Raw genomic sequence first — 144,179 nt, 5'->3', positions numbered from 1 at the left:
TCTGGGATCTGAGATCAGAACCAGGGCTCCGACCTCAGGGCCCAGAAACCACCCTCCCCCACCCCCCATAGCCAGTGCAGTTTTCCCCGCGCTGGCTATGTCTCTACACTCGGAGATGGAGCGTGAAGACCGGGAAAAGGGGGCAGTCCCAGGGGTGGGGAGGGGAGGAGACCACAGAAGCTGCATTACACAGCTTCCTAGGCATGTCTCAGCCTCCTTTCCTCCCCTTCCCCAAAGCCGCGGCGAGACAGGCAAAATTGCCCATCTAGCCATGTACGGGATACTCAGCAGCCTCCGACTTCAGAGGCTGCTGACTGTCTTTAAAGGATTGCAGCCTAAAATTATCAAGGGGCTGAGGCAACTCCCTTATGAGGGAAGATTACAACAGCCGGGATTCTTTAGCTTGGAGAAAAGGCGAGTAAGGGGAGACATGATAGAGGTGTACAAAGTTATACGTGGCGTGGAGAAAGTGGATAGGGATACATCTTTCTCCCTCTCTCATAATACTAGAACCCGGGGTCATCCCATGAAGCTCATTGGTGGAAGATTCAGGACAGATAAAAGGAAGGGCTTTTTCACTCAGTGCATAAACTATGGAATTTGCTACCACAAGATGTAGTGATGGCCGCCAATTGCAGTGGCTTTAAAAGGGGGTTAGGAAAATTCATGGAGGAAAGGGGCTATCAAGTCCTGATGGCTCTATGCTACTTCCAGTATCAGAGGCGCTATGCCTACATCCAACAGCTGCTGGGGAACTTGGGCAGGAGGGTGCTCTTGCAGTCCTGTCCTGCTTGTGGGTTCCCGGTCAACAGCTGGTTGGCCCCTGCGTGAACAGAATGCTGGGCTAGGTGGCCCTTGGTCTGATCCAGCAGGGCTCTTCTTCTGTTTTAACTTGTGTTAAAACACCCCTTAGGCTAGCCAGCTGCCCTTAGGATCAGTGGAGGATGCTGTTCTATTGCTAGTGATGAAGTAATATTCAGATGCCAGTCCAGCTGGCTTCTGTACATGTACTAGGGTGGGCGTCATCTTGTCTTTGACTTTAGATAGCTAAATAACTTGGGCCAGCAGCACAGCATGGTAAGTCCCCATGCTAGTCAGGGGAACCACTATTTGGGGAAGGAGGAGTTTCAGTCCATGTGTGCTTGTAGCTTCCTGGTTCTGTGGCATGGTGTTGCAGATAAACTGTGAGACTAGGACTTCGGTGACCCGGTTCAAATCTCCACTCAGCCATGAAGCTCACTGGGTGACTCTGGGCTAGCCATCATCTCTCAGCTTCACAGGATTGTTGTGATGATAAAAGGGGAGGACAACTGTGCATGCTGCCTTGAGTTCCTCGGAAGAGAGGTAGGAGATCAATAATATTTAAAATGAGTACTTAAAATCCTAAAATTAAAATGTGTTTTCCATTTTTTTCCCTCTTCCCTAAACATATACCCAAGGGCTCACTCCTGGTGATAGGCTGCAAACATGGATTTTGGTAATTTTACTCAAAAGTATACTTTGTGGAATTTAGATGATGTCCCTAAATATTCATGAATTTCTCTTGTGTTTAGAATTGTGGTTGTCTCCCCCAAAGTATGAATGCATTGCACCCACATTCTGACTTTGGTAAAATAACAGGTTTGTATCTGTCTTGGATAATTTCCATAAACTGATTATTACTACTTTAATAGTAGATCTATCTGAAAGGGAACTACACTGAAAGCTTTATAGCTGGAAGCAAAATATTTTATATGACCCTTTTCTATAGTTTGTTATAAGGTGTGGGTGGGAGGTGGAATATGTACTGTCCCAAGCAATCGCAATTTTGCTATCATTTTCCATCATGGCATGCATCCTACTCTAAATTTAAGAACTGCAGTTCACTTAATCCATTCAAAGATGAATATAAGGAGGCAGATATACATGTATGAATATTCTCCAGCGCCCTTATACAAATCTATGGTGCGACCACACTTGGAATACTGTGTACAGTTCTGGTCACCACACCTAGGGGTGTACGAACCCCACTTACCATTCTGCTGCAGGGTCCGTGGTGGGGGGAGGCAATCCGTCCCTCCCCCCGGAATCCTCCCTGGCTGGTTCCACTCCACGGCGAGTCTGCGGAGCCTCTGGCCGGGCCTGTCCGCAGCCGGACTTCCGTCCACTGCCAGACTGGGGATGCAAATGGGCTGGGGACACTGCCGGGCTGGTGTCCACTACGCCATTTGTGTCCCTGCCCTTTGCCGTGACTACATAAATATTTACATAGCCTATCACGGCAAAGGGCAGGGATGCAAATGGCGTCCACTATGCCAGACGCCACTTGCATCCCCAGCCCAGCAGCAGACAGCTGCAGGTTGAGGAGGATGGGCCCGGACCCAGCTGGCAACAGGTAGGGTCCGTCTCGACCATACTTCGTGGGGTGGGGGGGGGAGTAGTCCATTCTGCCACAGACTCTGGGGGGTGGATTCTTTGGAGTCCGTGGTGGATTTCTCTGCCATCCCTAACCACACCTAAAAAAAAAAAATTGTAGAACTGGAAAAAGTGCAGAAAAGGCCAACTAAAACCATCAGGGGGCTGGAACATCTCCCCTATGAGAGAAGGTTACAACAGCTGGGATTGTTTAGCTTGGAAAAAAGGAGGGTAAGGGGAGATGTGACAGAGGTATACAAAATTTTGCATGGATTGGCGAATGTGGATAGGGAGATATTTTTCTCCCTCTCTCAAAATAGCAGAACCCGGGGTCATCCTATGAAGCTGATTTGTGGGAGATTCATGACAGATAAAAAGAAGGACTTCTTCACACAATGCATAGTTAAACTATGGAATTGGCTACTACAAGATGGAGTGATGGCCACCAATTTCAATGGCTTTAAAAGGGGGTTAGACAAATTCATGGAGTAAAGGCTATCAGTGGCTACTAGTCTTGATGGCTAAGTGCTACATCCAGTGCCAGAGGCAGTGGGCCTGTATACACCAGTTGCTGGAGAACATGGGTGGGAGGGTGCTGTTTCACTTGTGTCCTGCTTGTGGGTTCCTTGGTCTGATCCAGCAGGGCTCTTCTTATGTTCATATGTTCTTATGCTACCAGAGAAGCATTCTGATTCAGAAAACACAGGAGCGATGAAAGCTTATAGTGCTAGGGTTGTTAAATATGAATGGGAAAAGACACCTGTTGTAGTAGTGATATCAGCAGCTGCAACCCTGGTAGACTATTATTATATTCTTATTCTTTTATTATTGCACCATTGGTGTGCATAGTACTTACAGACTGCAACATTTGGATCCCAACTTTGCTTCTACCAGCAGGAACATATCCTGAGCAGAACTCCACTCAAGGGATGCCCCTGTCAATGAGGTGACTTTTGTCAGTTCCCCTTCCCCCTGCAGCTCGGGATGTACATCAAAGGGAAACTTTCAAACTCTGGGTTGTTCATCCTCCAACATCTCAGAGTTCCAGGTTTGGATCTCATGATAAATAAGACAGGGACAAAGCATACCTGGAGCCTTTATAGCAATGGGAGCAGGTAGGCTGGAACCAGCACACACTCTCACTCACTTCTGCTTTTTCATAGCTACCCAGCATTTGTTTAAATCCTGGGCAGCCATGATGTGTGAACCAGGTCACAGTCTTCTAGTGAGTGTTAATCCAGTCGACCAAACCCATCTCTTCTGCCTTTTACTGAGCTATATATGTGCTTCCAAAGTTATACATTTCATATTAGGTGAGATAGTAGCTTTTACTGGATAAGAATTCCAATAAAATCTTGGGTTGAGTGGACAAAATCCAATAGACAGAATACCAGTTACAAATGTATGAGTAGCTTTGTCTGGCAAAAATGCAAGCAAAGGAAGGAGATGGCCCTGATATTGCAACAAATCTCCACTTTCCTAATTCTGGGGTTGCAACCTTCATTGGAAAGAGTTTCCATACTTGCTCAAATTTGTGGATCAAACTAATTGACCATCTAGGCCAGTTAGGAGATGCTTTATATTATTGCTGTCTTCCATATCATGACTATATTTATTGGTTCCATGATGTGAGTGCAAGAAGCACACATTACAAATGTAAAATTCAAGAAGTGTGCACTTCAAATAATTTAGACCGCAGATAATCAAGTATGTGATCAGCATAGTTTAGCCCAAAGAAATACAAAAGTTGCACAGTCATTATAGATGATCAGGCTCAGACTTGTCACTGATATCAGAAACAGAATCTCCCCTATTCTAAATCTGATATTTAAAAGAAAAGACCTATAGACTTCATAACAGCCACTGAACATCTTTTGTGCCTACAGCACAGCAGGGAGTTGTATGAGCACACAAATTCAATTTTTTTACTTTTCATTACAAAACCACAGCAAATTGTAATGTGCGTATGATAGGACTCCAGGCTGCTATTTCCTCCTAGCTATATTTACCATTTTTAATTACAAGAGAGTAGAACCTTACTTTTGATTCCTGGCTAATTATTCCTGAAGTAAGGCACTGCTCAGCACCAGAGTCTATGCATGACAGAATGAGAACATACATTTCTAATGAACAGGTAAATCTGTGCAAAACAACTAGGGATTGGGGTGGGGGTGTTGCTGTTACCTTGTTCTTGTTTTTGACAAATAAATTATGACATTCTCATTACATGTGATCAGGAGATTTAGTGCTGAAGTGGAGTTGAAGCAGGATTGTAGGGGTGATAGCCAGTGAATAGTTAAGACCGGTTGGAATGTTGTTTTCTGGAAATTCTAAGGGTGACAATCCAGCATCGCACTGGTGGAAGGGAGTTCCAGGAAGTTAACTTCCTCATCCCCTCCTTTCCCCAGCAGTCCCCACAGCCCTCTGAAAATGCTACACAAAGAGGGTCTGGGGACCCTCCTGAATGGAGTAGGCTATGGCACTGAAGACTGAAGGGGAAGGAAGATCTCCAAAACTCAGGTGGAGGCACCTTCTGTGGCTTGGGCAAAGCTCCCAGTCCACTGTTCTTTAGAAGCCAGGGCAGGGCAGGTGATGGGAAAGTAAATAAACAAAGGATACAGCCATTAGAGAAATCCTTCTGCGATGTGTATGGGAAGGGGGCTCAGATAAAGATGATCATTGTTTTGTGTACAATAAAGGTATCACACATAAATATGAATGTCCCTAGGTTTCTCTGTGAATCTTGGGAAGAAATGTCATGCTACTTAATTGGAAGTGCTAACTGATATTGGAAGAACCTGTAACTTTTGCCCCATTTAAGTCCTCTGAGTGCTTTCTTTCCTGCCCCATGCCCTCTCACTGTGTGCAGGAGGCCCAGATGATAGGCAAAAGGTGTGGGGAAAGGATCTGCTACAGCAGATTGTAAGCTCCTCGGGGCAAGGATGTATTCTGAGCACTGATAGTGCTATACAAATAATAAGAAAAAGAATAATAACATCCTTGCACTTCTGCCAAATTACCCTAAATAAACTATATGAATGACATAGCCAGTGTCAGTTAGTGCTGAGAGAAAACATGAGGGCAAATTTCATGAACATTTTCACAAATTTCATGAACATTTCCCTCAAAAATGAGCCTCCATCTTTTAGTAATGTTTTGCACCACCTTGACAAAAGGATGGGAAAGTGTTTGCAAGGGAATGGGTGCAGGGGGAAAGAGAGGCAACTGGATCAATAATTGCACTAAGATGTGCATCCAGATGTGCATCCAAGTGAAAATATTGCAGTCACAGGAATAATATCTGCATATGGATGTGCATATGAATGTAAATATAGTTTCTCTGCACTGCATCGCAATGGGATGTATATTTGTATGCACACATCCCAGTGTGAAGGATTGTCAGTCCTGTTGCCTCAGCAACGGAGAGATGCAGTCCCTCTTTCCCACTTGCAAGCGGTTTTGTATCATTTCACCAAAAGTATGAATAATTACCAAGGAACAGGGAGGGAGCTCATTTTCTGGAGGCTGAAAACGTACACAGAGGGCAGCAGCCAATATTGTGACACCATTACTAGCACAACATCATTAGCGCTGACTAGGTAAAGGGGGAAAGTGGTGATTCTTCCCTTTGCCTAACAAGCGCCAATAATGTTGCACTAGCATTGGTTTACACTAGTGTAGCATCATTACTGCTAGCACTGTGACATTACATATAGCCCAGAAATTTCCTTTTTCACACACACACACACAGAAAATGTGTGAAAGAGTGGATGTTAGGCTCTTTTCCAGGAACATTTTTGCACACACACACACCTGAAAATGGCAACTTTCACAGCAACAGAAGTATTAGTGTTCATAGAGATGACTGGCAAGGAGAATACAAGTCAATTCTTCTTTCCAGGCAGGATATCATGCAGGGTAGGGTGGGAAGTTGATCAAGGTGGGAGAGTGGCTTCTAGAGGTTTAGGAGCCTTGTCCTGTTCTCTGTATCAAATAAACTGAAATTCCAAACAAGGAAAGATACCTGCAACACCTACCAGTGACTAATTCATTCTCCATTTTAAAACAGAGTCTAAACTGCAGATCTCAAGGCTACTTTTTAGACTTCCCTCATCCCTGCTTTTTACCACCTAGCCTGGTGAAGAGTTCTGGAAAATGCACAAGCTTGCAGAATCTTTGGTGGCAAATAAATTTTGGTTGGTCCCAACAAAGCCATTGCCTAACTGTGAATTTCAAAGTATTAAAGTTGTTTAGTAGACAGAACTGAGTGGTGGTCACTCCTGTGTAGGATTATGCTGGACATCTAAAACAGAACAAGCACTCATCAGCAAGCACCTTAATGCATGTGCTGGAGAAGTATTTTTTCTTAAAATGTTTTTTCCTTTTTATTAGAAACAAAGCTTCGTGTAGGGTTATCAGGGAGCAACCTGGAGATTGCAAAGAGCTGGTGTGGAGCGTAGTGGGTAAAGAGACAGAGCTATGGATCAGGAATTCCCCAGTCTGAATCTCACCTCTGCTGTTATCTTGTCTAGAAGCTTCTCTCTCTCTCTCTCTCTCTCTCTCTCTCTCTCTCTCTCTCTGCGCCCTCCATCTGCAATATGAGAAATAATACTTACTTCCCTTACAGGGTTGTTATAAGGAGGATTACAACTAGAAAAATGCAACTGACGTGCTTGGCATGCTTGAAAGGTGGTGTTGGTGGTTGTTATTCCTTGTTCATATATCCACCATTGAATCAAGTGACAAGTGAGCCATCCTTCCTCCAATCTGCCCCCCCATCCTTTCATGTACTCTCTTCCTTGCGTGCAATAGTGAGTAGCATCCCAGTGTGTCACATAACATCCCAGTGTGTCATGTCAGAGGTGAGAGGGAATGGACAAAAGGACTGGGAGTTCTCCCAGGTAGGGGAAGTGGCATCTGCCTTTAAATCCAGCCTTAACTGGTGAGGGTAGTACAGGCAATGAATTCCTTTGTAGAGAAAATGCTTGCCACTGGGAAAGGGATTATACATGCTGGAAGCCAAATATGTCCCTCTCCCGAAATCTGTGAGGTTTGGGTGAGGGAGAAGTCATCTCTGAGAATGCTGATGTAGACATACAGCGGCAGTGTGTATGCCTACAAGTGAGGAAAAATCAGCCCTCCTCTTTTTGTTTACCATCGCCAATAGATTTTTAAGAAGGGTCTTTCAGCAGCTGCCAGGATTACATTATAGCTTGGGGAGGGTGGCTTACATGTAAGGGAAAACCTCCTGTGTCACCATCTACGTTTAGAGACCACTCACGCTTATGATGCATAGAAACAATTTCCTCACATCACCGGTGGGATATTTAAATTCACTTGGCAGTCCGAGCACATGAGCTTGTGTTTGAAAAAGGTTTACTGCTGAAGGTTATACTGTGCTTTTTCAACAAACCATAAATCTGCTGGCTGTTAAAGCTTCTGGACAGTAAAACTGGAGGCAAATTTGGTGGGCATAGTCCACTGGAAATGGTAAACGGTGGTTTGTTTGTCTTTAATGAAACAAATTAACTGAATATGGCCTGCACAATTTTGTTAATGTGGGTTGTGCAGACTATAATTTTTATTGCAGTCCTTTTTTTCCTCTCTGCTGACTCTGCCAAATATCTCCCCTACCCCCAGCATCAACTTCTCTCAGCTTTTGAGCATGCATTGTAGCTGTTTCAATTTTCTGACTATCATGGGAGAACATCAAATAACTTTGACAATGAAAGGAACGTTTGATGTTTTTAAGAGATGCTATGAGAACAGATTTGAGAGAGATAAACTTCAGCTTAGGGACATAAGAAGCTCCCTTATACCAAGTCAGGCCATTGGTCCAGCTAACCCACTGTCTGTACTGCCTGGCAGAGGCTCTCCAGGGATTCAGGCGGGATTCCTTCCTAGCCCTACCTGGAGATGCCGGGGACTGAACCTGAGCCCTTCTGCATGCAAAGCAGGGGCTCTGCCACTGGGATACAGCCTCTCTCCCAAAGGACCAGCTTAAATCCTCACAAAACAATCAAGCTGGTCTTGCATGTACCTAAAAGATGCTTCTACTGAAATCTGTAGAAATTACAGTGTGTGTATGTGTGTGTTGTTTTCCTTTTGAAAATTGTGCTGACCAGATCTTTAGACAAAAGCCTGGTTCCCAAACCTGGTTAAATTAATACATTTTAACTGATGTATACAGCCCAATCCTAAATACATTACTTGTCTATTTGATTTCAGAAGCACTCATTTCCAAATAATGTAGGATTAGGTCAGCAGTTTTCAAAATTTACTTTCCAGGAACATGTTGTACATTGGTTTCTATCACAGAACCTCAGTACATTCCAGAGCCAAACTACACATGACACCAAAGGAGACTCCCCCCCACCCTTTTGTTACCTCCCCCATGGGGAGGGTGGAATTTAGGAATTAGGAGAATTTCATTTATGTTTGGATATCATGGGAATATGCCTTGTTCTCAACTCTGAACATGAACGCAAGCAGGAGAGCATGTCCTAAAAAAGGTTCACAAATTCCGGAACTTTGCATTCAAACCATGCACTTAAAAAAAAAAAAAAAAAGTGCACTTTAAAAAGCACATTTTTGCAAAAATACACATTTTTACACTTTACTCAGGAGGGAGTGCAAATATGTGCATAAGATCTCTACATCTTATTCAAATCCATGTCCTCTTTTATTCTCTTTTTCGTGATGCCTAAGTGACCACCCTATTCACAAGTGCCTGCACTTACAAAGTTTCCTGCTTATTCTTCAGATTCTGTGTCTGTCTTTTGTCTGTCAGCCTGCCTTCTTGGCTTGCCTGCCTGCTTTCCCAGTCCTATGGAGGCGCTTCTTCTTCCATTGTGCTGCCTGTTCTCCCAGTTCTGCTCCCTTTCCGCTGGGGCTCATGTTTCAGCACCCTTCGCTCCTGGTTGCTCAGGCCCACTACCGATATCTCCATAGGGTAATCTAATACTATGCAGTGACACACAAAAGATGCTCACTCCTTTGCTATGAGAGAAGAGTCTCACAGATCCTCATTTCTCTACTCTCTAGAAATGCTTTCAAATAAGGATTTTAAAACACAATTATTTTCTACATCATGCCAATAGGCTATAACCCATTCTGCAACAAGTGTTAATTCCCCAGAGTTTGGATAAAGGTGACAAGTCTGTGTGTGTGTGTGTGTGTGCGTGTGTGTGTGAGAGAGAGAGAGAGAGAGAGAGAGAACATGCACGCGCATCATCTGTAACCCTGTTCTGGTGTTGTTCTAACTGCTTACATTCACCATGCAAGCAGGGCCAAGGCTGCACTGAGTACTCCCTCCCCCAATGTCACGTCTCAGTGTAGCTCTGCCCATAGGTGTCCATGCAAATGCCTGCAGCGGTGAGGCCATCCACATGCAGCTGTCCATGGGGAGGGTTCCACACAGTTTGGAACCCAGCACGATCAGGGTTCCAAATCACGTGGAAGCTTCCACATGTACAGGTGCATGGACAAAGGCCTGTCCGGTGCAGGCATTCATGCTATCTGTGTGGACACCTATGGGTGGAAGCTACATTTTGATGTAACATTGGGGGGGGTGACTCAGCATGGCCCCATCCCTGCTCACGTGGGGAATGTAAGCACTTTGAATAATGGCTGAATAGGGCCTATATCCATATCTATCTCTATCACACACTACTTGATTGGTCCATGCAGCAGACTTAAGAACGAAGGAGCTACATGTTGCTAGAAGTCTTCTATATCCTTGAAACATAAACTCTTATAGCCCTTTGCACTTTCTCTTTTACACCTAAAAAAGAGAGAAGTACTAATGGTGATAAAAGTAATCACTCCTACTACCATGCTAACCATCCCAAATGTGGGAGACATTGGTGGTTCTCTGGTAGGAACGCAAAGACCCTGTGCTGGTAGGAGTAGTCTGTGAACTAAAGGACTGCTGCTTCATCTTAAAGAGCTACCGTGTTTCACTCCCACCTATTGTCAAGCCTCTTTACTTAAGTTCCTGCTGTCACTGCCATCTTTGCTGTGGCCAAGCCACCCACATTTCTTATGTGGCAATGCCACATAAACTGGCAATGCCACCCCTTCCTCCCTCCTTTTGTTGAAAGGAATAGAGAATCTTATCCTAGGCATCTCTTCAGGCATTGTGCTCCTCACATGATGAAGGGGAGAGTGGGGATGAGCTCCTGTGCTCTTCCCCCTCCCCATATTGGGAAGGTGAATGTCTAGAGTGAGGAACCTTCTCTCCTCCTTGAGGCTCCCTGCACCATTGAGAACCCTGATCTTCCAGGGTTCTAAATGGAGCAGGGAGCTTCCTCAAGTAGGAAAAGCTCCCATCTGCAGAAGGTCACCTTCCCTACATGTGGAAGGGGATGAGCAGGGCTGGCTCAACACATTTTGCTCCCTGAGGCAAAGAACAAGATGCCCCCCCTCCTATTGGATGTACAAAAGCCAGTTGGACTGGCAGATAAATCTTTCTTCAACACTGGCAATAGGACAGCATCTTCCACTGCACCTGAAAGCAGCAGGCTAGTTTAGGAGACACAGGGCTGGCCACGTAACACACAGGTCTCTCCTCCAACACCTTACTGCCACCTCCCAGCATTTGTGTGCTGAGATGCAGGAAGACCATGAGACTGCAAACTAAAATAGGAATACATTCTCTGTAACCCAGTTGACATACCAGTCCTTTGAGGTTCTGAAACCAATTTGAGCTTCAGACATGACTGGGAAGACATATGGAAAACCCTCTTCATATCATGTGTAAAGATTCTGGAATGTGCAGTTTCAGAATGTTAATGCATGGGCTTTTGATCAATAAAAACCTATCTTAATAGCTAGGGTTTCATTTGGCACTCACTGTAGAGGAAAACCACTGGAAGACTACTGTATATCGAGGAGATAGGGATGGTGTGCCACAGTTGTTCCTTCTACTCCCATGTGTCCTGGAAGACCTTAAACTTAGGCCTCCTTAAGGCCCTTGGCTTGAAATTTATGAAATTTATTCTCCAAAGTCAGTTGTAAGGATGTATGAATCCCTTACCTTGTTCCGTTGTGGGGCTTCCACGGTAGGGGGGAGGCACTCCGTCCCTCCCCCCAGAATCCTCCCTGGCCGGCTCCGTGGAGCCGCTGGCCAGGGCCGTCTGCAGCTGGAGTTCCGGCCATGGCCAGGCTGCTGCGGATGCAAATGGCGGCCGCCATAGCGGCCGCCATTTGTGTCCAGCCAGGCTGCCGTGATAGGCTACATAAGTATTTATGTAGACTATCACAGGAAAGAGCAGGGACGCAAATGGTGTAGCAGCCGCCATTTGAGTTCCTGCTCTTTGCTGTGATAGGCTACATAAATACTTATGTAGCCTATCACAGCAGCTTGGCAGGACGCAAATGGCACCTGCAGCAGCTGGCCAAAAGACCAGCCGGTGGCGGCGGAACCCCAGATAAGTTTCATTCCGGGGGGATTCCACGGGGTCGGGGGGGAGGCCATTCCACCACGGATTTTGGGGGGCTGAATGCCAGTGCATTCGGCCTCACTGAAATCCATGGTGGAATTCTCCGCCATCCCTAGTCGGTTGCAGGTGCGGATGGAATGTGGGAGGATGTCATAAACAGTTGGGCTGGATGGTACAGCCTTGGAATGCAGGAGGGTATCATCTGGCTACTGTCCACTCGCTTTGGCTAATATTTTGAGTGGTACACTCATACATCATCATGGGACTTAAGCACAACAGGTGTGATTAAATGAGGTGCTGTCCTAGGCGGCACATAGCACTCAAGAGATTAAGGTATAAAAAAGCCGCACAGTTCTGCCCAAGAGGAGCTTTGATGCAGACCTAGATCAGGAAGGTGCTGCATATCAGCTGCAGATTGGGGTCTCCTCATTGTCTACTGGGGCTCCTGTCAACTGATTGAGGAAAGCTTGCTTGGTATTGTATATTCTATTCTTAATATCCTTTTGCCTGCTTTAAATAAAATCCTTTGACTTCAACTCACTTGTGTGCTTATTGCTCCTGAATCCAAAAAGAACCCTTGCCTTGGGCAAGACACTCACCAGGGCTTAGCTCCTGCATCTGTTTGCAATATCACCTAAATTCAATCCAAGTCAAATGCATTTTATTTTAAAGCCCCTTTCTTTGTAGAATTGTTTAATACAGACTGCATTTGCTGTTATAAATTATGTTATTCAAAGTGCATTTCACCTTCTGAGCTGGAGACCAACTTCTGAGGGAAATGTTGCTTGATTAATAATGCAACGTGGATTAAGAGCTGGACATTTTTTGTTCTAAGTCAGGTAATTATGAACTTCAGCAGCATCAGTAACTACAGAAGCCATAATCCAGCACACAATTAGGCATGCTTAAGGCCTCTGAAATCGATGGAAAAACACCCCGGACCCTCTGCTGGTTTGCAACCATATAAAACCAACCCTGATCAGGGATTAGATTAGAAAGAAGGGCTTTCAGATTGGAAAATGGTGTTTCCATAGAGAACAGAAGCCCAATATTTTTTTTTCCTCTAGAAATAAAGTACTGTTGACACAGCACCCCCCAAAATCAGATGTTTGCTTTGGGAAGTGTCTTACAGAATGGATTATTTCCCACACAATCATCCACTTAGCCCAATAGCCTCACTAGCCTTTCCCCAGCTATAAAGGTTGATTTATGTTCTACCATCTGAATAAAATACATTGTTGCCTTCTGTTGCCAAGCCCATTGTATAACATCATAACCAGTTGACTTTTTCTACCCATGCTGCCTCCTTTGTTGAGAAGGGATAATTTCTCTGTTCAACAGCTACAATGAAATCTGTCCATTTGTTACCCTGCAGTGCTTAAAAGATGGGGAGTTATTCTCCAGTGCTTTAAAGGGTCACCAGAATCCAGACTCTAATATGCAAAATCCTTTGTCATTGCTAGTCTGCAATAAAGGGGTGGGAGGCAATATGTCTGTGTGAAGTAAGAGAACCTTCTGCCTTGGATGCATGGTAGTTTTGTGATGCAATTGCTATTGGGAACTTGAAAGTTGGCAGCATCTCCTTGCTCAGTATACAGTATGACAAAATATCAGCACACAACTGAAAAGCAGCGTTTTCATCACAGAGTCGGACACGACTGAACGACTGAACAACAACAACAAATTGTAATTCTCAAATTCCTCTGCCATCACAAGTTCCATACACTGAAGTCCAGCTTGTACTGATATTATTGTTTTGAGGACTGTGCTGCTAATGTCTGTAAACCACTTAAACTAAAAACACATTGGGCTAAAACCAACATTAAAACCATGCGAGTGGACTTCTGACTGTACCACAGCAGTTTCCATCGTCCACCATGAAGCTCCATGCATGCCACCCAAATCTGATCTGGAAGAGATTTAGGGGTACACAGGGGACTGCAGGGTGGAATGGTAATTCGATCTCCTTGGTGTGCCCATTCCGTCGGCTAAAGGGCACAGTTGGATACAAACTATTTAATTCCATTGACTGGCATGTTTAAAATTAAGCTAATTAAAATAAATAATATTGGCTGAAATAATGCTGGAACAGATAATGTTCTAGGTGTATTTGTACCACACCTAGGCCTGGCAACTTTTGTTTTTAAAAACAAAAACTCACAAACGGCTGCAGACAAAGACCTGTGACCACATTAACTACTAGAATATAATGAAAACAAATACTTTTATATTTATCATAAAGATCACTCTTTTGACAGGGTAGACTAATTTATCTGCTGGTTGCACTCACATGCACTTAGCATAGGTGAAGAGATCAAGTGCTTCAGCAAGAGGTTCCTGGAGAAGGGGGAGAAAACTGCAGATTTTTATCATCATTTCTCTCTTCAGGTTTACTTCAGTGAATTGGTTTGCTCCTAATGGCTCAATGTTTAACAAGTATTAAAGGCAATAAACGTGTGTGCATGGTTTTCAAATGATGAAAGCTATGCATCTTGGCATACAAACTGCTATGTTAAACAAAAGCCTTTTTATCAAATTATAGTTATGACTCCCTCAATGCACAAAATACTGTTTACAGCCACATAGGAAATGGAAGATCTTACTTAATAGGGAAAATCCTTCCTGTTAAGAAAGTAATATGACTGAAAGGATTGAAAAGGTTTAGATAGATGATAGGCAGATCACAATTCCTTTATTATGCATTTATGATGGAAATTAATTGTATTAATGACTGAGATGCAAGAGTAGGCATCCTGCAGCAGAAAAAAAAAGTAGCTTTTGTGGATATCATGAGTAAATCTCCTGATAGAAAGTGTGAAATATTACATTTCTTACCATAACATACATTGTATTACACTGTGGTTGCTGGTATTGAAACAGCATTGATTGAACAGCTATGGAATCCTGGAATATTCAGAAAGATATCCAACTTGGGGTGTTATGCATGAATTGTTTTTGTCTGAATTGCCATCCTTTGTTCATTCACTTTTTATCCATGTTGACAAATTATTGTCCAGCTTCCAGTGTTTTCTAGGTTGTCCTCCTATATATATTATTATTAAATATGGTGCATTTAACTGAATGTTAAACAAAGTATGTCATATGCAATATATAGGGAAAACTACAAGAGACCTAAGAATAAGATTCCGTAACCACAAACCTGCGATTCTTACCAAAAAGCTGGAGCAGCCTGTTGCAAGATATTTCAAGTCACTTTCAGATAGTCTCTTGGATTTATGGTTGCTTCCAATGGAACAAACAAAAGTTTGTTGGAACAAACAACGTGCTTGACAAAATGGAAAATTTCTGGATCTGTAGACTGAGAACTTAGTCCAAATGGCCCAATCTGGAGGACAATTTGTAAGCACTATACCATTCATACTTCTGTTTTTTCTCCTAAGGAACTTTCATATCCAGGCATTCCAAACTGCCACTCTGATATCTGTTTAACAGCACAGCTACTGATGAGGGTGGAAGCCAAAATGTTTAGCTTAAAATATGTTTTGAATACTCTGTTGTTCGTCTTTCTGTCATACACACTCACACACACACACACACTCATTCAGACCTGATTTGTAGAGATTTTTCTGACTTGGAAAGGTGTTGAAACATTAGCCTATCTTGTGTGGACAAGGCCTAAACTGCAATTGCTAAGAAAGCAGTGGACAGAATTCCTGGAGCATAACTAGGCCACAACTTTATTTAATTTACAGGTTTTATTGAATCAACATGGCAGTGGGGAGGGATATAAGGCAGGGCATCATTATACGGCTTTGTTTGCCAGAGTAGCTGGCCTGCCTGCCCATGCTGCTTTTGGCTTGTCGGGGAGTTGGTTCCAGCCAGAGTCCTCTGCCATGAATTCCTGTGTTTGAGCTTCCATTGGGCTAGGCATGGTTCCCATTTCAATCAGTTGCCCAAAATCTGCTGGGTAGCTCCCACTTCACCCTCCCATGCCTCAAATTACAGGCATGTCTACTTTTACCTTATATGGACCTTAACCCCACCCCCTTTACTTTTCTACCAGGCATGGGAAGGGATCGGTGCTGATTTGCACCCTTCCCATTTCTCATCAAACCACATGTGATGTCTGAAAGCCCTGTGGCCAAGTCATGGCAGAAAAGGTCATATCCTTTGGGGAAAAGGTGAATACTATATCCAAAAAAGAAGTGAGTGCCATCCCTAGAAATCCTTGTCAAGTCCCTTGGTTCTCTCCATTCACAGCCACACACTCCAAGGCACCAGGCTTCAGGTTCACTACTTCATTGGTTAGCTACCAGGTTAGTTAGCTACCAGGTACAAATGCATCCCCTTCATGGATCACTGCCTTGTTGTGGCGAAGGGGCTTGCGTAACTCAGTGAAGCCATAAGCTATGCCGTGCAGGGCCACCCAAGACGGACAGGTCATGGCAGAGGGTTCTGACAAAATGTGGTCCACTGGAGAAGGAAATGGCAACCCACTCCAGTATTCTTGCCAAGAAAACCCCATGGAACGTATCACAAGGCTAAAAGATATGATGCCGGAAGATGAGCCCCTCAGGTCGGAAGGTGTCCAATATGCTACTGGGGAAGAGCAGAGGGTATTTCCAAGTAGCGCCAGAAAGAGTGAAGCGGCTGGGCCAAACCCGAAAGGACACTCAGCTGTGGATGTGTCTGGCGGTGAAAAGAAAATCCGATGCTGTAAAGAACAATATTGTTTAGGAACCTGGAATGTCAGATCAATGAATCAAGGTAAGCTGGAGGTGGTCAAACATGAGATGGCAAGATTGAACATCGACATCTTGGGAATCAGCGAACTAAAATGGACAGGCATGGGCGAATTTAATTCAGGTGACCATCATATCTACTACTGTGGGCAAGAATCCCTTAGAAGAAATGGAGTAGCACTCATAGTCAACAAAAGGGTGGGAAAAGAAGTACTGGGGTACAATCTTAAAAATGATAGAATGATCTCAGTACGAATCCAAGGCAAACCATTCAACATCACAGTAATTCAAATCTATGCCCCAACCACTGAGGCCGAAGAAGCTGAGGTTGATCGGTTCTATGAAGACCTACAACACCTTCTAGAACTAACACCAAAAAAAGATGTCCTCTTCATCATAGGGGATTGGAATGCTAAAGTAGGAAGTCAAGAAATCACCGGGATAACAGGCAGGCATGGCCTTGGTGTACAAAATGAAGCAGGACAAAAGCTAATAGAGTTTTGCCAAGAGAACACGCTGATCATAGCAAACACTCTTTTCCAACAGCACAAGAGGCGACTCTACACATGGACGTCACCAGATGGTCAATATCGAAATCAGATTGATTATGTCCTTTGCAGCCAAAGATGGAGAAGCTCCATACAGTCAGTAAAAACAAGACCTGGAGCTGACTGTGGCTCAGATCATGAGCTGCTTCTTGCAAAATTTCGGCTTAAATTGAAGAACGTCGGGAAAACCACTAAACTGTTCAGGTATGACCTAAATCATATCCCTGATGAATATACAGTGGAGGTGAGGAATAGATTTCAGGGATTAGACCTGATAGACAGAGTGCCTGAGGAACTATGGACGGAGGTCCGTAACATTGTTCAGGAGGCAGCAACGAAATCCATCCCAAAGAAAAAGAAATGCAAGAAAGCAAAGTGGCTGTCTGATGAGGCTTTACAAGTAGCTCACGAAAGAAGGGAAGCGAAAAGCAAGGGAGAAAGGGGAAGATATACCCCACTGAATGCAGAGTTCCAGAGAATAGCAAGGAGAGACAAGAAGGCCTTCTTAAATGAACAATGCAAAGAAATCGAGGAAAACAACAGAATGGGAAAGACTAGAGATCTCTTCAAGAAAATTGGAGATCTCAAGGGAACGTTTTGTGCAAAGACGGGCATGATAAAGGACAAAGAAGGCAGGGACCTAACAGAAGCAGATGAGATTAAGAAGAGGTGGCAAGAATACACAGAAGAACTATACAGGAAAGATCTGAATGTCCCTGATAGCCATGATAGTGCGGTCACTGAACTTGAGCCGGACATCCTAGAGAGTGAAGTCAAGTGGGCCTTAGGAAGCATTACTAACAACAAAGCTAGCGGAGATGACAGTATTCCAACCGAGCTATTTAAAATCCTAAAAGATGATGCTGTTAAAGTGCTGCATTCAATATGCCAACAAATCTGGAACACTCAACAGTGGCCACAAGACTGGAAAAGGTCAGTTTACATTCCAATTCCAAAGAAGGGCAACGCCAAAGAGTGTTCAAACTACCGCACCATTGCGCTCATTTCACATGCCAGCAAGGTGATGCTCAAAATCCTACAAGCTAGGCTTCAGCAGTATGCGAACCGAGAACTACCGGAAGTACAAGCTGGGTTTCGAAGAGGCAGAGGAACTAGAGATCAAATCGCCAACATTCGCTGCATCATGGAGAAAGCAAGAGAATTCCAGAAAAACGTCTATTTCTGCTTCATTGACTACGCTAAAGCCTTTGATTGTGTGGATCACAACAAACTGTGGCAAATTCTGAAAGTGATGGGAGTACCAGACCACCTTACCCGTCTCCTGAGAAACCTGTACGAGGGTCAAGAAGCAACAGTAAGAACCAGACATGGAACAACCGATTGGTTCAAAATTGGGAAAGGAGTACGACAAGGCTGCATATTGTCACCCTGCTTATTTAACTTATATGCAGAGTACATCATGAGAAATGCCGGGTTGGATGAATCACAGGTCGGAATTAAGATTGCCGGGAGAATTATCAACAACCTCCCATATGCAGACGATACCACCCTAATGGCAGAAAGCGAAGAGGATCTCAAGAGCCTCTTGTTGAGGGTGAAAGAGGAGAGTGCAAAAGCTGGTTTGAAACTCAACATTAAAAAAACGAAGATCATGTCATCTGGCCCTATCACTTCCTGGCATATAGAAGGGGAAGAAATGGAAGCAGTGACAGATTTTACTTTCTTGGGCTCCAAGATCACCGCAGACGGTGACTGTAGCCATGAAATTAAAAGATGCTTGCTCCTTGGGAGGAAAGCTATGGCACACCTAGACAGCATAGTAAGAAGCAGAGACATCACCTTGCCGACAAAGGTCCGTCTAATCAAAGCTATGGTTTTCCCAGTAGTAATGTATGGCTGTGAGAGCTGGACTATAAGGAAGGCTGAGCGCCGAAGAATTGATGCTTTCGAACTGTGGTGCTGGAGAAGACTCTTACGAGTCCCCTGGACTGCAAGGAGGTCAAATCAGTCCATCCTAAAGGAAATCAACCCTGACTGCTCATTGGAAGGACAGATAATGAAGCTGAGGCTCCAATATTTTGGCCACCTAATGCGAAGAGAAAACTCCCTGGAAAAGACCCTGATGCTGGGAAAGACTGAAGGCAAAAGGAGAAGGGGACGGCAGAGGATGAGATGGCTAGATAGCATCACGGATGCAATGAATATGAACTTGAGCACGCTCCGGGAGAGAGCGCAGGACAGGAAGGCCTGGCGTGCTATGGTCCATGGGGTCACGAAGAGTCGGACACGACTGAACGACTGAACAACAACAACAACAAATGCATATCCTCGGAGACTCTCAAAGGAAAACAGCTACTCCACACAATTATGAATATCAATAGAGGAGCCAAGTGGGAATCAGAGATGTTGCCAGTTTGAACAAGAACTTGCCCACCAGAATAACTTAGGGGGGATGCTCCTCCCTTACAGTTGTGCCCCCCTACGTAGGCTATCATGCATAGCCAACTGGGTGGAACATCTGAGCTCTGCCTCTGACTTTTCCTGCTTCACTCTATTGTGAAGCAGAGTTCCTGCCAGACTCTAGTATCCTTCAAGTCACACCTGCACTCTCCTCCTCTTCCAAGACCTGGGTTCTGATGGGGAAGGAAAGGGGGGGGGCCTTCAGGTTGAGCCATCTGCAAGCCAAGTTCCTGAAAAGAACACCTATCCATATCTGAGCTTACTAGGAAGTAAACCTCCCCCAGTTCTGGCTGTTCCCTTCTGAGTCTGAGCTGCTAACTAGCTCCACACTCTCAGAATCATTCCTGACAATCCCTGGCTGCTTAGCGGCCCTTCCAGCCAACCCAAACTCCTACTCACATGGTGCTGTATGGAAGGCTGCAAGGTTTCTTGCCCCTCGCCACACCCTCCTTGGAATCATCCCCACTCTTCAAGAGGAGCTCTGGACTTGCTGACTCTCTGACATCTGTATCATGCACTATGGATTTAATTGCCATTACCCCGACAGCTTGGCTCAAGAAGACATCTTGTTCTGGAGGGCACAGCCTGGGAGCTGCCAGGAATGCTGTTAAAACTCTGGAACCACCACAGAGGCAAAGGAGCCATAGAATGGATCTGCTTCCTCCTTGATTAAATTAAAGAAGTTGTTCCCTGCATCCAGGGAAGATGTGCAAATGCCTGCCTGCCTGCCTGACATGCTGCCACCCAGCTGATCAACCCATGAAGGTACCTTTGAACTGGCCAATCAAAGCCCTGGTGAGGAAAATGGTCCAGTCTTGAAGCATCCGCAGCTTCCAGCCAAATCAAGTAATCCTTTTACCGTACCTGAGTATCCTTCATGACAGGATGCATGAGCAGCACCTGTGGTGGTGCTTCCTGCTTTTCAGTCCCCGATAAGCATGGCATCGGGGCATCCAATTGCATGCCCCTCTTACTGAACCACCAGGACTGGTGGTGAGGTGGCGATGCCCAGACTGGAGCCACATCCATCAGTGACTGCATGTCTTTCTGCCCAGAAGATGATACTGTGACCACAAATCAAGACCCTAACACATTTCAAGTTTGTTTTCTTTCTCTCTCTCATGGAAATTCGTATGTATCTCCATGTGTGTTTTCCTAAATGGGTGCATTTTTGTGTGCTTTGAAAATATGTGTTTTTCTCCCATTAACTAAAGCATATTTGCACACATTTTCAAATGTACACATAGTTTCATGCACCCTTTTCATATGTACGTATCTTTTGAACACATTTGGGTGTGTGTGAATTGGATCGCAAGCTTGTAAGTGATCAGAATTCAGTTCGAGGTGGTGCAAATTGATTCAGCTCCTATAAATTTACAAACCCAATGAATTTATTTCATATCCCCATTTGTGGCCAGTGGAAGCATGTGAAGGCCACAGCTGCAGGGGCATTGGAGGAAGGCAGATGGTGCTGTGTCTTCCCACATCATAACTGCCCCGCATGCACAGGCAAGGCCATGGGCTCAGGAGAGCACTTTTTGCCATTATATGTCAATTCCCCTCTTACTTTTATAGTCTGTGTTAGATCTTCGCTCCCCTCCCCCCACTTTTCCTTGTTATACTGTAACACAACTTCTGTAATCAATTATTTTCTTCCCAGTGGGAGAAAGTGCGGCAGTTTCCTGTTCAACTGAACCTGAGAGAGACTTGCAGAGCAGTGAGATTTCTCACTATTTTGCAAACCTCTCTGAAGCTCAGTGCAAGTGAAGGGGATCCTCCCTTCTCCCGAGTCTCCTCTTACTTGCATAGACCTTGGAAATCACCCAGAGGTCATGCTACTTTCTAAGCCTCTCCAAGGCTGAATGCAGCTGAGGGAGATGATCCCCTTAGAAAGCAGCAGGATGATCTCTTGTCCTCTCAAGCTGTGAGAACTTCCATACCAGTCAGAGAAGTCTCTGGCGAAGGACGGTGCAAATAACCCACAGTTGAACAGTGAGGTGTCATTTTTCTGCAAAACGTAGTGTGCGTTTACAAAGCCACCACAACCTGCCCATCTTGGAGTGTCAAGGAACGTGACAACATGGATTCAAAGTGTTCTTTTGTTAGAGCATCTGTACTTCAGAGCAATGAAAAGGTGCAGCAAGGGAAGGCTCAGGACTCACCTTTCCTCTCTCTTCCTGCTCCTCCTCAGAGATGCCTGCTCAAATTACCACCAGCACCTCATCTGAGAAAGGCCATGTCCTTCTTCCACATTCCATTATTTTTGTTGGCACATTAAATGAAAGTGCATTTCCACAAAATAAAAAAGCAAGCAAACTACTAAGAAGTGGTCCCTCTCACTGGTGGTGGTGGTGGTGGCTTCTCCTTCTCCTCCTCCTGCTGCTGCTGCTGCTGCTTCAAAAACCAGAGGATTTTCCCCCTTTTCCCAAGGGGATAGGCATTACTGGGAATGGACCTAGAAAACTATATTATGTTCCATATGGAGCCACAGTTTTAATGCTGATTATACCAGACAGTGGACGAATGGTGCTTTAGCAGAGCTAAAGAGTCCTAGCGCAGAAGCAAGAGTCCTAGAGCACAAGCAACCTCGGTGAACCATAGGTGTGATCAATGCAAACTCCAGGTTAGGAATGATTAGGAAAGTGGTTTGAAGCAGTGGAGGCTGGTGGCTCTGATGTCAGTGGGGCAGTGAATCCGCTCCAGGTTTCAGTCAGAACTAGTCAGGATGTCACACTTTGAAGAGATACTTTAGAGGTTCTGGCTGGCTCTGACTGAACCCTGGAGCAGATTCACTGCCCCAGTGACATCAGAGCCACCAGCCTCCACTGGTTTAAAGTAACATTAGCACTGTATTTAGGCTATCCCTATTTGTACTGCAACACACCCAGTTTTCCTGACAGGTGTTTGTCACATTTGTCAGAATAATCTGGGTCACTGCAATTTAAGGTAATAAACTGATCATTTCAAGCTTTTTGGATGAATGTATCTCTCTCTCCTTCAGTGTGTGCGCTGATAAATTGCCTGGCCTGCTGAGTTGTCTTTTCCCTCCCCCCTGCAGGCATATAAGTGGAGCTGGGCTAGGTGAGAGATGCAAGTATTTTCCTAGTGCCACAAAAGAGAAAGACCAGCCTACTTAAGGGAACAAGGTGCCTCTGTATGGGAGGACTTTAAGAAGAGGTGACTTTGACCCCCAAACAGCATGGCAGCAGACTGGTAGATAGCAGTCTGGAGTGGGAGGTTTGGAGGGTACCAAATGTCTGACTGCGGGTAGCGGGGGTCATCAATCTCCTCCAGGCTTAGCACAAACAGTCAGAGCAGAGGAAATGGTTGGAGCTGGTGGACGTTATTAGTATGGCCTCAGGAGCAGCCAGCCCTGCCTTGGAAGGTTAGCAGCAACCAGGTGCTTGACAGTAGGGATAGACGAAAGTCACTTACCTGATCCCGAAGCTTGCTTCGCGGTGGGGGGGAGGCGCTCCGTTTCTCCCCCCAAAATTCTGGCCAGGGGAGGAGGCGCCTCGTCCCTCCCCACCGAAATTCTGACCGGGGGTGAGGCGCCCCATCCCTCCCTGCCGAAATTCTGGCTGGGGGGGAGTGCCCATACTCTCCGGCCGCAAATCCTATTGTCCTGCTGGGGCGCATTTGCATCCCTGGCCTGCAGACAGCTGTGATAGGCTACATAAATCCTTACGTAGCCTATCACAGCTGACTTTGGGGGAGGGGGAAAGCATGTACGCAAATGGTGGCGCCCATGGGTGCCGCCATTTGCGTTCCTTATTTTGGCACGGGTAGTCTACGTAAATATTTATGTAGACTACCCGTGCCAAAATAAGGAACGCAAATGGCGGCGCCCATGGGTGCCACCATTTGCATACGCGCTTTTTTTTTTTCAAAGTCAGCCATGATAGGCTACGTAAGGATTTACGTAGCCTATCATGGTGTTTTTTAAAAATCTAGCCCTGATAGGCTACGTAAATCTTTACGTAGCCTATCACGTTTGTTGCTGTTGTTTTTTTTTTACACTTGGAAATGGCGGCGGCAGCAGCCAGTCGGAAGACCGGCTGCCGCCGCCGCGGAACCGCCACCGGGAGCCACCACCAGGAGGGACATTCGCCAAAGGTAAGTCCCATCCCGGAGGGTGGCGGGGGGGCGGACCGTTTCTCCACCAATTTCGGGGGGCCGAATGCGTTGGCATTCGGCCTTCCAGAGATTCGTGGAGAAATTCTCTGACATCCCTACTTGGCAGGCACTTCCAGTTGTGAGACCGTTTACTGGAGGCCTGTCTCAGTCCTTCAGGGGAGAGTAGGAGGATTGTACAGTGTAGAACATTTGCCTGGAGGGTAATGCATATCATCAAGCTCCCCCAAGCTAACAGAGCCAGCCAGGGCAGCGGAAACATTTGGCGTAGGGATATGTGAGAATTTTGTTTTTGCTCACAAAACATGCGAGCATGCCCTGTTTGGAGCTCCAAATGCAAGCGCCAGCATGTGCCTGCCGAAAATAGCCATACATTGACAGAGGTGCGCTTGCGGTTGCCTCATTCCCAATTCCCAGTTCAATTTGTGCAAATTTGCTCCATGGACTGAATCAGTGCCACCTTAGTCTATGGAGGAAAGTTGTGCAAATTAGGAAATGTGAGCAAATTTGGGGAAACTTGGGCAAATCTCAGTCGCTGCTCAGTTTGCACAAGTTTCCTATTCACACAAAGCAAGCAGTGATCACAAACAGAAACTTGGCACGAGACAAGCAGCAAGATGATATTTGGCAAATCATGGCTATATGCAACATCACTCCTTTGCCTGTCCCTATTTTGGAGCTGGTGATGATTAACAGCACCACAGCTAAGGGGATACGATGGGGGCAGGGGGATTTCTCCTTTAGGTCACTCCCTTGGCTTGGGACAAAGGTAAGAGCCCACCCCCTTAGGTCAGAGCCTTGGTGGGGGAGGGGGGGTTCAGACATGAAGGAAGGGGTTTGCTTGCTTGTCACCTCAATCCAAGGAGAGGGAAAGGACAACAGAGCCAGGGGATTGAGGAGTGTCGGTTTGGCCGATTGAGCAGTGTCAGTTTGGCCGAGTGAGATGCTGGTTGCTTGCCCTAGGACTCAGCTAGATTAGCAGGGTGATGCGTTTGGTCTGGCTGCTAACGTTCTTTGGGAAAATAGAAGAGCTCCCTACTTATATAGGATATGTACTGAATATTGTTTGTTACTATAGTATGTTTCTGGCTGTTTTGAGTTGGGGACAGAAGGGTGGGGTCTTGCTATTTCAATAGTAATGGGCAGGGAAAGATATGGCAGTGGAGGTGGAACAGGCCAGTAGAGAAGGGAGAGGAAACATTTTGTGGCTGTACCTCCTTCTGGTTTACCATCCAACCAACAGATTCCTGACTGCTCCAGCAGAAACTCCTTGGGTCATAAAGTGATGCTGCTTGAGAGCAGTAACTGCTAAGAGTTCCTTGATCCAGGATTTAATCCTGGATGAACAAGCTGGCCTGGCATGTGTGACAGACACCTGGTTGGGCAAGGAGTAGGGAAGGGGGTCAGTCTGACCTAATTATGCCACCAGGGTTCTGAGTGCAGCAGCAGGCAGATCAGTCATGAATCCATCCCCTACTGAGATACCCTATATGGCAGTCTCCAATATTTGAGTGTATATGCACTTGTTGGTGTGGCATCAAAATAGAACTGGTATTCTGTTGGTGCACTGCTCACCCCATGAACGGTCTCTCTGCCTGAGCTGATAGAGGTTGTCTAAGAAGTGTCCTCAAGGTGTTGACTTTCCCCAAACTAATTGTGTTGAGGAAATTCAACATTCACGTTGAGCCCCCACATTAGGAGCAGCTCTGGATTTCATGATTTCCGTGGCAACCATGGGTCTGTCTCAATTAATAACTTTCCCCACATATGTGCCAGGGGATAATCTCTATCTGGTTTTTGCTCACTGGGATGATAATGATGATGATGATGATTAAAATTTCTTAGATGCCTTTCTCAAAAAAAGACTCAAGCTGACTTACAATAGAATTAAAATATACATTTTTAAACAACTAGAACAATACAACCACCCCATAAAACTAAAACATCAGTGATGTCGATAACCAGTTCAACTGATGCATCATATGCCATCAAATGACTGGGAATAGGGGGAAGTCTTCCTCATGTTGAAAAGATGACAATGTTGGCACCAGCTGGGCCTCACTGGAGAGAGCATTCCAAAAGCTGGGGCCACCACCGAAAAGGTCCTTTCCCTTGTTGCCATCCTCTGAAATCCCTTGTGGGAGGCCCTTGGATGAGGGACTCAGACATTGATCAGAGGGTATGAGTAGGTTCTTACCTGGAGAGGCACTCTGTTAGGTGTTGCAGTCCCAAACCACACCACCAGGCCACATTAAGGGAAATTGATCCCAAACAACCAGATGAACCTCTGCACACCTCCATTGGAACACTATCAGTGATGATGTTGAGTTCAGCATGGATCTGAGCAATTTTATCCTTCAAAGTGCCTTGCAATCCTGTCCCAGCAGGCCTCCAAGAGTTGTACCATGTCCCACCTAGGTCTGAACTTAATCATCTATTCACCACCAGGAAAATAAGTAGAAGACATGATGACATTAGCCAGTGTCTAATTCTTCTGTACGTGTGAACTACTTAATTTTTTCAATGGTTAATGTAATAAAGCACTCAGCTGAAGCTCTTTCAAGACTTTATTTCAAACCAGATATTGGTGGTTCCTTTTCTTCCCAAAAACTTTCAGAAGGCCAACAAGATGTCTGACATGGGGTAGTGTCATAACATAATAAAACTCAGTGAAATGTTCTACTTGAGAGAATTGCAAATAGATGGGATAAAATGCACTTCTCTCTCTCCCTGCAGTCATGTGAAAAGTCCTTCATTAATCAGAATACTTAGATCACGCTACAATCCTGCTGATCAAAAATTCTTGAGAACAGCAAAGAGTTTAATGATGTGTTAATAGTAGCATAATGTAGAGTTTTTAAAACTGTTTCATTGTGCAGAGTTTTTATCATCTGATGTTCTAAATCTGAATCTAGCATCAGCTACAATAAGCCATCTCTGAATATTTTCACATAGCAACTGTTGCTAAGAAGATCTGCAAGCCTAAACCAAAATTTAGAAGAACCCGAATCCCATCAGCATTTCAAGCAGCTGGAGAAGACTAAATATACATAGTCAAATGACTGGCTTCCTTCAGTATTGTTATTTTTAGATGTTTCAAAAGAAAAAGAAAAGATTCACTACAGAATAATATTCTTTCTGTATTACAGAGGGAGAAGTTGTAAGATGACTAGATCCAGATGCCATCACAGTTAGCTTCTAAGGTAAAAGCTATGACTAGTTGTTTTGTATTCACTCCAAACGTACAACCATTTTGCAGCTTGTGACTTTCTGCCTCCATTTTAGAGATGTGTGGGACCCCCACCCCTGAGCAACTGTGCAATTTGTGCCAAAACTTGAGAGCTTCTCTAAAAATCCCATAGATGTTTTGACTGAGAAAGAGCCCACACATTAATTTCAGATGATTTTTTGGGTAGCAACTCTATTACATCCTATTTCAATTTTTACCAGCAGCAATGGTAGGGTGGATGATTTCTCATCTATTGATGGTTTGATTGATTGATTTTATATCTCTCTGCCAAAATATGGTGCTCAAGCAGCTAACGAAATCCAGATTAAAAAAACAAATCTAAATTAACACATAACATATACACACATGAATTAAAAAGGCACAACAATAAAAGTAATAAAAAGCACCAACCATTAAAAAACCCTTCAGCAACAGACCAGCTTATATGCCGAAAGGCATGCTTGAATAAATATGTCTTTGCCTGCTGGTGGAAGAACAACAGAGAGGGAGCCAACCTAGCCTCCCTCAGCAGGGAGTTCCAGAGGCTGGGAGCAGCCAATGAGAATGCCTTTTCTTGGGTACCTGCCAAACGTGCCTTTCCTGGTGGCTGTAGCAAAAGAAGAGCCTACCGCAAAATGGAGCCCTGAAATCAGGCTTCCTAATTTTACCATGACTTCCAGGTGGTAGAAAGGAGCTGCGCAGGCCTCACTATTCACATTACTTGCTGCAGTTCAGTGCTCTTTGCATCTAGTACAGATCTAGCTCATCCTAACACTGCTGTTATTGGCACTGGTGTGGAAATAAAGAAGGGGAAACAAGGTGTATTGTATGATTCTAAGCATGCGTAAGAAATAAGTCCCATTTAAGTTCAATGAGACTTCATCTCTAGCATTGCAGCTTTAAGGCCAAGATTACTTGCAGATCTTTCTTAGCAACAGTTGCTATGGAGAGAGAGAGAGAGAGAGAGAGAGAGAGAGAGAGAGAGATTCAGATGTCTTATTGTCCCTACCTAACAACTCCTGAGAGTACTTGTCAAGATGATGGACAGAATCTTGCATTTCACAAAAAGATGCAAGTTGATGTGGAGAAGCCTGGAAAGAGAAAATTTCCAAGGAAAAGGAAAATATGAATTAACCCTGATGGTCTGACAAGCCTGCATAATAAGAGGTTTGAATGAAGAGTGTAGCTATGAGTGAAAAAGAAAGAAAAGAATATATCATGGTTCAGATAAACTAGAAACCATATGTTCCAAAGCTGGCTTCATAATGAAGCATACTGTGTTAAACTATGGAATTCATCCCACAAAGCTGCTTAGTGGGAGATTCAGGACAGATAAAAGGAAGCCCTTCTTCACACACTGCATAGTTCAATTATGGAATTCACTGCCACAAGATGTAGCGATGGCCACCAAGTGATGGCTTTAACAGGGGATCGGACAACTTCATGGAAGAGAAGGCTATCCATGGCTATAGTCTTGATGGCTATATGCTGCCTCCGGTATCAGAAGCAGGAAGCCTATGACACCAGTTGCGGGGGAACACGGGTGGGAGGGTGCTGTTGCACTCAAGTCCTGCTTGTGGGTTTCCCGCGGGCATCTGGTTGGCCACTTTGTGAACAGAATGTGGCAGACTGGTTGGGGTCCCATGAGCCCCAGTTGCGAGCTCTCCAGCCAGCCACCCAACTGTTCCATCCTCTGGCTCACCTGCTGTCTCCCTGCTCCCTTCACCTCAAACTGAGCATGCACACCATTTCTCCTCCTCTTACGGCTTGGAGGGAAATGGAGCAGGGGAGGGGGAGGTGCAGCAGCAGGAAAGACAGAGGTAAACATCCAGAGGAAGGCAGCAGCAGTGCCTCTGCTTCTCCCTCCCTGCCTAAACACTCACTCTTCCATCTGCTCCTCTGCCTTTCCTTCACTTCTCATCCCTCAGAGTAAGCAAGTTCTTCACCAACCCAATCCAGCAGCGAGCAGAGGAGGCTGGGTGGGCGGGGGGACAACACATGTGATGCAAGTATGAGAGAGACTGTGTGTGTGCAACAGAGAGAATTTGGGACAGAAGTGTACACTTCTGAAAGTCTCTCTGGGCAGGGGGTGAGTGAAAAAGGGCTCGTAAGAACACTGCATCTTTGCTCAGAAGTATGCCCCATTGAATTCAGTGGGATTTAATCCCAGCAGAGCAGCCAGAAGATACTGTGGGTGAAATATACCAGCTTGGATGTATACACATTCTTGTAATCCATTTGTAGAGCTGGAATGCGTTAAAAATATATGTACTGTTTCTCCATTTCATGAAAATGAAACCGCATCCGGAAAATATTATGTTGAGCTGCTTCCAAACGTTAACCATTTTCTGGCAAGCACTCAAAATATTAATAAAATGTATTCACTTCTCACTTTCTGAAAAAGGAAAAGGTATATGACTCTAGGTGTGTTTGAACTAGTTCAAAGCAGAGTGCCAGACTTTAATGGCCATTATGTACCAGAACAAAAAAATTATCCCAGAGTGCTGAGAGGGTGATCATTTTGTGACTGTACAGTGTCAGATGGTTTAATTCATAAAACTCTTTGGCTGTGTCTAGAATATAACATATCATTTAGCCACCCATCCTAGATAAGCTACAGAGCAGCCTGTGTTTGGCTATTTGCCCTACCAGCAATGTTATTCTGTTCTATATTTCCACATAATGCTAGAGGGCTGCGTCTATGCTAGTAACAGCAGCATCAATATAGTCATAATAAAAACTGAAAGCTGTTTATATTCCACATAGGAGTTCTATTTTTGAAACCAGGGACACTGTGGGGATGGAAATTGGGCTACTATAGAGATAAAGAAGGGAAATGTATCTTTTCAAAGTAGGAGATGTCCATGCAGAGTGGATGAAATAGCCTATTAGGCCATAAGAAATGGCTCAAGCCATTAGCTAGGCATCTAAATTTGTGTTCTGCAAAGAAAAGCTGTTCTTTTTGTTAAACAATTATTCATCACCTCCACAGGCCCATAGCCAGCCTAAAAGTTGAGAGGGTACCAAAAAAGTAGAGGGGAGAGAGTTAATCTGGCTTGCAGGCCTTTTAAATACAAAATTGTAACAGGCTTTTAATTATTTATTTGTAAAAAAAAATGGGGGCAGAAGAAATTTAGAGGGCAGCCCCCCCGCCCAGCCCAGCCCAGCCCAGCCCAGCCCAGGCTATGGTCCTGAACCTGCATTATAGTTTGGATATTTGCTTAACCAATGAAAGGATCACATACATATGGCTGGTTGTCAGGTGCAGGAATTTTACGTATTTTTACTATTGGGAGCAACACCCAATGTTTCATGAGTGGACTTCCACTCACACAAGGGCACTTCCCATTCCTCTCCTCCTCCCTGCACCCATTCTGCCCCCACCCCAGTCATCCAGAGCAGATGTGGGGGGCCTGTGGATGGCTGCAGGGGGATCCATTCCACCTGTGGAATGGAACAATTAAATGAAAACCATCTCATCCAGACCCATTTCCCAAAGCCCCACTCTTCCACTAATAATTCCTAAGCCATCCCAGAAGGAAAAACCATTCATACAGGAAACTCCTCCACCACCACCACCACTGACAGTAGTCCAAGATATCGACATTTACTATATTTACTGGAAGTGAACACTATTGATGTCAGTGAGACCTACTTCTGAGTAAACATATAGTATCTACATACCATCAGACACAGTTCCTGCCTCCCTGTCACACTGCACTCACCACAGTCCAGACCCCGCAGTCTTCCCACGCCCTATCTTCTCCTCCTCTAACAATCAATTCAACCAGTCTCACCTTGGCTGGAACCCACATTTGTCTTATTGCCCTTGCGGAGGAGGGTGCAGCCTAGGACCTCCACCCACCATGCTTCTTCACAGGTAGCACCTGAAACCCATCTGGCAGGTAAGAGTGCCACCATTACTGGAGCTTCTGCCTCCCTTGCCTGTTCATCAACATGGAGCAACATCCAGTCACTGAGCAAAGTGTTGCGCTGCATAATGTACACAGGAGAACAAGAAACAATGCACAGTTGATTAGTGATGAGCTGCCTTTCCCAAACTATCCCGCGCGGTATAGTTCCCACGCAAGAGTGGAAAAGTATGTCCGCATCCTGAAAAGGCAGCACACATGCCCTGCAAGAGAACACAGAGAAAGCGGCAAGCTTTTTCCCAGAGCTCTCAAAGAAAGCTCAAAACATTGAGCCAATCCCAAATTGAGCCAAGGGAGGTTCACCCGTCATTATACAGTATTTGTTGTTGTTCTTGTTTTTAACTACACAGCATATTAAAACAGGAAAGGCCACAGCTGGCAGGAGAGGGGCTTCTACAAATCATACTGCTTCAAAAATCTGAAGGTAGGATGTTATGGTGAAACTATCAGTGTGTCAGGGTGGACACTGAGCCCATAGAATCCCAGAGTAGTTCTGATTCTGAGGAAGAGCAGCTGCTCCTGGGAGAGGAGCGCGCTCATCCTTCCCAGGGCCAACAGCTGGCAGAGATTCCTCCCACCGGCATTCCTGGCATAGATAGCAGTCCCGGGAGTGAGAGAGCATGGGAAGAAGACTTGCTGGATGCGTGACGCCGACGCAGGGAGCGGCGCCAAATGGAGGGCGTGGAAAGGAGGCATAGTGCCCGGTTGGTGCGCAAACAATGGTTGTGCCCAGAGGATCCAAGGGGAAAGAGGAGGGACTCTCCCTAGCCCATAAGTTCAGGGTCTGCCAGTGATTCCCTTTCAAACGGGGACCAACTGTTCCTACTTAGGGCATAGGTACTCTGCTGCTCATAGCTAGTTGCTAACAGTAGAGTTGTTAAGGTGTAATAGAGGAATAAAGCTTTGAAAAGAATCCCTTTGTCTGTGTCTGGACTTGGCTACTGGATTAGACTGAAAAAGGCCACCAAGGAGCCCTTGCCACAGTGCCCATAGTACACACGTTCATATTTTCATTCTGCTATCGGCTGTGGTCAAACAGGTTTTGTACCTTTTTGTAGTGTTTCAAAATAAACAAAACCTATTCATCCAGAGAACATAGCAGGCCAAAAATAACAAAATGTGCATCGTGGGTCACTATGTATACATCATATTGCCTCAAACCTCTGTGATTCAATCACCTGAACACAGCCTAAGATGACTTATATATGACTAGTAATGAATGAGACTCCATTCTACATTACATATTACTCCCTTTTTTAGTTAATTTTCCAAACACTAGATCACTCAACCTTTGCTTTGACAAGTCTATATGGAAGACAGTAGATCGGGATGGTGCAAGTTATACACAGTATCCTCATCTTAGTAGGTTGCATACATTTCTAAAATACAAATCATTGAAGTCTTAAAGCAACACATTTTGTGTTTTGCCTGTGCAATGTATTTTAATTCTGGCTTCTGATTAAGAATGTAATGCATGATGAAAAATAAACGCTGGTCTGTGGGACAGATCAAACCGATGGCACGCTTCCTTTGAAGCCTCCAGTCCTGGTCACTGACAGAGGCTTGGTGAACCCTTGGTCTAAAATTGTATGGCATTTCCTAAGTTCTTCTGTGAGCATTGTTAATGGCAACTGCCCATTTTGACATTTGTAATGCTCCATTTTCTAATGTGGACTGCAATTCCAACCCCATGATTATTTGTTAAATAACTTCTATAAGTGGTAATTGGTACTAATTTTCAAATAGAAACTCAGCTGTAAGCAGAGATTGTATAATTATTAACCATACATTTCTCCCTTTACCCATTGTTAAGGCAGCAGATTGCCATCATCATCCTTCCAGGTGGAAGAGCAGATGTTTCTCCCAGTTGGTATCAGCGCTAATGCTTCAGCCAACTGGCAGTGAAGGCCTGTGACTCCTTCCCTTCCGAGACCACAGATGGCACCTTTACAGAGATGGTGATCAATCTGTGAGAAACAGGGCATTGCAATTCAATTAATCTATGATGATATCCAATTGATATATTAATTTGATATGCTTGCATTCCTATGCCTGAACACATCACTCATATATGTACTGATAAAGATCAGCAAATATATGCCCCTTGGAATATATTGTGACAAGTCATTCAAATATGATGAACCAGCAAATAATAAGGCCAAACATTCTTTCTGAATTTCGCTTTGAACAGGAATCAGAAAACACATGCCCAATCCAGATGGACCATCTCTTCATGGAAACAGATTTCTGCACATGGGGTCACCCTTCTGGATCTGGCCTCTTGGGCACAAAGAAGTGCTTCCTGGGAACTCAACCTGACACACTGACCTCCACTTTCACATACAGGCTTCTGATTATATGTTCAATGTGCACCTCGTCAAATGAACTTGACTATCAGCTGTATCAGTGTAGACATCTCAGTGCTGCTTGCAACTTTGCTAGCATGTTGTGAATACTGACATTTGGTGGGAGGCATATAATTTGAAATAAGTATGCTGCCAGGTCCCAGGGAAGGAGGATAATTGGCTTTGGCGTGCTTGTTGCCTTATTACAATTCCCTTGATCACTTAACATAAAAAAATCTCCTGGCAAATGTGAGGAGGGCACATAATCAAAAAAGAAACCTTCCTTTTCTTTGCCTACCTGGGCTGTGTGTGTCCTCAGCGAATAACCCACAGGACAATGCATGTTGTCAAGAAGAGGGATGACCTCCATGGAGACTAATGCAAGACATGTGCTTTCCGTAGGCTTTGAAAGTGGAGTAACTGCAGAGAACTGGACGCAATAGAAGGAGTTAATGGAACTGATTTTGGCAAGATTGGAGCTAGATAATGGGCCTGGAGCTCAGAAAGATGCTCTTTTTTTCTGATATGCAATGCATTGGACAAAAAAGACTGGGATATCTGCAAAACATGGGTCTCTAGTGACAAGCTCATTGAAGCAGGGGGCAGGGGGAAGAGACAGGCTGAATGCTTTGAAGCTTGTTGCTTTTTGGAGGAAAATCTCTCCATATACAACACTTTTATGAAAGGAACTGGTGGACCACTAAAATAACTGACGTGCAGGTGGCTCAGCTGAAGTTGATCATGAGAAGGATGCTTCTGTAAACAGAAAAGGAAGAAACAATACACTAAATCTTTCTGAACATTATAGCAACCCAATACTTGCCTGTACAAACAAGGCATTTGATGAACAAAAGGAATTCAGGTTAAATTGTCTGTTCACTATAGCCACAACTCAGAAGCACAGTCGCTATAGGCCTGGAACGTCCAATGGTGGTATCATACATTGGTGAGTCACATGGGAAGTGCTTTGTTCTTTTGTGGGCCCTATTGTCTATGTGCCCCAATAATTTTCAGCTTTCTGTGTTAAATTTTAAGTTTAAGCTATCTACAGTTGAAACGTTAGGCCCTCTCTCCTGGTTCGATTCATAACTTGATTTTGCAAACCAAGCAACTCCCCCTCTCCCAAAATAGGGAAATAATTCAGTGTATTCCAGACCTTACTGCAAGTCACATCTAATCATTCACCCAAATATATAATCAGGAGTATGATGGTACTTATCAATCAATAATGCCCAAACTCTTTGTGAACCTCCAAACCCCCTCCCTGCCCCATCCATCATCTTCCAAACTTCCTCCACTCTCATCACCCCCTCAGCCTCCAAGCCCCCACCTCTCTCACTCATTCACCTGGCTGCTACTCTTCTGGCATCAGCTAGAAGTAGTAGGAAGGATGAAAGATTGACAGAGCTCTCTCTCCCTGCATTCCCACACCTAGAGCACTCTGATGCTCAGCAGCTCCAGGAAAACTATATTCCCCAGGATTTCTGGCAATAGCTCTGGGAAAACTATATTTCCCAAGGTACCAAGGATTCCTGTTGTAGCTGTGCTCCAAGAGTGGTAAGAGGGAGAGAAGCCTTCCTCCCTTTTTTCCTCCCACCTGGCACCTCTGGAACAGCAGCAGCCAGGTAAGAGAGGGGAAGGGAAACTGAAGGTTGCTGGGTGGAAGGAAGGTTAGAAGGCCCACCTACAGGACTACCTGTCTCAGTATGAACCTGCCCAGGTATTAAAATCTGCAGGAGAGTCACTTCTGAGGGCAACATTACCATCAGAGGCCCGTGTCAGCCACTTGAAAGGGCTTTCTCCTGTGCTGCCTCCAAACTATAGAGTGCACTCCCTCATGAACTATGATTGGCCCCCACTCCCTTGGCCTTCAGAAAGGGTGTGAAGATGCATCTTTTCAAGTTAGCCAGTTAAATTGTGTAGTCTTGATCTTTTAACTGTTTTTAATGTTGTTTTTATTGTTTTACCATTTGATTGCTTTAAATTGTTGTATACCATCCTGATGGCTTTTTGGCAGACAAGGCAATATATAAATGTTAATAAATAAGTAAATAAGGAGCCGAGTTCCTGTCTGGCTCAGCTTAAAATCCAAGCCAGGGAAGCCATAATGTTCACACACCCCTTCCCCCCATTTTGAAGATGAACATCACGACCTCTGGAGAGTCCATAATCTGGGGCATCTCTTGCTGAAACTTGCTTCATTATAAGAACCTTGTTTGAAGAAGCAGACAAAAGAAATTGACACCTGGTGGTGGGGATGGCGGAGAATTTCTCCATGAATCTCCGGGAGGCTGAATACCAACGCATTCGGCTCCCCGAAATTGGTGGTGAAATTCTCCGCCCCCCCGCCGCCCCCCCCCCCAGGATGGGACTTACCTCTGTCGAATGTCCCTCTCGGCGGCGGGTCCCGGCGGCGTTTCGACAGCGTTTCGGTGGTGGCGGTGGCGGCGGCCGGTCTTCCGACTGGCTGCCGCCGCTGCCATTTCCCCGTAAAGTAAAAAAACAAAACAAAACAAAACATGATAGGCTACGTAACGATTTACGTAGCCTATCACGGCTAGATTTTCAAAGTCAGCCTATACGTAGCCTATCACAGCTGACTTTGAAAAAAAAAAAAAGCGCGTATGCAAATGGCGGCGCCCATGGGCGCCATTTACGTTCCTTATTTGGGCACGGGTAGTCTACGTAAAGATTTACGTAGACTACGGCGAAAATAAGGGCAACGCAAATAGCATTGCCCTTATTTTCGCCGTAGTCTATGTAAATATTTATGTAGACTACCCGGGCCCAAATAAGGAATGCAAATGGCGGCAGCCGTAGCAAGATCCATGGCGGAATTCTCTGACATCCCTATGAGGGCGATGAAACAACTGTGTCGACAATTAGAGTGCAAAGGGCAGAAGACTCGGAACAAATATGATCAAACACAGGTAAGAATCCATTTGTGATCTTATACTGTGGCAGTGATGGTGGCAAAGGAATCCTACTTCTCTGCCACCATTGCATCTGCTCAGTATCGTCTAGGGATGTCAGAGAATTCCGCTATGGATCTCGGTGAGGCCGAATGCCAGTGCATTCGGCCCCCCGAAATCCATCGTGGAACGGCCTGCCGCCCCCCCCGCCCCCCACGGATCCCCCCCGGGATGAGACTTACCTGGGGCGGATGTTTTGGATGACAGCGGCTCCAGCAGCGGCTCCAGCAGCAGCTCCAATGGCAGCTCCAGCGGCAGCTAGTCTTCCGACCGGCTGCCGCCTCTGCCATTTGCAGTCTGTGTTGTTGGCCCCCTCCCCCATAGATGTGATAGGCTATGTAAAGACTTACGTAGCCTATCACGTCTGGGTAAAAAAAAAAAACACGTACGCAAATGGCGGCGGCTACGGCCGCCACCATTTGCATTCCTTATTTTTCACCATCTTAGTCTACATAAATATTTACATAGACTAAGACGAAGACAAGAAAGGGGAACGCAAATAGCGCCCAGTAAATATTTACGTAGACTAAGATAGTGAAAAATAAGGAATGGAAATGGCGGTGCCATAGCCACCGCCATTTGCGTACGTGTATGTGTGTTGTTGCTTTTTACCCAGAGCCCTCCGCAGCCGGAAATCTGGCTGCAGATGGCCCTGGCCTGGGCCCGGCCGGGTGCTCTGCGGAGCCACTGCGGAGCACAGCCGGCCACCAAGGATTCCAGGGGGGAGGACCAGATCGCCTCCCCCCCGTCGAGGATTCCGGGGGGAGAGACAGAACGCCTCCCCCCCTATGAACAGAATCCGGGAAAAGGTGACTTTCGTACATCCCTAGTATCGTCCAGTGGAGCTCTTTCATGTGGTTAAAGGCTTCTTGGGCGTAGGCTTTGAAACACAAAAATGTGAAGCCGCAAAGGCCCACTGCGAACAATTTGCCAGACACTTTGCAGATAAAATCGCCCGTATTCGTGCTGGCTTGGATGACATTGTTTTGACAGAGTCTGATATGGACGGTGCTGGTGCACCATCTAGTCATGCTATGGATACCTTTCGGCTTGTGCAACTTGAGGATGTAGACAAACTGCTTGGAGGACTGAGGCCTACTACTTGCCCTTTAGATCCTTGCCCATCCTGGCTTGTGAAATCTGCCAGAGCTCGGCTGGATATCTGGACCTTGGAGGTGGTAAATGCCTCTTTGAGGGATGACAAGGTCCCCACAGCTTTGAAAGAAGCTGTGGTGAGACCCTTGTTGAAGAAACCAAATTTAGATCCCATGGTTCCAGATAATTACTGCCGTGTCAAATTTGCCATTCTTGGGAAAGGTGCTGGAGTGTGTGGTGGCCTCACAACTCCAGGCAGTTTGGGATGAAACCAATTATTTAGATTCATTCCAATCAGGTTTCAGGCCAACAGGCTTGGTTGTCCTGGTTGATGACTTATGCCATGGAATGGATGGGGGAAGTGCTACCCTGTTGGTTCTTCTGGAGCTCTCAGCGGCATTTGATACCATTGACTACGGTAACCTTCTGGATCGTTTATCTGGATGGGGCTTGGGAGGCACAGTTTTAAAGTGGTTCCAGTCCTTTCTGGAGGAGCGGTCTCAGAAGGTGGCGCTGGGTGACTTCTGTTCCACTCCATGGCCATTAGCCTGTGGGGTACCACAAGGTTCTGTCTTGTCCCCCATGCTTTTTAACATCTATGTGAAACTGCTGGGGAAAGTCATCAGGAGGTTTGGGCTGAAATATCATCAGTATGCAGATGATACTTAGCTCTACCTCTTGTTTCCATCTGCACATCCCAGGGAGGCTTGGAACTCTTGAACCAGTGTCTGGAGGCTGTTTTGGGATGGATGAGGGTGAAGAAACTGAAACTTAATCCAGACAAGATGGAGGTACTGTGGGTTAGGAAACCAACTACGTTGGATGGAGGTTTACAACTGGCCTTAGATGGGGTTGCACTCCCCCTGAAAGACCAAGTGTGCACTTTGGGAGTCCTCCTGGACTCTGAGCTAACTGGGGAAGCCCAGATAGAAGCGGTGTCCAGGAGTGCTTTTTGCCAGCTTAGGCTGGTACGCCAACTGCAGCCCTATCTGGAGAGGATGGACCTTGCCTCAGTTATCCATGCACTAGTCACATCCAGGCTGGACTGCTGTAATACGCTATATGTGGGGCTGCCTTTGAAGACAGTTCAGAAACTCTAGCTTGTGCAGGATGCAGCCACCCAAATATTGGTGGTGGCAAGGCGATTCGATCATATAACGCCTATACTGCACCAGCTGCACTGGTTACTGGTGCGTTTCTGAGCCTAATTCAAAGTGCTGGTTTTGGCCTTTAAAGCCTTAAATGGTTTGGGACCAAGTTAACTGAAGGACTGCCTACACCTAGGGATGTACGAAAGTGACTTACCTTTTGCGGATTATGTTGATGGTCGGGGGGGGAGGCGTTCCATCCCCCCTCCAGAATCCTGGCCGGGGGGGGAGGCACTCCGTTCTTCCCCCCCCCCGGAATGCTCGAATGGCCAGCTGTGCTCCGCGGCAGCTCCACGGAGCAGCCGGACAGGCCCGGCCCGGCCAATCCAGAGCCGTCCGTAGGGATGGATGAAAGGGACTTACCTCATCCCGCAGCTTGCTTCGCGGTGCCGGGGGCGCTTCGCTTCTCCCCCAGAAGTTCAGGCGAGGAGGGGAGGCGCCCCGCCACGCCCAGCCGAAATTCAGGCTGGGGGGGAGGCGACCCATCCCTCGCCGCCGAAATTCAGGCTGGGTAGGAGCGCCCCATCTACCTGGCCGCGAAAAAAAAAGTAAAAACACACACACACACGTGATAGGCTACGTAACGATTTACGTAGCCTATCACGGCTAGATTTCCAAAGTCAGCCATGATAGGCTATGTAAATCGTCACATAGCCTATCACGGGTGACTTTGGGGGGGGGGAAGCGTGTACGCAAATGGCGGCTCCCATGGGGACCACCATTTGCGTTCCTTATTTTGGCACATCTAGTCTACGTAAAAATTTACGTCTACTACGGCGAAAATAAGGGCAACGCAAATAGCGTAGACGCGCTTTGCGTACGCACTTTTTTTTTTTCTCCCAAAATCAGCCGTGATAGGCTACATGACGATTTACGTAGCGTATCATGGCTGACTTTGGAAATTTAGCCATGATAGGCTACGTAATGATTTACGTAGCCTATCACGGGTGTGTGTTGTTGTTTTTTACTTTACTTTTTTTTTTGCAATGGCGGCGGCGGCAGCCGGTCGGGAGACCGGCCACCGCCCCTGCCCCCGCCGAAACACCGCCGAAACACCGCCGGGACCCGCTGCCGAGAGGGACATTCGCCGAAGGTAAGTCCCATCCCAGGGAGGGGTGGGTGGCCAGCGGAGAATTTCCCCAACACTTTCGGGGGGCCGAATGCATCGGCACTCGGCCTCCCGAAGATTCGTGGAGAAATTCTCCGCCAACCCTAGCCATCCGCAGCCGGATTTCTGGCCGCGGAGGGCTCTGGGTAAAAACAAAAACAACAACAACACGTACGCAAATGGCGGCGGCTACAGCCGCCGCCATTTGCGTTCCTTCTTTTTGGCCATCTTAATCTACGTAAATATTTACGTAGACTATGACAGCGAAAATCAAGGGGAATGCAAATAGCATAGCGGGTGCCATTTGCATCCCCTTTTGATTCCCCGTTTTAGCCTACGTAAAGATTTACGTAGGCTAAAACGGTGAATGAAAAAGGGACGCAAATAGCGCTCACTACGCTATTTACATTTCCCTTGATTTTCGCCATCATAGTCTACGTAAATATTTCTGTAGATTAAGACAGCCAAAAAGAAGGAACGCAAATGGCGGCGGCCGTAGCCACCACCATTTGCGTACGCGTTTTTTTTTTTAAACCCACCCCCAACCATGATAGGCTACCTAAATCTTTACCTAGCCTATCATGTCTTTTTTTTTTTTCACAAGCCTGCCCACACTTTAAGATCAGAAAGAGAGGCCCTTCTCATTTGCCCGCCCCTCAGAGCAGTCAGGTGGGTGAACACATGTGAGAGGGCTTTCTCTGCAGTCATCCCAAACCTTTGGAGCAAGCTCCAATAGGAGGTCCGCCATGTTCCATCATTGCAGACTTTTAAGAAGGCCTTGAAAACATATTATTTTACATTGGCCTTCTATTGATATGACTGCTACTGTACTGTTGCTGCTGTTAACATCAATGTTTTTATTGCTGGTTTTTATTGTTGTTTTTATTGTTGTTTTTTATTGTTGTTTTTTATTGTTTTTATGTTTTTAACATTTTTAAAATTTTAACTGTTTTTATATATATTATTGTTGCAAGCTGCCTTGGGAGGGCTTCTGCCCTGAAAGGCAGCCAAGAAATATTTTAAGTAAATAAATAAATAATAGTACACAGATTCCTAGGGATGGCAGAGAATTCCGCCACGGATCTCAGTGAGGCCAAATGCCAGTGCATTCGGCCCCCCGAACTCCGTGGCGGAACGGCCTGCCACCCCCCCGCCACCCTGCGGATCCCCCCCAGGACGACACTTACTTGGGGCGGATCTTCTGGGCATTGGCGGCTGCGGCGGTGACTGTGGCGGCAACGGCAGCTGGTCTTCCGACCGGCTGCCGCTGCCGCCATTTCCACTCTTGTGAAGAAATAAAAAGAAAGACGTGATGGGCTATGTAAAGATTTACGTAGCCTATTATGGCTAGGTTTAAAAAAAAAACATGACGTGATAGGCTACGTAAATCTTTACATAGCCTATCATGGCTGGCTGGGTTTAAAAAACAAAACTGCGTACGCAAATGGCGGCAGCTACGGCTGCCACCATTTGCGTTCCTTATTTTTCGCCGTCTGAATCTACGTAAATATTTACATAGACTATGACGGCAAAAATAAAGGGGAACGCAAATAGCGTAGCGGGCGCTATTTGCGTCCCTTTTTGATTCGCCGTTTTAGCCTACGTAAAGATTTACATAGACTAAAACGGTGAATCAAAAAGGGACGCAAATAGCGCCTGCTACGCTATTTGCATCCCCCTTTATTTTCGCCATCATAGTCTACGTAAATATTTACATAGATTCAGATGGCGAAAAATAAGGAACGCAAATGGCGGCGGCCGTAGCCGCCGCCATTTGCGTACGCGGTTTGTTTGGTTTTTTCCCAGAGCCCTCCGCGGCCGGAAATCCAGCTGCAGACAGCTCTGGGCTGGGCTGGGCTGGGCTGGGCCTGGCCGGCTGCTCCGCAGAGCTGTCCAGGAACATAGCCAGCCATCGAGGATTCCGGAGGGGAGGAATGGATCGCCTCCCCCCCGTTAAGGATTCCAGGGGGAGGGACGGAACGCCTCCCCCCCCAACATCAACATAATCCACGAAAGGTAAATGACTTTCGTACATCCCTACAGATTCCCCTCCTCAAAATGTCAGTCATCATACCAGCTAGACTCTGCCGAAACTTACTTGAAGTAATCTCCTTAGCTGCTTCTGACTCCACTGGGAGGAGGACTCTGCGGGGTCCATCTTCACACTAGTGATTGGCAATGGTGAGTAAACAAAACATGACATCATCATGCAGGCAGACCATGTGGAAACAACTAATCAGAACTAGAGATGTCAGAGGATTTCGCCACGAGTCTCGGGGAGGCCGAATGGCAGTGCATTCGGCCCCCCGAAATTGGTGTCGAAACGGTCTGCCACCCCCCCCACCTCCCGGGATGGGACTTACCTTGGGCGAATCTCCCTGGCGGCGGCTGCTCCGGCGGTGGTTCAGCAGCAGTTTGGCGGCAGTGGCAGCAGCGGCCGGTCTCCTGACCAGCTGCTGCCGCAGCCGCCATTTCCAAGTAAAAAAAAAAAAAAAACGTGATAGGCTATGTAAAGATTTACGTAGCCTATCACAGCGAGATTTTTAAAAAATACTGTGATAGGCTATGTAAATGTTTACGTAGCCTATCATGGCTGAGTTAAAAAACAAAAACAAATGCGCGTACGCAAATGGCGGCGCCCGTGAGTGCCGCCATTTGCGTTCCTTATTTTGGCACGTCTAGTCTACGTAAACATTTACGTAGACTACAGTGAAAATAAGGGGAATGCAAATAGCGTAGCGTCTACATGGGTGCCACCATGGGTGCCATGGGCGCCGCCATTTGCGTACGTGCGGGTTTTTTTTTTAACTCAGCTGTGATAGGCTATGTAAACATTTACGTAGCCTATCACAGCTGACTGCAGGGACGCAAATGGCAGTGGCTACGGCCGCCACCATTTGCAGTCCTGGCCAGCCAGGATTCATGGCGGGAGGGACGGGGCGCCTCCTCCCCGGCCAGAATTTCGGGGGGGAGGGATGGGGCACCTCCCCCCGGCCAGAATTTCAGGGGGAGGGACGGAGCGCCTCCCCCCCACCGCGAATCAAATTTCGTCACAGGTAAGTGACTTTCGTACATCCCTAGTCAGAACAGGGGCATAACATGGTGAGACATGACATCATGCCACACAACACAATTCCAAACGACAGCTCCTGAGATCCTTGATATTGTGCATGCACAAAAGCTCATACACAGAACGAGAGGTCACCTTAAACGAGAACTTTCCTCTGAGCTCACATAGATGAGGTTGTTACTTTCCGAGTAAACAATGAATTTGCTCAGGGCATGTTTGCCCATCACTCATCCCAACCTAGCTCCAGGCAATATTCCTTCCCAATGTGCACACCCATCTTGGTCCCTGTGGTTATTTACTTCCTCCCAAATACAGCTCACAGCTTCTCATCTATCACTTGTCCAAAGAGTTACCCACTGCCAACTACCCTTCTTATTTATCCTACACAATGCACACTCCAACCTATTTCCATGTCCACCCTTTCTCTAACCATTCTGCTTCCTAGTTCCTCTGGTGTTCTACTACCCACATCCTATAAATGATCTCTATATAATTCTTAAAAAGGGATTAAACAAATTCACAGAGCATAGGCCTATTTGTGGCCATTAACCAGGATAGCCAAATAGCATGACTAATTAGAATGACTAATAAAGTAAGTCCCACTGAGTTCAATGGGCTTACTCCCAGATAAGTGGACATAGGATTGCAGCCTAAGGGTGCAATCCTATGCAGGTTTAGACAGAAAAGAAGACCTACAACTACCAGCATTCCCCAGCCAGCATAGCATAGCTGGCTGGGGAATGCTGCGAGTTGTAGGACCTTTTTCTGTCTAAACATGCATAGGATTGTGCCCTAAATTATTCTTTAGCCCCAGATATAGTCATAAGATTTAGTTGCACTCCCTTTTCAATTCCAACATCTCAAACACAGTTCAGCCTAGAAGCTGATGGAGACATTATTGCTGCTGTCTTACCTAATACCTACACATTTCTAATCACGGAAAGGGGACTGTGTGATCTTCTACAAGTTTCCTCCCCATATTTAATGAATGATCATGCACATCAACTGCTCATGTGAGAAGCTGTTTGCACAAGTAAGCCAACTGCATTAGCATCTGTGTTGACTCTAAAGAAGACTGTGACGTCAGAAGTCTAATCAGCAGGCAGTTAGTAGGTTCTGTAGTCTTTGCATTTATATGTTTATAGTACCTTACATTATTTTAATGAGGCTGCGAAGTGAAAATTTGTCAGAAAAAAGTATGTTTATGTATGAGACATAATTATCAGCCCATGTTAACAAACATAACTGACTTTTCTTCTATTTTTTTGACAAAAAGAGTGAAGCCCCAGAACTTTGTCAGTAGTATTTTATAGTTAATAAAGGTGGGACTTTCCTACCTAGCTGAGCTCCTTACTCATAGTATGCAGCTAAAAACCTTGCATAACTCTCAAAGAGATCAGAAGTAGGGATGTCAGAGAAATGCGCAATGGAACCAAGTGAGTTTGGATTTTCATGAATCTGACCCACCAATTCTGCAGTGGACTGGCTTTTCCCTTATTGGATGGATTCTGCAGACTTGTGGACCAGTTTTCTAACTTTCCTGAATTTTATACAATTTTTGTCATTGAAAAATATGCAAAATTAAAAAAAAACCTGGCCAAAAATGTACATTTCCCCCATAGGCTAAAGCGTGAAAATGTGCATTTGGGGGGAAATTGTGCAGTTCCGAATGTGCGAATTTGCACAAATTTGTAAACAAAAAAAAATCTGATTCTATTAATTGGCAGGCGATGGAGTGAAACGTGCCTGACAATCTGCGAAATACAGACGGGAGAGATGTTATACAATGTATACATCCCTCCCTAGCCAGGAGAACCACCATGTGAAAATGGTTTGGAATGGTGCTTTAAAGGGGCAATCCAAAGGCTTGGAATCGAAGACCACAATGCTCATTATGAAGCTGCCCCATAGACTTCAGTGGAACCAGTCCAGAGGAGGTCATCTGAAGACCGCACATTTTGCAGATCTGCTTAGAACACCATTCTTACAGTCCTGCAACAACCACATCATCTCATAGCACACCAAGTTTTGCACCAGACCATAAGTTATTCAGAATTAGAAATATCAGTGGATTCTAATCAATAAGCTTCCTAAACCTGGCTGTGTTGCCCAGGTGTACACAAATAAATAAAGGAACTAAACCTGAAATCTTACACACTTGGGGCAAATCCCTCTGAACTCAGTGGGGCTGAATTCTGAGTAAACGTCGCTAGGCTCAGGCTGAGAGTTTGGAATCACAGAAATCTAAAAGGCCACATCATCTGCCCATTCACCTGCCCTCCTCTCTCCTGCAGTTCAGGACCAGTTTAAACACTGCTCACCCCATAGTAGCTATCCTGAAACCACTTCATTTGGTATCTGCCAATCTACAGCACGTTTTCTGGCTTTCATTCTATGTACACAATGAACATAAATGTGGGTTTATGTACCTGACCTACATGCATTCATGTGATCCCTTGATGAGATCCCTCCATGGAGCTGTATATGTGGGGGGTTCTGTGGGAAAGTCAAGGAGGGAGACAGCCCCCCTCCCATAAGCTTTCATTCTATACACAGAGTTACACATTTTATTTCAGCCTCAAACACCTACAAAAAAAGGGTCTGATGGCAGAAGATGGTGAGCCCAAAATTCCTGAAAATGCTCTCCCCTTTGACATGTAACTTCAATAGCCATGCACAGCACCTTTGCTGTCACTATTGGTGTGGTGGGCTCCATGTTCTGAGGTTTGGAATAATACAAACGTGAGAGGGTCCATTCAATAACCTTGCTTTCAGAATCCGCCTTCCATTTCAGAGGGAGAAATTACATTTGAACAATAACCTATAAAGCATAGGTGTTGAACTTCAGGCCCATGGGCCAAATTTGCTCTGCCTGCAGTCCCAATCCAGCCCCCTGGGACTCCTCAGATGGCCATGCCCCCTTCCCTTGGCCCTACCCTTTTTCTTTCACCTGCCAATAGTTATGGCAATTCCCTAGCTTTTGCATTTTTCTTCCCCCACTCCCCCATTCTAAAAGGTTGAAATGCCTCTCCTGAGACTTAGGGCTCCTTCACACTGGGCTTTTATCCTGCGATGGAGATTGCTGCTTCACTGAAGTTTGCAGGCTCTTTACATGATGCAGTGACCCTGTAACCTTCCTGCACTAAATGCCCTTTGTTCTGTTTTTCTGAAGATAATGAACTATCAAATTACCCCGTTGTGTTCTGCTCCAGTTTCCTCCATCAAAAGAGTTAAAGTGGGAAGAAGAGCAGCGAGATCAATGAAAAATAATGGAAGACTCAGATATGGGGAAAAGGAGGGGGAAGGGAGAGCATGTAAAGGGAGTCAGTTGTGATCCTGCATTTAAAACGGAAGCAGAAAGCCCAGTTTTAAATGCAGGATTTTAGGCTGGTGTAGAGATGCCCTTAGTGGCAGTAAGAGCTTTAAGCTACAATATGCTGATATTTGTGGTACTTTATTTAATTTTGGCCCTACTCCCTTTTGCTTTTGGTCCCACCCATTACTGGAATGTGGCCCCCAAGAGCTTTTCCAAAATTGAATTTAGCCCTCAGGCTGAAAGAGGTTCAACACTGCAGCCATAAAGTATTTCTTTTTCTAGTATGAGCTGAAGGAGATAAGACATTGGTGCTAAATAGCTCTGCTTTCTACCCTGTAAGCTCATGATGAGATGTTTCCATGTGATCTATCACTTTTGCATTTCTTAGCTCTCAGAAGATGTTACTGAATGCCAGGACTTCATGGTAACAACTGCCATTCTGACACATAATTATACTTTCCTGTTCCACCAGTGATACCTTTCGAGGTTTTCTAAGAACTATGGATTGTCTGCTCCAGCTCCATGTCAGCAGACATACCATTAAACTTTTGTTTCTTGTTTGTACTGGCGTGACAGAACATTTCATTCAGCGTACATTTTTTAAGTGAGCCCACCGAATTTGCACCTCCTGGACTAATATACAAACTGGAATGAAGTTATCCTTCAGATTGCTGCTTCTCACCTATCACTGTTCCAAATGGTTACCCACCCCCCACCCCCGCCAATCATCCCTCCAAATTTTGCAATGGAGTTCTTAAATGTATTTCTCGAATGTTGTGATGCAGTTCTCAGGTGAAAAATGCCTACAAAATGCTTTTGTGGGGATAATGCGTACAAGAATGTGTATTTTATAGAAAAAATGTGTACAATTTAAATGCAATGTTTGTGTTTTTAAAAATTCACAGGACCTGGGATGGGACAGACTTATGAGTGAACAGATGGATACTGACAGAGCCTGGAAATAGACTGATCCATCCATCCCTGCTTTTACTACCTGGAGGCTGTGAAAGAATATTTGGTACAGATATGAGTATTTTAGTTCAAGCTTTGAAATTCTACCCAAGTACCAGGAACCAGGGCAAACTCTGGGGTTGCATGGGCCCTTGGCATGGCACCCCTGCCAGCCCATGTGCACCTCCATTAGAATAGGTGATGGACAGCCCTGGTTCCTCTCTCTTGTCCTCCTTCCTCTCCACCCAGTCTTTCCATTAAAAGTCCACTTTCTGTGGAGGTGCAGAAGGCCCCCACACACAGTTGTGAAGGCGAGAAGGACATGGAAAAGCAGGAGGCGTGGCCAGAGGAAGCAAAAACAATAGCAAATGTTAACACAAACTTTTGTGAGCAGCCTCTGTAGACAGAAAAAGCTCCCCACTGCCGAAGTGAAACCTCAGCACATGAAGGTCCAGGAGGAACTGTGCAACCCCAGAAGTAGGTCTAAACACATAGCCCTGCAAGCCATTTGTACTCGCATTGACTGTTGTGCGAATAACCCCTGCATAGGGCTTAAGCGTCTACACATTTTGAGTGTGAATTGCATGGTATAATAAGCATCATAGTCTGTGATATTTATTTCAAACAAACACAGCTTTTGACCACATGATAAAAGCACACTGAAAATTTAAAGTGTGAGAAAAGCCAAAAAAAGAATGTGCATTGCAGTGTTTTTCCTGGCTGGCAGCAATTTTATTTAGCTGTCTGCTGTGCTGAAAATGCCTTCCCCATTTTTATTTTTATTTTACCATTCTCATCCAAGTTGAAAGAAAAGAAATTGCTTTCAAAAGAAATTCAAAGGAGAGGAAAATAATTTCAGACAAATTCTCATGGGTTGGGTTCAGGATCTTTGTGATTACCTTCCTTAGGAGGTGGCCAAGGAACGCGTGCGAGTATCTTGTCTTTCATTGTACAAGCACCTCTCCATCGGCTTGCAGCCTCCTTGGCTTTCTGCTCAATTAAAGCCCAGGGGAAGACGGCATTTCCTCCTCTAGGGGTTTTTCAGGTCAGGAAGTGCAGGCAGCCTGTGAGGCTGCAGAGCAATGGAGATGTCGTAGGGATGTACGAAAGTCACTTACCTTGAACGAAATTTGATTCGCGGTGGAGGGGAGGCGCTCCGTCCCTCCCCCCGAAATTCTGGCCGGGGGGGGGAGGCGCTCCGTCCCTCCACCCCCGAATCCTGGCCGTCTGGGCCGCAAATGGCGGCAGCCGTAGCCGCTGCCATTTGCGTCCCTGCAGTCAGCCGTGATAGGCTACGTAAATGTTTACGTAGCCTATCACGGCTGAGTAAAAAAAAACCCGCGTGTACGCAAATGGTGGCGCCCATGGGCGCCGCCATTTGCGTTCCTTATTTTGGCATGTCTAGTCTACGTAAACATTTACGTAGACTACAGCGAAAATAAGGGGAACGCAAATAGCGTAGACTCTACTAGCTGGCACAGCTCTCTGAAGTGATATCCTGTCTGAGGCCAGCATGGCTCTCAGCAGTTGGCCCAATGCCTCCCTCTGCAGGGTCCTCGGGGGGGGGGGGTATCAGCCCAGCTGGTGGTCTCAGGAAAATGACTGACATGCCTCTCTGGAGAAGCCACCTACCCAATGTCTCATGCTGAGGACCCCTCAGAGAGAGGCATCAGGTGGGCTATCTGTTTACCTGCAGAGCCACTGCAGGAAAGCAGGCTGTGTGGCTCTCCAGTGAGCCCACCAGGCCCAATTGCCTCACTCTCTGGCTGCAGCACAGGCGGTCTCTATGGCCACCTCACCCACAGTACCTCACTTTGAGGATGGACCCCTCAGATAGCAAGGCATTGAGGGGGAGAGGAGGAGGGGGCAGTGTGTGTCCTGTCCTCCCACCTCAAGCCATGGGACTTCTTATGCCACCCCGTCTAACATTTATGTATGAATGAATGTATTACATTTTTAGAACACCCAGTGACCAAAGTTCTCTGGGCGGTGTACAGATAAATTAAAGAAAAATACAAAATAACAATAAAGCAATTACAATAAAACAGCACACGAGTGTTCTCATCTGATAACTAGGTCATAACTAGGTCAGTCATTGTCATACTATCATTGCATCACTAAGTACATGGACTCTTCTGTTAACCTAATAGTTTGTAATGGCTCTAATGAGTTTTAAATCAATGCATTAAGAGTGCTTAATAGTATGCACTGACACAACAGATTAACAAAGGCCATGTAAAGCACCAACTACTAAACCATCTTAATTATTTGCAGTGTAATATTTTAAAATATGTGGGAAGAAAGCATTACAGAAGAAATCACTATGAACGTACCTCAGTTTCTTTTGGGTGTGTTGTTGTTTTAACATCACAGCTTAAGTATAAATACAAACTGTTAAAATGAGTTCTTCCCCCCACTTGCTTTGTTAATGTGAGAGTTGTGCTATGCTGAGACACAACACAGTGACTTTTGTGTGAACTTTGAAGCAGTTTGTATTTTTAAGTTTAAAAATGACTTTTAACACTGCCCTTATTTGCCCTCCATTATGTCATCCATCCACACTGCTGTCCATCTAGAGGACATTTTTCAGGATTGGTGGTTTGGAGGTGAGCCAAGAGGAAGGCAGCCTGAGGAGTCAGTCTTTGCCTGAATGGCAACTTCCTCAGACTGAGGAACCAGATCAGAATCAGCAGCATTATAAGACCAGGAGGTATCCTCCTATTTGCCCAGAGTCCTAGCAGGCTACCTGTTTGCTTGACCCATCTTGGCTGATTTGGGACAACTGAAGATTTGCCAGGATGTCAGAAGGGGTGAATCCCATTCTGAAGCAGTAGCAAAGCTCTTTCAGGTGGTGGAGTGAGGATAACTGGATCCTTTGGTCCTGATTAATTACAAGCCAGTCTCAAATTCACCCCTCTTGGACAACTTTATTGAGGGGTGTGGCAGCCATACTGGATGTAATTGATTATGAAGATCCTTACCAGTCTGGCTTCAGGCCTGGTTTTGGAATGGAAACTGCCTTGACTGTCCTGATGGGTGACTTTCAACAGGAAATAGAGAGGGGAAAGTGTCACCTTGTTGATTTTCCTGGACCTCTAATTAGGGGTGCACGAAACCCACTTACCTCGTCTCGCAGCTTTTTGCGGTGGGGGGGAGGCGCTTCGCTGCTCTCCCCCCGAAGTTCAGGCCGGGGAGGGAGGCTTCCCGCCTCGCCCGGCCGAAATTCAGGCCGGGGGGGAGGCTTCCCGCCTCGCCCGGCCGAAATTCAGGCCGGGGAGGAGGCGCCTCGCCCGGCCGTGAAATTAAAAGTTAAAAAAAAAAAAACGCCCCCGTGATAGGCTATGTGACGATTAACATAGCCTATCACGGCTAGATCTGCAAAGTCAGCCGTGATAGGCTACGTTAATTGTCACATAGCCTATCACGGGTGACTTTAAAAAAAAAAAAGTGCGTACGCAAATGGCGGCCCCCATAGGGAGCCACCATTCGCGTTCCTTATTTGGTCGCTGTAGTCTACGTAAATCTTTACGTAGACTACGGCGAAAATAAGGGCAACACAAATAGCGTTGCCCTTATTTTCGCCGTAGTCTACGTAATCTTTACGTAGACTACAGCGACCAAATAAGGAACGGGAATGGCGGCTCCCTATGGGGGCCGCCATTATCCGTACGCGTTTTTTTTTTTTTAAGTCACCCGTGATAGGCTACGTGACGATTTACGTAGCCTATCACGGCTGACTTTGCAAATCTAGCCGTGATACGCTACGTAAATCGTCACGTAGCCTATCACGGGGGCGTTTTTTTTTTTTTTACTTTTATTGGAATGGCGGCGGCGGCAGCCGGTCGAAAGATTGGCTGCCGCCCCCGCCCCTGACGAAGACCCGACGAACCGCCGCCGGGACCCGCCGCCGGAAGGGACATTCGGCAAAGGTAAGTCCCGTCCCGGGGGGGGTGGGGGGCGGGGGGGCGGAGAATTTCTCCCCGAAACTTGTTCGGGGGGCCAAACACGTTGGCGCTTGGCCCCCCGAAGTTTCGGGGAGAAATTCTCCGCCAACCCTACCTCTAATCTGCTTTCAAAGCCATCCTACTAGGCCATCTGCAGGTTGGAGACTGGAGGCACTGGTCTCTGGTGGTTCTACTCTTATCTTTTTGGAAAGGGCACAGAAGCTGGTCTAGGGGGTGATAGCTCAGTGGCTTAGCATTCTTCAGTGATGCAGAACCACCACAGAACCAGAATCAGTGGCCAAATTGTGGATTGAAGTGAGGCAGCTTGCCCATCACTACCCTTAAGGGATAAAACATCCCTCAAAGGCAATGACACAGGGTATAGGTTTACCCTACCCCCTGCTAAATCCAGAGTGAAGTTGGTAAACGGATTGAAAAAGACAGTCATTAAACTGAGGGAGTAAATGTCGATATAACCCTGGAGCAGACAGCTAGTCCATTTTTTTTCAAAAAGAATATGCATTTTATTGATATGAACCTCAAATTTCCACCCTTCCTGCGGTGTTTGTTCACCTTTTTCTGTTTTAATTGCATGCATGCAACAGTTGTACTTTGTGTTTTATGTTGTATATCATTTTCAGTCTGGTTTATTTTAAAAAAACTTTTCTGGTTATTGGCTCTTGTTTCTGCCATAAATTCTAATTCTCTTATTTTCTCCATATAATTTTTCTTCAGCACAATTCTATCTCAGCAAGACTTCCTGCACTAGCAGTTTCACTCCACTGTGATATAAAATTATTTGTTTTAATGGTTTCATCCTATGAAGTGCTCTCTGCCAGAACAGCAATCCTACAGGATTGAGCTCAGGCCGCCAGACCCACCATGAGTATCTTTTGATACTGATCTATATTTAATTGAAGATTCTTGTTCTAATTTATGTGTCTTTTCCAGTCTCTTATGTATCTTCTTCAGTGCACAAGTTCTTACTTTTCAGCTGTACTTTTGACTTATTTCTGTTCATATCCAACCCTAACTTTCTCTGAATTTGCTTTCTACTTTACAAACACTTTTAGGTACCTGCATTTCTTCTAACCATCTAGCAATGCATTTTTCTCCTAACTCATCTCCCATTACACACCTTATTTTCAAAGATAATGTCCACACATTACTAACTTCCTAAGGCAGGGATGAGGCCCTCTGGGTGTTGTTGAACTCCGGCTCCCATGATCCTTGACTATTGGCTATGTTGGTTGGGGCTGATGGAAGCTGGAGTGCAACAAGTTGCCCACCCCTGTCCTCAAGTAACCCTCACTGGAGTTTTTAAAAGAATGATGTTGCTAGTTCAGATAAATAGCATAAGCTTCCACCCTAAATTCAGCTAGAACACCTTGTAAACATTTCTTTGCAGTTTACTAGAAACAAAATAAATAACAAGAGATCAATCTCAGTACTTTTTCACAGTCTTTAAATGTAGCAACCCCCCCCCCAACAACCTATATATACAAAGCAAATTTAATGGATGTATGATCATCCTATCTGAACATCTAAAGTGAGTTGTGAACACACACATAAGACCTTTCTGTACAGAAAAATTCTACCTTTAAATATTTTGTTAGTTTGTTTTTATTATACAACAGTGAATGAAAACTGACTGGGTAGAATCATCTGATTTAAAGCTTGTTCAGATGCTATTCTTCATTAACCTATTCACACATTTCTGTCATGTAGGGAACTCATATGGTGAAGCAGGATCAGACCATGTTGCTAGCCCCAGCCTCAACATCATGTGCCCACTCTCCAACATCTGCACATTGAGTGAAGTTGTCTGCAAAGGAACCGCTATGTATGCACAACTACTTGTATGCAGAGAATCATATGATCTCAATCCCATGTTTAAATGCTGCCATGGAGATGGCGCTTGTCCTCTGAAAATACCAAAAACCAGTTTGGCAGAAGTATCTCGACATAAGACAACAAGCAACGTGTCTGTGGAAAATCAAATTAAACTTTAAAAACTGTGTATTCTGATGTAATTATTTTGAAGATGGGTTGTATCCAAAGGTGTCATTCCACAAACTTGAATAGTGCTAGCGGAGCTCTGCCAAATTTCCCACTGCGCAAGTGGTTTCACATTACGCTTGCACACCCAGATGTGAAACAGGTTGCATAATGGATTGAATAACAGATAGCGCAATGGGTTGTGCAACAGGTTGCTTGCGCAACTGTGCTTGCGCAAATGTAACTTTAGTTGGATTCTCCTCTTGTGCATAGTTCAGAACTTAGTTTCCACTAGTACAACATCATTTATGCTGGTGGAATGACATTGTTAGATACCGCCCTATATCCGAACCAGAACTGTAAAGCTGTCTGAATTACAAAGAATTTATCTCCAGTAGAAGCAACCATGATGCACAGTGGCCTGGAATTGATATACAGTCTTTGCCAAGACTCCCACTGCTGTCCTTTAGTTTTTATTACAGGGAACACATCAGGTTCGACAAGCAATCGTTCAGTGGGGTGCTGCTGTGCTTTATTTGATATCTGACATTTTCAGCTTTACTACCAAGGATTACAACTGGTATAGAGGTACATCCACCAAAACAGCTGTTTCCTGGAGAAAACAAATGGGCAGCCAACATCACTTTCTGCAAGTCCATTTCATCCTCCTCCTCATTAGAAATTGAGACATTATGCGGTGAGGTCAGTGAAAATCACATGTATATCAAGGAAGAATGCTGGAGCTGTAAACGGAATTCTTAAGTTAGGCTAATTGCCATATTCACACATATTTAACTTGAAGATGCTTCTTCTGACAATGCTGGATTTTAGGAAGGTGTTCATTATGAAAGTGGCAAGTCATTTGCTGAGAGAATAAGTAGCAAATCAAACCACGGGACTGAACAAATGACAAGTTTAAAAATAAATGAAGGGTGTGGAGATCATGAGACTTAGTACTAAAACATTAAGGCTAGAATTAGAATTTTGGACTTTATTTTAGCTTCTGTGCTTTTTATTGATGTAGAATGAATCCTATTTACCAGCTGGTTTCAATTTCTTTTAAAAATATACATGTTCTGTATGGATCTACTAAAGATATATAGCATATTTTCTGATATACTAATGTCCTTGCTGCACACAAAATAACAGTAAATTAATAGTTTAATCATCTATGGTTTACTATAGTACAAAATGTAAATGTTGTTGAACCAGTTGGAAACAGTGATCACAGTGCTATCAGATTTAATATATATTTAAGTGGAAAATTGCCCAGGAAGTCCAGCACAGTCACATTTGACTTCAAAAGAGGAAACTTCTCTAAAATGAGGGAACTGGTAAAACGGAAGCTTAAAGGGGGAATCAAAAGGATTAAATCCTTTCAAAATGCTTGGGGATTACTCAAAACAACAATAATATAAGCCCAGCTAAAATGTATACCACAGGTTAGGGAAGGTAGCACCAAGTCCAAGAGGTCGCCGGCATGGCTAATGAGGAGTGTCAAGGGAGCTATTGGAGAAAAGAGAGCTTCCTTCAGAAAATGGAAGTCTTGCCCAAGTGAGGAAAACAAAAGGGAGCACAAGCTTGCATAAAGGTGATGCAAGCAGACAATAAGAGATGCAAAAAGCATTTTGAAGAGCATATAGCTAACAATATCAAGGCCAACAATAAAGAATTCTTTAAATACATCACAAACAGAAAACCAGCTAGGGAGGCAGTTGGACCATTGGATAACAATGGAGTTAAATGAGTACTGAAGGAAGAGTTTGCAGAGAAGCTGAATGAATTCTTTTCATCCGTCTTCACTGCAGAAGATATAGGACAGATACCTGTGCCTGAACTGATGTTTTCAGGAAGGGAGTCTGAGGAACTGAGGCAAATAGTGGTGACAAAAGATGAAGTTCTCAACCTTATTGATAAATTGAAAGCAAATAAATCACCGGGCTCAGATGGTATCTATACTAGAGTTCTTAAAGAACTCAAATATGAAATTGCTGATCTTCTAACCAAAATATGAAACATGTCCCTAAGATCAACCTCTATACTACAGGACTGGAAGATGGCCAATGTAACTCCAATTTTCAAACAGGGATCCAGGGGCGATCTGGGAAATTACAGGCGGGTTAGCTTAATGTCTTTTCTGGGTAAATTGGTTGAAGGCATTATTAAAGATAAGGGGTCGCGGTGGCTTAGTGGGTAAGACGCTGAATTGCAGACCGGAAGGTCAGCAGGACAGCAGTTCGAGACCCGAGTGCTGCGTGACGGAGTGAGCTCCCATCTTCAGTCCCAGCTTCTGCCAACCTAGCAGTTCAAAAGCAAGAAATTGCAAGTAAATAAATAGGTATCGCTTCGGCGGGAAAGGTAACAGCATTCCGTGCACCTCGGTGTTCAGTCATGCCGGCCACATGACCACAGAAGTGTCTTCGGACAGCGCTGGCTCTTCGGCTTAGAAATGGAGATGAGCACCACACCCTAGAGTCAGACACGACTGGTTGGGGACACCTTCACCTTTTATTATTAAAGATAAAATCAGTAAGCATATAGAAGCATCTAGCATCTAGTCCAGCATTCTGTGTAAACAGAATGCTGGACTAGGTGGACCCTTGGTCTGATCCAGCATGGCTCTTCTTATGTTCTTATAAAATGGGTCTGCTTTGGTCTTCAATTACTGCTCCTCTGATTATTATTATTTTGCCACCGGAAGCGTCTTCGGACAGCGCTGGCTCTTCGGCTTAGAAACGGGGATGAGCACCGCACCCTAGAGTCAGACACGACTGGTTGGGGACACCTTTACTTTTTTTTTTTTTTTATGAAAGCTGTTAATATGTGTGTTTTTAGTAGCAGGCATTTTGTTTCATGCATCCTCTTTCCCAGCTGGCAGAAAGTTTACAACTATCTTTATAAGGTCATTTTACTTAGGAGGAGAGATGAATGAAAATGCCTAATATCTTTGTAATAAACTGATCAGGAATGACAGGAGAGCAGAAATAAACACACAGGCAGTCAATGCTAATCTCAAAAGGTACACCAGCACCCTAAAATGTTAAACCAGCTCCCCAGCCAAATTCCCAAATTGCTTCCTCCTTCAGCTTCTTTTATGTATGCTGGACTCAGGGAAAATTGGTTGCTAACCACCACACAAGAAAGAATGTGATAACCTCATTCCATATACTTTAAAACAGCCAACCATCCATCACTGCCAAGTAAACACATACCTGTTGTTCACAATCAACTAGTAGGGTATTTATGTATGGCTGAGCTGCGGGGCACAGGCTTGGGAGGACTACAAAAAAGGCAAATTTTCATAGCTAGTAACACACTATATGTATGTTTATATTAGATTACCCTTAGCAAGAGTTCACTAACAAAATGATGTTACAGTTGGAATATCACATAAATACCAAGTACATATCACTTTCTCTTAATAGCAAACCCAAGTAGTGAATGATGACAGAAATAGAGCCAAAATGGGGCCAATGAGAAACAAGAGGTGGTATCAGCATGCTTGGGAAAACCTCAAATTTTACAGTAGTACAATTAAAAACAAAATAAGAGATTTAAAAGAAAAAAACACACACTAAAAAGCCAGTCCTATGAGGACTGAGCATGCTCAGTAAGCCCAGAATGTTGAGTTCCATTGGAAAACAAAAACAGAAAACTGGGGCAGGCAGGAGTGGAATCCCCAGCATGGAAGAAATGACTGATGGACAAACCTCGAACAGAAGGGAGGATACATTGAAATATTTGGTTACAAGTCCCAATTGTGTGTGTTTTTAGATTATGTTCTGATTTGTGGATTCTGCAGCGGATTGGCTTTTTCTAAGTCACACGTATTCTGCAGACTTGTGGACCAGTTTTTCTCTTTTGTGATATCTGCACTAATTCACATTAGTGCATTTGTGCATATGCATATTAACTCTAATGCACACTTGCACTAATGCAAATTAGGACAACTGTAGTTAAAGAAATTCTGAATCCATCAACGAGCAGATGACAGAACAAAAGATGTCTGATAATCTGCAAAACACAGATGGAACGGATTTAACAAGATCTATACATCCCTACTCATGTTTATAGAACATAGAAAATAAATAAGCACAGGATATAAAAGAGAACTCTGCTAGAGGAGAGAGCAGGCAAAGGAAAGGGAAGAAGAGCCATCTGGGTAAAAATGCATTTACAGAACTGCAATGAAATTTACATTTACAATGAGAATAGCAGGAACAGTTCTTGAGACACAGGGAGTGAAATGGTCTCTCAAAAAAGTAAACAAAAGGTTTAAATCAGAGAGCTGAAAAGAAAATTGAGGTGGCTTTGCAGCTATGTTCTGGAAGGTGCTATCAAGAGAAAGGGATAGAAAGGGAGAAAGATTGTCTAAAAGATGGGGATTATAGGGAGTATTAATGAAATAGAAGGCAAAACTAGCAGCAAAGTCTACAGGAGAAGGCATAATGGGAAATTGTAGATGAGCAGGGATTAGGCCACAAAGAGCTCTACAAGTAAGGACAAAACGATGAGGCAGATTTAGAAGTGGGATAAGAAACCATTGAAGGGCACTATTGAGTAGCTGAATTTGATAATACAAGACATCATTTTGGTGTCCTGCATTGACTGCTGCAGACTCTGAGTGCAGGGCTAACCAAGAAGCAAGGCAATGAAGCCAGCAAAAGTTCAAGCACGCAGATTTCAGTCCAACGGGGTTCACGCTAGGCAGGAGTGGTCAAGATAGCAGGCAAAGCAGAGTGAGGCAGCCAGGTATGTTACAGAGTCAAGAAGGAGTCCAAGGGTCAGTAGCATGGAGCATCAATCACAGGGCAAGGTCTAGGGAGGCAAGACAGAAGACACAGAAGCTGGAAGTACGGCGTTGTTTCCAACACTGGCTAGGCAGATATGGAAGGCTTGTAACACCAAAACCTGCTGCCTCACCCGGGGCTCAGCTGCAGTCCATTAGAGGTCTCTGGTCAGAGCCCTACTCACAAGGAGTCACTTTCTCCCGAAGAGTCCCTGCAAGCGAGCACTCCTTCTCACGGGAGCCCTACTGGCCTGTCGCTTGAGGTGACGACGCTCCTTTGGGCCAGGGGGTTGCTCAGCCTCTGCCTCAGAGGCAGAGTGCCCTCCCACAGGCAGCAACGGGCCTGCCACCATCTCCCCTGACAGCTAGTGAACAGCTAGTAGTGTGTCAAACAGGGATATATAGAGTGTGAGGACTGCACTGGGTGGTGCCAGGGGGCTGCATGCACACATACAGACATGCATGCATTCTGCTGGTATGGGGGGGGGGAATGCTTCACTGGGCTGCTTCAGGGTGGCTGTTGCATTAGTGGTGCAGAAGCAGTGATGCGGGCTGCTTCAGAGGTCAGCAGCATCCCTGATAGGTGTAGATAGGCATCCCTGATAGGCATTGCTGGTGATGTGGAAACAAAAATACTGGCTCCTGTGGGGTCACCAGAGGGAGGAGGCAGTGGCGGCAGGGGGGTGACATTTTCCCTCTTTTTCCGGGTGGTTGCTTGTGTGTGCGTGCGTGCGCGCATGCGCATGCCAGACGGGAATTGGGGGTTGTACTTTTTTGCACCCCTGCTCTAAGCACTACAAACACTGACTTATGAGTTCCTGCCCTCAATACCATCCACATAGAATATCAGGCTATCACTAAGTAATCTAACACAATTTAGACAACTGTGTCACAACCACAAAGCAAGAACTAAAAGTTCATATAACAGATAAAACAAGCAAGTAAACTGAACCTACACTCCACATACAAGATGTAAAACATACATAAATGTGGGGATTTATGAACCACCCAATATCCAGTCCTCAGCAAGGAAATCTGGGCCACTTGGGGCCCCACAGATTTCCCTGGAGTTTTATCACATCTGTCGGATTTCACGAGATGACTCTTGTCCATTCGAAACGTCATGACAGGCTAATGACAGCTGCCAATCGCAGAAAAATTATGGCCATAAATTGCATAGTTTATGTCATTTGCGGCCGTTTTCACTACAATTAACATAGAAGGACGTGCTTAACGGCTGCAAATGCTGCAAACTGTGCAATGTATGGTCATAATTTTCCTGTGATTTGAGGCTGTCATTAGCCTTTCACAATGTTTAGAATGGGAGAGAGCCACCCTGTGGGGAATCCAGTGGACCCAAAGGTGAGTAGAGCCAGTCTGCTGCAGACTTCACAAGTTCAGATTCTTCCCCATTTCCAAATGGGGAACAGTGAGGCCAACATGAGTTCCAAGGGCAATGGGAAAGCCCACCATAGATATATATAGAGAACTTAAAATAAAGGACTTAAGTATGCAGGAATTCAGCACTGAGACAAGCCCCAATTCAGATAAGGACGAGACTTCCCACATCTCTCTGCCTGTTTTTATGTGCCTGCCTGTCCACCATTTGCGTCTACCATCTCTGCTGCCATTTGTGTCCCTGCTAGCCAGCGGCCGGATGTCTGGCTGCTGGCGGAGCCGGCCGGTGGCTCCGCAGAATCCCTGCGGAGCACAGCCGGCGGGCCAGGATTCCGGGGGGGGGAGGAACGGAGCGCCTCCCACCCCATCCAGGATTCCGGGGGGAGGGACAGAGCGCCTCCCCCCCACCATCAACATAATCCGCGAAAGGTAAGTGCCTTTCGTACATCCCTAGTTTCAAACCAGCTTTTGCACTCTCCCCTTTCACCCTCAACAAGAGGCTCTTAGATCCTCTTCGCTTTCTGCCATTAGGGTGGCATTGTCTGCGTATCTGAGGTTGTTGATAATTCTCCTGGCAATCTTAATTCCGACCTGTGATTCATCCAACCCGGTGTTTCTCATGATGTATTCTGCATATAAGTTAAATAAGCAGGGCGACAATATGCAGCCTTGTCGTACTCCTTTCCCAATTTTGAACCAATCGGTTGTTCCATGTCCGGTTCTTACTCTTGCTTCTTGACCCTCATACAGGTTTCTCAGGAGACAGACAGGCAAGGTGGTTTGGCACTCCCATCTCTTTAAGAATTTGCCACAGTTTGTTGTGATCCACACAATCAAAGGCTTTAGCGTAGTCAATGAAGCAGAAATAGACATTTTTCTGGAATTCTCTTGCTTTCTCCATGATCCAGCAACTGTTGGTGATTTGATCTCTAGCTCCTCTGCCTCTTCGAAACCCAGCTTGTACTTCTGGTAGTTCTTGGTTCACATACTGCTGAAGCCTAGCTTGTAGGATTTTGAGCATAACCTTGCTGGCATGTGAAATGAGTGCAATTGTACGGTAGTTTGAACACTCTTTGGCATTGCCCTTCTTTGGAATTGGAATGTAAACTGACCTTTTCCAGTCTTGTGGCTAGGGATGGCGGAGAATTCCACCACAGATTTCAGTGAGGCTGAATGCACTGGCATTCGTCCCCCAGAAATCCGTGGCAGAATGGCCTCCCCCCCCACTCCCCCCCCCCCACGGATTCGCCCCTGGGACGAAGCTTACCTGGGGCGGATGTTCCAGCGGTGGCGACGGCGGCTCCGACGGCGGCAGCAGCTGGTCTTTCAACAGTTACAGTAAATACAGTAAATACAACAGTTTAGTATACCTAAATACTAATTTAGGTATTATTTACCTAATAGCTTATGTAAATATTTACGTAGGCTAAAACGGTGGGAAAAAAAGGAATGCAAATAGTGCCCACTACGCTATTTACGTTCCCCTTTTTTTTCGCCATAATAGCCTACGTAAATTTTTACGTAGGCTAAAACAGCGAAAAATAGGGAACGCAAATGACAGCCGCCGTAGCCGCCGCCATTTGTGTACGCAGTTTTTTGGGGGGGGGGTTGCTTGCCGTGATAGGCTATGTAAATATTTGCGTAGCCTATCACGGCAGCCTGGCTGGACGCAAATGGCAGCCGCTACAGCGGCCGCCATTTCTGTCCGCAGCAGCCAGTCCATGGCCAGAACTCCAGCTGCGGACGGCCCTGGCTGGCTGCTCCATGGAGCTGCCACGGAGTGGAGCCAGCCAGGCAGGATTCCATAGGGATGGCGGAGAATTTCTCCACGAATCTCCAGGAGGCCGAATGCCAACGCATTCCTTACCTCGGATGGGACTTACCTCTTGCGAATGTCCCTCTCGGCGGCGGGTCCCGGCGGCGTTTCGGCAGGGGCGGCGGCCAGTCTCCTGACCGGCTGCTGCCGGCGCCATTGCAAAAAAAAAAAAGTAAAGTAAAAAAAAAAAACACCCGTGATAGGCTACGTAACGATTTACGTAGCTTATCACGGCTAGATTTCCAAAGTCAGCCATGATAGGCTACGTAAATCGTCACGTAGCCTATCACAGGTGACTTTGAAAAAAAAAAAGCGCATACGCAAATGGCGGCGCCCATGGGACGCCGCCATTTGCGTTCCTTAGTTTGGCACGTCTAGTCTACGTAAAGATTTACATAGACTATGGCGAAAATAAGGGCAACGCAAATAGCGTTCCTTTATTTTCGCCGTAGTCTACGTAAATCTTTACGTAGACTAGACGTGCCAAACTAAGGAACGCAAATGGCGTTTTTTTTTTCAAAGTCACCCGTGATAGGCTACGTGACGATTTACGTAGCCTATCACAGCTGACTTTGGAAATCTAGCCATGATAGGCTACGGAAATAGTTACGTAGCCTATCACGGGTGTGTGTGTTGTTTTTTTTTACTTTTCTTTCTTTTTCGCAGATGGGGAGATGGGGCGCTCCTCCCCGGCCTGAATTTCGGCGGCGAGGGATGGGGCGCCTCCCCCCCGGCCTGAATTTTAGCCAGGCGATGCGGGGCGCCTCCCCCCCCTCACCTGAACTTCAGGTGGAGAAGCCAAGTGCCTCCCCCCCACCACAAAGCAAGCTGCGGGACCAGGTAATTCCCTTTTGTCCTTCCCTAGGATTCCAGGGGGGAGGACCGGATCGCCTCCCCCGCCGTCGAGGATTCCAGGGGGAGGGAGGGAGCACCTCCCCCCACCGCGAATCACATCCGCGAAAAGGTAAGTGAGTTTCGTACATCCCTACTTGTGGCCACTGTTGAGTGTTCCAAATTTGTTAGCATATTGAGTGCAGCACTTTAACAGCATCATCTTTTAGGAGTTTAAATAGCTCAGCTGGAATACTTTCATCTCCGCTAGCTTTGTTGTTAATAATGCTTCCTAAGGCCCACTTGACTTCACTCTCTAGGATGTCTGGCTCCAGTTCAGTGACCGCACTATCATGGCTATCAGAGACATTAAGGTCTTTCCAGTATAGTTCTTCTGTGTACTCTTTCCACCTCTTCTTAATCTCATCTGCTTCTGTTAGGTCCCTGCCTTCTTTGTCCTTTATCATGCCCGTCTTTGCACAAAACGTTCCCTTGAGATCTCTGATTTTCTTGAAAAGATCTCTAGTCTTTCCCATTCTATTGTTTTCCTCCATTTCTTTGCATTGTTCATTTAAGAAGGCCTTCTTGTCTCTCCTTGCTATTCTCTGCAACTCTGCATTCAGTTGGATAGATCTTCCCCTTTCTCCCTTGCTTTTCGCTTCCCTTCTTTCCTCAGCTACTTGTAAAGCCTCATCAGACAGCCACTTGGCTTTCTTGCATTTCTTTTTCTTTGGGATGGATTTAGTGGCTGCCTCCTGAACAATGTCACGGACCTCCATCCATAGTTCCTCAGGCACTCTGTCTATCAGGTCTAATCCCTTAAATCTATTCCTCACCTCAACTGTATATTCATAAAGGATATGATTTAGGTCATACCTGAATGGTTTAGTGGTTTTCCTGATGTTCTTCAATTTAAGCCGAAATTTTGCAACAAGAAGCTCATGATCTGAGCCACAGTCAGCTCCAGGTCTTGTTTTTACTGACTGTATAGAGGTGTTCCATCTTTGGCTGCAAAGTACATAATCAATCTGATTTCGATATCAACCATCTGGTGATGTCCATGTGTAGAGTCGCCTCTTGTGCTGTTGGAAAAGAGTGTTTGCTATGATCAGCGTGTTCTCTTGGCAAAAGTCTATTAACCTTTGTCCTGCATCATTTTGTACATCAAGGCCATGCTTGCCTGTTATCCCTGTGATTTCTTGACTTCCTACTTTAGCATTCCAATCCCCTGTGATGAAGAGGACATCTTTTTTTGGTGTTAGTTCTAGAAGTTGTTGTAGGTCTTCATAGAACTGATCAACCTCAGCTTCTTCGGCCTCAGTGGTTGGGGCATAGACTTGAATTACTGTGATGTTGAATGGTTTGCCTTGGATTTGTACTGAGATCATTCTATCGTTTTTGAGATTGTACTCCAGTACTGCTTTTCCCACCCTTTTATTGACTATGAGTGCTACTGCATTTCTTCTAAGGGATTCTTGCCCACAGTAGTAGATATAATGGTCACCTGAATTAAATTTGGCCATGCTTGTCCATTTTAGTTCGCTGATTCCCAGGATGTCGATGTTCAATCTTGCCATCTCATGTTTGACCACCTCCAGCTTACCTTGATTCATTGATCTTACACTCCAGGTTCCTAAACAATATTGTTCTTTACAACATCAGACTTTCTTTTCACCACCAGACACATCCACAGCTGAGTGTCCTTTCGGCTTTGGCCCAGTCGCTTGACTCGCTTCACTCTTTCTGGCGCTACTTGGAAATCCCTCTGCTCTTCCCCAGTAGTATATTGGACACCTTTCGACTTGAGGGGCTCATCTTCCTGTGTCATATCTTTTAGCCTTGTGATATGTTCCATGGGGTTCTCTTGGCAAGAATACTGGAGTGGGTTGCCATTTCCTTCTCCAGTGGACCACATTTTGTCAGAACTCTCCGCCATGACCTGTCCATCTTGGGTGGCCCTGCACAGCATAGCTTATGGCTTCACTGAGTTACACAAGCCCCTTCACCACAACTAGGCAGTGATCCATGAAGGGGACACACACACACACACACACCCTAACTTGTAATAAAAACAACTAGGGATAAATGCATCCAGCTAACCTAACTAGACTTTGTCCCTATTCGGTTGGGTCCTTTATCCAAGCAATATCTTACTGTCATTGGTCCAGCTCACCGAAACAGTTAACCAGGTTTGACTCTTTCTTTCCTCTAAAACTCTGCCTGCCCTCTCTCTCTCTCTTTTCTTTCTATCTTCTGTCTCTCTTGCCTTTGGCTTTTATCTTGTAAAAGTATTAATTTTTCTCTCCCCAATTCCAACCAATCAGGAAGATAGTTTCTTCATTTCTGCAACCTATGTTTCTATTTCCTGAGTTAAACTTTCTCTCTCTCTTGCTCTGGTCTTTTGTTGAACTTTATAATCCCCTGGTTCCTGACACCCTGACTTCTATATTCTAACTAAATTTATGAGCAATAAACCATTAACCTTTTGGCTGAAACTGACTAGCACACACAAATAAAGCATTAACCCCATAATATCCTAAAACAAAGCAAAGTACAAAACAGAGGATAGTTCTGTTCCTTCACATAATCAAACACGTTTCTACTCTTAAATGGCTTCTGGCCTTGCTTCTTTTCATACTTCACAGCCAGGGGCTCTCCAGCCTTCTTTCAGAAGAATTTATCTCCCAGTAGCTTTGGTGAAGCTTGTTGTTGTTCAGTCGTTAAGTCGTGTCTGATTCTTCATGACCCCATGGACCATAGCACGCCAGGCCTTCCTGTCCTCCACTCTCTCCCGGAGTGTGCTCAAGTTCATTTGGTGAAGCTACTGGGAGCATTATTATAGTCTGATGGATGATGGTACAGAATTCACACCAGATCCAGATTATTCCTGACTAATTAGTTCCAGATGGGCACCAGTCTAGGGTTGTTTTTTAAACTGCTGCTGGTAACTGTACTTTTAACTTGTAATATAGCATCAGCCTTAAAACTGATTAGCAAATCTCCCATGCCTTCATTGTTATGATCTAGATTAAAAGTCACACTCAGGTGCCTGAGTAAAAGTGGAGTAATTGCTCTGCTAGAATTCTTGTTTTCTGTAAGAGAACCAGATGGGAACAGAATCCCTAAACCTAGAGTGACAGTTTGCTGCAACTGGGGGTATGACTCAATCTCAAAGAGTTTTCAGCCATGATTGTATGTATAACAGCAATGATTAGATGTTTCATTATACGTGTATGTATGGGTCTGTGCAGAGAAAAAGTTTGTTAACAAAACAAAGAACAGTTGCTCCTCATGTTAAACAGAGAAATACAAGTCAAAACATTGCACCAAAACTATTGCTGAAATGTATGGTTATGCCAGGAAGAGGTAGTGTGAAAGAACGACTATAGGGAACACTGGTAATACAGATTGAGCTTTCATGCACTAATGCTCTGCTCATAGAAGAAATGATCCAGTAATGAAGGGCCAGTTCTCCTGACCAAACTGATATGGTGTGATGTGCATTGTATTAATCTAGGTTGACTCTGGGGTTCTGATAAAGCAGTCATTTGATAGCCTCACCGTATGCTCAGCCCAACGATGGGCCGGCCTACCCTGTTCTCTTAAAGCTCCAATGCTCATTTTGTCCCACAGTTCCATGGAAGGACTAAGCAAGCTTCTCTCTGCTGGATAATTTGAAGGTAGTAATTACCAGAAGAAATACTACATTTATTCATGCTACTGCTTGGAACTAGGGATGTTAGAGAAATCTGCCGTGGATTCAAATGAGGCCAGATTCTTTGGAATCTGGCCTCAGGAATCCACGGTGGATTGGCACCACTTACCTCCGCTCCAGGAGGATTGGAGGTGGAACGGCACTCAGCTGCTTCTTCCACCTTGTAGAGAAGTGTTGGTGACCAGGATTTGGGATGGAGGCAGTGGCGAAAACACTGCCCCTGTGAAAGGTTGTATGGTGTCATCCACCATATAAGGCTGTTTGCTACTGACTTTGGTATCATCAATCACAGGCAGCGAGCCTGTCTGTAGTCTGGCATACTCTTAAGAACCAGATCTGAAGATGCTTCATGTGGAGTCATGCCCAAGCCACCACATACACCATCGATGTCATAAACTCAGGAGTCTTTGAATCGTGAAAGTGGTTGATTTGTGGTTGTTGAAAAGCCTGCTTGCCAGCTCCACTATGGTAGTGAGCCTCTCCTGCAGCAAATATGCTCTTTCCTCCGTAGAATCCAGCACTGCACCTATAAAAGGAATCCTTTGTGTGGGTTTGAACATTGGCTTTTCTTCATTGATGACTAGGCCCAACGACTGCAGAAGATTTCTGACCGTTGTTATTGCTCAATGAACTAGTTGCTCTGATGATGCCACAACCAACCAGTTGTCCAGATATGGATAGACCTCTATGTGCTGAGTCCTTAGATATGCACACACTACTGCCACCGTCTTTGTAAATAATCTCGTTGTGGCTAACATGAAAGGGAGGACTGTGAATTTGAAGATTTCTGGTCCAATAATGAATAGGAGGTACTTCTGATAAGAATTGTGGAGGGCCACATGAAAATATGCATCTTTTAGATCCACTGCAGCGAACCAGACATCCCTCCTGAGGAGAGGCATAATCATGGCTAGTATATTCATTCGGAATTTTCTGGTCTTGACAAATTTGTTCAATTTCTTGAGGTCCATAATAGGTCAAAGTCCTCCGTCTCTTTTTGGCATTGTGAAATAGCGAGAAACGAACCCATCTTCTGTTCAGTATGGTAGAACTCATTTGATAGCTCCCTTGAGTAAAGGGTCTCCATTTCTAATTACAATATCTCCAACAGTGCCATTACACTCACGATACCTAGGGGAGGGAGGACTTTATTTTGTAACCAAATTGGATCACATAGAGAACCCACACATCTGTTGCTATCAGTAGCCAGTTTGGTGGATAGTGCGATAGAAGAAAGTCAAACAAACGAGGGATGACCATCAGTCGCAGTCGAGGCTGTGTTGAGTCAAAGCCTCTGCTTGGAAGAGTTGTCCTGTCTTGCACAAGACTGATGAAATCAGTTAAGAGGTTGATGTTTCCTCTAGTTCTGTTGCTGAGGAAAATGAGACACTCTATCTTGGTATTGTTGAGAATGTTGAAAAGGCTGGAAGACAGAATCATAGGGTCGGAAGGGGCCTACAAGACCATCGAGTCCAACCCCCTGCTAAGTGCAGGAAGCCTGATTCCCAGGCAATCTCTCATCCAAGTACAAACCAGGGCTGACCCTGCTTAGCTTCCGAGATTAGACATTTTCTGCCATTGCTGTCAAAACCACTGCTTATACCTAGGGGTGGGGGGTTGTTGGTATTGTTGAGCAATCCCCATTTTCTTCACAGTGTTTTTGGCTTTCTGGATGGTGTCCATTGCCTCATCCATGGTTGAACTGAAAAGGCCCTCCCCATCAATTTGATTTGCTGATCAAATTTGCAGATGTCACCAAATTGGATGGGATAGCTAATACTTTGGAAGACAGAAACAAAATTCAAAGTGATCTGGATAGAGTGGAGCACTGGGCAGAAAACAACAGAATGACATTTAATAGGGAGAAATGCCAAGTTCTGCACCTAGGAAAAAGAAAACAAATGCACAGTTACAAGATGGGGGATACGTGGCTCAACAACACTACAAGCGAGAAGGATCTTGGAATTGTTGTCGATCACAAGCTGAATATGAGCCAACAATGTGATGTGGCTGCAAAAAAGGCAAATGCTATTTTGGGCTGCATTAATAGAAGCATAGCTTCCAAATCCCGGGAAGTACTAGTTCCCCTCTACTCAGCACTGGTTAGGCCTCATCTGGAGTACTGTGTCCAGTTCTGGGCGTACTGGAAGTACAAGCTGGGTTTCGAAGAAGCAGAGGAACTAGAGATCAAATTGCCAACGTTCGCTGGATCATGGAGAAGGCAAGAGAATTCCAGAAAAACATCTATTTCTGTTTCATTGACTGCACTAAAGCCTTTGATTGTGTGGATCACAACAAACTCTGGCAAATTCTTAAAGAGATGGGAGTACCAGACCACCTTACCTGTCTCCTGAGAAACCTGTACGAGGGTCAAGAAGCAACAGTAAGAACCAGACATGGAACAACCGATTGGTTCAAAATTGGGAAAGCAGTACGACAAGGCTGTATATTGTCGCCCTGCTTATTTAACTTATATGCAGAGTACATCATGAGAAACGCCGGGTTGGATGAATCACAGGTCAGAATTAAGATTGCCGGGAGAATTATCAACAACCTCAGATACGCAGACGGTACCACCATAATGGCAGAAAGCGAAGAGGTTCTAAAGAGCCTGTTGTTGAAGGTGAAAGTGGAGAGTGCAAAAGCTGGTTTGAAACTCAACATTAACAAAACTAAGATCATGGCATCTAGCCCCATCACTTCCTAGCATATAGAAGGGGAAGAAATGGAAGCAGTGACAGATTTTACTTTCTTGGGCTCCAAGATCACCGCAGACGGTGACTGTAGCCATGAAATTAAAAGATGCTTGCTCCTTGGGAGGAAAGCTATGGCACACCTAGACAGCATAGTAAGAAGCAGAGACATCACCTTGCCGACAAAGGTCCGTCTAATCAAAGCTATGGTTTTCCCAGTAGTAATGTATGGCTGTGAGAGCTGGACTATAAGGAAGGCTGAACGCCGAAGAATTGATGCTTTCGAACTGTGGTGTTGGAGAAGACTCTTACGAGTCCCCTGGACTGCAAGGAGGTCAAATCAGTCCATCCTAAAGGAAATCAACCCTGACTGCTCATTGGAAGGACAGATACTGAAGCTGAAGCTCAAATATTTTGGCCACCTAATGCGAAGAGAAAACTCACTGGAAAAGACCCTGATGCTGGGAAAAATTGAAGGCAAAAGGAGAAGGGGACAGCAGAGATGGCTAGATGGCATCACCGATGCAATGAATATGAACTTGAGCACACTCCAGGAGAGAGCAGAGGACAGAAAGGCCTGGAGTGCTATGGTCCATGGGGTCATGAAGAGTCGGACACGACTTAATGACTGAACAACAACAACATGGTATGGTTTGTTGAAATCTGGCTTATCATTGTGTCTGAACCCAAACTGCAAATAATACATGGTTTTGTTAATTGACAACAACCCAGAAAGAGAAACCCTGGTTTGTTGTTAGGCTGTGAATACTGGCTTGTTTAAATAATGGCTTATCATGATGTCTGAATCCAGAACCATGGCTTATCTTTGATTTGTTTGTGATGCTGTCTACCTTGAAAAAGAGTCATGCAGCAAGAGCAGCCTGAAAATGAAGCCACTCTAAGGCTGGCAAACTGGGGGAGGGGGGGAGTTGAGAGAGAGAGAGAGAGAGAGTGAGAGAGAAACAAGAAATAAGGAAAATAAGCCATGGTTTGTTTGCTCATTTGCAATTCATGGATAAAGCATCAAACCATAAACTCTCATAACATAAACTCTCACTTAACATTGCATGTGAATGCAGCTAATGAGGCACTAGCAAGGCTGTAACTGGATATGAATGCCTGTTCACAACTCACCACTCTGTTCTGTCATTGGCTAGTTGATCTCCCTCCTCCATCTTTTCCCTTCCCTTATGTGTCTTCTCTTTTTAGTTTGTAAGCCTGAGAGCAGGACCTGAGTTTCATTGCTTGATCGATGTGAACTGCTCTGGGATACAATGTTTGATAGAAAAGTGGGATAAGAATATAATAATATATTATGTGGGAGAGAGTCCTGAAGATATTGCTTCTAGGAATGCTTCAGAAATTGTTCTCATCCAAATTGTGTCTCAGATTTTGGAGTTCTGAATTATCTGGTCTTCTTTCCAAATGACAACCAATGTATTGGAAATTCTCTATTACTCAATTGAAAAAAATGTTCAGGGAATTGCTATGCACTCAGTTTGCTGCAGCTTTGTGTTCCTTCAGTTCATTCATGCCTTTTTTCCCTTTCTACCTAACCAATGTGCATCTGCACTCTGATAAACTATTTGAGTGGGGAAGCAGTTTTGATGTGTCTGTACACAGATTGTATCAAGATTGCTTTTGTGTGGTGGTTTATCCAGGACCACACTTAAAAATCAGTAAAACGTGTATTCATTTCTTGAATATTTGGGGGGCAGTGTTCCATCAGGGCCACAGTAACTATGAGGCGGGCAGTAGGGGAGAAAATGAAGCGATGGAGCTGAAAGCTGTGGCAAACTGCGCATGCTCCAAATTCCAGAATTATATTATTCTCCTCATTGAACCAGAATACAGTGGCCAGAATGAACTAAAGGAACAATAAATGGGGAAAATCCCCTCGTCACTTCTTCTTCCCATGCAGCACTGCTGCTATGCAATTTGGTGTGCTCATTTAACATTGTGATTCAAGCCCATCCACTTCACACATTGGAAGCACATTCATACAGAGTGCTTCAAAAAGAGCAACAAAATAGCAACCAGGCAATGCCCTTGCAGCACAGAGATTAAGCTAGGGATGTCAGAGAATTTCACCATGAATCTCGGGGAGGCCAAATGCCACCGCATTCAGCCCCCCGAAATCAGTGGCGAAACGGTCTGCCCCCCCGCGCCCCCCCCGGGACGGGACTTACCTTGGGCGAATCTCCCTGGCGGCTGCGGCTCCGGTGGCGGTTCGGCGGCTGCAGCGGCCGGTCTTCCGACCGGCTGCCACCGCCGCCATTTCCAGGGGGGAAAAAAAACGTGATAGGCTACGTAAAGATTTACGTAGCCTATCACGGCTAGATTTTTAAAAAATACCGTGATAGGCTACGTAAATGTTTACGTAGCCTATCACGGCTGAGTAAAAAAACAAAAAACCGCGCGTACACAAATGGCGGCACCCATGAGCGCCGCCATTTGCGTTCCTTATTTTGGCACGTCTAGTCTACATAAACATTTACGTAGACTACGGCGAAAATAAGGGGAACGCAAATAGCGTTCCCCTTATTTTCGCCGTAGTCTACGTAAATGTTTATGTAGACTAGACATGCCAAAATAAGGAACGCAAATGGCGGCGCTCATGGGTGCCGCCATTTGCGTACGCGCGGTTTTTTGTTGTTGTTTTACTCAGCTGTGATAAGCTACGTAAACATTTACATAGCCTATCACGGCTGACTGCAGGGACGCAAACGGCGGCGGCTATGGCCGCCGCCATTTCCAGACCCGGCCGGCCAGGATTCACGGTGGGAGGGACGGGCGCCTGCCCCCCAGCCAGAATTTCGGGGGGGGGAGGGATGGGGCGCCTCCCCCCTGGCCAGAATTTCAGGGGAGGGACGGGGCTCCTCCCCCCCACCTCAAATCACATTTCGTCAAAAGGTAAGTGACTTTCGTACATCCGTAAGATTAACATTCCAACAAAGTTGCCTGCACCTATGTTTATCTAGACTGCAACAAGCTAGTACTGCTTTATGTGTGTGTTTGTGTGTGGGGGGGGTGTTCTGAATTTTTTAGCACATGGCAGGCCCTTAATCTCTTCTATTCCGGAAAATATAAACTGAGAACCTGGGTTCTATCACTAGACCGCACACAGCTTTTGATGGAGCATTGGCAAGGCTTTATTGCATCATATAACCACCAGTGCTGATAACCTTTGCCAGAATGGCTGAAAAGTCTTAAAACCTATCACCAGATGCAGCTGTAGGGTGTTTTTGCTTTGTTTTGGTTACTGCAAATAGCTAGTTGCAAGATCTAATTGATATAATTATTGACTTTGTTTAGAGAATGTGGTATTTTAGTCCTCGTCAACATTTCTGTAATGTAAATGTAAGGTAATATATTGTCTGTGCAGAAGGAGATATAGCAGGAGTTGACATCCCTGCCCCCCTCCCCCAAGCCATATAGAGACAGCCATTAGAGGGAAGTAATGGGATGGCCACTTTGCGTGTTCAACTGTGCCTGGATCTTCACATGCAGCAGAATGTGGTTGTATAATCCTGAGGTAGTAGAGTGGACTGTACCACTTCAGCCTCTAGAGTGGGGTGCTATTTTTGAAAGCTCCCCTACATTTAAAAAAATGCTATAGCTGGAAAACTAGCACAGCAGATGGAGCGCTAGACTGGAACATTTATCCAGGCTCTGCCGGTTTCTTCTGTCAAGGAAGTTGTTGTTGTTTTTCTAACATGGGGGAGCATTTAAAATGGTTTCCACCACCTGGAGTCTGAAGTAGTACAGTCCACTCTACAATTTATGATTTTATCTTATTCTGCTGACCTTGTCTCAGGCTCAGTAGGGAGCAATGGGCATCTTCATTCATTTCTTTGTGTGTTTCCTACTTGCTTAGAGTGTCCATCTCATGTTTCCAGTACAATGATAATACAAAAGAAGGCATGGGAGTGTGTGTGTGTGTGTGTGTGTCTATAGGAAGAAAAGGGAACATATATCTTTTTCATGTTCAAAAATCCTTTAATCATATTTGCCAGTCAGGAATGATCAGCTCTGAGATCTGAAAATAAAACAGCAAACCTTACAATCTTTGATTCATCAATATGACACATTCCTGAGTCTGAATTTTTGTTGCAGGAGGGAAGATAAGTACATATATCACTTCTTCTTCCCATAATAACAATTCATTTCTCAACAACATTATTTGCAATCATAGCAAAAACAACAATAACAACAACAACAACAACAACAGGTAAAGTGGCATCTATTCTATGACCTACCTCTGTTGGGTGTTCAAGATTTTTGACAGAGATTTGCCAGCACAAACTTGCACCCTTGCATTAACTGAAGCCAATCCAATTAAAATATAGCACCTTTGTTTTGCTACATTTTGCCTCTTGGCAAAACTGAACAGATCTGTGTGGTTGTCAAACAGCCCATTTTTACAGACAATTTTCACAGTTTAAAACAGAACTGGCATGATTATCTTTAAAATAAAAATAACTAACTCTGCCTACAATCTGTCTTTTAAAGTCAAGCCATTCTTTTGTAAAGGCATTCTTCTTGTTCATGGTCCGTTCACGTCTCCTCACCCACCTTTAGTTGAAGATAACTCCAAATCCTTACTTTAATTCTTGAAGTTTTCTTATTTTATTTCATATATATCCATCTTTTGGAATGCTAATCCTTCCAAGGAGATTCACAACAAAACATAAACAATACTAATTACTTTTAAAACAATATCAGATCTATAGATGTTGTATATGTGTAGGTTGTCTACATGTGATCAGAGTCCCTGCATTTTGCAGGCTCGCCAATCCTACATACAAAGCCTACATATGTAGAATTTGTACATGCATAGGCTTGGTTCGCACTGTCAGTGGCCTGGTTCGCACATAACACTAACCCATGGCATACATTGTTGAATTCTGGGCTGCTGTGATGTGTGAATGCAGCTGTGCTAACAAACCATGGTTTGTTAATCACAAACAACCCAGAAAGCAAACCCATGGTTTGTTGTTGGGTTGTGAACACTGGGTTTTTTAAACCATGGGTTGTTGCTATGTGTGAATCCAGAACTGTGGGTTGTAGATTGTTTCGCCAGGCTAGAGTTGGCTGGCAAGAGCAGTAAAAAAAAACACAACCAGCTGCTCTGCATGCCACTACTACAGCACTACAAAAGCATTTGGGATACAGGAAGGGAGTGGGCAAAGGAGGTGGGGAAACAAACAAACTAGGGATTAAGAAAACAAACCACAGTTTGTTCAGTTATCTGCCAGACAAACCCTGGGTAGAGCAACAAACCATGGGTCAGTGTTATGTGTGACACAGACCAATGTGTTGAGATCAAGGGCAAGGACAGCAGGTGCAATCTGCCTCTTCTCTTCCTCCATGTGTTCAGTATTCCTGCATGTTGACCATCTGAAAAAGGTTTATGGTTCTTTTAATTAGGGATGGACTGTATATTTCTAGTCCATGTCAGTTTTGTATGTATTCATTCACAAGTCTGTACTGCCCCATTTCTGTATCAATATGCAATTTTTAAGTGCATCAAAATTTCAGACATTTTTTGTGGGTTTTTTAAGCTTAAGTTGTGGATTTATTTATTTTATTAGTAGTATTATTTCATCAACCGACAATACAACATGAAAACACAACTGACATCAAGCATGAAATAACCTATTGACCTGCATATAGCAATACAGATATATAAAGATGTATGGATAAACTTCTTCTTGATGGTCTACCAATTTAGATTTAGCTAGGGAGTATTAATTAGGTATTTGCAGCTGGTTAGATGTGATTGTGGAAGTTTCAACCCCCATTGCTCTAGATGGCTAAAGAAATCCAGGGTTGCCAGCATGTGTAAAAGCCATTGTCTATTGCATGATTGTGCATGGCCTTTATACACTTTACCATAAGGTAGGCATTTTTTAATGCATTTTAACCTTAAATGGGCATTTTATATGCGATTTGGTATATTTTGTGAGCTGAGAACTGTATCACAACATTCAAAGAAGTGCGAAACAAAAGGATAACTACATTCTGATCCACAAATTAGTTTGGAAAGTGTGAACCAGGTTGGTTTGCTTAAAAATGCAAACCAAATTAAATCCTCAAGAATCCCTACTTTTAATTTATTGCTTTGCTCATGTCTCCAAGTTGGATTGTGTTCAGTAGAATCATAGAATCATAGAATCATAGAATAGTAGGGTTGGAAGGGGCCTACAAGGCCATCGAGTCCAACCCCCTGCTCAATGCAGGAATCCAAGTCAGAGCATCCCTGACAAATGGCTGTCCAGCCTCGTCTTGAAGGCCTCCAGTGTGGGAGAGCCCACCACCTCCCCAGGTAATTGGTTCCATTGCCGTATTGCTCTGACACTCAGGAAGTTTTTCCTGATGTTCAGCCGGAATCTGGCTTCCTGTAACTTGAGCCCATTATTCCGTGTCCTGCACTCTGGGATGATCAAGAAGAGATCCTGGCCTTCTTCTCTGTGACAACCTTTCAAGTACTTGAAGAGTGCTATCATATCTCCCCTCAGTCTTCTCTTCTCAAGGCTAAACATGCCCAGTTCTTTCAGTCTCTCTTCATAGGGCTTTGTTTCCAGTCCCCTGATCATCTTTGTTGCCCTCCTTTGAACCCTCTCCAGCTTGTCTGCATCCTTCTTAAAGTGTGGTGCCCAGAACTGGACACAGTACTCCAGATGAGGCCTAACCAGTGCTGAGTAGAGAGGAACTAGTACTTCCCGGGATTTGGAAGCGATGCTTCTATGAATGCAGCCCAAAATAGCATTTGCCTTTTTTGCAGCCACATCACATTGTTGGCTCATATTCAGCTTGTGATCGACGACAATTCCAAGATCCTTCTCGCTCGTAGTGTGGTTGAGCCACGTATCCCCCATCTTGTAACTGTGCATTTGGTTTCTTTTTCCTAGGTGCAGAACTTGGCATTTGTCCCTATTAAATGCCATTCTGTTGTTTTCTGCCCAGCACTCCAGTCTATCCAGATCACTTTGAATTTTGTTTCTGTCTTCCAAAGTATTAGCTATCCCTCCCAATTTTGTGTCATCTGCAAATTTGATCAGCATTCCCTGCACCTCCTCCTCCAAGTCATTAATAAAAATATTGAAGAGCACTGGGCCCAGGACTGAGCCCTGCGGTACCCCACTCGTTACCTCTCCCCAGCTTGAGAAGGTCCCATTGATAAGCACTCTTTGAGTCCGATTCTGTAGCCAACTGTGGATCCACCAGATCGTTGTTTCATCTAGCCCACTTCGAGCTAGTTTGCTCATCAGGATATCATGGGGCACTTTGTCGAAAGCTTTGCTGAAGTCGAGGTATATGATGTCTACAGCATTCCCACGGTCTACAAGGGAGGTGACTTGATCAAAAAATGAGATCAGATTTGTCTGGCAGGACTTGTTTTTGACAAATCCATGTTGGCTTCGAGTAATCACGGCATTGTTGTCAAGGTGCTTCCAGATGGATTGCTTTATGATCTGCTCCAGAATTTTCCCAGGGATTGATGTCAGACTGACTGGTCTGTAGTTCCCAGGTTCCTCCTTTTTACCCTTTTTGAAGATAGGGACAACGTTAGCCCTCCTCCAGTCATCTGGCACTTCCCCGGTCCTCCATGATTTCTCAAAGAGAATAGACAGCGGTTCTGAGAGTTCTTCTGCCAGTTCCTTTATGACTCTAGGATGCAGTTCATCTGGCCCTGGAGATTTGAACTCATTCAAAGTAATGAGGTGTTCCTTGACCATATGCCTGTCGATCTCAAGCTGCAATCCTGCCCCTTCAGCCTGTACTTCGCCTTTGCCAGGGGGGTCATAGACCCTCTTTTGGGAGAAGACTGAGCCAAAGTAGGAATTGAGCACCTCTGCCTTTTCTTTGTCCTCTGTTATCATTTTGCCATCCTTATTTAATAGCTGAACAACCATTTCTTTCCTCTGCCTTTTACTACGCACGTAGCTGAAGAAAGCCTTTTTGTTGTTTTTAGCATCCCTCGCTAACCTCACCTCGTTCTCCGCTTTAGCCTTCCTGACGCCATCCCTGCAATTCTGTGCTACCTGCCTGTACTCTTCCTTTGTTACTTGGCCTTCTTTCCACTTCCTATATGTGTCCTTTTTTGTTTTCAGGTCATCCCTAAGCTTTTTGTGAAGCCACATTGGCTTCTTCTGTTGTCTTCCACCTTTTCTTCTTGTTGGAATTGTTTGTGATTGTGCCTTGAGAATTTCCTTTTTTAAAAGTTCCCACCCATCTTGGACTCCTTTTCTCGCTAGCATTGCTTGCCATGGGACCTTACTGATCATTGTTCTGAGTTTATTAAAATCAGCTTTCCTAAAATCCAGGGTACGCGTTTGAGTACACTCGGCTTTTGCTTCCCTTAGAACCAAGAACTCAAGTACAACATGGTCGCTTTCCCCCAGAGTTCCTGTAACTGCTACTTTATCCACTAAGTCATCTCTGTTGGTTAGGATCAAGTCAAGGATAGCCGATCCTCTAGTTCCTTCCTCTACTTTCTGTAGGAGGAAGTTATCCGCCACACAAGTCAGGAATTTCCTGGAGGGGCCATGTTTTGCAGAATTTGTCTCCAGTGTGAAGCATGCTATGCTTCACATTAAATGCTATGCTTCACATTAAAGAAAAGTCACTGGACTTATGAAATAGAAGGTAATGTTATTATAAAGTAGCTATACAGCCATAAGTAATATATTTCTACAAAGCATTTAATAACCAACATAAATATTACTTTACTAATATGAAAACAAATGCCACTTAAAATCTTGTTCCTCTTACCTATGATAGTGAAGAGACTCAAGAAGTCATCTGTGCAGAAACTGGACCATCAATAAAAAGCGTCAAATGCACTTATCTGAAAGTTGAGACTGGATGAGCCATTCAGTAATATCATGGGAAATATTTCATGGCATTAAACTGTAGAGTGGTATTTCAGTCTTAGTAAGTGGAGAGTTCTGTCTTTATCTTTGAAAGGGTACATTCAAAAGGAAATGTTTTATATTCAATCTTATGATACTGTCCCATCTTTCTATATTTTTCTACTTATTATTATGCCAAAATACAGAAATAAATAATTTAAATACAATCATCCTTTTATACCATTTTTTTTTCAAAAATGTAACATGTCCATAGATACATTTTATTGTAACAAGCTATATTAATCTATTTTAAAACTATGGTTGTGTATTTATAGATGTACTTATATAATATACATTATTTCTCTCAAGAAAAAAAGGTAAAATTGCACATTACAGAGTAAAATAAAATACAAGGGATTACTCCTTTTTTCATGCTTCCATTTAATGTACAATAGTGTAACATGCACATCTCATGGGGAAGAGATTTCCCATGCACAAAAAAATTATTTTCCTGAAATTCAATGCATCTCCCTGTGCAGGCAATATGAGAGACTCCAGCATCTTTGCAGCTGTGCTATGAAAAGTGGAAGTCATTTGCAGTTCCTCTTTCACTGCTTTCTATAATGTACTAAGGAGCCTTCAGCCACACAATGCTACAAATGGAATACATAGTGGATTGTATGTTCTGTCATGCTATGGACTCCCAATCCAGTATTCACTGGAAGGAAAACGGATTGAGCATCAATTTGGTTAGCAAAGTAACATTACATTCATGCCAAGATATCCTAAGATCATAAAATCTAAGAAATGTATAGCAAAAATATGTAGTATAAAAGTGTACAGCAGAGTGAAATACCTCCAGATAAATATGAGAGGAAAGAGCCCCTCTACTTGTTGTCAATACTTTACCAAGAATGTTATATAAAGATATATGAGAAATACAGGTGCAAATGAACGGAGAATGCCAAAAGTTGCTGCTTCATCTTCTTTCATGCAATTTACATGTGCTAATTGCAATTTTTTATTTAAAGGGTGAAGTGAAAAATGCATCCAGTAGGATGAAATGTACAGCATTTGCCTTAAAAAAAAAAAAAAACCCTAACAAGAAAAGTGTTAGCATGGTTCAGATGTGATGCTAAATCATAGTTTAGCATTACAAGCATGAGCCTCGCCTTCCGCTCCCCCAGTCTGGCTTGTACACTTCCTACCCTCCACTCTCCTCCTTTGGTGCAGCCACTAGGAGGAGGCTGGAACATCACACTTCAATTTTTGATTAATTAATTATTGTGTTGTTGGAACCCAGGAAACTGTGATTCTTCTCAGCTATAGTTGGTTTGAAATGAGCCCGCTCAAACTGTGGGTGATGAAGCTGTTGTTGTTTTTTCAAAGAAACCATAGTTAAGATTAACCACAGTCTAGGGTTCAGATGACAAGCTAAACTGCCTAATCTAAAAGAGAAGTGGAAGGTTCTGATCTTCTTCTCACAGCTCTACTAGAGGAAGAGATGGGAGGAGGGAACACATGAGCCTAGTAACACTAAACCAAATGATAAAAAGTGGCCACTGTTTCTTTTCTTTCAAGCCAAATTCTTACCTGGTATTTTATCAACAGGTCCATTAATTTAAGTAGAATTATGCAGCTAGCACCACATGAAATTCTGTCTTTATTTCTTCATTAGCAATAAGTCATCCTAATCCACAATTTAGAAGAAGTGAAGTATGAGACATTACATGGCTGTAGAGTGGGATTAAATGGCTCAAACAATGGCAGAACTGGACAGCCAAAATTACCCTCTAGATTGAACTTCCAAATTACCTGTTCTTGTTTCTGAGGTGGAAGTGACGCATCAGCCTTTCTCTGTTTCAATTTTTGTTTTTAAATGTTGTACAGAGCACTACACATGCACAGTCTGCTGCAGCTTTCTGTTCCCTTCCATTCATTTTTCTCTTGCATGTTACTGATGTGCAGGTGCACATTGCTTTTATTCACTGTGTTTTATTGACCTTGATGTGAACATAAGCAGGATTGCATCAAGATTTGTGTGTTGAGTTTTACCAATGCACATCTACTTGTGTGCACTGTAAAAAACACTGCAAAAAAGCAATCTTGATGTCATTGTACATGTGGTTATATCCAGATTTTGTTTATGTGGCATCTTACCCATGTGTAGGAGAACATGTGCAGTTCAGTGAAACACTGGACAAAAAAAATATTAATAGAAGCTTACAGTCCCATCTTGGGGGTTTGTTTTGTTTTTTGCAGTGTTTTATCAATGCAAATATCCACATTAGGGGGGAAGATGCATATGAAACGAAGAAAAAACCCCTAAACAAACTGTACTTCAGTTTTAAAATTGTCCAACCTAAACTGCTGCATCTTTCAGACACCAATTCTGGCCTTCATCTATTTCCCCTTCTTATGATGCTGCCTGCTTCACCCTGCCGCATTTATTTATTTTATTTATAAAATTAGTCGAATCACATTTTGGCCCCAAAGGTCTCCCATATATATTAATATTAGTGTAACATTGTTTTTTAAAACATTAACTTTTAAAACACACACACCACAACAAGCTGATTAAGAACAAGAGAAAAAAGTCTTTTTAACAAGGAGTGGAATTAATTACATTTAAAAATCATCCAAAAGACATGTGGGGGGTGGGGGTGGTTAATGGCCCACCTAAAACAAAGATGAAGCCAGTCTAACTTCTGTAAAAAAAGGAATTCCAAAAGTTGGGATGCAGAAAAGGACCTGTCCTATTTTCCTACCAATCTAGCCTCTCTTGGTGGTGGGAAATGCAGAATGGCAGCTGAAGCAGATCTTAAATACTGGGCAGATTCATATGGGAGGAGGTGGTTTTTTACCTGGCCCCGAACTGTTTAGTGCTTTAAGAACCAACACTTTGAATTGCGTCCAGAAACAAATTGGAAGTCAGTGCAGTTGGTGCAAGACTAGTGTAACATGGTCAACAATGTGCATGCCAGAAAGCAGTCTGGCCACTGCATTTTGTACCAGCTGCCCTAGCTGAACACTTTTCAGGGGAAGTCCCATACAGAGCACATTGCAATAATCTAATTGAGGCACTGAACTCTGTGGCCAGTTCTGCTTTCTCTAGGAAGGAGTCAAGTGGTACATCAGCCGAAGTTGGGCAAAGGTCCTCCTGGCCACAGCAGACACCTGACCTTTCAGAAGCAATGCTGGATCCAAAAGCACCCCCAAGCTGTGAACCTGATTCTTCAGAAGGAGTATCACCCCAGGGAGTTCAACCCCATCCAGAATGGGCTGTAACCCCAATACTGCGGGCTGACCAAAGTTTCTCTGTTTTATCTGGATTAAGCCTCAGCTTCTGAGTCCACATCCACATCACTGCTTCCAGACAAAAGTTCAGGACTTTAGCAGCCTCCTATCAGTTGACAAAGAGAGACAGAGCTGGGTATCATCGGCATAGTGATAAGACCCAACCCCCAAACTCCACCTTTCTAGCAGCTTCATATATTTTTGTGGGATCGGTTCCAGCTTCTTCCTCCTGATGAAGTGGACAAGGTGCTTTCATCTGTAAGGCTGACTACCTGCTTACTTGATCCTTGCCCATCGTGGCTCATTATGGGCTGCAGAGAGAGACTGGGTGAGGGGATCAGGGCGGTGGTGAATGCCCCTTGAGGAGGGAGTGATACCATCAGCCCTCAAGGAGGCAGTGATAAGACCGCTCTTAAAGAAGCCCTCCTTGGATCCTCAAGTTTTGAACAACTTTCGCCCAGTCTTAAATCTGCCATTTTTGGGCAAGGTGATTGAGCGGGTGGTGGTGAGGCAGTTGAAGGCACACTTCGAAGAAACTGATTATCTAGACCCATTTCAGTCGGGCTTCAGGCTTGGGCATGGGACAGAAACGGCCTTGGTCGCCTTGGTAGATGATATGAGGAGGGCTCTGGATAGGGGTGAATGCTCCTTCCTTGTTCTCCTCGACCTCTCAGCAGCTTTTGATACCGTTGACCACGGTATCCTCCTGGACCGCCTGGAGGGGTTGGGCATTGGAGACACCATATTACGGTGGTTCCAGTCCTTCCTCTCCGGCAGGTACCAGAGGGTAGCACTGGGAGAGGACGTTTCGGACCCGTGGCCACTCACTTGTGGGGTGCCACAGGGTTCCATCCTCTCCCCGATGCTATTTAATATCTATGTGAAGCCGCTGGGGGCTATCATCAGGAGGTTTGGGGTGCAGTGTCATCAATATGCGGATGACACGCAGCTCTACCTCTCATTCAAATCTTCACCAAGGTTGGCCGTAGAATCCCTGTCCAAATGTCTGGAGACGGTAAGTGGCTGGATGAGGAGGAATAAGCTGAAGCTGAACCCTGACAAGACCGAGGTACTTTTGGTGGGAGACAAGAGGAGGCTGGGGGATGTTGACCTGGTGTTGAATGGGGTACGGCTACCCTTGAAAGACCAGGTCCGCAGCCTAGGGGTCTTTTTGGACTCCCAGCTGTCCATGGAGGCTCAGGTGTCAGCTGTGAGCTGGACAGCGCTGTATCAACTCCATCTGATATGGCAGCTGCGCCCCTTCCTTCCTGACCATCTGCTCCCATCGGTAGTACATGCCCTGGTCTCCTCTCGTTTAGACTACTGTAATGCGCTCTACGTGGGGTTACCCTTGAAGACGGTTCGGAAGCTGCAGCTGGTACAGAACGCGGCGGCTCGCCTGATTAAAGGCAGCCGCCGGCGAGATCACATCACTCCAGTGCTGAAGGAGTTGCACTGGTTACCAGTTGTTTTCCGGGCCAAATTCAAGGTGTTGGTTTTGACCTTTAAAATCCTATATGGTTCCGGCCCAGCCTATCTTAAGGAGCACTTCCAGCAGCACCAGACAGGCCGCTTAACAAGATCAGCCTCGGATGGCCTTCTCTCTGTCCCATCAGCCAGGACAGCTAGACTGGTGGGGACAAGGGAGAGGGCCTTTTCTGTGGTGGCCCCCACTCTGTGGAACTCCCTCCCTAGGGAACTGCGCCATGCCCCCTCTTTAATGAGCTTCCGTCGTGCATTAAAAACGTGGTTGTTCAGGCAGGCATTTGGGGTGGGTTAGGGTATTTTAGAAAATGTTTTTATTGTAGAATTTTATTGTTTTAAACTGTTTTATTGTATGTTGTACATCGCCCAGAGTGGCTGGGTGACCAGCCAGATGGGCGATTAATAAATTTAATAATAATAGTAATAATAATGATGATGATGATGATGATGATAATGTTAAAAATAAATAGGGGACAAAACAGAAGCTGAGGGACCCCATAGCCCAATGGCAAAGGGGCCTATGAGGAAAAATTCCCCAGCAGCACTTTGTGGTTGTGTTCAGCTGGGTAGGATCAAAACCACTTCAAAGCAGCACCCCCAAGTCCTATATTTGCCAAATGGCCCAGGATGATACTAAGGTCAATGGCACTGAATACCACTGGGAGGTCCAACTGGGATGCTCCCCCTGTCTAGCTCCCAGCATATGTCATCCACCAATGCAACCAAGGCTGTTTCTGTCCCAAAACCAGGCCAGAACCTAGATTGGAAATGATTCAAATAATCAGCTTCATTCGAGAAAGCCTGGACTGGAGTCGCCACCACTTGTACTAGGAACACCTTGCACAAAAAAGGGAATATTGGAGACCAGATAATCATTATCGAGGATGGCGGGAACCAATGGAAAAGTCTATCCAACCCTCTGCTAGCCTCATAATGCTAATGTAGGTTCTGGAGTGGATAGATTTTCTAGGGAGAAAGCACATAGGAGGTTATGCTTAACCCTTCCTCTACCCACAGACTCTCTCCAGAAAATGTCCCCCAGTCATTTATGAAGGTTTTCCCCCAGCCCAGTTTCCCCCTGGGCGCAGGGGGAAGCAGCCTAGGAGAAGATTTGCTGGAGAGAATCAGCAGGTGCCGGACACATCTTCCAACTCGCTGCTGCTCTTTCACTGTAACTAGCCCCTGCTGCTACGTTGACAGATATAAGGCTGGGAACATGCTTTTGCCTAGATAAGATCTAGTTCTACCTACTGTATATTATTGCTCTAGAAAGTTATTGCAATCAATGTCACTTTTGAATCAAAACTTTCAAAATATTATTATCTACAGTTATTAGAGGTTCTATATGCCTGACAGCAGTGTCTAGTGCCATAAACTCACATCCTTGTACTCCATTTTATTTAAGCTGAAATAACTATCACTTCAAATTACTTTATTTAGGATGCAATCCTAGACATATTTACCTGGGAGTCAGTCCTACTGAACATAGTGACAGTTACTTCAGAGTAACCATACACAGCATAGCATTGTGACTCATTAGCCATGGATTATATTCCCAGTAATGCATGAAACAGGACGGAAATGCCACTCTTTTACCATCTCGACTGTAATAATCATGGATGGATACAGGATATAAAGGGAGTATGGCTCTATTTTGCTGGATTCAGGTTTTATTACAAAGTGCACAAGTCCCTGAAATAGTTAAATACACCACTGACTCTAGTGAAAACTAGCTTTGTCCCATTTAAGTTAGTGGGACTAAGGCTGTAGTTAATGCACTAATACACAGTTACCAGGAAGTAAGCCCCACTGAATTCAGTGGACGTACATCTGAGTAAGTATCTATAGGATCAAGTTGCATATCAAATTGCTTACCTACAAGTATAGTTGTTTGAAATGTTTATAAGTGGCAGCCTCATATCCTGACATTTGTATTACCATAACATCTCTGCCGTTATACTCTACTATGCTATTTGAATTTGTACTTGGCCTAGGACACCACTTTGTAAGGAGCAACAATTGTGCCAGAACAACCTGAATAATTAAACCCAAGCTTCAGCCTTGCCCTTTTAAGCAAACTAGCTAGAACATGAAGTGAATCAACAAGAGAACTTGTTCTAGCAGTCATCCTCCATAGGGCACATACATTACATGGACTGCGCCTTTCAGGTGCCAAGGATTCGATGCCGTCGGGTGATGTCTTCAAAACACTGAAGTATTTAACATGCACAATGACCACAGCTTCACAATTGCCCTTTCAACTAATCACTTAGCTCAGCAAGGCTTTCAATCCTGTGTCACACCCAAGTTTGTACTCATCAGTTCGGTTGATGGTCATTTTGAAGATGCATTGCAGTAGGTTCAGAAGACTGAAAGAAAAGATTCAAAGGAAAATTCAGCCAAGTACTCCCTACAGGGCAGTCAATCAGCAACACAGCTACTATTGATTTTCATTTGTCTCTGAAAGCCTAAATCAGCAACATATTGTATGGAAGAATCATAGCTGACTATTGCTTTTATATGCATCATCCCAATCCCCCATCCCTCTCCACTGCAGCTTGATAAGGGATTACGATCCCACATGCAAATATTTCTGCAGTCCCCACTAATATATATATATATATATATATATATATATATACACACACACACACACACACACACACACATACACAACTATAATATATATAATATATTCCATTTGCATTACAGATTTGAGACAGTTAGAAAACTTGAGAATATATTACATGGAGTTTTAGGTCAAAAATCAGAATCCAATAATTCAATCCCCTCTATACTTATCATTACAACTGTAACATGGTAAGAGAGAGAAAGGTGTTTCCTCCCTAAACATGGTCTAGAGACTAGATACCAACATCCTCACTCTAAGATTACTAACACTGATTATAAAATAAAGGTAGATTTCAACCCTGCTGGTTTTATGATTCTTTTGTAGAATCTACATAAGAAATAAATAGAAGCAGTATCTCCAGAAACCTCTCTTTATATAGAGCAGGGGTGGGGAACCTCTTTCAGTTCAAAGGCTAAATTTAATTTTGGAGAAGTTCTCAGGGGCCACATTGCAGTGGTGAGGAAAGGGTGGGCGGTAGGGATGGGGGAGAATTTCTCCCCGAAACTTCGGGGGGCCAAGTGCCAACGTAGTCGGCCCCCCGAAGTAGTTTCGGGGAGAAATTCTCCGCCCCCCGCCCCCCCCCCGGGATGGGACTTACCTTTCACGAATGTCCCTCCCGGCGGCGGGTCCCGGCGGCGGTTCGGCAGGTCTTCGACAGGGGCAGGGGCAGCAGCCGGTCTTTCGACCGGCTGCCGCCGCCGCCGCCATTCCAATAAAAGTAAAAAAAAAAAAACGCCCCCGTGATAGGCTACGTGACGATTAACGTAGCCTATCACGGCTAGATTTGCAAAGTCAGCTGTGATAGGCTACGTAAATCGTCACGTAGCCTATCACCGGTGACTTTAAAAAAACAAAAAAACAAAAGCGCGTACGGCTAATGGCGGCCCCCATAGGAAGCCGCCATTCGCATTCCTTATTTGGTCGCTGTAGTCTACGTAAAGATTACGTAGACTACAGCGAAAATAAGGGCAATGCTATTTGCGTTGCCCTTATTTTCGCCGTAGTCTACGTAAAGATTTACGTAGACTACAGCGACCAAATAAGGAACGCGAATGGCGGCTCCCTATGGGGGCCGCCATTTGCGTACGCGTTTTTTTTTTTTTAAAGTCACCCGTGATAGGCTACGTGACAATTAACGTAGCCTATCACGGCTGACTTTGCAGAACTAGCCATGATAGGCTACGTAAATCGTCACGTAGCCTATCACGGGGGCTTTTTTTTTACTTTTTATTTCGCGGCCGGGAGAGTTGAGGCACCTCCTCCCCGGCCTGAATTTCGGCCGGGCGAGGAGGGAAGCCTCCCCCCCCCCGGCCTGAACTTCGGGGGGAGCAGCGAAGCGCCTCCCCCCCACCGTGAAGCAAGCTGCGAGACCAGGTAAGTGACTTTCGTGCACCCCTAGTGGGCGGATGGTGCAAAAGCTGGAAAACCACCAAATGATCTGCAGTCAAGGGGAAGGGAGCATGGGCCGGAAAAGGTGAATTTCATCTTCCTCCCGTTCCTTGAGAGAGTGTATTCTCCTCTGTCAACCTGCCCGGTCACTGAAGTCATTGGAGGGCATGCTCCTGGTGGCTCCACATGGACCTATGGCCCAGTTGGAGTCCACCCAGAGTACAGCCTTCAGTGTGGTGGCCCCCTTTTTTGGAACTCCCTGCCTCTGGAGGTCAGGCAGGCGCCAACATTGTGTTGTTTTCAGCACTTGCTGAAGGCAACTTTATTACAAGAAGCCTTCCTTGATCCAGCCATGCTTTTTATTGGTATTCTGTTTTTTAAAAAATGTTTAATACTGTGTTTTTATTCTTTTTATCTTTTATTGTTCACTGATCTGGAATCTGTTTAGATGAGGAGCAGTATATAAATGTTGCAAATGAATAAATTCCTGCCTCAGAATTTCCTGGGCCATAGGGTCCCTGCCCCTTTATCCCCAAGCTTCACCTCATGTTCTTCATCCTATCCCATTAATAGTATTCTGCTCCTCCCATAGTTACTCTCTTTAGCAAATTTGCACAAATCTCCCCAAAAGTTTAAAGAATAAAGTTAAATTTGCGCAAATCTCCCCTAAGGTGAAAAACATTACATTAAATATGCATCAGCTCTACTCCACTAAAGTGCACATTTGTGGTCATTAACAGTGTAGTGGAGTAGGCTGCTGAGGTTGTGCTGCAAAGGCCCATGGGACACATGCCAGGTGGGTGGGAGGACAATAGGGGAACCTTGGCAAGCCACAGAGTGCCTGATCATCTGGTGGGAGTAACATGGGGTAGCAAACGAACAACCGACCCTCCATAGCTTATTTTCAGGGTGGCTTATTGTGACGCGCAAACCAGCCCCCGGTCTCCTCCCCCCATCCTTTCTTGAGCCTACTCACTTTCTACCCATCCTACTTCAAATACTTTTTCCCCATGCCTTTTGCCTCTTTGGTCTTTTGTCACACCACCTCCTAAATTCTCTTTCCACTCAGCTCCCCAGCTTTCAGCTCTACTTCTCTAAACTCCTGTCTCCCCACCCTGATGAAATGCAAACTGTGAGATTCATCCTCAGCAAAACTAACTTTCCTCTCAGAAATTGTGTTGTCAACATTCTGTTACTGACCCGCAGCAGTTAGATTATACTTGAAATTCCATGACATAATAATACCTCAGCCAAAGACTTCGCATGAAGCGCGGCCTGAAGACTAAAATATTCAGCTGTCTATTGAAGTGTTCATAAGCTTCTTAATATTGTTCACAATTCATGGCAGCAAATATAATTGGTGAAAAATAATGTACTTGTGTTTTTTCCAAAATTAATTCTTCTTTTCAGTGCTGGCTCAAGGGTTTTGAGGACTCTTGGACAAGCACGCTGCCATTTACAGTTTCACCCTCAGCGAGTCCCACCACCATTGTCACCAGCTCCTAATCCTCCTCAAGTTTTTCATCATTACTAACACTTGCTTGCTTGAAGGCAAACAGCCAGTGAGCAGGTAGGCAGTGGCATCTGCTGCTTCTCCTTCTCACCACCACCATTGTCTGCACCAGATTGAGAGGCATGTGACAAAGCAGATTGCAATGATGAAGAGGAAGAGGAATTCCAAGGGGCTTTTTTCAGTGGGCCATTATGGGGTGTGGGCCCTTGCAGGTGCCCAGCCATGCTACCTTTGATGCTGGCCCTGCTTCTTTTGTCCCTAATTCTGCATGCACAGAGGCAATTCCTTCAACAGAAAGAAAAGAAAAATCCTTCCCCATCAATCTCTGAATCTAGATTGTGACTAGGGATGTACGAAAATGACTTACCTTTCACGGATTATGTTGATGGTGGGGGGGAGGCGTTCCATCCCTCCCCCAGAATCCTGGCCTGGGGGGAAGGCGCTCCGTTCCTCCCCCCGGAATCCTCGAACGGCCGGCTGTGCTCCGTGGCAGATCTGCGGAGCAGCCAGCCAGGCCCGGCCCGGCCAGGCCAGAGCCATCCGCAGCCGGATTTTCAGCCACGGAGGGCTCTGGGTAGATTTAAAAAAAAAAAACCACGTACGCAAATGGTGGCGGCTATGGCCGCCGCCATTTGCGTTCCTTCTTTTTGGCCGTCTTAATCTACGTAAATATTTACGTAGACTATGACGGCAAAAATCAAGGGGAACGCAAATAGCGTAGCGGGTGCTATTTGCGTCCCTTTTTCATTCACCGTTTTAGGTGAATTACATAACGTAGGCTAAAACGACGAATCAAAAGGGGACGCAAATAGCGCCCGCTACGCTATTTGTGTTCCCCTTGATTTTCGCCGTCATAGTCTACGTAAATATTTATGTAGATTAAGACGGCCAAAAAGAAGGAACGCAAATGGCGGTGGCCATAGCCGCCGCCATTTGTGTATGTGGGGTTTTTTTTTGTTTTTACCTACCCAACCATGATAGGCTATGTAAAGATTTACATAGCCTATCACGTCTTTTTTTTTAAACCTAGCCATGATAGGCTACGTAAATCTTTACGTAGCCTATCACGTCTTTTTTTTTTTTTTACACAAGCCTGAAAGTGGTGGCGGCGGCAGCCGGTCAGAAGACTGGCCACCGCCGCCGCCGAAGCCACCGCCGGAGCCGCCGCCGCCTGGAAGATCCGCCCCAGGTGAGTCTCGTCCCGGGGGGGGGGATCCGCAGGGGGGCAGCAGGCCGTTCCGCCACGGAGTTTGGGGGGCCGAATGCACTGGCATTTGGCCTCACCGAGATCCATGGTGGAATTCTCTGACATCCCTAATTGTGACTGTGCTAATTTGCAAAGTGGTAAATCCAAGTGTGATTACCAGAAGAGTGTGTTTGCATTAGATAAACTACGAAATACATGGCATTCGTCCAATGTTATGTATGAATGACAGAGAGGCCACGTACTGATACATCCCATCTAAATTAATTACAAATTGATCTTATGGAGAAGAGGATGTCTGTCCACTTACAATAATGATTTTAATAGTTTGATTTTGTAAATTATAAACCCCACTATCCTTGCTTCTGCAATTAAACTTCTACCCCCTTTTCAATAGTAAACACACATTTCTCCAGGGCTGAGACCCTGACTGACACAACCTGCAACGTACTGTGGTCTAAATACTGCCATTTAGTTTCTCTTTAGATGTCGTGTTTTTTGAACTTGTCGTTTTGCCCCAGATAAATTACACCAGAGGTAACACTAAATGGGATTCTTAATGCAATAAGCCAAGCAGGCCTTAAATGGGATTCTGCTACTGTATCTGAGGGCCACGGGGACCACTTTTTGGTGGCAATCACCACTGTAGCGTCACATAAGGATTGAAATTATTTCACTGAAGTAGATTTTCAGATTTAGAATTTATACCTCATTTCAGCCAAATATATAACTATTATTATTACTATTACTATTACCATTATTATTTTAATTGCCAGATTTTCTGCTCCATGTGAACTGGAGCAGAAATGCAAAACCAAGACCTAGTAGAATGAAGGGCTCACTCAGAAAAAATCTGAATGCTTCAAAATGCTTATACTATCTGGTATGAAGTGTCAAAGTGCCATCAGCGTGTTCTAGGCAACCATAGTCCATCTGAGCATTCAAGACAACAAACTTTTCTATCTAGCCCATCTGGTCAGATTGGCTGATGATTCATAACGCGATCCACAAAAGTATTCCACTGGTATATTCTCCCTTAATTTCTTAACACCCTGATCCTAAACACATTGGCTTGAATCTGAAGATAAATTAACTTAGGGCACAATCCTATTCAGATAGGCGGCCGCCTCCAAACTCAGAGGCGACTGCCTATCCAGTGCAGGGCAGGAGAAGCACGGAGGGGATCATTCCTTCTGTGCTTCTCCTGCCCTGCTTTTTTGGCTAGATGGCCAATTGCGGCTGTCTAGCCACGGGAGGACGGAATGGGGGAGGAGGCTGCTGTACAACACACTGGATGTGTCATACAAGCGTTTGTGCCTTCCTCACCCCAGATCGTCCCCAGCCACGCTCCTTTTCGGCCACTCCATGCTCCTCTTGCAAGCACGGAGGTTGGGGCTGTTCTGCGTTGCCTGCAAGGCAGCGCATAAGTGGGGGGAGGTTGGTTCTCCGGGAACCGACCTTGGAGTGCGACCTTGGAGGTCGGTTTCCTGAAAACCAGATATCCTATGGCCGTCACCCCACCCCCCCAAGGGCAGCAAACAGGAGGAGATGGGGTCTGATGAGCATGACCTACTAGACACCAGACACAGGTGCAGAGCAAAGAGAGAGAAGGCAGGGGCGGAACTCAGATGGTCTACCTGATTGGCTTTGCGTGAAGAGCTGCACTTGGAGGCCTCACGAGAAGAGAGGGAACTCCCCCCTTAAGTTCGGCTAGCAAGACCCCCTCCTTCTTCAAACACCGGGCAACTCTCTCGGTAGCTTCGTTTTGAATCCCCTGAAGGCACTCCTTTGTCACTGAGAATTTGCATCTGTATGACCCTGTGAAGTAATGGATTAAAAACTGTAGACAGAAGCCTCTCATCTGTGTATGTTTGGGCTTAGAAGTAAAGTGGGGGCTAAAGGAATCCTAACAGGCGGTCGCCTCCAAGTTCGGAGGTGGCCACCGGCCTATCTCAATCGGATTGTGCCCTTAGGTAATTAAAGTTTGCTTAATTCAGAGGTGGGCAACTTGTGTCCCTGCAGATGTTTTGGCCTACAATTCCCATAAACTCTCCCACTGGTTATGCTGGCTAGGTCTGATGGGAGTTGTAGATGAAAACATCTAGAGGGCCACAAGTTGGCCACCCCTGGATTGACTGACTGATTAACTAACAATATTAATGAACGACTTACTTTAAAAGGAAGTTCTAAGCAATGTACAAAATACAGTATAAGATCATAATTAAATACTATATTTTATTACTATAAACAGAAGATAACATTACCTTCCTGGGAATGTTTGTTGGAAAAGATATGTTTGCAGTGGGTGCTGAAAATCCAGAAGGGTTGGTGCTTGCCTATTTTGTAGTGGTAGGGAGTTCCAGAGAGTGGGTGCCACAACACTAAAGGCCCTATTCTGAGCCACAATGGACTGGATCTCCAAAATCTTGTCCGCTACTGGGAGGATATTTCTTGAGGAGCACAGCAACCAAACAGGCAAGTAGAGGATCAGGCAAACTCTTAAGTATCCTGGTCCTGAGTTATTCAGGGCTTTGTAAACATGCATCACAACCTTAAACCTGGTCTAGTGGCATACAGTGCAGTGCAATGTTTGGATCTAAGCCATATTCTCTAAGTCAGCACTATGTGCATGAAACCTTCCATGAGCAAGCTTGTCCAGTCACTTCATTGTAGGAGGCAGATCTATGCACACACAGATTTTCATGCAGAGATTTCTTCATTCATCAAAATAAATAAAAAATCCATTTTGGTCATGGAAGATCCCTGTACCCATGATGTCCATAATGTTCAGATATCAACTATATCTCTTCATTAAAAAAAAACCTTGAGTAATTGGTGCTATAGTGGTAAATTAAATATTGGCTCAAACAGACACGGGGTGCTTCCAGACAAGACTTTTCTTGTGCCCTGCCCCATTCACAGAATTTTACAGGGAGTCCGTTTGTAACCCTCCTGTGTTTTCTTATGGCTTCTTTGGTCTTTTTTCTTAGCACAGAAAATCAGTTAAGGAAGGAAAGACGAAATAGCTGCACAATGCCTTTTGATTAGTAGTGCCAGGAGCCGACCATCTGGAAACACCCTCATCGTGCTACAGAATATTACTACTCACTTCCATAGTGTCTTTTGAAAGGTAAACCACCCAGTATACTAGGTTGAATCCTGCAAATGCCACTGGAAAGAGGATCCTGGAGTACTGGTCTATTTTACTCGTGCATCCAATTGGTGGCGGCGGCATCGGCAGTGGTGCTGGTGGTAGTGAAGGAACAGATGTTGGTTGGCCTTGAGATGCACTATCGGACAATATGCTTGCTTTGGGAGACTGATCTGTTTGAGATGTCATAGAGTTCATTCGCTTCTTCAGGTTGCAATTGGAGTCAGAATGCTGCAAGGAGAAAATATAGTTACTGCACAGTTACAGGAAACTAAGCTCTGAAGTTTTATTCACGGTGTTTCCCGTGAATAAGGGAAATTTATTTAAGAATATTATTTTTTAGTTTTCCAGCTCTTCCTCTTTTTATCATTTTTCTCACTGTTCTTCTGCAGCATGCTCTAAAATTAACATGGAACAAACAAGCTCAGAAACACCAAAAGTCATTGTCACCAACCCCATGTCTGTGCATCTCATCCCTCTCATCTCCATGGTTCGTTGGCAGATTATATTTGGTGGAATACTTTGACATGAAATGATATGAGAGAACAGTGTTTATGTAAAAAGGCAGAGCGCATAATTGTTTTTTTTAAGATCAGATTGAAAAAGAAAGTGAACCAGAAGAAAAATGTACAGAAAAATGTAGAACATCACACAGAAAAACAATACAGACCATACTTCAATTTAGTTATCCTTAGTGTTTGACATTTTCCTCTAATAAACTGTAATTTCCAGGGACAAATTCTAGCCTCAAGTATTACACGCACTTAAAAATTGAACTCTGTGAAATTGTCTCCATTTGCTTTCTCCTCTCCTACAACTTGGCTTTGTTTTACACAGGTGAAGCTAGCAAGATAGCCTGCAAGAGTTATGACAATAGTTTTGTGTAAATACATTCAAGAATCAATTCCTGGTGCGTATCTCCCTGCGATTGTGCAGGCCTCTGAGTGAATGTCTGAAAGTGAGACTTGAAGTTGAGCAGATTTGGGAGTGGATGAAATATGGTTATGGATGAAAGCAAAGAAGTGAAGCTTTTGATTCAAAAGTGAAGCTGTTGATTCACACCTGGTTCTGAGTACTGTAGGATCTTGATGTTTTCACCCTACACATTGCAATATATGAGCAACTAGGAATTCTTCTGAAATTCTCTCCACCTGAATCTCTCTCCAGATTTTGGAGCACCAAATTATCGGGTCTTGTTTCTGAAGTGGAACCAGTACACTTCTCTCTTGTCCCATTATTGTTGGGTTCCCGACCCCCCAACCCTGAATTTTGTATAGAGCGCTGTGTATACGCAGTTTGCCACAAATTTCTTTTGCCCTTTCTCTATATTAATGATGCACACATCTGTATTATAAAACACTGCAAAAAAAGGAGTCTTGAGGCACTTGCACATATATGATTGCATCAATATTCTCTTTATGCTGTGATGCACTTATGGACTTGTAGGTATTGATGAAACATCACACACAAAAAAGCAATCTTGAAATGGTTCTATGACTGGTTCTATTAAGAGTCTTGTTGCATGATGTTTTAACAATGTGCCACACCACACAAAAAGAATCTTGCCTCCAAATTACATTGTTGTTGTTATTATTCAATATGTGCCTCCACATCAGCAACAGAAAGGGAAGGAGATGCAATGGGGCTGGAGGAACTGAAGCTGCAGCGTATGCTTTCATACTGGAATTAATTTTAGAAATTATTTTAATTAAACTCAGGAGCAGAATGCAGGAAAGAGCAAACCAATGGAACAATAAAGGAGAACAGATGAAATCTACTCATCCCTAAAAAACAATGTTAATGTCCACCATGATGCAAAAACTGCGCCAAACTAGGTGTTCCTTAGCAACTTATTTTCCCAGTTGTTTGAATACCAATCTGGCTTACATTGCCTAAGAACATAAACAGGCTTCTTGGAGAGATGTATCCCATCACATATGCTCCTAACTCTTGCCCATCTATATTAGTTAAACCATGCCAGGAGATATGGCTTTGTTTATTGGGGCAATGGTGATGCTGACAGTGCACTGTCCCCTAGCCATGCTGATGGGCTTGGTGGCACTTGTTGCACCCCACCCCTTGGGTGAGACAAAAGAGGGTTGAATGCAAAACTCATGTGCCGGGTGGAGCTGCGCAGTACAAAGCGCTGCTCCTCCTCTGTTAATGCCTCTTTTACCCTTCACCTTGGCAACCTGCCCACCTACACAGTGTATAGTTTGGGTTTGTTTTTGATTGGTTGCTGGGTTTGGAACCATGTAGGAATTTTTTTACCAGACTGGTCCAGATTGGCCAAGCGGCTGGCAAGGATTGTTGTTGTTGTTTTCCCTACACTACACCGGCCTGCTGCTCCCTATTCTGTCCTGGGCACCCACCTTCAAATACACACACTCGAACCCAGCAGACTGTGGGATAGGGCACCTGGTCAGGGGGATCGAATCCCGATAGACCACTGCCATTCCACCTCCCCACCCCAAGGTCTTGCCTGCTGCTGGACAGAGAACCCTGGAGGGCATTGCTGAAAGAGGTTACCCCCAGCTTCATCCAACCAGGTCTCTGTAATTCAGGCCAGGTTGGTGTGCTCATCCAGGATCAAGTCCTGGATAGCAGTTGTTTTACCATTCACTGACCTGGCATTCAGCAGCAGCAGTTTCAACCCAGAGGGTCTGTTGCCAGGGCCATCCAGGTTATTTGAGTTGGGGATGGGGTGATTTAGGGACAGTCCCTATCGTTATACACTCTGCCTTTAGAGTGTGACTGTCTCCCCCTTCCATATCTTCCTCTGCCCTGTAGAACCATAACGGTCGTTCCCTGGCTCCCAACACTTCCCCCCTTCTTTAAAAACACATCTCTAGTGCAGGCAGTCCTGCAAGCCACACTGAGGCAGAGTCCCCCTCCCTCCTTTCAAGCAGGGGAAATATCAAGCAGAATATCACCATCTTTGAGAGGAATGGTTGACCAAAAAAAAAAACCCGTTAAAAAAAACACCACCCTCTTCAGACCAAAATGTTTTCATTCTTGAACAAGTTGCCTAGATTTTCCCAGTATTTTAGCATTTGAGCTTCCTAGTCCTTTAGCTCTGGTGTTTTAAATCTGTACTTTAAATCTCTGCTTTGCTGCTAGGTTTTATTCTGGTTGTACTGTTATATTGTGGTTTTAAGCTTTCATATTTTATATTGTTTCACGTTTTGCACCTTGTGGTTTTAATTTTTGTGAACTGCCCAGAGAGCTTCGGCTATTGGGTGGTATAGAAATGAAATGAATGAATGAATAAATAAAATGGATGCATGATGACTTGTTCATTGCCAGGCCTTCTTGGACTGAGCTGATATTATTACATCAGCTTTCAGGTCAAGACATGGGACCAGGACCACTTCAGCGAGGGCCTTGGTTGCTTATCTTTGCCTACAGTTTGACAGAGATGATCATCTGATGAAGTGGACTCTAGCCCACAGATACTTATGATGCTGTAATAAATTTGTTTGGATTTAAGATGCCGCAAGACTCTTTGTTGTTTTCACTGGGAAGGGTAATTTAATCTGTGGCATCACACAGGGATAATATTTCAAATTCTCAGCAAGATTTTAAGAGCCCACTTTGGATAGACTGAAGATTACAGTGGAAACAAAACACATACACAAACAGTACACTTTAGGAGCTTTTAAAGCTGCCTTATATGAGTCAGATAAGTGGATGCAGCTGGCCCAGTACTGTCTACTCTGATTGGCAGTGGCTGTCCCCAGGGTCTCAAGCAGTGGTATCTCCTGCTCCCTCAGATCCTGGGGAACTGAACCTGGGGTTTTCAGCAGCAAGCAAGGGATTCCCGACACTGTTCTTGCTGTCAAAGCGCAGAGTGGTGAAAGCAGAGCGGAGAAGCTGCGGGAAGAATGACTCACTTAACCCTTCCCCACACATGGCTTTTCCTCTGCAACACCTCCAACTAGCTCCTTTGCTGCAGCTGACTAGCCAGCTTATCTCAGAAACCTGATAAGCCTCCTGTCTTCTCTCTCTTTCCACTGCACCAGCTGTGGTATAGGCACAAGGTGGGTGAACCTGTCAAGCACAGTTGCAAACCTATCAAGCAGAGGTGCAAAACTTTCCCCTGGGGGGAAAGAATCCATTAAACATGCTAATTGCGTTAAATGCAAACAAACATTTCAAGTACATGAATTCATTTAAAGGTATGCGAAAGTTTAAACTGAGACTGAAAAGAACGAAACAAAAGGCACAATGCACCTATCTGGATGACAAAATAGGGGTGCATTGTGGGACAGATCTCTTGTGTTCCTTAGCAACAAAGCACATCTCTATAGGGGCATCTGCCTCCTATTTTGGATGCCCAAACAACTCATGTGAGGCACTCAGTGCTCCCTTTCACCATGTGATGGCATTTCCTATCATGGTCTCTTCACCACATGGAGGCCCCAGTCATCGATGGAGAATGGGGGAAAGCTGGAATATGATGGGATTATCACCAAGTGGTTAGGTGACTGGCTCAGTCTTCTCCCAAAAGAGGGTCTATGACCCCCCTGGCAAAGGCGCAGTACAGGCTGAAGGGGCAGGATTGCAGCTTGAGATCAATAGGCATATGGTCAAGGAACACCTAATTACTTGGAATGAGTTCAAATCTCCAGGGCCAGATGAACTGCATCCTAGAGTCATAAAGGAACTGGCAGAAGAACTCTCAGAACCGCTGTCTATTCTCTTTGAGAAATCAGGGAGGACGGGGAAGTGCCAGATGACTGGAGGAGGGCTAATGTTGTCCCTATCTTCAAAAAGGGTAAAAAGGAGGAACCTGGGAACTACAGAACAGTCAGTCGGACATCAATCCCTGGGAAAATTCTGGAGCAGATGATAAAGCAATCCATCTGGAAGCACCTTGAAAACAATGCAGTGATTACTCGAAGCCAACATGGATTTGTCAAAAACAATTCCTGCCAGACGAATCTGATCTCTTTTTTTGATCAAGTAACCTCCCTTGTGGACCGTGGGAATGCTGTAGACATCATATACCTCAACTTCAGCAAAGCTGTCGACAAAGTGCCCCATGATATCCTGATGAGCAAACTAGCTCAAAGTGGGCTAGATGAAACAACAATCCAGTGGATCCACAGCTGGCTACAGCATCGGACTCAAAGAGTGCTTATCAATGGGACCTTCTCAAACTGGGAAGAAGTAACGAGTGGGGTACCGCAGGGCTCAGTCCTGGGCCCAGTGCTCTTCAACATTTGTATTAATGACTTGGAGGAGGAGGTGCAGGGAATGTTGATCAAATTTGCAGATGACACAAAATTGGGTGGGATAGCTAATACTTTGGAAGACAGAAACAAAATTCAAAGTGATCTGGATAGACTGGAGTGCTGGGCAGAAAACAACAGAATGACATTTAATAGGGAGAAATGCCAAGTTCTGCACCTAGGAAAAAGAAACCAAATGCACAGTTACAAGATGGGGGATACGTGGCTCAACAACACTACAAGCGAGAAGGATCTTGGAATTGTTGTCGATCACAAGCTGAATATGAGCCGACAATGTGATGTGGCTGCAAAAAAGGCAAATGCTATTTTGGTCTGCATTAATAGAAGCATAGCTTCCAAATCCTGGGAAGTACTAGTTCCCCTCTACTCAGCACTGGTTAGGCCTCATCTGGAGTACCGTGTCCAGTTCTGGGCACCACACTTGAAGAAGGATGCAGACAAACTGGAGAGGATTCAGAGGAGGGCAACAAAGATGATCAGGGGACTGGAAACCAAGCCCTATGAAGAGAGACTGAAAGAACTGGGCATGTTTAGCCTTGAGAAGAGAAGACTGAGGGGAGATATGATAGCGCTCTTCAAGTACTTGAAAGGTTGTCACAGACAGGAAGGCCAGGATCTCTTCTTGATCATCCCAGAGTGCAGGACACAGAATCATGGGCTCAAGTTCCAGGAAGCCAGATTCCGGCTGAACATCAGGAAAAACTTCCTGACTGTTAGAGCAATACGACAATGGAACCAATTACCTGGGGAGGTGGTGGGCTCTCCCACACTAGAGGCGTTCAAGACGAGGCTGGACAGCCATCTGTCAGGGATGCTCTGACTTGGATTCCTGCATTGAGCAGGGGGTTGGACTCGATGGCCTCATAGGCCCCTTCCAACCCTACTATTCTATGATTCTATGATTATCTGGTTACTTGAATGGCCCTGGGAGAATTCTGCAAAGATTATGAAGCTCATCGCTGCTGCTGTTGTGGTTGGCAAGATAGAGGCAGACTCTGGTCTTAGATTACATCTCAGCCACAGCTTAACATTTACCATCAATCAGTAATTCATCTGAGATCAATGAACATGGGGAGGGGATGCCCATTTCCATTCTCCTCTCCTCCGCTCGATAGGGATGTGCGAGGAATCTGCTCTGACAAATTCTTTTTATACAGAATCATTCAATCAGCATCCCCTGGAAACAGACACAGACCCAACATATTTTGCATCCAAAACTCCGTACATATGCGGACTTGCAATGCATTCCCCAGACCAAAAAGAACATGTCCGATAAAATGTACACTTGAATGTATACATTTTGAAAATGCACATAAACACAATTTAGTCAATGGGTGAACACATACAAAAATGCACACTTTTTAACAAAATGCATCCCAAAGTCCGTACAGATTTATGTTTGCAAAACAACAACAACAACAATAACCCCTGCACCAAAAAACTGGCACGGGAATGGCAGACATCCACAGAACCAGACAAGGCATATCTATCTATAGCTAACACCTGAGAAACTGGTCTGGCTATCCATGCCACTATTGTCCCTCAGCCACCCTGCACAAACTTGTGTCTTCTCCCTGAGATGAAGCCCGGGGATTGGGCACACAGTTTAAGAGCAGGTCCCTTCTCCATCAGTTGCTCCAAATATTACAGATATGTAACTTCACCATTACAGATGTGTAACTTCACCATCTATGGGCCTTAGTCCCCACCTTGCTCCCACCCATGCCTTCACTGCTCTCCCTGTGAATTTCCATGAACTGCGAACTATGTACATACTGCTACTGAGATAATACTCAAGTAAGGTGAAAAACATGCCCATACCCAGCCAGTTAGAATGGCTTGAAAAAATTCCTCCCCAGGCCCCCAACAGAGCAACCAGCTGCAGTAACTCTGATAAAGAGGGTGGGTGGGTTGCATTGCCTAGCCAAAAAGAAGCTGATCAGCATAAGGCAAAGGCTTATATAGGCCTTGCCTCAAGTCTCAACCCAAAGAGCTTGCATGGCTAGGAGATCATAGTTCTTGCACAAATTCCCTCGCTGATCTTACAATGGCTTTGCGTTCCCAACCTATTGTGAGAGTACCTTCATAGTCTACAATGCCTGGGAAGCTTCCCAGCACTACAAGCCCTGGCCACCCTCCAGGGGGCCGGGAGGATGGCACTGCCTCCTCCATCCCCTACAGCCCTCCCCCTTACTGCAGACACTGCTGCAGGGGGTTAGGGAGAGAGCTGTTCCTGCAGATTTTGTGATATCAGTGATACAGTTAGACCAACATAAGGTTTTGTCCTAGTACATGACAAATGCCAGAAACAACTTAAGGCATGTGCTTTGTGTTGCCACTCCACTTAGTTACAGATATGCACCTGATTAAATGTTTTTCAGGGCTAGAGAGAGCCAGTGTGGTGTAGTGGTTAGAGTGTTGGACTGGGAGCCAGGAGAACTGGGTTCTAGTCCCCACTCGGTCATGGAAGCTCACTGGGTGACTTTGGGCCAGTCACAGACTCTCAGCCCAACCTACCTCACAGGGTTCTTATTGTGAGGACAAAACGGAGAAGAGGAAAATCATGTATGCCACCTTGAATTCCTTAAGGAAAATAAAGGTGGGATATATATATATATATATATATATATATATGTGTGTGTGTGTGTGTGTGTGTGTGTGTGTGTGTGAGAATGAAGAGGAGCCTGTTGTCAAATGGTCCATCTACTATTGCATTTTTTGTTATAATGCTTATAACCAAAGCATTATAACCAAATAATGCTTATAATTTGGTTATTATAATGCTTATAATTTGGTTATAATTATAAGATGATGCATGTCTTGCGCGCGCGCTCTCTCTCTCTCTCACACACACACACACACACTAAGCCTTCACACTTTTGAAAGAGTAAATAGGACTTCTGTCTACAGGGATGGGATCTACCTAGGACACATTGTCTGAATAGGGCTAAGGAAGTAGCAGTTGCCCCACAGACCAGATCAACAGAATAAATGGAGGGATACAGAATCTTTATATCCTTGCTCTGCTGAGACACACATACATTCAAGTAAGCTGCGGGAAGGGTTTGGAAGTTCCCATTTTCCTAGCAACTTGCAGCACCTCCTAACAGAGGCCTTCTTCACCTTAGAGAAACAAAGATTTAAAGAAAACACAATGTTTAGGTACACGCACTGGACCCGCAGCGATGGGGCAATTGTGTGTTTTCCCATTAAATGTGATTTTTAGAAGGGGAAGATCTTATGGTGACCTACTTTTTCTGCAGACCAAACTAACTAATCTGTTCCCTGCCCCCTCCACTCCCCCCACTCTGAAATGTCCATTTCTTGGATCGTTATCCCACTGCCACTCACATTAAGCCAAATAACTGACAAGGAAAATGCTCTGCAGATCGTTCTAAAGGCTACACATATAGAAGATGGGGCTCTGCCTATCAGGAACACAGATGTCTGATTTTCTCTTTTTCTTCTTACACAGCAAGCAAAAGACGGATTTAAAGGGGAGATCATCCACAGATGTGTCACGGAGGCAGAAACAGGGTGATCCATGTCCACTTGCACTAATCAAATCATCATCATAATCCTGCTCTATAAACCGAGTTTTAGAGCCACCACTTTCACTCACAGTCACTATCAGGTTTTTCTTGGGGTGGCTAGCTTTACTAAAGCAATGAAAGTGTCATGGCCTTCAACGCTTTGACCATTTTGTTATTAGAACCCTTGTCCCTTCACCACATGAATAGTTACACCCATGCTGATTACACCATGATGTCACACAGACAGGCCCAGGATATCAACACACTTCCAGCCTTTGGGGGTGTTTTCTTCCAGTTCTGCCTATAGTTATTGTGGAGTGGGTTTAAAAATGGCACGGTAAGTAGGAAAGCTTCAGCTCCAAGCAGCTCTTTCACCTTCTAGCACAACCAGAATTGGTATCACCTTTAATTCCAAATTGAATTTTCCTCATTCCTGTCATAAAACCTGGCAGGCTATGAAGAGACACCAGGAAACAGTAGAAAATACCTATTGCTGGCATACTCCAATGCACACCAATTACTGGCCCACGACAAAGCCCATGGGTATATAATTAAGGTGCTTGCTGGAAAATAGTGGGTTGTGAGAAAGACAAATCAAAGGGCTGATAAAGCACTTGCTTTGGGTCTATACCATATATGCAAGGCAATGAGCCTCATGGTCTGAACAGCGTGTACAGTTTTCCTCAGTTTGGTGCAGGGAATCCATGTGTGGCCTGCTTTCTACACTTGGAGCTATCCAGAATTGCTGCAGCTGGCACTGAGAAAAAATACCACAAAATATAGTTTCCCAAACAAGCTGACTGACCTGAACAGTCAACAGCTGATACTTATGCTATGTTCAATCCGCAATGCGAAGTAGCCATTATTCCCATTATGAATCCTACAATTACTATCCCCTTCACGTCCTGGTAGTTCTAGAATTCAGGCTTTAGGGGTGGGGAAGCTGCCTGTGCCCACAGTCAGGTAGTTTAGGTATTAGAGCATGTGGCGACCTCCCAGCTCCAGGGGTTCCTGGATGAAACGGATTATCTTGATCCATTTCAATCTGGTTTCAGGCCTGGCTATGGGATGGAGACAGCTTTGGTCACCTTGGTGGATGACCTACACCGGGAACTGGACAGGGGGAGTGTGTCCCTGTTAGTTCTGCTGGACTGCTCAGCGGCATTCAGTACCATCGACTTTGGTATTCTTCTGGGATGCCTCGCTCGGATGGGACTTGGGGGTACTGTTTTACAGTGGCTCCATTCCTTCCTAGCGGGGCGAACTCAGAAGGTGGTGTTGGGGGATGCCTCTTTGACTCCATGGCTGTTAGCTTGCAGGGTCCCTCAGGGTTCTGTTTTGTCCCCCATGCTATTTAATATCTACATGAAACTGCTGGGAGAGGTTGTCTGGAGTTTTGGAGTTTGGTGCCACCAATATGCTGATGACGCCCAGCTCTACTACTCCTTCCCACCAGATTCCAAGGAAGCTGTTTTATTATTATTATTATTATTAAATTTATTAATCGCCCATCTGGCTGATCACCCAGCCACTCTGGGCGATGTACAACATACAATAAAAACAGTTTAAAACAATAAAATTCTACAATAAAAACATTTTCTAAAATACCCTAACCCACCCCAAACGCCTGCCTGAACAACAGCGTTTTTAATGCACGACGGAAGCTCATTAAAGAGGGGGCATGACGGAGTTCCCTAGGGAGGGAGTTCCACAGAGTGGGGGCCACCACAGAAAAGGCCCTCTCCCTCGTCCCCACCAGTCTAGCTGTCCTGGCTGATGGGACAGAGAGAAGGCCATCCGAGGCTGATCTTGTTAAGCGGCCTGTCTGGTGCTGCTGGAGGCGCTCCTTAAGATAGGCTGGGCCGGAACCATATAGGGTTTTAAAGGTCAAAACCAACACCTTGAATTTGGCCCGGAAAACAACTGGTAACCAGTGCAACTCCTTCAGCACTGGAGTGATGTGATCTCGCCGGCGGCTGCCTTTAATCAGGCGAGCCGCCGCGTTCTGTACCAGCTGCAGTTTCCTAACCGTCTTCAAGGGTAACCCCACATAGAGCGCATTACAGTAGTCTAAACGAGAGGAGACCAGGGCATGTACTACCGATGGGAGCAGATGGTCGGGAAGGAAGGGGCGCAGCCGCCGTATCAGATGGAGTTGATACAGCACTGTCCAGCTCACAGCTGACACCTGAGCCTCCATGGACAGCTGGGAGTCCAAAATGACCCCCAGGCTGCGGACCTGGTCTTTCAAGGGCAGCCGTACCCCATTCAACACCAGGTCAACATCCCCCAGCCTCCTCTTGTCTCCCACCAAAAGTACCTCGGTCTTGTCAGGGTTCAGCTTCAGCCTATTTCTCCCCATCCAGCCACTCACCGTGTCCAGACATTTGGACAGGGATTCTACGGCCAACCTTGGTGAAGATTTAAACGAGAGGTAGAGCTGCGTGTCATCCGCATATTGATGACACTGCACCCCAAACCTCCTGTTGATAGCCCCCAGTGGCTTCACATAGATATTAAATAGCATCGGGGAGAGGATGGAACCCTGTGGCACCCCACAAGTGGCCACGGGTCCGAAACCTCCTTTCCCAGTGCTACCCTCTGGTACCTGCTGGAGAGGAAGGACCGGAACCACCACAATACAGTGTCCCCAATGCCCAACCCCTCCAGGCGGTCCAGGAGGATACCGTGGTCAACGGTATCGAAAGCCGCTGAGAGGTTGAGGAGAACAAGGAAGGAGCATTCACCCCTATCCAGAGCCCTCCTCATATCATCAACCAAGGCGACCAAGGCCGTTTCTGTCCCATGCCCAGGCCTGAAGCCCGACTGAAATGGGTCTAGATAATCAGTTTCTTCCAAGTGTGCCTTCAACTGCACCGCCACCACCCGCTCAATCACCTTGCCCAAAAATGGCAGATTTGAGACTGGGCGAAAGTTGTTCAAAACTTGAGGATCCAAGGAGGGCTTCTTTAAGAGCGGTCTTATCACTGCCTCCTTGAGGGCTGATGGCATCACTCCCTCCTCAAGGGAGGCGTTCACCACCGCCTTGATCCCCTCACCCAGTCTCCATTATGCAGCTCATAATGAGCCAAGATGGGCAAGGATCAAGTAAGCAGGTGGTCGGCCGTACCGATGAAAGCACCTTGTCCACTTCATCAGGAGGAAGAAGCTGGAACCGATCCCACAAAACCGGTTTGCCACAGGCCGCCTCTTGCTCACTAACTGTATCCACAGCGTGCAGAGTAACACACCTAATCTGATCAATTTTATCTGCAAAGTGCCTTGCCAAGGCCTCACAGGAGGCCTTAGAATGCTCCAGTGGTTCCGGAGCCACAGGACCGACCAGGCTCCAGACCACTTGGAACAGCCTCCTGGGACAGCACTCTGCAGATGCGATGGAGGCAGCATAATATTCCTTTTTTGCTGCCTTCACCGCCACGTGATAGGCTGAAGATACAGCTCTAGCCCGTGTCTGATCGTCTTTGGAGCGAGACTTCCGCCACCGGCGCTCTAGCCGTCTCACCTCCTGTTTCAGAGCTCGTAACCGCGGATTGAACCATGGTGCAGTCCGAGCCCTGTTCAGGGGGAGAGGGCGTTTCGGAGCCACCTGATCTAATGCCCCAGTGATTGCAGCATTCCAGCCACCCACCAGGGTCTTGACCGAGTGGCCATTAGCATGCCCCAGAGAATCCCCAAGCGCGTTCAGGAATCCATTTGGATCCATAAGACGCCTGGGGCGGACCATTTTAATGGGTCCTCCACCCCTGCGGAGGGGTTGTGGAACCGAGAAGTCCAACATCACCAGATAGTGATCTGACCATGACAAGGGGGTGGTGGATATACCCCCGACTTCCAGATCACTCCCCGCTTCTCCAGAAACAAACACAAGGTCTAGTGCATGACCGGCTACATGGGTGGGCCCAGTTAGAATATGGTGCAGCTCCCAGGAGGCCATGGTCTCCATGAAGTCCCGAGGTGCTCCTGTAAGGATGGCCTCCGAATGTACGTTGAAGTCCCCCAACACCAGTAAGTTAGGGGACTGCACACGCACATCAGAGACCACCTCAAGCACCTCGGCCAGGGAGTCAGTCGTGCAGCGGGGTGGACGGTACACGAGCAGAATCCCCAGACTGCCCTTCGGGCCCAACCTCCAGTACATGCACTCAGCAACCTTGGTCTCCCGGAGAGGGGGTCTGGTGAAGACCAAGGACTCTCGGTAGATAACAGCCACTCCCCCTCCCCGATCCCCAGCCCTCGGCTGCTGTGCATACGAAAATCCAGCTGGACACATGGCTGCAAGGGTTGGAGGAGCAGCCTCGGCCAGCCAGGTCTCCGTAATACATGCCAGGTCTGCACCCTCATCCAGGATCATGTCATGGATGAGGGAGGTTTTCTGGGTAACAGACCTGGCATTGCAGAGCAGCAAACGAAGGCCAGAAGATGGGGTCACGCCTCCCCCAGCCATCCTTTGGCTCTGGACAGGCCCGGAGCAGGGGACAGATACTACACATCTCTCCCTTGTTCCCCTTACCTGGCATGGCCTGCCCCTAGCGCTCCGCCAGCGCCTGCCGCCCAGCCTCGGTATCTTCTGGCCCCCAACACTCTCCCCACTGCCTCCATCAGGTGGACACATGCCCCCTCGCTCCCGCCTATCAGGCAGGCTACCCACCCCTAAAACCACAACAAAATCCCCCAAGAAAAAGAAAACACGCACACAAAAAACAATTAAAAATCCCCTTAAAAATAATGCCAGGCCGGAGTCCACAGGGAAGGCCAGGTGGTGGTGGTGGTGGTGGCGGCAGCAGCAGCAGCAGCCGCTGCCGCAGGCCCAGCAGCAGCAGGCGCGCCTCTTCCCCGGTGATGGTGGTGGCTTCTCCTGCAGGCCCTGGCTCTCCCAGGCCACCTCAGCCAGCCAGCTTATGTAGCCCCTCCAGGGAGGGCAGGTGGAGCAGCACAGCTGGCTCGGTACCTGGGGGCCTGGTCCTTCAGGGACTGGCAGTCTGCCAGGCAGAAGTCTCCAGGGAAGGCCTGGTGGTGGTGGCAGCGGCGGCGGCAGCAGCAGCAGCAGCAGGCCCAGCAGCAGCAGGCCCGCCTCTTCCCTGGTGGTGGTGGTGGCCTCTCCTGCAGGCCCTGGCTCTGTCCTTAACCAGTGTTTGGCATCAGTAATGGACTGGATGAGGGAGAACAAATTGAAACTTAATCCAGACAAGACAGAGGTGCTCCTGGTCAGTCAAAAGGCATATCAAAGAATAGGGATTCAGCCTGTGTTGGATGGGGTTCTCAGGTTTGCAGTTTGGGGGTGCTCCTGGATTCAGCCCTAAGCCGGGATGCTCAGGTTTCAGTGGTGGCCAGGAGTGCTTTTGCACAGTTAAAACTAGTGTGCCAACTGTGTCTGTTCCTGGAGATGTCTCTGGCCATGGGGCTGCCTATGAAGAATGTTCGGAAACTGCAGTTGGTTCAAAGAGCTGCTGCCAGACTGCTGACTGGGGCTGGTTACAGGGAGCACACAACTCCCTTGTTAAAACAGCTTCACTGGCTTCCAGTCTGTTTCCAGGCACAATTCAAAGTGCTGGTTATGACCAATAAAGCCCTATACGGCTCCGGTCCAGGTTATCTGAAAGACCGTATCCTCCCTTATGAACCTGCCTGTGTTCTGAGATCTTCTGGGGAGGCCCTTCTCTCAGTCCCACACTGTCACTGGCACGTTTGGTGGGAACCCGGGAGAAGGCCTTCTCGGTGGCTGCCCCACAGCTGTGGAACACCCTTCCCAGGGAGGCTAGGATGGCTCCCTCCTTGATGCATTTCCAGAGGCAGACTAAAACATTCTTGTTCCAGCAGGCCTTTGGGACATAGTTGGCCCCAAAAGCGTACATATTTTTACAAAAGTATGACACAGGATCTTTGTTGCTTTTTCATTATGTTAGCAGGGTGAAGATGCTTTGGGTTTAAACTACCCTGGTGCCTTCCAAACGTTTTTGACTACAGTCCTCATCCTATCTGACCATTGACTATGCTGGTTGAGGCTGATGGGAGTTGTAGTCCAGAATATCTGGAGGACACCAGGTTTGGGAACACTGGTTTAAACCAACATAGTTCCATTGAAATCAATGGAACTGGATGTGTTTAAATATAAGTTGAAGTGGGCTGTAGATAAGGTCAAAATGAAGAGAACAGACAGTAAAAAAGCTGATGAAAATGCATTGCTTACTTTTAAGCAAAGACATCATAATGTTCTGCTGTTCTCTTCAGCCTGTATATGTGTGCTTGTGCCTCTGCTTTTGCTTAGGGTATCTGGTAAGCCAGGGGAGAGCCTTCATTTTATATAAAGCTGTTAATGGTCTTGGCCAGCCTTTCCCAAACTAGCACCCTCCAGATGTTTTGAGACTACAACTCCCATAAGCCCCAGCTAGCTTAGCCAGTGAAGAGAAATGATGGAAGTTGTAGTCCTAAGCATCTGGAAAGCGCCAAGTTGGGGAAGGCTGGTCTATGCCTTCCTCCTTCTTGGCAATCTTGATAGTTTCCTCCTTGTACACTACAGGCCTGTTGCCTCACCACTCAAGTTCAAGAAGACAGTTGAGAAATTAATGACTTCAGATGAGGTGTTAATGGCCCTTATTCTATGAAAAGCGCTGGAACTGCTTGAGATACAGATGGCTGCTTTAGGGCTAATTTATGAGTTACCATTATGGCATAGCCAAGGCTTCCACCAGGTTGGGTGGGTGCCATGCTGCACCTGTAACATCTATACAGAAGATCCACATAGAATGGACAGAGCATATTAGAGATCTTGCAGGGCCAGTTGTACTGGCATGAGAAATAGCCACATTCTCTTCCCATTACACATGTACCCATTCATTTCTGTAACATGTGAAGTGGCCCTCATTTTCATCAGTAGCAAACTGGTTGGCTTCTGGAAATTTGATAAAGTTGGTGGATTAGTATTGTTTGCAGCTGCTTATTGTTCTTAACTTTCATTTCTATGAGATGTTATATTTGTTCATAATCTGCTGTTACTTTCCCTGAGTGTGAATACATTTGTTAGATTTATCTGAGTGCAATGTGGGCTCAAGGCCTTAAAATAGTTACTATACTGTATTGCATTCTGCTGACACTTCCATCTATTTGTTTAATTTGTATTATTTATTCACACTGTGCTTTAAAGAGACAATTTATACCTACCATCATATACTTTTGTGGAATATTTTCAAGGTGCTTCCATAGTAAAATATCTCCAAATTGCCATGGCTTTGTGCTATGACTATTTAATTGTGCTATCAGCACAGCTTGTAGTCAGGCAATACCATAAAATGACTACCTTTCTATGTTCCTAGATTATCATAAAACCTTAAATCAACAAATATATATTTAGCGTCATTTCTACTTTCCTTACATCTTTGGAATTATGTACCCTTGTGGCAACTACAGCAAAGTAAAAAGAAATCAATTACAATAACATCAAATTGACAGTCAGGAAATGGACCTTTCTTATTTCCTTTAATGTATTAGGTTCGGGATGTAGGTGTTTGCTGCTGTAACGTCATTGCGGGAAAATCAGATTATTGCCTAAACTCGATATCCATGCACAAAATTAAACAAGCAGATACATCAGCAGAAGAGGTTTTAGGCATAATTGCCATAGATTGCCAATAGGGCTCCTATTAGGATTCTTGCAGCCACTCTTAAAGGTATTTTTAAAATATGATGGGGCTGCCACCTCTTAAACTATTTTACTAGTTTACAGCAAGCACAGCTCCTTCACCCCAGAGACAGGAGGAACAGTGGCAAGCCTAGGTACACCAAACTTCCTATTGTATGCTAATTGCAAAGCCACCTGTACCAAGAATAAACCATGCTGGCATGAAGAGATCCTGCACCTATTCACACAATCACAGGGGGAGCGGGGGTAGTGGAACCATGCTATGGGGAGGGGTAAAGGAACCATGACAAGTGTTCCCCCCAGTCCAGCACCCACCATGGTGGGAATGAGGTCACGCCAGCAGCTCCAACCACCACTTGGCCATCACGGCCACAAAGATCGGCCACATGGGCTAGAGCATTGCTGGCACGTCAGGCCTCTCTAGGCAGCTGTCTCTATGATCACCCAGATTTATCAATGGAGAGCCTGACAGATGACATAGTAAGCCACCCTGCGGCCTGTAACCCACTCTGCAGATCATGAGTTCCAAGGGTGGGTACTTTACCAATCATAAGCAGGAAAAGCACCCCCCACATGACACTCTAACTCCTCACGGGTCACTCCCGAACATGACCCATGGGGGGTTAAGCGTGTCATCTGAACCCAGCCTCTGTCTAATGACCAAAATACATGGACATCTATTTACATACATTACAATCACATGTGGGCCAACAAAACACAAGAGCACTTACCAGTACCTTCCTTATGGCAGATATAATGTAGACAATGGCCCGAGTCATTTCTACATATATCCATTTATTCCTACCAAGGTTTTTCAGCTGCTGTTCAGCCATGAGGGCCCTTGTAGCATTGTTGACTAGTATTGTTGACTCACCTGGAAACAGGTAGGGATGTACGAAAGTCACTTACCTTTCTGCGGATTATGTTCATGGGGGGGGCGTTCCGTCCCTCCCCCCGGAATCCTCAACGGGGGGGGGGAGGCGATCTGTTCCTCCCCCCCGGAATCCTCGACGGCCGGCTGTGCTCCACTGCGGCTCTGCGGAGCAGCTGGCCAGGCCCAGGCCAGAGGCATCCTCAGCCGGATTTCTGGCCGCGGAGGGCTCTGGGTAAAAAAAACGCAAACCACCGCGTACGCAAATAGCAGCGGCTATGGCCGCCACCATTTGCGTTCCTTATTTTTCGCCATCTTAGTCTACGTAAATATTTACGTAGACTATTACGGCGAAAATAAAGGGGAACGCAAATAGCGTAGCGGGCGCTATTTGCGTCCCTTCTTGATTCACCGTTTTAGCCTACATAAATATTTACATAGACTAAGACGGCAAAAAATAAGGAACGCAAATGGCAGCAGCCGTAGCTGCCACCATCTGCATATGCGGGGTTTTTTTTAACCTAGACATGATAGGCTACGTAAATCTTTGCGTAGCCTATCACGTCTCTGTAAAAAAAAAACACAAAAAAAAACCTCCAGACTGCAGATGGCGGCGGCGGCAACCAGTCGGAAGACCAGCCACTGCAGCCGCCGCTGCCGCCACCACAGCCGCCCGGAACATCCAACCCAGGTAAGTCTCATCCCGGGGGGGATCCGAGGGGGGTGGGGAGGTGGTAGGCCGTTCCGCCACAGATTTCGGGGGGCCGAATGCACTGGCATTCAGCCTCACCGAGATCCATGGCGGAATTCTCTGACATCCCTAGAAACAGGTCTCTAGAGAAAGTATTCTGCTACCTGCTCCTTTTTCAAACTGAAGGTGCCAGAGATTCTGCATTGCAAAGCATGTGCTCTGCCATTGAGCTACAGTCCCTCCCCAGCACACATGTGAAGCACTCGCTTGAAATTCTTTACAGAAAATGCTGCATATTCAGCTTTTCGTCGCTGGGAAGATGGTTCCAGCCTTCAACAAATCCACTTGCCAACAGGCCAGGGGCAAACACATCTTTGCTCTTAGCATGCAAGAATGCACAGGGAGGAAGGCTGCCAGAAAAAATCCTGCAGTAGATTTCTGGGAGAGAATCTAGTCAAGTTCAGGACACAGCGAGCAGGAGCATGCATGCAAGCCCCACCCCAAACTTCCCTGGCATGCAGGCTCCTCCAAGGACCATCACACATTGGTCCTTCAAGACGAGGCTGGACAGCCATCTGTCTCTGACTTGGATTTCTGCATTGAGAAGGGTTGGACTCAGTGGCCTTGTAGGCCCCTTCCAACCCTACTATCCTATGATTTAGCACAAAGGTCTGAAAAGTGTTGCTAAGCACAGACTGCTGAATGTGCTTACAAGTCTCCACACAATCAGGAACCCGTCCTGCCAAACAGTCTTAAGGCACAATCCTATGCATGTTTAGACCGAAAAAAGTCCTACAACTCCCAGCATTCCCCAGCTAGCCATGCTGGCTAGGGAATACTGGGAGTTGTAGCACTTTTTTCTGTCTAAACATGCATAGGATTGTGCCTTTAGAAACCCTTTTCAGACTTTTACATTGAGCGTACAAAAGTATTTACAGGAGCCCATGGGCCTGGGGATGTTGTGTACACAGCTTGAGTAAAGCTCCCTATACTTTTAGCCAGCCCATGTTCAAGCAGGGCTTCTTGGTTGTTTGGTTCTGAATGGCATCTGCAAGCATTCCCCCCCCTTTCTCTTCCCTTCTAGAGATGTGAAGTCTTGGGGGGAAAATGGAAGCGGGGAGTATTTTCTCCCAAATATTTTTGCAAAAATCTGCAGGAGAAAAAAATGGATTTTTTAAAATCCCTTGAAAAGAATAGGAAAAAATGTTTTTCCCCATTTTTTTTTTCCAGGACCCTCCACCCCATTTTTCCAGATTTTTTTCCAGGCCTTCACATCTCTACTCCCTTCTCTTCACTTTACGGAATACTGCAATCTCATTGTTGGGCTGAGGGGAGGGGGCTTTGCCACACCATTTTCAATTTCTTTCCAGTGCTGCTCAATTTATTTCCCTCCCTCTCCATGTGTACAGCTGCTTCTCCCATCTCCCAGCACCATCCTCTTCCTGGAACTCAGCAGCTACAGCTAAAGAAGCTTTGAAACAGCAATTCCCAGCCCTCACCCTGGGGATATATTCCTTCCAAATTCTTCCCAGTCAACAAGATCCTGTGCTGCTTCATTCCAAATACAGGTAGATTCTTTAAGAACAAGGAAGGTTTGCTTTGTCATAGATTCATGACTGTATGGGAGAAGGCAGAGGACAATTTCAAAGCTCCCTTTCACTTTCCTCAGCCTTTCTTCAGTCCCAGGCCCACTTGCAACTAGATTCTCTTTCTCACTCTCCCTTTCGACACTAGAAAAAAAGACCAAGTCCCTTTGTTTGTCTTCTGGAAACAACAACAGACTGGGCTGTAAAGAGGAGCTGCTGTAAGGAAGGAAGACAAATCTGGAGTGGATTTTTTTGGGAGAGAGGGAAAGACTATGTATCCTAGCCTTTTTAACCCTCATCTTGAAAACAGATATCTGCCAGGATGTGTTGGGGTTCACCAGGGAAGAGGGAGCAATGTTGGATTTTCAGAAACAAAGCTGCAGGGAAGCCAGGCTCACGGGGAACAAAACCTGTGTGTGCAACTAGCCCTTTTCTTTCATTCTGTGGGAGGGGGAGGTTGACACTTGCTAGGTGGAGACGGAAAGCCACTGTGTATGTGTTCAGAAGCACTTTGACTATATTCTTGCTGGCTAGAAGAAATTATTTTTGTTTGCTAAGCCTAGACATAGTTTATGGGCCTTTCTCTGTACCTAACTCTAGACCTATGATAGCCTTACTAAGATGAAGCAATCAGAATTGGAACCTAAATGCAGTATGCCTCATTTCATTTGGTGGGAATGCAAGAGAGTTGTCTGTAGCTGCTTCCAGGCTTTAGAGTTCCCTGCCAAGGCAGGCAAAGATGTTTTTATTCAGGCAGGCCTTTGGCATAGAAGCTGGTCTGCTGCTGAAGGGGGGGGGGTTATTGGGCTGTGTGCTGTTTATTTTATTGTCTTTTTGTTGTGTTTTTATTTGTTTTGATGTTTTGTTTTAATTAAGTTTTTGTTTTAATCTCAGTTTTATTATTGTTAGCCACCCTGAGCTCCAATTTTAGTGGAAAGATGAGATAATCACCATCATCACCTTCTTTGATTTCCCAATAGCTGTGAGAGGGTGGTTATCTACTGACAACCAACTACTCATGTCGTTAGATCCACTACACATGAAGTTTATAAGCAGCAACCACAGTGCAAGTTATGTTCACAGGGAATTTAATGAGAGAAGCTGTCCTTCTCCATTAGACCATCAGTGACTCAAAAATCATGGGATACTATACGATCCTTCTCACTTTTAAAACAAATTTTGTTCTTTTCTCTTTTTTGTCCATGCCTATTCCAGGACTCTATTCAAATCTCCAGTCTAAATGCATAAAAGGAAAGCTTACATCCATTTGTTATGTTACCTGTTATCCACTTCTACATTTTGGAAAGGAATGTGCACAGTTGGGTCTCTTGGTGCTATTAATGTCAGTAACGCTAACAGCAGGCTGAAATATATAGGACCTTAGCAAGCAAAAAGCTTTTTTACACTTCTTTTAAACATGCTTTAACTTTCTATGTCACTGCAAGCTCGTGAAAGCAACATATCAAAATTTACACAAACACCATCCAACCTCAGGCATCACTTCGTTTGGTTTCCTTACGCTGATTGCTTAATATCATGTTCATTTCAATATTTGGAAGCAGATTTTACTTTGTTAATTCTGATGCAAAGAATGAATCCGGCAATTTAAATGTAGCATATACTGTCTGTGACCAGTATCACTGTGAAATTTGCACAGCTATTCTAAAAGGAGGTATGACATTCCTTCAATGTAATTTATAAACACAGTTGTTCTCTCTTAATATGTTCTGCTACAGCTATAGCACACAACTCAGATTTAAATCAGATTGTAACTAGAAATATGTACCGTACAATACTCTGCAAATGCCAAGTATTAAATATAAAAGGTACATCTTTAAAAAAGAATCAAACCAAGAACAAATCCGCTGCAAATAGTTCATTTTATATAACTGCAAGCTTTATTTTTTGTAATTTCCTGTTTTTGATGCCTAGCTTTTGGAATTCAGGAAGCATTTGCTGTGTATAAACTCAAACACCCTCTTGTTAGAATGATAAAAAAACATGTAACAGAGGCCTGGGGGTGGTGTTCTGCAGGGCAGGAAAGCTACTCTGAGGGCACCTAGACCTTTAACTGTGAGGTACAAATCTAAAATAAGTAACTCACATAAATAACTTGACTGGAAACATTATATATGCATCAAAGGAGGTCGAAAATGCTTGATGTTCTTCTAAACTGGTTGGGGACCCAACCACATATGTCACCCTCACCGTCACATCGTCAAGATTCTAAAACCCCTTCTGAGTGTTGGCACTCTAGACATTGGCCAAAATGGTTTAGAAGTAAGACCTGCAACAAAGTGTTTAGGATTCCAGCCAGATAGGCAGCCATGCTCTTTTCCAGGATACTCCATTCTGTTCTCAGTCTACTCCAGTTTTCCCTTTCCACCAGTGAGCGCACATTTCATGACCACTGACCATGTTTTTGGGTTCCCCACAACTGATTTTTCTTTTCTGGAAACCTTGGGGTTCCCTTGAGCCTGCTGACACCTTCCCCGTGCATGGGTGGCTTGGGCTACATAAGGACCCATGCTCAGAGCACCGTCTGTGGTGCGTTCACTATTCGCATGTATCAGGGTTGGGGTCCTGTGCCCTTCCAGATGTTGTTGGACTACAACTCCCATCATTCCCAGGCCATTAGCCAGGCTGGCTGGGGCTGATGGGATTGGACTCCAGCAGCATCTGGAGGGCCACAGCTTCCTCACCCCCACCCCAGAATATAGGATGCTTTCTTGTTACCTAATTGAGTAATAATCCCGATGGGTTTTAAATGCTATGTTGCTAACTGGTTTTTTAAACTACATTTATATCCCACATTTCTTCCACAAAATTCTAGATGGCACATGTACACTTCCCAGGCAGTCCCCAATCCTGGAAATGACCAGGCCCAGACCTGCTTAGCTTCAGCAAGGTTATTGCATCAAGTGCGTTCTTCAGACCATGCTCTGGGCTATGGCACTTTCTTGTAGTAGCGCTGCACTGAAGTGGTTTGGGGTAGATGGTGGGTGGGGAGGGAGTACCTGAGTCAGCCCTTAGAAAGGCATACTGGCAGTCACCATCTTAAGAAATTAAGAGAAGGGACATTATTTCCCCAGCATAAGATTGTGCTCTAGTGTAGATGTATATGCTAGTATGTAGTATGTGTACAATTGCAGTTTTAATACCCTGATACTAACTTTATTTACTTGGAAGTAAATCCGACTGATTTTATTAAAATGTACCTTTAAGCAAGTGTAGTTAAGTAAGCCCAATTACTACTAAGAATTAAGGCAGCGATGCCAAACACATTTATTTGGGAGTAAGCCCCACTGAATGTGGTTAGATATGATTGGGACTGAGCTGTTAGTCCCATTGAACTTAAGACTCCTAGTAAAAAATGAATACGTTTGGGCTGCAAGCTTCATTCCTCTTTCCTGTTCATACACCTTTGTACTTCCTGATTATAATAAGTTTACTAGATTATAATATTCAACTGTATTCTGTCTACAGTCTTTAAGCTTCTTGAGCCTTCACACCTTGCCCTGTGAGGGGCAACATCACAAAAGAAAACCAACCGTTGAGGCAAAAATGGATCATACTCCTGTCAAGAGAAATTGGCTTTCTTGAGATTGTTTTATCTTCTACAATTTCAAAACTGGAATAATTATGACAATATAAACAGGTGTTTTTAAATACAATGGGCTGCTTCCCATGTCATTTGTGTCAGGATTGGGGGGGGCAACACAAGACCACTGGCACTTCGATGACATGACCTGTGGCTTTGAAAATCAGAGCCACAATTCAGTAAAAATCAATATTAAAAAAATCCATGGACACATTCCATTGGGATATTCCGCTGTACACCTTCTACTGAAATGAACGGGCTTGCTCAAGAGCACAGAAGTTCCCATTAGACTGCCCATGTTCTAGTTCTGATTTAGGAATCAGTGCCTGTTTTATGTAATGGATACATTTTAGAACATGATACTCTTTAGTGTTCTTCATAGTCTGTAGAAATGCAGCCTTCTGAAGTGGTGTTGGTCTCTCATCCACACATCCTAACTTAAATTTTATGTGAGGAGGTGCTTCTTTGCAAGCTCACCCCTGTGAACACTGAACCACAAGTTCAAGGTTACATATCCAAGAGGAGCCAGCATTCACTTGTCATGTATGGCCCTTGAACGTGTGGCATGACATGGTTGTCACACGTTAGGTGATTTCAAACCAGCCAACTTCCCTTGACACAAAATCTGAGTGACAAGACAGTCAGAACATTTGAACTGTTCCTTGGGATATCTTTTGTGCTTAAACCTTTTCTTGTGGACCTGTGAGAAGTTTTCTATTATTATCAGTTTTTAGGCTAGCTTAGCCCTTTGTCCTACAGGAATTGTTAAATTTGCACTCATTTAATTATTATGTTTTCTCTCACCTTTCCTCTAAGGGACCGAGTATGGTGCACAGAGTCCTCCTCTTCCCACCCATTTTATCCTCGCTACAAAACCTGTGGGACTGACAAGAGAGTGATGGGTCCAAGGTCACCCAATAAGCTTCAAGTGTGTGTGGGGATGGAGCCTGGGTCTCCTTGACCCTAGTCCAATCTCTGACCGTTCACCACTTTGGCTGTAACCACTACACTATCATGACATTGGGACAGCAAAGCTACACTTTAAATGTGTGTGTTCAATCCAACCCTATGCCTGTTTATTCAGACGTAAGCCCCATGGAGTCCAACAGGGCTTAGTCCCAAATAAATATGCAAAGGATCCAGCCTTCAGGTTGAATCCAATGCTGGTCATCTGCCAGAGGAATGGAAACCTAACAGATCTCCCTTCCCCCCTGCAGTCCTTCCTGTGTGCCCCCAAACTGCCTGAGAATGTTGAAGGATCTCCTGGAGCAGTTTTGCAGTCACACACAGGGCTACAGGGGAAAAGAGAGTAAGGGGAAGTCTTGCCCAGCAGCGGACGTCTGCTCGCACAATGTTGGACGTAACCCATTGTAATTAAAATGGAAATCCAAACTTTCCTGTTTACTGGGACCAAATCTTGTTGTTTTAACCATATTCCACTCTAACAACGTGTATCTAATAAGCAATACAATACCAACAAATCAAATGATATTTCAGTCATATCTACCAAGCCCTTCTCAAATGTCATGACATTTTTTAAAAGCCATCCAGCATTTCCTGAACATTAACCAGTATATTGGATGTGTTTATTCTTATAAGTTTCTATGAGGCATTGCAATGCAAAGTGCGAAGATTAAGGTGCCGCCCGAAGCTTACAGGCACTTCAGCACCAATGTCAACTAGCAACAAAGCCGGGACTTGCTCCAGTGGGGTTCCAGGCCGTCGTCATTCCTGCTCTTTGAGATGCTTTCAGTGTAAACTGAACTTGGGAATGGGGAGGAGGCTACTGCTTTAAAATACATATATTGCAATGGAAAAGCAGCCTCTCTGAACACACTAATTTAGATGTGTGCATTGGGTTACAAACAAAAACAACACAGATACATGCATAAGCAGAAAGCCAGCCCTTCCTTTTCTGTGGCCACTCTCAAAGGCAATTGGCTATACAGTTAGGTTTGCTGCTTATTTTATAGACAAGTGCTATCCATGAAAAGTAACCTGTGTGTTTGGCTTGAGGATAGAGGCAGGTTTGGGTAATTGCTAGATTTTATATTTTCAAAAATGGGAGATCGGACACTACTGGTTTCTTTGTTCCAGCAGTCCTAGGTGCAACCTGAACCCTGCGTAGCCCTTAGCACTGTTTGGATGTGAGGTCTACTTGCATTCAAAGAACACCTGGAAATGTGGGGGGCTGCACATGGTAGCTCTGCCCCCAACATCCCCGTCTCTGCCCCACCATTACCAACATTCACACATTTAGCATAGTCTAAAGCAGGGGTGGGCAACTTCTGCATTGCTCCACCTGGAACCCACTGGCAGCCACATTCCAAACCCACCATTGCTGAAATTGCTGCCGCTGCTGAAATTGTCATGGCAGCAGAAGAAACCCAGCAACATTTGCAAGCAAAATCACAGTCCCAGGAAGCTTCTAGGAGAGCAATTCTACTTGCACAGAAGGCATGTGCTCCCTACTATGAGTGTACGAGAATTCAATGTGTGTTTGCAAAACAGTCGAACAAACTCCATTCGTAACCCCGAATGTGAACGTGCGCACAGTTTTGGAGAAAATGTGCGCATGTGTCTGGACATCTGAGCCCATTCAAAAAATGAGTATGTTTCACCTTTTACTGAATGGGGGAAACGTGCACATTTTGGTTGCAGACTTCTATCAATGTGCACTTTTCCCAACCAAAACCCCACATTTTTCCTGATGTTTTTTAAAAAAATGATTGTGTTTGGGACTGTGAACAAGCAAGGTGAACCAAGTATCGGGCGGGGGGGATTCGGAGAACCCTGACGAGCTCAAACATCACGTTTGCCATCTCTACTCCCTGTACAACTTGCAAAATCGCCACTTTTTGCCACCACCATGGCAAATTTGGTGGTAGCAGGGGCAGGGGCTGCAAAAAACAGCCATGGGGGGCTGCATGCAGCCTTTGTGCCACATATTGCCCACCCCGTTCTAAAGGCTGAATGCACTTAGAATCCTCCCCGCAATTGGGAACCCTGCGAAAACAAGGTTCCTGATCGCAGGGAGGATTCTAAGCTCATTCAGCTGAACAGACTTAGAATCCTCCATCAGACCTACATGCTAAATCCATGATGGTCAGAAGTGGAGGGGGTGGAGATTGAGCCTGTGACCCCGCCGCCCCCTTTCAATGAGCGTGTGACCCTGCTATTCTTCTACACTCTGCTGAGACTGACAAAAGGCAGATATTGTGGCTTCAACATCAAGCCAGATTTATTTATTCTCCCTCTGCCTCCCACCCCATTTGGCATGACATCCAGCCTGAAGAAGAGTTCTAGGGAAATCAAAAGCTTGCTCATTATTGTGTGAATTTTGGTTGTTCCTAATAATGATTTTGTCCAACTGTGAGTTTTGGATTTTTTTTCTTTAGACTGACACAGCTTCCTTTGCTTTTTGTGTTCCTTTAACAGCTACTTAATAATAGGCGGATACAGAGGTAAAGCTGCCCTCCCCACACCACCACCACCATACTGAGAAGTAAAAGGCTGGCCTAAGGCATTTTGCTGCCTGAGGAAGAATGGCAAAAGGCATCCCGCCCCCAACACCCCAATCCCAAATCAAGCTGCACAGTACCCAAGGCTGGCTGAATTATTTTGTACCTGGGGCAGAAAACCCCACAAGCACCTCTCCCAGGCAGTAAAATACTAATTTCACTAAAAACTAATACTAAAAACACATAAAAATATAAATATATAGCTATTGATAAATTCAATAACTATGTGCTACCCTTTGATGACACCCCAAATCAGCTGCCTGAAGTGGCCACGAGCCTCTCCATAAAAAGAAAAAGAGATGGCAACCCTTAGGGAAGCCTCAAGAACAGGAGGCACAATTGAAATCTCCCCCTTCTCCACAGCAAGCAGATATGACTAAACAACAATATCAGTTTTAGTAAAACCCACACAGCTTGATCATCAAACACATGGCTGACCTCCCACACTTCAGCAGCCTAGACACTCAATAACTTGTGCGCAGGACTCACAGCAAGAGTATAAATAAATAGGGAAAGAGGCGGATGGGGAGTAGGATATTGAATCCGAAGCACTATCCCATTCCAAGTGTGCTTACTCCTCTCGGATGGAATCATTCCATTTTTCACATTCCCACCCACTAACAATAACTTTAACACACCAAGCCCTGTGTTATCTTAACAGCAGCAGGTGTTTTGGGGGCGGTGGGAATCTTAGCAGAGGGGGAAGGGGTGGGAGGGGAGGGTGTCCCATCCTTCACTTAACCTGTTGTTATGTACCTGGCTCTTAGCAAGGGCTTCTTCACATTTGGTGGCAGACTGAAATAAGATTAAGTAAAACAGAGCTATCAAACAACTAGCCCAATATCATGTCTCCAAAAAGACCCAAACTTTACTGGAGAATGGTGTAGCATATTATTCCCTCAAAGCCTCCAGAATTCAGAGACATCCAGACAGATTGTGAATAGAAGAGTGATTTAGGGAGCAATCCTATGGCCCCCAGGGGCCAGAGGATACTGGGGATTCCTCCCTTCAAAGCTGGATACAGCACGGCGACCTCAGAAGGGGGGTTGGAGGTCTGACCCCATTACCCTGCCCCCTCGCAGCTGGTGCAGAAAGATCACTTCCACCGCTCCTCCCGCCCTGCATGGGATAATAGGAAGCCTCCGAGTTTGGGGGCTTCCGGTAATCAATGGAACAGTCAATAGGATTGCATCCTTACAATGAAATCCTATGCATGTCTACTCAGACGTCACTCCCACTGCCACTAAATGGGAATAGGATTGCAGCTTTAAGGGTGCAAAGAAAGGGGGAACTAATTTGTATGCAGGGATCTTGTGTTCTAGGGGAGGATGTAAGCATTAGTATAATGCAGGATTAAATCTTTTTCCTGGGCTGAAGGTTAATTACCCGGAAGAGCCCACTACTGCACTAATTCTGTACTCATAATCACATATGCAGAAAAGGAACTTCACAGCACCCCACCCATACACACATATTTACAAGCTGACAAACCCTTTAATTCCCTGGAACCACAGGCTTCTGTCCCTTTAGACCTTCTCTTCATTAATTTATCTAAATCCTTTCAAAGCCATCTACACCTGTGAACATCACCATACATTGCAGCAGTGAATTTCATTAAGTTAATGTATGTATTGTGTAAAGAAATGCTTCCTGTTATCTTCCTGAACCTGCTAGCAATCAATTTCTTCAAGTGACCATGAGTTCCCATCTTAGGGGACAGAGAGAAAGAAATTCCCTCTATTCACTTTCTCAACACCATGCATATTTTTGCTCAAAGGGAACCACTTGATCACTTTAGTTACCTTTTTCTGCACGTTCCAGCAGAAAAAGTGCAGATATCATTTTTGAGGCAGGGTGACTGAACCAGAGATGTATATAAATGTCAGCTGTAGAGAGCATAGGGGTGCAGACTGTATGCCACATATATGGCATCGAAGAGGGGCAGGGAAAGTGGTGTGGCAAAGACTTTCCTAGGAGTGGGTAGGGATGACAGAGAATTCCGCCACGGATTCCAGTGAGGCCAGATTCTTTCTTTAGAATCCAGCCCCCCAGAATCCATGGCGGAACAGCCTCCTATCCCCCCGAGACAGCACTTACCTGGGGTGGATGCAGCGGATTTGGCGGCAGCGGCGGTTCCGGTGCCGGCTCTGGCGGCTGGTCTCCTGGCCGGCCGCCACCGGGCTGCTGCCGCCGCCATTGCCATCCTTGCAGCCGTGATAGGCTACGTAGGAATTTACGTAGCCTATCACGGCTACCCCCTGAAAAAAACCCCAGCGTACGCAAATGGTGGCGGCTACAGCGGCCGCCATTTGCATTCCCTATTTTTTACCATTCTAGCCTACGTAAATATTTACGTAGGCTAGAACGGCAAAAAATAAAGGAACACAAATAGCGCCCATTATGCTATTTGCGGTTCCCTTTTTTTCACCGTAATTGCCTATGTAAATATTTACATAGGATAAAACGGCGAAAAATAGGGAACGCAAATGGCGGCTGCCGTAGCCGCCACCATTTGCATATGCTGCTTTTTTTGGGGGGGTAGCCGTGATAGGCTACATAAATTCTTATGTAGCCTATAACAGCTGCTGGCTAGACACAAATGGCGGCTGCCACGGCGGCCGCCATTTGCGGACGGCCCTGGCCGGCTGCTCTGCGGCCTGGCCGTGGAGCGGAGCCGGCCGTCGAGGATTCCAGGGGGAGGACCGGATCGCCTCCCCCCCTTCGAGGATTCCGCGGGGAGGGATGGAGCGCCTCCCCTCCCCACCGCGAAAGATTCCATGAAAAGGTAAGTGAGTTTCATACATCCCTAGGAGTGGGGCACTGAACAAGATCGTTCTCCTTTTCATTGCCTTCTGACTGCCTTAATAGCAATTGTGTTGAACCTCTTTCAGCCTGAGGGCTGAATTTCATTTTGTAGAAGCTCACAGAGGCTGCATTCCGCTTGTAGGTGGAGCTAAAGGCAAAGGGATGGGGCTAAAGGAGTGGGGCCAAAAATACCACCGTACCTTAGCATAAAGCTCTCACTGCCAGTAACTCAGCCTTAGAAGAGGCATTTCAACCCTTTAGAATGGGGAAACACTGCGAAACCAGCCAATGATTGATGGCTGAGGGAAACGGTGGTGGAGCTAGGGAAAGGGGGCCATTTTGGGAACCCCAGAGGACCGGACTTGGCCCCTGAGGTTCCTCACCTCAGCTTTATAGGGTTGATGACCTAGATCCCTTTATTTGAGGGTCCAGATTCTGTCAATTGGTACCTGTTAAAGTAGGTCCACAAACTGCAAAAGAGGACAGTGGGCGCCTGTGCTCTTCTGCATTTGGTGAGTTTGGTCAACCTACTTTTATTTTAATACTGGTGCAGAAGAGGGAATTTTAGAAGATGCAGGAGTGCTGTTCCCTTTTGCACCTGGTCATCCCAGGTAGAAGGAAATATGTGATGAGGTGGAGGAATAGTGGGAAAGCATTGGGAGAGGGAGGCAAAATACTTTATTTATTTATTTATTGCATTTATATCCCACCCTTTTTTCCTCCAAGGAACTTAAGGTGGCTTACATAATCCTCCTCATCTCCATTTTATCCTCACAACAACAACCCTGTGAGGTAGGTTGGGCTGAGAGTCTGTGACTGGCCTAAAGTCACCCAGTGAGCTTCCATGGCCAAGTGGGGACTAGAACCCGGATCTCCCAGCTCCCAGTGCAACAAAGGATCTCTGGACCATGAGGACATTTAGGAGGCGAAGAGAGGGACCTGGCCCAGAAGGGCCTTTTTCACTGCTGCAGCTGCTAAGCCATTCTTCAATTGTATTTCTGTTAGGAAGACAGCACGCAGCATCTTTTCTTTCTATGAAATAAAGCACTTTAATATCTCACATGAGTCGAGCACAGTGAGCTTCCAGTTCCATGTCTTTGGCTGGGCTGCTTCCAACACAGCCAAGCATATGTGAAGATGCCAAGTTTATGTAAAGTCTAATTTCCCTTCTTTCCCCCAATGACCCACTTACAGAACGCCAGTTACAAACTGATCCAAGAATATCTGGCCAGTGCACATCCCCTTGAACAGGATCCCGCATGGCTTGCGTGACTGTGACATGGATAGCATTGCTCATGAATGTGCCTGTGGAACACACAAGCCCCAAAGGCTGGGAAATAACATTCAAATAAAATGGATGCAGAACAACACCTTCGCTGAGCTTTTAAAAACAAAACACTGCACTTTCAGTTTTAGAAGTTTTGAGCAACCACTTAACTCGTGAATGCACGATGTGCTTTGGTTACATAATCTCCTCCCAACTAAGATCACTTTAATATTGTTCAATTGTTTGGCACTCACTACTTTGGCTGTGCGATGCTTATTATCAGAAATGTGAGCAATTACCAAGACCATCTCGTCCTCTGCCGGTACAGTAGCTGCTGAGAGGGCTGCTGCTAGAGCGGCTGTCCTGGCTGCCTTCCTTGTTGCTCTCTGAGCCTGAAGATTGGTAAAGTAGTTGACAGCTGCAAACTCGATAAGTGCAGAGAAGACAAAGGCAAAGCACACAGCAATGAACCAATCCATTGCGGTAGCATAAGACACCTTGGGCAAGGAGTGGCGGGCACTGATGCTCAGTGTGGTCATTGTCAGAACAGTAGTGATCCCTACAAAATAAGGACGAAAAGGAGGATGTTAAGGATCAGTGAATATCCTTTCTCGGGCTTGCGAGTTCCATGAATCCCCATACTAACCTCCCTTTGTGCAAATGCCATGGACCCTTTCAGCTAGTTAACTGATTTACAGCCTGAGTTCTAAGCCATGGGTTCCATGTTTACCTGGAAGGAAGCCCTATTACTTTCAACAGGGACTTCTAGGGAAGTTTGCTTAGGACTAGTGCTGTGCCTAATCCTGCCCTCTATTTTGCGGAACTTTTTTTCTCCCTGAGAAAGGGGCATTGTTTTTTCTGCCTCTTTTGCAGGGAGGGGGGGAATTTCAGAGAATTTTCTCCTTGGGGACAGGGTTTTCACATACCTTTTTTCAGTGTAGGCAGTTCTTGAGGGGTCTTCTTTCTGTGTTTATTTTTAAACAGCCCCTGCATTTGCAGGAGCCCAGGATTCTTCTCCATCCAGGAGTTTTTCCTGAATACCTATTGGAGAGGGCAAGATCACAGGGAGTTCAGACAGAACTGCCAGGCTGGAGAAGAGTCCTGGGCTCCTGCAAGTGCAGGGGGTGATATACATACATACATACATATACACACACACACACACACACACATATACATACTCCCTACAGAATTGCCTGCACTTAAAAAGGTATATGGAAACCCTGTGTGTGTCCCCTCCCCCCCCCCGCCCCAGGAGAAAATTCTCACCTCTCCCAGCCTCTTTGGCCAAAGTTTTCATTTTGCCCTCTCCCTACGGAATGCTGAAAATAGAAGAATCAAAATTTTCGGCATAGTGCTACTTAGGACCACCATTGTGCATGTTTTACTCCAGGGATATTGAACCTCAGGCCCGTGGGCCAAATCCGGCCTGCTTGGAGTCCAAAACTTGCCCTCTGGGATTCCGCATATGTCCATGCTGCCTTCCTGTGGTCCCATTCCCTTTCCCCTGACCTCCAATTGTTTAGTGGTTTCCAGGCTTTTGTGACTGCCCCCCCCCCGCCACAAAAAATCTCATCCTAATAGGCTGAAATGCATTTGTTTGTTTATTTATTTATTCACAATATTTATATACCACTCCACATCAAAATATTTCAGAGCAGTGAACAAAGATAAAAGAATAAAACACCATGTTAAAACAATAAAAACATTTTAAAAGAAACAAGTTCTGAATTTAATACATGGCAGCTGGTCACTCAAGAAAAGCCTCTGGAAAGAGCAATGTCTCCAGGAGAAATGCCTCTCCTAAACTAAAATCTTCTGGCATTTATGGCATTTTGGCTCTGCCTCTTTGCCTTTGACTCCACCCACCATTGGAATGCTATCCCCAAGACCTTCTCTGAAACTGTATTCAGCTCTTGAGCGGAAAGAGTTTTGGCAACCCTGTTTTGCTCAGAATCCCATTCAGTTCAATGGCATCACTTCTTAGTAAGTACACATAGAACTGCAGCCTTGTGATGAGATCCTACATATGCTTACTCAGAAAAATCCCCACTGTTCAATCAATCCCCAGCAACAGGCCAATCCAACCCATGATTACTTAGAAGTAGCTCCCACTGATTCAATTGGAGTTCCCAGGTGAACCCTCCACACTTTAATTTGTGTGTTACAGTCTTCAAAAACAACAGTGCTAATGTCTATCACAGTGCAGTAGCAGGTACAATATGTTGAGTGAATGGAAAAATGAATGAATGAATGAATGAATGAATGAAGGTAATGCGCAAAAAAGCATGAATGCCAGTAACAGTTCTTGCTGGAACAGATTCTTTGTTGATCCAAAACACAACTTGAGACAGGATTACAGTCATAATGCATGGAATGTATGTCTGAATGAGATAGTAGCCTATTTTTCTTCGTAGATAGAAATAGAGTACCTGAAGTGAATATTTGCCTAAAAGAAAACACAAGCAATGGAAAAAGATGGAGAAATGTAATGATAAAGTGCATTTTCGGACAGCGATCGTAACCCCGGCATACCAAAAACTGTTCTAGCTGGAACAGACTCCTTATTAATCCAGAAAGACACCTGTGAAAGGATGACTGTCATGATGCAAGGAGTATATATCTGTATCATGAAGTAGCCCATCTTCCTTTGTAAGTGGAAATAAACAGTCATTATTACGTATTCACCTGTTAGGAAACAAGTATAGCAGCATTATCTTTGTCCACATATTATACAACCTTGGACATTGTTAATAAACAGGTAGGCAGGGTTCTGTGCATTTGACTTCTTTTTTAAAAACTGGCAAGGAAGGCTGAATTTGGCATCCTGAATAAAATTATGCAAATTGAATAGATTTACATATTCTACTCTTTTGCCTTTTTTCTAGTTTGCGTAATTCATTCTAGTTCTCCTGGTCGTTAGGGAGGGACGATGAGCCGCACAGAGCACACTAAAGCCCTGCACACACGGACGTTCTATTCATCCATGCTTTTGTCTTCTCCGATTCCAGCAGGCATTGCCCACAAAGTTTCAAGCACGAACTTCACAGCCATATGGGCTAGAATCTTCCTTTTTTTAAAATGAAAGATGAGACTCTTGGGAAGCTGAATTCTGCAGCCAATTGTCATCTTGCATATTTCCCTGTGCTCCTGCTGAACACATGCAAATAAGTGGTTTTCTTTATTTTGTTTTATAGGCAGTCCTATACCTGAAGCTTAGGGGCCGCGGTGGCTTAGTGGTTAAGACGCTGAACTGCAGACTGGAAGGTCGGCAGGTCAGCAGTTCGAGACCAGAGTGCTGCGTGACGGAGTGAGCTCCCGTCTTCGGTCCCAGCTTCTGCCAACCTAGCAGTTCGAAAGCAAGAAATTGCAAGTAGATAAATAGGTACCGCCTCGGCGGGAAAGGTAACAGCGTTCCGTGCACCTGGGTGTTCAGTCATGCCGGTCACATGACCACGGAAGCGTCTTCGGACAGCGCTGGCTCTTCGGCTTAGAAATGGAGATGAGCACCACACCCTAGAGTCGGACACGACTGGTTGGGGACACCTTTACTTTACCTTTTATACCCGAAGCTTAGAAACAAAAGCTGGATTCACATTGCCCATGACACAGCACCCTTCTTCAGCCTAAATTGCTGTGTGCATGAAAAAGCACCATGCCAGACGTCAGTCTCAGAGACTAGGTCAGGAATGTCCCAGCAGATTTAGACTAGCCAAGTTCTCTAAATGTGGCCAGATACTGAAGAGGGCTGCTTAAGTGACTATTTTCCAGTGTTAGCACTCCACGTGCAGTCGAGATCTTACCTGCATTAGATTTTATTGTTTCACTAGAGACTGTTTGCCCTATCAGGTCATACTGGAGAAGACTGGAAGATTCTTGTGGTATTTCCACTGAATACAATGGTCCTTTTTTCCAGGTGTAAATAATCTCACTTTTAGGATAGGCATCTGAGTCAGAGAGAGAGAGAGAAACCTTTGTCATGTATTAATTACACTTAACTCTCAGTGCTTCACTAAACAATCATGTCCTCTGGATCCATTTGCTTCTGGTTTGGAACTAGCCATAAAGAACTTTGGCCTCTGGAGCGCCCAGTTTGGATTGCAGTGTCTCATTATTCCAAATGGAAGGAGAGGACTTCAAACTATCATGGTGAAAGGCACTTATTATCTCACAGAATATATGGGGAAGATGGACATCCCATACTCTATTTGCATCATTAGACGCAAACATTTTGTACTTCTTCAACATGCATTTGCACTGAACTTTTGGTTGGTGTGCAACAGTCAAATTAGTGGACAGTGGGGTCGAATGGCTTTGAAATACAAGAAGTCCAACCTGTGACTATTCTACATAAAGCATCCAGTAGAGAAGCAGTGCCCATTCACAAAGCAGTATTATTCACCGATCGCTGCTCTTGTGAAAGGCCACTGTGCTTACACTGTGTATGTTTAAGCTTCATGTAGAACTGGCACAGACTGAACCTCTTGTGTTTTATAGCCATTGGGCTCTAGTGGGTAATATCCAGGTTAAGTTAGCTGGACTGAGATCCCATTGAAATTGATGGGATTAAAGTCATCAAGGTAGTCTCACTGATTTCAGTGGGAGGAAAGTGCAACTAACTTAGCCTGGATTTTTCTCTATAGATTGAGTAGGTGGGTGGGTGGGTGCGTGGGCAGGCCAACTTATATCAACACTTCATGCATCTGATGGAATGTGTTCTAGTCCACAGAAGATTATGCTATAATAGAACTGCAGTCAATAAGTCCCATCAAGCTCACTGGAGTAAGCATGGATGGGAGTGTGCTGTCAATCTGTTCATCTTTAAGGTGCCACAAGGTGCTGTTGTTTTCGCTGCAACAACTAACACAGCTACTACTCTGGAAGCTTTCAAGCCGGTGTCACTTTACACCATGATTCCAACAATACACCTCCACTTTCTTGAGTTAACCTTTACTTCTGGCAATTTCAACAATGCCTGATAAGTTATTGATGATACCAGATTTATATAGAAGCCATGGTATTTTTCTTTCAATGTCACCAGTATACCTGTGGTTGAAAGGGAAGTGGTATGGTGTCCTTTATACAAATTTAGGAGCAACCCTTCTGCATTGTAGAATAAGGTTTTTTAACACCATCTTCAGGCATTCTCCCTTCTTCCACACCATCAGGTAAGAACTTTCATGTCCCTCCAGTGTAGCCAAGGTGGAATAGAGGTGGGCAGTTTCTACCTTCTGGATTAGGCTAGGTGTATCACTTTTTATGTCAAAGTCATTAGGAAAGGAAACGTAAAACCTAGAATTCAATCCAGACAGGTCCTTTCTTTTCCCTTCAGCTTGGGCAAGGAACCCTGATACAACTCAAGGTTGTCACATCCTAATGCAAGATTGTCACATCCTAATGCAAATTCCATGAGACAGTTATTTTACGCTTGAAACATGGTATCTTCCATCTCCAACTGGCAATTCTAGGGTTTAATATGGAATGTGAGTGCAGGTGACATGAGTGCAGCATGGCTTGCCAAACTTCTGTCTTATCATTAACTCATCTTTGTGCAGGAGACTCATCCCCAGGCAAATGGTTTGGCTAGAAAATAAGAGAGGGAGGAGAGGGAATCCACTTCCTTCTTATGCACTGATCTAGCGGAACAAGTCCTTATCCCAGAGTAAAGTCTACTGGTTCAAGCAAATATTGCTCCCGAGGACAGCAGTTTTACCAGGTGATTTTGCCCAATATGTATGTGGATACTACGTGAATTTGCAGGACCAGTTGTAATTTACGGTGGCCAGGTTTGCATGAAAAATGAGTTGCTTAGTCTGTGCCCAAACCTGGACTTCTGCCTTGTCAAGGGAGAGAAAGCCAGAGAAATAACCCATGGTTTGTTGTAGGGTTGTTTCTCTGGCTTGTCTCTCCCCTGACAAGCCAGAGGTCCAGGTTTGGACACAGTGCTAAACAACCCAGAAATGGATCACCCCTGGGTTGTTTAGCTTGCAGTGGGAGCAACCAGCAGTATGCACTAGCACATTTGTTCATTCCCAGTACGAATTGGGCTGTTGAAATAAGCATTTTATTCTTATGCTGGAATAAGAAAGTTATGAAAGCATAGCTTTACTGACATTCTATTCTGTCCAATTAAAGTTAGTATACAACATATGATTAACAGGATAAGCAGGACAGGAACCATTAGGGCAGCAGTAATATTTTCTGCCTCCAGGGACCAATAGTTCTCAGGGCCATCTTTGTCAGAAGACTATGCAACATCATTGGGGTCTGATCCGGATCCCATTCCCAATTTTCTATATGCGGGGGACCCAACAGTCATAAACCAGGAGCATATCTTTGGCCTACCAGTCACTACTAATGACCTCCAGACTGAAAACAACCTACCTAAAACATTATACTGGTGTCCAAATGACCTCTCAAGTCTCTCCACCCTATTTGTAGGCAGAGAAATTGGAAGGCTCATTTCTTTCTTTTTTTTAATCATGAAATTTTATTTTATTCTGAAACAAGGTTAACAAAATAAAGGCAAAAAGAAGGAGGAGGAGGAACATAATAATAAATCACAATCACTGAAGAAACAAAAGAATTCATTAATTATTAAATCTAAGTAGGAGCTCAATTTCTGATGAAAGAAAAAATGCAAGTTCTACAACATATGAAAGGAGCGTGTGCCGGTGTATGCCATTTTGTGTGTTTGTGCATAGTAATCAGGTGGAGCTCACCATCAGGAGGCCATAGCACAACTTCTTTCTTTTTTCCTCAGGGTTTTGGATTTTTGAGCTATCACCGCAAGTGGCAACAGCAGCAACTGTGTTGGTAACCTGGCCACCATTTTGCATCCTCCACAATGCCCTATACCTAGTGTCATTCCAGGGCATTATGGAGAGCAGGCAGCCACCACTGGGGGTGGGGGGAATGGTGGATAAAATTCTGCAAATTCTCCCTCTATTTCTAGGGGAGTAAGAAAAAGAAAAATAGCAGAAAAATGAATTCTGAGAAATTTGGCCCAGCTCTAGTTCAGAGTTCAGCTCCTTCCCCAGGTTCTCACATATTAAATTTCTGTGGTGTGGTTGTGGATACATCGGGGCTGTGTTTCCACAACAATGGAAGGAGAAGCTAATGGAGGGGTACTGGATTTTTTAAAAAGGAATTGGCTTTGCTGCGAGCAGGGCTCCACGAGCAGGTTCTCCGCAGCAGTAAAGATCGCTTCATAGAACATACTTTCCGGTGGGGATTGGAATGAATGTCATCTGACTAGAAGAGGCTGCTCAACCAATAAGAGAGCCTTCCCCCCTCTCCCCACCCCCATCTCCTTTCTCCTGAAAGTCCAGATGCACCTGCATTTCAGGAACAAGCCTCATTGAGCACAAGGGGAGTTACTTCTGAGTAAACACACATATGCTTGTGCTGGGAAAGAGTGGAGGGGGGGAGAGAACACAAAGATGGAAACCAGCCACCATTTTACTCTATAACAAATGTGGCAGACAAGGCTCTAACATAGGCCCAAGCTTCCTAAAGCCTTACTGCGCTTGATCACTGGAACGGAGGAGGGGGGAAGTACTGACTTCCTATGTGTGCATTTGGCAGACAAGACTCATTGAGCATAATGGGTGTTACTCCTGAGTAGATGCTACTTTGTGCTGGGAAACAAAGAGGTGGGAGACAGGAAACACCTCTTCACTGAGGTCACTGTGAGAGGCATGCCCCTGGGCAGGGTTAGGATACCCGAGGTCAATGCGGGGGTTGGGGCAGACAATGACTATACCACCGAGAACCCGACTTAAGGAAAAGGATCGGACTTCAAGCAGTCTCAGGAAATCTGGATTTTCCCTGATAAGCTCTGGGGTGGCTGCTGGATGGCCATGGCATCATCTATCCCTAACAAGCAGCCAGCTCAGAGTAAATCGCTGGTGGAAACAGGCCCCTGGTCTCTAATGCAGATGCTTATAATACCACTCCTTTCCCAAAAGCCCTGTGGCAGGTATAAGGGAGATGGTGTTGTGTCCAGCTCGGAGGAAGAGGTGGAGATAGTACCATGCCAATATCTGCCTTCCAATTTCCCAAAAGTTTTCTTCCCCCATGAAAGAGGCTTTCTTTTTCTGCCTCATTCGCAGGGTGCTTTAGAATTTTTGTTAGTGTTTTTGAGCTTACCATTGCGAAGTGGAGGATGGTGTGGTGTGTGTATTTTTTTTTTCCTATTACATATCTCTCCATCATTCTGCTGGCTACCTGGCAGCCCATGCTTCTTGATCTGAAAATGCCCCATGGGGGAGGAGTTACCTCATAACATCTTCCCCTGAGCTTTAATTAAAATGCAAGAAGCCAGGGAGACTGCAGGCCACCATGGGAATGACTGTCCAATGAAATTCAGGACACATGAGCACACTCAGCCACATCATAACTAAGGTAAGCACAAGATCCCCACACCCCACCTGTGAGAACTTCACTGAAATTTTCATCTCTTTGGAACTTTTTCTTGAAAGCAGTTTCTTTTCTACCAAATTGAATGAGAATGGTTGGGAAACAGTGGAAGATATTTTCATCACAGCATTAAAACAAGTACCATGCTCAACTTAATTCTTCCAAATTATTTTGCTCTTAAAATAAATAAAAAACGCCATTAGGTAAGAATTCTTTCTTCACGCAATTGCACTGTTCAGATAAAAAAGTCATAATTGAAGCAATATCAGCAACATGGGATACATACATATCGAAAGAGATAATCTCCACTAGTATACCCTGTTGCTTCAGTTATGACTGATCAACTGCTTCAGCTTTGATGACTATCTGGATAATTTTAACAGCTGGCAAAACAATGTTCTTGACAGGCATGAAGAAATACTCTCAAATAATAAAGAAATTCTTAGGAGCAAGTGACTAATCAATCTGATGAAAAATCTTTATTGTATCAATACCTTCAAAATTGAATTTTGCCATGGCAAAGGCAAAAAGTTTAATATATTCACAGAGCAATCCCATGGCTCCTCAGACCATCCCAGGACCCATAGGTTGATACAAATGCCCACCCGCAATACTGTAGACACAGCTACAACCTCAGTGGCAGGAATCCAAATGTGGATTCTTCCACCCTCACTTCCCCACACCCCTTGCAGCCACCACAGAAAGCACAGCAGTGGCTTTTCTTCCAAGGATGCAACAGAGATCACGGAGGGTGAAAGGGGGTGTTCTGGTGGGAAGGGAGGGACGAGGAAGCCTGGATCCACCACATTTAGATGAAACGATTCTGTATTTATTAGTTCTAGTTAGATGAATACATGCAAGAAAATGGGAAAGTAATCAGACCAAGGAAAAGGGGGTCCCTAAAAGTTATCTTCCTAGTAAAATTAACTGCTTACCAAAACTCTGATAAGCACCAAAAAGGCAACTAGGGACCATTCGCGAGCCCTTTAATTTACTCTTGATCAACCAATCCAATATGATTTTTTGAACTTAACCTAATCTTAACTTTGTCAGAAACTGTGCTTGAAATTTATGATCTTTATGTGTTATACTAAGGTTACTTAATGACATTACTCTGTTGTTTGCTTGTATGTTGTCAACATTATAGTTATATATATGCCAAATTTAACAATGAAATCCTCAGCCAGAACCATGTCTGTTCCTTTTACTTCCATCCACGTATTTCCCAAAAAATCACTGCACACATCTGGGAGTTTATTAAACTTGTCTACAACAGACATAATCCAGAATAAAGGGAGATGAAAAGCAATGAGAGCCAGCTAATGTCTTGCCGCTAGAAAGATCAGGCCAGACCAAGGTTGCAATCTATGTACTTTTCTGAGAAAACAGGGATACGCTCAGGCTATGCATTATATGCAGCACTTTGAAAACAGGTACCATTAGTGTCATTGGATGCTTCCAGATAGAGGGTTCCTAGTGCTACCAGTCAAAATGCATTGTACAGCAGATATTCTGTCTTTTCCTCCTTAATGGATTTTTGTTTTCTGGAAAGAATAAAAGATGAAAGAAGCAGCAGGAAAAAAACAGGAGGGTTACAAACTGAAGATGACAATGGCTGGATCCCCTGTAAAATTCCATGACTGAGACAGGACAATTGCACAACAAAAGCCTCATCTGGAAGCACCCTTGTACCCTTAACAGTGCTCATCCAAATACGCTATTTTTTTTTTAGGTTTCGTACTCAATAATCCATTTCTGCTTTTGTTCCTCTATTTCCCGGCTGTTGCATTTGTTCCATTTCTAATAGACAGCCAGGATGACCAAATATAATCCGGTCTTCCTGCTTGTATGTTAGTTTTGGGTTTACAGCTGAGCTTTTTCTTTTCTTTTCCTTCTGCAAAAAGACACAACTTCTTTCTCCTGGTGCAGAGGTTAGAGTGTTGGACTAGGACTGAGGCGGACCTGACTTCAAAACTCCACTCAGCCAAGAAGCTCATTGGGTGGCCTTAAACCAGTCGCCCGCTCTCTCTCTCTCTCTCTCTCTCCCCCCCCCCCCCAGCCTAACCTACCTCACAGGGCTATTGGAAGGAAAAAATGGGATGGGGAAAGCACTTTATAAGCCACCTTGAGTTCCTTGGACAAAAGGTGGCATATCAATGTAAAAAATAAACAAACAAATAAATAAATCATAGTTTTCTATTCAAAATATGCTATTTTTTGAAAAACTGACACAATAGCAAACATCGAAGACCTTTTTGTACTGTGAGGATGATTACAAGTTACATGGCCACGTTCTGCAATACCATGTGCCGGCTAGAGTTCAGGAACTCTTATCAGAATCCCGTGCTTTGAAAAACTATCCTGGCTATCCAGGCTGGAAGATTATAGCATAAACCGATATGCAGGCAATGCAATGCACATGACAAAGCACTGCAAAACAAAACCAACAACCAACAATAGCACATCCCGTTTATAGATTTTTTAAAATATATATAAACAGATTTTTTTAATGTGAAACTTTTTGGCATAAAACACCAGTTTCAATCACAATACCACTTATAAACTGAGCCAGAACCAAACAGGAACAGGCCAAGCCTCACTGGCTTAGTTATAGCAGTTTATAGGTTTGTAAGTGTAGCATGCTTGTATTTGTTACTGACGCTGGCCTTTTCTGCCAAAACATTTCACATTTTTAACATCAGTTTATAATTTTTTTAAAAAATCTATAAGATAGCAATCCTACAGCCACTAGACACTGTCGAGAGCATCATAGGATTTTTCAGTTTACTGGCTCCAAACTCCAAATAAACTGGATGTGCTATTATTGGTTGTTTTGGTTGATTTGGAGATTATAATGTAGTGAATTCTTTCTTTAAGGGCCTGCTAGTAAGTGATGTGCTTTCATTATATTTTATATATTTGTTTTTATTCATTTGATTTGTAGCCTGCCTTTCCATCAAGAAAATGGCACTCAAGGAGGCTTATGGAAGTCAGTGCTGTTTCAAACAACAATGTATGAAGACGTCCTATATTCTGCTAGCAAAGCTTTGCCTCTGCTGAGAGATGTGAATTATTAGCAAACTTACAGCTCCCAAACTTCAGTGGACAAGCATGCCCATCCATAGGGAAGTTTACCAGATGCATTGGACAATCGGCATTAATGGTAAGTCTAAAAAGGACAAGAGGAGAATTGAGCTGAGCTGAATCATTGTCAGAGGGAAAATACATACAAGAGGAGAAAGTAGAGAGACTTCTTACCTCATTGTGTAGAGAATGGTGCCATTCTGCATTATCCTGAAAAGTCTGTTCGGTGTCGTCATATTGTGAGCAATTGACTTTTTCCCATTTCTAAAAAAGGTGTCTGGTGTCCATATTTTGCTGACCATCAAATTGTTCAATCTCAGAATTTCAGTGGGCCCACCAAATTTCAACCGCTTATCAATCCATGTTTGCCGAAAGAAAACATCCATGGTATATTCCTACAGGAAAAGGAATCAGCCAAGGTCAGGGCCAGCCATTTCTGACAAGGGCTGCATTCCCTCAGGGGCAATGTGTCGGGGGCTGCAATGCTGGTGGTGGGTAGGACCGAAGCCAGTGGTGGGCAAGGCCTGAGCTAAAACAGAGTGGGACCACTTCCTTTTCTCTCTCTCTACCACCCCCTTTCTTTCTGTTTCTCATTCTCTGACAACCCATCTCTCCCCCACCCACCCCTCTCTCCTTCTTCCTCTCCACCTAGCAGACTGTCACAGGAAGAACAGATCACTCTTGCCAGAGGTCTGAACTGAGCACTTGCACAGGGCTTTAGAAACTAGGCTGAGGGCTGCTTGAAATTAGGGAAAGGGCAGCCCTAAGGTCTTAGGTTGCCCATCCCTGCTTTATAGTAACAGTATATGGTGGGAAAGCTTATGAGCTCATGTTAACTGCATTTCATTCACTACTTAATCACTTTAATCCTATTATCCTTAAGTAGTTACTAAAAAGGGCCAGTCTATGAAGGGGAAAGAAATATCCTATTTCCTTAATTGTTTCATGAAGAATAGCCACAAATTAATCCGTGAATGGATAATTTACTATCAGTAAAACGGAGATCTTAATGTGTATTCACAAAACAGAATGAAATTCCCCGATACTAATATCTTAAAACAGATGCATGGCACCAATTTAGGAAAAGGTAGGTTTTTAGTAGAGGTTTAGATTTAATGGGGATGTGGCAGGGCAAAAGCTTTCCTGGAGTGAGAGCCAAGGGAGTGGGTGGGAATAGACCGGACAGGGGCCAAGTGTGACATTCTGCAAACTCAAAGAGTGCTAGCGGAGCTCTGCTGAATTTTTCTGATGTGCACACAGTTGCCCATTATGCTTGTGCAAGCAGCTGCGCAACCAGCTGCACAACAGGAATGCACAACAGGGATGTTCCATGGGGTTGCACAAGAGTTATGCAAAACCACTTGCTCAAGCATGCTTGCGCAAACGTGACTTTAGTTAGAGTCTTCCCTTGCGCATTGTTCTGAACCTAGTTTCTGCAAGCACAACGTCATTTGCGCTAACGGAATGACACAGTTGGATAATGCCCACTGACTGAATTTTAGAAGACTTATTTTGAGAAGAAGAGGGGATTCCAGAGGGTTGGGCTATAATCAAAAAGGGGAGTGCTGGCCCAAGACATCTTGCTGCCTGGAACAAAGCTCAAATGGCCCCTGTGCCTGCTGGTTTAAAAAGTCTTGCTGCACCATTCAGACATCCTCCCTGCCCCATTGTGCCACCTGAAGAAAGGGAACTTGGTAGGCACCTATGGGAGCAGAAGAAGGATACCTTTACTTGTCTGTCTCCTTTTTAAACTGGTGCACTTTGTCAATATATTTTGAGAGGACAACATACTGTGCATTATTACTGTCCTTCAGGACAACATACTGTGCATTATTACTGTTGTTATTATTGCTATTGTTATTATTAAACATATAACTGAACTTTTGGTCCTCTAGGGCCCCACCAAGGCTGTTGCACCATCAAAACCTTACCTACATAAGACCAGTTTAAATGAATAGGACTTGCACAACAGCCCAAATCCTTCTTTTGTGCTATTCTAATTCATTTTCAATTAGGCTTACACAGAACATATTTGCAGTGGTTACTATTTTATTCACTGGCTGGGTTTGGATGCAATACTAAACTATGGTTTACCATTAGAAGAATGAACCTTAGGCTTATTAGCTTCCCTTTTCCCTTTCCTCCTCCAGTGCGACTGCAGTTTAGTGTTATGTCTTAACATGAACAAGCTGTGGTTATTAGTCATAACTATGGTTTACTGAAGCTAGCCAACGTCTAATGAGAGCTGCTGGCAGCAGTCAGGAGATTTGGGGCAAGGTGTCATCAGTATGCTGATGACACTCAGCTCTGTTTCTCTGCAACATCTGAATTGCGAGAGGCAGTGCAAGTTCTGAACTGATGCCTGGATGCAGTTATGGACTGGATGAAGGTCTATACATTGAAGCTAAATCCTGACAAGACAGAGACCCTATGGGTGGGTGGTTCGCAGGTCCAGGAATTGGGCTGTTCACCTGTTATGGATGGGGTTACACTCCCTCTGAAGCAACGGGTATGCAGTCTGGGAGTGCTTCTGGATCCATCTTTGCCACTAGAGACCCAGGTGACCTCAGTGGATTAGAGCATCCATTATCAGCTCTGACTGGTGGGTGCTCCAGCTACACCCATTCCTAGATAGCGATAGCCTAGCCACTATGAGCCACACACTGGTAACCTTACAATTAAACTATTGTAATACACCCTATGTCAGCCTCCCTTGCATCTGGTTCGGAAGCCACAGCTCGTGCAGAATGCAGCAGCTAGGATGCTCAATGGGGCACCAAGGTATACATATATTACACCTGTGTCAAAAGGACTGTACTGACTGCCTATTAGCAATGTTCAAGGTTTTGCTGTTGACATACAAAGCCCTAAACGACTCAGGACCAGGACACCTAGCTGACTGTCTTCCCTTATCTATACCCAGTCAACCCCTGAGATCTTCTGAGGGGGCCTTATTGGTTGTTCCACAGCCAATGGAATGTTGCCAGGTAGCAGTACATAAGCGGGTCTTCTCAGTGGTGGCACCCACCTTTCGGAACACTCTCCCATATGTCATTCAACAGGCAGAAATGGTAGCAATTTTTAAACACCTCATGAAAACTCACCTATTCACACAGGCTTTTCCTGACCTGTGAGGGACTCTGTTATCACCTTGTTTTATTGTTATGACGTAATTTTTTTAAAATTACAATGTTAAATGTTCTTACTTGTTTCTAATTATTTACTATTTTATCTTGTTTCTATAGCATTATGTTTTATTTTAATGTAAACCACTTAAAGTTTTTAATCTATTAAGTGATGAAAGAAAGAAAGAAAAAAAGAAAGACTTTAAACTGTGGTTTATGAAGTTGATTTGTTTCAATAAACCATCATTAAAATTAACCTCACTTTAGGGTTGGGATGTAATGTTAAACTGCAGTGGCAGCTGCTGCCCACTGGGTCTGCTGGGGTGGAGAGCAGGTTCACCAGAGTCAGAGCCAATGGGTCACCAGAGATGGAGCTGTCTTTTGAACCTCAGCACCCAATGCCACAGAAATGGGAAAGGGGCACTCCTTTGAATCCACTGTTCCAGAAAAACCTCACATTGCACAGAGAATCAAGTGATTTTGATTCATGATTTTGATTCATTTTTCATGAGTGAAAAATAGTGTGCAGGGGGGGGAATCCACACAGCCACATAAAACAACAACATTCCATTGTAACCTATTGCAAAAGGGGACACTGAGAAAGCATGACTGCAAAGCTGTGTGTGCAGGGGGTGGGGTTACCATAATAAAATCTCTAAGCAGTTCATGTATAAATATTAAAAATTAACAACAACAACAACAAAAACAAAGTTGATTCTCAGCAACAGGTTCTGAGAGCATGGCCACCACAAAGCATCCCCAAACCCTTCTGCTGAATGTCTGCTCAGAAGTAAGGAGGACTGGCTCGCTCAGCATGCATCACAGTACTAGCCAATGGAGCCATGGAGCTTCCAGGAACAGCAAACAGATCAGCCTAGAAAAGTGCAGCAGCAGGCGTGCTGCGCTTGCTAAAGAACAAGACAAATTACTTTTGAGAGGGGTGGGAGGAAAGACAGGAGGCAAGGGGTCGCTGCAGGGGGGGTGTCATTCCCCACACACACCTACACACTAGCACTGCATGTGCTAAACTGTAGCTAACTGAAACAGAAGTGAATGCTCCTGATCTCTTCCTCGCAGCCATGCTAGAGGAGAGGAAGGGGGAAGCTCAAGACCCCCTCACATAATGCTAAACCACAGTTTACTCTTACCTCTGAATGCACCACTCTGTGTACCCTTTGATGGGGAGGGCTGTAACTCCCTATCAAAGTAGATAAACTGGCTATAGAAAGCTTCATTTCAGTGGTTCCCCTAAGCCCTGTCCCCCAACAGCCTAACTAACTTTTATGGCATTACATATTTAAAAAACAAAGAACTGATGTCATTCGTCTTTGTGAGATTACACTCCATATTTCAAATCCTTTCTGAGCGCATTACTGTGAAGTTTGCAAGAACTTTCCAAATCCTTTGTAGATAAAATAGCCTATGTGGGCAGGCAAAGAAGCCCAAAGCCAGAATTTAGGTTCGAAAAGCCCCATTTCACCAGCCTGACTGACCATACATCCTCAACAGCAACAGCACAATCCTATATACAGGTCTACTCAGAAGTAAGTCACCTTGATTTCAGTGAGGCTTACTTCCAGACGGTAAACTATAGCCTGCGGCTCATTGATTTCAGTGGGCATTACAAGCACGATTTCAATCTTAAGATAATTGATGGCAGCCACAAAATAAAGAGAACTCTAATTAGAAATTGAGACCAGGTTCCAGAATGAAAGGGGTCCTAATGACATTGAAGAGGAGGATCTGGGTTTACACTATCTATTGAGAACACACACGTGTTGATGACTCAACATAACTAGGTGCCTGTCGCCATCTGCTCTTACAGTGAGCAAAGGAAACATTCCCTTGCTTGGTGCGATGGACATTGGCCAAGTTTCCCTTCCCCGCCTCTGAGTTCTGATGCTGTGTAATTCTCTGCATTGTGGTTGTGGTGCAAACGCCCGCAATCTTCTTACAACGCTGATGCCGTCTTAACCAACAAACCCGCCTTCCCACCTAGTAAGGCCGGAGAGGATCTAAGACGCCCATCCGTTTACATTGTGATGGAAGAGTTTCATCTAGACGCGTGCTTTTAACAGGCCATCTCACAAACAGGCACTCGCACACTGAAAAGGGGGGGGGGGTCCTCCTCCAGCCCTGCCCATCATTTATGCAAAACAGTTTGTCCGTGCAGCCCCTCGACGGGAAATGCATTGCCGGGTCGCTGCATTGCAAGGCAGAGATTGTCAAGAAGATTAAAGCGAGTAATCTGCTCTAATGACTCGGATGCCGCCGTAATGGCTCCTAGAAAACAGGGGCAGGGCCGGCCGGCCCCTTTGCAACGGAGGGGCTAGAGGGGTGGGGAGGAGAAAAGGGGTAACGATCCCCTGTGATTCAAGGCGCCTCGCAACTACCAGCGGGGGGGGGGGATTCAGGGTGTGTGTGGCGGGGTAAGTAGCCTTACCATTTCCACGTCTGATACAGGACCAAAGCTGGTCACGTAGATGTCTGTCTTGACTTCGGTCACCGCTCCTGGGAAGCAGTTAGAGGAAAAGTTTGCACGAGAGCCGGGGGGGGGGGGTGAAGAGGGAGAGACTTCGATGGATGAACTGTGCATTTGACCACACCAACAACAGCGAGGGCGCGCATCGCGGCTGCCTTTCCCTCTCCCTTGCTCTTTCCCACCCCACGAGAGAGCCACCGGGTTGCATCGCGCGGGAGAAAAAGCAACTTGTTCGCAGGCGCTTAGCCAAGAGTTGCTGTTGCTTCGTTTCGCCTGCCCCGAAGTGAGGCGCTGGGAGAAGGGGGAGAGCGCGCGCCACTCAGCCAGGCACCTTCGGGAGGAGGCAGCGGGGGGGGGGCCCACTCGGGTGGGGAGGGGCGCGGGGGCTTCAGCTTCCAGCCCGATCCTAACCATTCTCGGAAATCTGTATGGGGCTGCAGTCCTATCCCCGCTCCCCTGGGAGTAAGCGCCATTGACCGCAGTGGGGCTTACTTCCGAGTAGGCCTGGCCCAGGGCTCCACTGCCAGTCTCCCCCTGGCGCGCCCAACCGTGGAGGCCCCACGGTGGGCCTATGGGGCTTCCTCCCCCGAGGGAGCGCGCCTAGGGCTGCAGCCTCGGTTCCCGGGAAGGGCGGCTGAGTCCGGGGGCTGCCGCTTTAGACCGATAGGAAAGGTCAGATGATGGACGTTCACTATCAGAGGGAGGAAAGTGGCGGGGGGGGGGGGAGAGAGTGTGTGTGTGCGTGTGTGTGTGTGTGTGTGTATAAAGGAACTAAGCACCTGGACCGTCTCTGCCTCCACAGCCAGGTCGGAGCCGGTTGTCATAGCCGTCCAAGAGCTTGTCCAGGATTCGGGAGACGTTCTCCGAGTAGAGGCCGCCCTCGTCGGCCGTGGCGTCCATCGCCAGCACCCGGTCGAGGCTGCAAAGGCAATCAAAGAGCTCCTCGGTCACCCGGCGTGTCCTCGCCCTCGCCGCCTCGCAAACAAAGTTGCTCCTCGCTCCTGATCCACGCGCAGCCATCGCGGACGTGTCCACGCCCGCTCCCACCTGGGCCGGGAAGGGGAGAGCATCCCTGCCCCCGGCCTGGGGGAACTCGAGCTTTACTTACCATGCAGCGAGGCACATCCAAGGGAGCCGCCACGCCATGCCTGCGGGCCGCCCAAAACCCTGATGCCGACCTGGTCAGCTGGAGCAAGTCTCCGACTTCTTCCTTCCCCCTCGGCTTTCTCCTTACTCCCAGTAGTAAACCTGAATGCTGGTTTACTACTGGTCAAGTGCAGATGGACTTGGGCTGACCTCCCCCCCTCCTTTCTTGTAGCCCCACCTTCCTGAGTCTCCTGTTTCCCGAGGGGGGGGGGTGTATCGTCTCTGATATTCCCCCACCGTCCGGTCAGCCTCATCCGAGTGCTTCAGTTGTGGAATTACAGTTTGAAGGGACGGTGCTCGGGCCGAGTGCAGTGACAATAATCGAATAAGGCATTAGGGGAGATTAAAAGGAAGAAATCCAGGGCTAGTTTTGGCATGGAATTACCAGGGACCCGTTAGGAAATCTGGAAACGCGCTGGCATCTTGCTGATAGAGATTATGTTAGGAATGGCCTCAGCTTTTATTATTTTTATGGTTCACAAGAGAGATTATTTTGCAGCCTGTTCATGATTAGACGCCCCCCCCCCCCGGTAGATTTATCTGTCCAGTTTGCTGTTTTCTACCCTTTGGATGCTGATCTCTGACCAGGCCTTTCACAAGTGCAAGTATCCTCCCAAGTACATGTCCATGGGGGAAATAATCATCTTGGCTTTTTGACCTCCATCTGGGCCATTTAGGTTAGATTTAGGGTGCTGATTTTGGCCTTCTATCTCAGGGGTGAGCAACTTGTGGCCCTCCAAGTATGCCACATCCACCCCAAAAGGCTGCATCAGATACACAGAAGGGGGGAATGTTAAAAAGAACTATGGATAAGTACGGAGACCTAAGTTGAAACAGAGTAGTTTCATTCCATTACCACCAATGGGTTATGCAACCCTGACGGAAACCACTAGCAGAACAGTTTTCCCCTCCCACCCGGAAGCACCCTGTGTACCCCCCTGAACTCTGGGGGACCCTCTGGCACAGTTTTGGAAGGGCTGCAGTGGGGAGGAGAGCAAGAAGTTTGTTCACACAACATTGGATTTATGCCTATATTTCAAAAAAAATTAAGATGTATATTACAAATATTCCTTTCTTAACTGATTGGGTTTGGGTTTATTGTATCATCTGATATGATTGCAGACAATAGGTCTTTCCCCCCCTTTTGTTGTCTTTTTGTCCTACAGTAAACTTTGACTGTGCATCTTTCAGTGACATGGATGTTTTGCCTGCCTTGCTTTTATATAACTCTGCTGCCATAGGGATAGAACAGACTACATAAATAAAATAAACAGGTTTTCCAGCAGCTGAGTAGATGCAGCTAGTCTTGGAAGGACACAAGTTCAGGATTCCTCTTTTAGCAATACTGTTTGTTCCTCTAATGCCAATTTAGAAAGGCAGAACACATGGCTTTCAGGCCTACTGTCAAGCAGACGATTGGATCTGTGTAGGTTACTTTAAAGCAGTATTCCAAGAATTGAAAATGAATCTCATCCTTCATGATCTTTCTAAGGCTTTGAATCGGTTTGTTTGTTTGTTTTTATCCTCAAGTCCATCAGCAAATATACTGATGTCACTATTGACAGATGGCAATGCGTGTAGCCTGGTGCCTGTGAGGATTCATTTCTACTTGGAAATATGATCATAGCAACTGGGCTTGCTGGAAATTTTTTACCACACTATTATGCATCATCATATTAAAGAAAACAACAACGGGAGCAAATAGTGCAAGATAAAGTGTATTCCAGCAATTTATTATAAGGTTTGCTTTAAGTGCCAGTTGCAGAGTTTATATTAAGATTCTCTTTGTAAATATTTTAAGTACTAGTACAACGCTTTTCATAATTCCAAACGTACTATAGATGTGAATATATTCTGTTACTCGATGGCTGAAATCAACAATTATGTAGCGATACAAATCTGTCCTTCTGGATTCCAGAACAACCACTTTGAGATCTCAGCCTCCGCTTCTCTAATACAGGGGTGGAAGGCAGATCTGGTTCTACTGGTAAATCTCTGGATGATCTGCACTAGATTGACCAGAATTTCTGACTCCCAGAAATTGTAGGAAAAGAATGATTCCCCTACCCTAAATTAGACTGTTTGTTTGTTGCTTTTATATCCCACCTTTCCTCCAAGGAGTCCAAGGTGACGTGCATGATCTTCTTTCTCTATTTTATCCTCACAACAACCTTGCAAGGTAGGATATGCTGCAGTGACTAGTCCAAAGTCACCCAGTGAGTTTTATGGCCATGTGGGAACTAGAACCCAGGTCTCCAGAGTCCCAATCCAACACTCTAACCACGATGCTCTTACTGAAATTAAGAAAGCTTGAGATATCCTGGAGTGGATTTGTATGTGGAAGGGCTGTGAGGTTCATTCAGTTCTGGAACACAAATGAATTCCTGGATTCAGAATTCATTAATTCTAAGAATATGTCTTTTGCACCAGGCTCTGGTTAGTGGATCTTGGAGTTCTAGTAAAAACAAACTGCAAGCCCAGCATATGACCACTCCTGCTGCAATACACCTGAACTTCAGTGGCATTTTTTTTATAAAGGCAGTGTACAAATAAAATAACTAAATAATAAACTTTTTGCCTTATATTTGCAATTTTACTTGCATCTATCCTAGACATCACTCAAAAACTGAATTTGTAATTTATACCATTAATATCACCATTTTGGGTGTTGTTTCTTTCGTAAACACATTTTCATTAGTATTAAATATTTTTTAAATTCATTTTGTCTGAATCTCATCTTGTGTGTGTGTTGTGATATGTGATCACATCCTTTCTTGTTGATGCCATTTTGCTCTCTGTGTATGTAAGAATAAAATGGCCTTTTCCAAGCAAATATGAAAACCCCAGCATAGTTATGAAACACTGCCTCTAGGGATGCTCACCTACATTAATGTCCTTCTGGTGTCAGGTGAATACTTCTTTTTATTCTCCCAGGTCTTTAAATCATTGTCCTAATATGTTTTAATATCATTTAACTTCATTTGAATATTGATATTAATATTTCAGCCTCTGCTTTGTATGATGGTTAGGATGTATGCCTTTATGTTTGTTTTAGTTCTTTTGTGCTTAGGTCATAGGATTGTGGCTTTATTCTTTGTTTTATCTTTATTCTCTTTATGTTCTGGTCTGTGCTTTATTTGATTTTAGTGTTGTATTTGGTTATATTATATGGATGTTATGGTTTACATTGTTTTAAATTGCTCAATTGTTCATTGACCAGAAAACGTGGGTTATGGGTTGGCTAACACATATAACAAATAAATATGCAATCATGATGTGTAAGGGGTCTAAGATGGCCAAATAAGTGGGCATTAATTAACATATTTTTATTTATTCCATTTCTATACCGCCCAATAGCCAAAGCTCTCTTATACCAAACGGCAGGTGCCCAATTTGTAATCATCCAGCTATTGCACTTTCATACCAGAGATTTTTTTTTTCTGGGGAATAAGTAGCACATGCCTTCATGCAGAGCTTCCCAAACACTCATTAATTTCTAGAATTGCCTGCACCTTGATCCACATCACTGAAGGAAAAGAAAAGTTTTCAGTTAATTACTTCAAACTCCATAATTTAGGTATTACTCAGCCCACTTCAAAATGAGGCTTGCAA

At 45.1% G+C, this 144,179-nt stretch overlaps 1 protein-coding gene across 3 annotated transcripts; it reads right to left on the bottom strand.

Moving 5' to 3' along the window:
* Positions 1-83,035: 83,035 nt before the first annotated feature.
* Positions 83,036-140,767, bottom strand: GABRA6 (gamma-aminobutyric acid type A receptor subunit alpha6). Of its 3 annotated transcripts, XM_084832392.1 has the most exons (11): positions 140,530-140,767; positions 140,201-140,340; positions 139,383-139,450; positions 133,989-134,209; positions 133,817-133,899; positions 126,113-126,256; positions 124,845-124,997; positions 124,606-124,758; positions 122,609-122,868; positions 91,481-91,753; positions 83,952-84,002 (listed from the first exon to the last, which is right to left on the bottom strand). In XM_084832392.1, the coding sequence occupies exons 1-11, from the start codon at positions 140,565-140,567 to the stop codon at positions 83,952-83,954; spliced, it is 1,584 nt and encodes a 527-aa protein (XP_084688518.1). In that variant the 5' UTR covers positions 140,568-140,767. The 3 variants fall into 3 exon arrangements, with proteins under 3 accessions (XP_084688516.1, XP_084688518.1, XP_084688517.1); XM_084832390.1 differs by lacking the exon at positions 124,606-124,758 and having other exon boundaries at positions 83,036-84,002; XM_084832391.1 differs by lacking the exons at positions 83,952-84,002; positions 91,481-91,753; positions 124,606-124,758; positions 124,845-124,997 and having other exon boundaries at positions 122,075-122,868.
* Positions 140,768-144,179: the final 3,412 nt, after the last annotated feature.

The sequence above is a fragment of the Heloderma suspectum genome, chromosome 2 (assembly GCF_057233095.1).
Source record: "Heloderma suspectum isolate Gila_16-S chromosome 2, 16-S_ref, whole genome shotgun sequence".
NCBI lineage: Eukaryota > Metazoa > Chordata > Lepidosauria > Squamata > Helodermatidae > Heloderma > Heloderma suspectum.
The sequence above is the reverse complement of the archived record's forward strand: the minus strand, read 5'-3'. Positions and strand labels throughout refer to the sequence as shown.

Bases quoted from the DNA above. Each gene is read 5' to 3' on its own strand.
- GABRA6 (XM_084832392.1), bottom strand. From the start codon at position 140,567: ATGGCGTGGCGGCTCCCTTGGATGTGCCTCGCTGCATG. The intron at 124,998-126,112 runs GTAAGATCTCGA...GTTTCCTAACAG, and splicing joins AACAATAAAATCTAATGCAG to GTGAATACGTAATAATGACT. The intron at 84,003-91,480 runs GTGAGTAGTAAT...CTTTTCTTTCAG, and splicing joins TTTCAAAAGACACTATGGAA to TCTTCTGAACCTACTGCAAT.